Here is a 121896-nt window from a genome sequence, read left to right on the forward strand (position 1 = left end):
ATACAGTCAGTTAGGTATTTGGGGGCCAACCCATGCCCCTAATGAAAACAGATGCGTTTCTAGCGCCTTCCTAAATTGAAGACAGGAGGAGGTCTGACGTAAGCAGGCCGGGAGGCAGTTCCAAATTTTGGGGCCTTGAAACTCGAAGGTGGATTTGAAGAAACATTTCCTCCGAGCTTGACGTGAAGAGGGAGGAGGTAATTTATAGCACTGAGTCATTCTTGAGCTACAGAAGGAGCGTGAAACTTGGATGGCTGAGGTAAGTCCAGTCGAGCTTTTTCCATATATAGCCCTGTGAACCATACATGGAATTATTTTTTTTATTTATCCTTTGCATGTGTGATTAAAGAAGAACACCAGATTCATCTGGTGTGATATAACATTAGCTGAGCTGATGTCACTGGCTGGTAATATTTATTGAATGATGGTGTGGGTAAAATGGGAGGGGGGACAGATAGTGAGGGGAATATATGAGGTGTTGTCAAGGGTCTGTAGAATAAGGATTGACAAGTTTATAAGAGGAGGTAAGAAAGGGTTAATAGACAGAGCTTGTAAGAAAGAGAAATGATTAGGGAGGTTTCTAAGGTGATGGGGTGGAGCAGTCACGTGATTGGTTGGATGTTGTGGCAGTCTGGAGTGAATTCTGTCAGGAAAGGGGAACAGTAGAGTGGTCTCTTCAGGAAAAGATTATCCCTCCCTCCCTCCCATTTGTGTTGGTGTTATGTTTTGTGTTAGTGTTGTGGGGTGGGGTGGGGGGTGTACATGTTATAGGTTGACTTGGGTGGGTTTGGTGGAGCTTATGGGGTTGGGGGGAGGTGGTTGCAGCTTTGGGTGGGGCGGAAAATGGGGTTTGGCCCAGTTGGATCTGGGAGATAAGCAGTTAATAAATAAATAAATGGAACACTCGTATGCGATACCGCTGCGGGGGAAGCATGGCCTTGCGTCACCGTGGATCATGTTTGGGGGGAGGGGAAGCATGGCCTTGCGTCACCGTGGGTCATGTTTGGGGGGAGGGGAGGGGAAGCATGGCCTTGCGCCACTGTGGGTCATGTTTGGGGGGGAGGGGAGGGGAAGCATGGCCTTGCGCCACTGTGGGTCATGTTTGGGGGGGGGGGGAGGGGAAGCATGGCCTTGCGTCACCGTGGGCCATGTTTGGGGGAATGTTATAAATTTAAAGACTTAACGGGAGCTAGTTTCGACACCGAATAGCTCCCTGGGGGGGGGGGTGAAATATGCATTGGGGGTTTGTTGGTGTTTGGACACAGATTGTATTGTAAGTGGAGATAATATTCAGATAGATAATAAAGCTGCGACCAAATATTTATTCCAATAAAACTGAGTTGTGTGGTTATTGATTGATGGCGATTAGCTTTCAGTTGCAGGTGACGGGAATGCGAATGCTAATGTTAGCCTTTCTTAAGACTTAGGGCCTTCTTTTCCTAACTTAAATTAATTTTAATTGTTTTGTAAGCCGCATTGACCTTTGAAATAATTTGGGGTATTAAGTTTTAATAAAGAAAAATTGGCCATATTCTGTACATGGCGCTGTAAGCTAAGTGCTGGGAGCTGCCTAAATTGCTTTAATTGATATGGTAATTGCACCATTTCAAACTAATTAAAAACTCATTTCAAACTCATTTTAAAAAGTAGGCACCCTAGTTGCCTATCGGGGTCGGCGCCAGGATTGCGCCTACTGCGTGGCAGCTAGCAGCACCTAAGCTCAAAGTAGGTGTGGTTAGAGGTGGAGAAGACTTTAGGTGCCACCAGGTGTGATTCTCCCCAAAACGTCAGCGCCAGGATTGGAGGCCTTTAAAACGGCACCTAAGTTTTTTCTTAGGCGCCGGGAGCCATGATTCTGTTAATGGTGCCTAAGCGTGACAGACACATGGCTGCCGCCATTTTTCTAGGCGCTGTTTACAAAATCCAGGCCAATGGGTTTTCAGTACAAGAAATTTGTATTTTTTTTGACTCAATACAGCTAGCAATAGCATTTGTCAGGTCATACGAAAGACTTAAGCTTGGAAGAGGGGTTAGATATTGTTTTGGCTCAGTTTGTGAGGATAGTCTTTCCGTCATGTATTTTAGAATATTTTTCTCTGTTTCTAAAATTCTCTCTCTCTTTCCCTCTCCCTCTCCCCCTCTCTCCCTCTCCCCCCCTCTCTCCCTCCTGCCTTTCTCTCTCTCTCTCTCTCTTCCCTCTCTCTCTTTCCCTCTCCCTCTGTCTCTCTCTTTCCCTCTCTCTCTCCCTCTCTCCCCCCTCTCTCCCTCCCGCCTTTCTCTCTCTCTCTCTTTCCCTCTCTCCCCCTCTCTCTACCCCTTTCTCTTTCTCTTCCCCCCTCTCTCTGTCTCTCTCTTTCCAAATGTTTGTTATATTGTTTTTACTTTGTTTCTCTTTTACTTTCAAATTGTTCTTTCTATGATCTTGCTTTCAAGATAGATTTTTTAGTAAAAGTCCAATGAAACATGTTTCCCTTGCCGTCCCCTTCCCTCCCAGAACCAGTTTTCTGAATTCATTTTCTCTGATCATTTCTTCTTTTGTATCATTACGTATTACCTTTCCCCGCTCTCTCTGCTATTTTTTTCCAAGTGCATCTACAATACCCCAGATGCCTCTCACTTCATCCTTGCCGTTGTAGCCAATAGGAACAGATGTATCCTCGTGCAGATGGAGATGGAGAGGGAGGGCAGTAATTAATACAAAAACATCCGAGATGTTTACTTGTGGCTATATTTAAATTCTACTTTCCTTAAAATGCGTTTGTGATTTTTGAGTGTGCTGCAAGAGATTTTGTCTCTTGGGGGTCAATTCCAATTGTAATTTACTTGTAAATGCATTCTCTCGGGGTTCCACGACCGGCATCAAGATTGTTTCAGCTGTTTGGGTCTTTCTGCTTACACGGAGGTGGCAAACCTGGATAACTGCAACAATTACTTAAAAGCATATTGTAATGTTTTCCATTCTTTTTTCTTGATCCTGACCAATTAACACTTCTTTTGGCTCTAAAATGTTAGAGGTACAGTTCAGTTCACAGGGAAATGTTTCCCTGCTTCTGTCAAAACTTCACTGGCTTCCGGTGATTTCTAGGATTCACTTTAAATATACCTGCCTAACATTCAAGATCCTACATGGCATTCTTCCTCCCCTAATCCCATTATCCTGGAATTCTTTGAGACCTGACACTACCAGATCTGCCCACATACTCAAACTATCTTTCCCCTCGTTAAAAGGCGTCATGTATGCAGGTAAATTAGAGAAATCCCTTTTTTTCAAATTCACTGAGCTTTGGAACAACCTCCCTGCCCCGCTGCGGAACCTAGGCTCATTCGAATTATTCCAAAAGCATCTGAAAACCTAGCTTTTCTCCAAAATGTAAAGCTATCTATTGAAAATGTAAAGCTAGCTATCCTCTTCATAACCTCTAATTTCTTATTATGTCCTTCCCTCATTTATTGAATTACCTGTAAACCGTGCCGAGCTCTATCTTTATGGAGATGATGCGGTATACAAACTTAAGGTTTAGTTTAGTTTAATTATATGGGGGATCGGGACATGATTATTTTTCATGTCTCCTGTAATTGATTTTTCCTTGTGATTTATTTCCTTTTGTGATATCTAGCTTCTGGGTTTTCCTTTGTTCCCTCCCTTTCTTGAGGATTGCTTAGCACCGATTTTTCCCCTTTGGTATCTTTTTTTTTTTTTTTTTTCTATATTTATTTTATTGAATACAGTGCTTTTTTCAATCAAGCTATGCTTATGTATTATTGGAATATCCTATAAATACATTTTTAAAAATTGTATTTGTGTACCAGTTCTGAGAAACATGGGCTGACTTGTTCAGCCACAGGGGTGGAAGATTACTGCCCATCTCACACAAATATGGTATGGCTGCACCTCGAATACTGTGTGCAATTCTAGTCGCCTTATCTCAAAAAAGATAAAGCAGAATTAGAAAAGGTGCAGAAAAGGGCACAAAAATGATAAAAGGGATTGGACGACTTCCCTATGAGGAATGGCTAAAGCAGCTAGGGCTCTACAGCTTGGAGACAAAATGGCTGAGGTAATAGGTCTTCAAATACACCCTGGCTGAAGCCTCCAACTAGAAAGTGCCAGACGAAGGTCATACTCTCACTTCCTACCAAAGTACTGGATCAACTACTTCCTAACATCAAATCCCTTAATGGACTTTTAAGCTTTGAAAAGCAATAAAAACCACATCTTCACCTGACTCCTTAGGACAAGCTAGCATTCAGAATGATACTCCCAAACCACTGTATTCTTAACAGATGTTCAGCCAACTCTCTCCCCGTGCATGCTTCTGACTTCATGCGACTCCCTCTGTTCCAAGGGCTAAATTCACTAACCCCCGATTCTGTGTCCGATCCCTGCCCGATTGCATGCAAGCCAATGAATTCACACAAGGCCTGCATGCAAATGGGGACGATCGTTGACACGCCCCCCCACCCACCACACGGATCGCTAGAGAGCAATCCCGACGCATGCACAGACCATCTGTACATGGTCTGCACGTGTCTAGAGCGACAACTTATTTTTTTTTTTTAACTTTCTGGCCCAGCAAGCCCATGGTGTTAACCCACTTTAAATCCATGGGTTAAAACCACGGGCTCGCAATGCGGGGAAGGGCTGAGACGGGGCAAAGCGCAGATCGGGGCAGAGAAGCAGGGCAGCGGAAGGCAGGGCAGTCTGAAAGGACCTGAGCAAATGATCCTCAGCAGTCGCTTCTTTTTGGGTCGGCCGGCCCTGTCGGTGTTCCCTGAAAAGTTTTGTGAATCGCGTCCCTGCCTACTTTGCGTGCCGTTTCCCCTCATTTGCATGCACGGATCGGGATCAGAATCGGATCGGAGAGGTTAGTGAATCAGGTCAGGGTCGCAAACCGATCGGTACACGATCGGTTTGCTTTGTGAATCTAGCCCTAAGTGTCTGCTAATCCAGAACAATTGAACAAGACACATCTCACGGTACCCTATTGCCTTAGTCTTCTGTTCCTTTGTCGTTAATTAAAATATGTCCTATGAAGTATGTTGTCATGTAACCCATTCTGGGCTCCTTGGGGAAGATGGGATATATATAGAATCAAATAAATAAATAAATAAGAAAGAGGACTATAAAATACTGTGGAGCAAACGGGTAGATGTGAATCGCTTGTTCACAAAATGCTAGGACTAGGGGCCATGCAATAAAGCAATGAGTAGTTTAAAACGAACCAGAGAAAATATTTCTTCACTCAACATGTAATTAAACTCTGGAATTGTTGCCGGAGAATGTGGTGAAATCAGTTAGCTTAGCAGGGTTTAAAAAAAGGTTTGGATAATTTCCTAAAAGAGAAGTCCATAGGCCATTATTGAGATGGCCTGGGGAAATCCACTGCTAATTCCTAGGACAAGCAGCATAAAATCTATTTTATTCCTTGAGATCTTGCCAGGTACTTGTGACCTGGAATGATCACTGTTGAAAACAGGATACTGGGCTTGATGGACCTTCGGTCTGTCCCAGGCCAGCCATGTGCCTCTGCAGTTATGCTGCCAACTACTATGCAGGAGACCAGAATTAAATTCCCAAGTCTGGCTTCTGCCACTTGGACTGACCTGGGCTGGAGAAGGAAATGTTCATAGCCTACGGAGATAGGTAGTCTCATCTATTGCACAATGGCGACACCTAGTGGCAAGACTCAAGATGCCTATGTAACAGGTTCTAGAAAGAGCTGTAACTCCATGCCAAGGACTGTTGTTGCTAGTTTAAATGAGGTGGAGGGCAGGATGAAAGCTCTTACAAAATGGGGAAAAGCTGAAAGCCTATTATAAATGAAGGCTGGTGATGGCACAGCCCAAGCAGAAGGAAACTGCTTGACTGATAACAAAAAATGTAAATAATGCATTAATTAAAATATCTGACACACCAGCGTATCTTCGAGGCAAAAGCTCTGTTCTAATTAATGCTTCTTCCCCTTCTCAAGCTCGTTTTAATTAAATACTGTACTTTCGAACAAAACTTCGCTATATTTGTTACTGGAAGAAGCTTGCTAGACATTTCTTGAGCTACTAGACTTGACTTGTTTAGCAACATTTTGTGCAAAATGGAATTTCTAGAAGGGTTGACAAAAATAAAGAATAATAAAAATAAAGAACTGGAATGTAATTTACTTGAAATCAATTTTTATTGAACAGAAAAATGAAAAAACATATCAAAGAAGGTCCATGTCTTGCAAAAAAAATACCCAACAACTCCCCCCCCCATCCCACCCACCCCACCCAAAGCCAGCAATCAAAAGTAAGGAACAACGATATAAAAGACCAGCGTCATTGGGGAGGCCCAGACAGCATAATCTAAAATACCCTGCCAACCGAGCCCTGTACTCTGATGAGCCCTGAGAAATAAAAGACAAGGCCTCCCCCCAGCACCTCCCACCCTCCCCCCCCCAAAAAAACAAGATCAACAAAACCCAACACCATGAACGAAAAACAAACAGCCCAAAGTAAAAAGAATAAACCACAATAAAAATAGAGGAGATCCGCAGCCGGGGAGAGGCAGGAACTGGAATGTAATTGAAATAACAATAGCCTCAATGTAAATCAAGCATAGCTATCCATTATTTTCAATAGGGTCTGTGTACTAGAGACGGGCAACCAGAAAGGCCCTGATTCTTTAAACGGTGTCTAACTCCGTCAATCGACTGCTAGGCGCCATTTACAGAATCTCTCCTAGTGGTGCCCAAGGCCCTCTTTTACGAATCGATTTAGCCCACGCTAATAGGTTTGCGCGCCTTAGTAAAAGACGGGGTAAGTGGTCTTGGGCGCCGGTAAGCATTTAGGTCTGGATTCTCTAACCGGTGCCGTGATGGACGGTCGCCTTAAAAGCGTCCGCCTATAGTGTTTCAATCACGTGATGGCACTAGATACATAACTGCGACTCCGGCAAAAGGGAGGCGCTGGAAAGGCAGGCCAGGGTTTTCCAGGCCTACGTTCCTGGCGCCAACTTTTAGGCCCTCTTTTACAAAGGCACGCTAACTACTAATACGTCCATAGGATGCCTTGCACACATTAACATTAGCGCTAATATTTAACACGTGCTATAAAGCTTAGCAGATCTTTGTAAAAGAGGGGGGGGTTAATGTGAATCGCGCCTCCATAGACGCTATAGGCCACCTAATGCCACTTCCGGTGTTAGACACGCCTAACGTGGCATTAGACGGCCTAAAGCGCCTATGGAGGTGTGATTTTGGCACTGGCAAGTGCCTTGAAACTCAGTTAAAAATGTCTCCTTTTTTTTTTCTTTTTTTTTTACTGCACCTACCACTGCCTTAAAAAAAGGGCACTGTTTAGAGAATCCAGGCCTTAATCCTTAGGCAGACTGACATTTAGGCCAGGGTTTTCTTGGTCTAAATGAGTGCACTTAAGCTAGGTGCTTACTAGCGTTCTCTGCCCAAACGCTGCCCCAAATCTGCCCCCAGCCAAGCCTATTCGCCAGTAGGCATCTCCGTGCCATACTTAACGCCTGCTGAAACCTGGTATAAATTCTGGTGCCAAAGTTAGATGCACTGAGGTGATATTTCATAACTGCATGCGCAAATTTTTACAATGCTCCAAGGTTCACTTCTATTCAGTGGGTTGACACTATGAAGTACCTGCTCAGACCACATCACCCCTTACTATAGAAAACTGCACTGGTTGCCAATAGAAGCAAGAGTCATCTTCAAATTCGCCTGCCTCTGCTTCAAAACCTTAACTGGCTTATCCCCGATTTATCTGTCTCACCACTTCGTGTTCCCTGGAACCACTCGCACGCGTAATGCCAACCTGTTTACCTACCCTTCCCCAAAGGGATGCACCTACAAAAGATTCCTCAATAGAACTCTCTCATACCAAGCTGGCAGATGGACAAACTGCCTGACCACCCTCATCTCATCTGCCCCGTCTTACTCATCCTTCAGGAAATCTCTCACATCTTTCCTCTACGACAAATTTCTTGAAACCCCCTCATCACCAAACAATCAAATACTTCCATCCTATAACTGATACCGGTTGTCTTCTTGACATTCACCACCCTTCATTGGTTTTGTACACTGCTTTGTTCTTTATAAGCCTCTCGCACTGCCTCTCCACTATATACATATCTCTGCTGTATATGTACAGTCTCCTGCATGGTAAACCCACTGTTCATTGCTGTATAAACACCTTTAGTGAATATGTACAGTTCGCATTGTATCTTCGCTGTAAATGTACAGTCTCTTACACTGTAAACTGCTTTGAACTGTTTGTGGTACTGCGGTATATAAAAATAAAGTTATTATTATTATTATTATTTTACCATCAAATCACTGCTGTTGTTAGATCTTGCTTTTCCTCGTTCCGTCAAATCTATTCCATTCGCCTTTACATTTATACCCCAAGTTATGCATCACTTCTCTATGCTCTGGTCAGATTAGATTATTGTTACAATTAGATTATTATAACATCATCTTTGCTCGTCTTCCTTCTTCCGTATTAAAAAAAATTACAATTTAAAATACAGTAATAAGACTACTCACTAATGCCCATTGATATGATCATGTATCCCCTCTCCTAAAAGAATATCATTGGTTACCAAGTACTGTTCATAAGGCTTTGACTCTGGCTTTTAAAGCCCTACATACAAGTCTTCCTAGTTATCTAGCGACCCTCCTGGTACCATCCAAAAACTTGTGATCTTCAACTGCTTATCAACTTTCACTGCCATCAGTTTACTGTATATGTCAAGACTATCTTCAACCAGACATTCTGCATTCTTCGCATCGGTTCTGAGTTTATGGAATTCCCTTCCTATCCAAGTCTATTCTGGGTTCATAGACAACTCGGCGAAAGACAAAGGCGTGCGCCGACAACTGAGCGCAAGACGGAGGCGTGCACCAAAGAAAATTACAGTTTTTAGGGACTCCGATGGGGGGTTTTGTTGGGGAGCCCCCCCCAGTTTACTTAATAGAGATTGCGCCGGCGTTGTGGGGGGTTTGGGGGGTTGTAACCCTCCACATTTTACTGTAAACTTAACTTTTTCCAAGGACTAAGCCCCCCCCCCCCTTTTATCAAGCCATGGTAGAGCGTTTTAGTGCTGTCTGGCGAGGTAAATGCTCTGATGCTCATAGGAATTGAATGAGCATCAGAGCTGTGCTAAAATGCTCTACCGCAGGAGGAAGGAGTGGTGTAGTGGTAAGGTTGTGGATTCAAATCCTAGACTGCTCCTTGTGACCCTGGGCAAGTCACTTAATCCCCCCATTGCCCCAGGCACAGATAGGGAAAAATGCCTGATTGTAAATGCCAAAACAAATCAAGTTTCAAGTTTAATCAAATTTGATAAATCGCTTATTACATACTAAGCGAATAACATTAAAATATATGTTGTACAGCTTTAAAAGAAGATAAAAACAAACTGATAAAACAGACAGACTCAGATACATAAGGGAAGAGAAAAGAAATCAGCGCAAAGATAATAGCGTGCGAGACAATTGAGCGCCAGGATAACTCAGCGCGAGACAATTGAGCGCAGCGATAGCTCAGCGTAACGACAATTCAGCGCGCCTCAAAATGGCGCGTGGCGAAGGAAGGGCACGCGCACGTTCACCATGTTAACACGTGATCACGTCACCACGGTTATCAGTATGGTTCCCTTGCCTCTTTGCGATTTGAATAGAAGTCACGTGAATGCGTTTTCGTTACTATGGTTACGTTTCCTCTTTATCTATGTGCTCAGAACAGCCCGCCTTCCTTTCGCTGCCTGACCGTGTCTGTTATAGGTAAAGCTCTGGTTTTGCTAGAACTTGCTCTATAACGAATGGTTCATAGACAAAACCGCCGAAGACAAAGGCGCGCGCCGACAAATGAGCGCAAGACGGAAGCGCGCGCCGAAGAAAAAGAGTGTTTTTAGGGGCTCCGATGGGGGGTTTTGTTGGGGAACCCCCCACTTTACTTAATACAGATCGCGGCGGCGTTGGGGGGGGTTTGGGGGGTTGTAACCGCCCTCATTATACTGGAAACTTAACTGTTTCCCTGTTTTTTAGAGAAAAAGTGAAGTTTTCAATAAAATGTGGGGGGTTACAACGCCCCAAACCCCCCACAACGCCCCCACAACGCGGCACGATCTGTATAAAGTAAAGTGGGGGGTTACCCCCCACACCCCCTGTCGGAGCCCTTTAAAACAATCATTTTCTTCGGCGCGCACCTCCGCGTTGCGCTCAGTTGTCTGCGCTCGCCTTTGTCCCGGCGCGCTTTTGACCTGACACCATAACGAATATTTGTCTTGCGCAGATTTTACTCGCCTCTGGTGAGAGCAACAGTACTTCCACATTTCAGATTTCTTCATTTCCAGGTATGTTTATATTTTCGGTTCACGCGCACACGGATCATATATTTTTATGTGGTTACTTTTGAAAGCTATATAAGATGCGCGCTACACAAACGCAAGAAAACCGAGGGTATAATAATAAAACGCTGTGTATCCCATCTGTAGAACATGTTCACTAGACAGGTGGATCGTTGGGCTCCTAGTTGTGGCTCTTTTCCATCTCATTGTCATTTGAGCAGCAGAAAAAAGGCTAAATTGTGGTGCAGTGGCTGGCGCTACAGTCTCAGCACCCTGGGATTGTGGGTTCAAACCCCATGATGCTCCTTGTGACCCTGGGCAAGTCACTCAAGGGCAAATTCTATAAGAAGCGCCCAAAAGGTAGGCGCCTAATTAGGCCCTGTTCAGCGCGATTCAAGTAAAATTGGGTGCTGTTGAATGAATCACGCTGAGCGGAACCTATTTTGGAGACGCCCAAGAAATAGGCCAGCTCCTGGCACAACTAAAATTTAGGCGCCTAGCTGAGCGCTTAAGCCCGCTTAAGAGCAGCGATTCTGCAACAAGGCGCTTAACATGTAGCCACACCCACGCCTAAGATGCATAGCGCCTATTTTTTTGAAGGCCTCCTAAATTTTTAGAGGCGCCTTGTTGCAGAATCGCTCTTTCTTGATAGGCGTCTAAGTTTATTATGGCTGATTAAAAAGCTTAATTGAGCTTGTTACTCGATTTAGATGGGCGCCTATCTAGTTGGTCGCCTCCGAAATAGGCGCCTAACACTAGGCCCTGGTTACAGAATTTGGGCCTCAGTCCTCCAAAGCCCCAGGTACATTAGATAGATTGTGAGCCCACTGGGACAGATAGGGAAAATGCTTGAGTACCTGACTGAAAAACTGCTTAGATCAATGTTCTTCAACCTTTTTACACCTATGGACCATTGCTTAGATCAGGGGTGTCCAATGTCGGTCCTCGAGGGCCGCAATCCAGTCGGGTTTTCAGGATTTCCCCAATGAATATGCATGAGATCTATTAGCATACAATGAAAGCAGTGCATGCAAATAGACCTCATGTATATTCATTGGGGAAATCCTGAAAATCCGACTGGACTGCGGCCCTCGAGGACCGACATTGGACACCCCTGGCTTAGATCAATGTTCTTCAACCTTTTTACACCTATGGACCAACAGAAATAAAAGAATTATTTTGTGGACCATTATAGGTCCACGGACCGATGGTTGAAGAACACTGGGCTAAGTCGTGGGCAAGACCCCGCCCATCTCTATCCAAGCTCCACCCCAAACTCCGCCCCCATAATAGAACTAATTTTAACACTATTTTTTCCATTCATTTTTCATAGATACACACAATATAATCTTATTAACAACACATAATGGTCAACCACAAAATTAAACTACACAAAGCAAACTGGCAGCAGATGTAAATTTGCAAAATTGACATATTTCAATCACAAAATTAAAAAATAAAATCATTCCCCCTACCTTTGATGTCTCCCTCCCTCCATGCTATGTCTTACCTTCTGGCCTGCTCCCGCCTGGCCATTTTATGCCGCTCCGGTGTTATCTTCAAAGCTGCGGGCAGCGGCTCCTTGCGTATCCCGCACCTCATCTGGAAGCCTTCCCTCTGAAGTTCTGACACCAGAGAGAAGGCTTCTGGTTCAGGCACAGGATGCGCATAGGAGCCGCTGCCCATGGCTTTGTGCACTGCATCAGTGAGGAAGAAGGAGCTGGCTCGAAGATAACGCTGCATCGATCGCACCGTGGGCCGGCGGTTGAAGAACACTGTTTTGGGCCTGACGCACGTGCCAGTCCTGTGGACCGGCAGGAAATTTCTGTGGACCGGTGGTTGAAGAACACTGGGTTAGATAACCTTGATAGGCAGTATATAAATACCTAATAAACTTGAATGACCGTGAATCATCTCAAAAATGTCAATGTGTCTTGGTGAATGAAGAGAGCTGAGTGCCTTTAAAATACATGCTGCAATTACAAACGCAGATACAAACACGGTAAAATAATTGCTTTTATAAAACATTTATTTTATTTACAGAAGCCATTGAATTTGCAAACGTCCTTAGTTTTGTGTGGAAAATATGCGTGATCGAGGCAGATAGCTTAATGGCAAAAAGGTATTTCCAAGATTCATCACAGAACAGAAAAGTCTTTTCATAAAGCAACACTTCAGGTCTTTGAATTTCAGTCCCGCCTTCATGTTTTTCGTCTCTGTGGGGTGGGAATCTCTTTCCTTCTTCTGGTTTCCAGATGTTCCTCTAGCAGCTGAGGGCCTAGCTCTTATTCATTCTGTGGAGAACCTGTGAATAGAAAAATAAAAGGAGAAAAAGATGCATTACCCTGTCAATGTGCTGTGACTGCGACAATGAAATGATCTCTGTCATCTTTGAACCTCTGTTGAGTTACCCAGAGGGATCATCATACTTGCCCAATTTACTAGCAATTAATCAGCTGATAACCCCCCCCCCCCAAAAAAAAAAAAAAAAAGAAGTGACACCAGAGACTTACCTAAACCCAGATGATGAGACAATTCTGTTGGCTTCAATTTAGCTTCCCTTGTGACAGCAGGTGAGAAGGAAGCACACAGACAGTGCGGTAGGAACCCTAGTGGACATACCTATTCCACGAATACTCCTTTACTCAGCCTACTGTTTCATGTCCTCAAGGTTACTTAAAACCAATTATGGTTCAACGGGCCACACAGACAGGATCCCTGTGCCCTACATAGATCTAGAAGTGAATGCCACACATGAGTTCATTTTCATCTGATTTTGTCGTTTACTACGGAACGGAGAGATACAGTGTCAACAATCACTAGAAGGATGTGGTGAGAGTGGTTAATGTAGCTGGTTTTTTAAAAAAAAAGGTTTGGACAAGTTCCTGGAGGAAAAGTCCATAGTCTGCTGTTGAGACAGACAAGGGGGAGGCCACTGCTTGCCCTGGAACGGTTGCATGAAATGCTGCTACTATTTGGGTTTTTGCCAGGGACTTGTGACTTGGATTGGCCTCGGTGAAGATGGTATATTGGGCTAGATGGACCATTGGTCTGACCCAGTGAGGCTGTTCTTATGGAAACCACAGTATATTCATATTCAAAACCATCATTCAGCATTAAAAAAAAACAAAACATCTGTTCTATTGCAGGGTTAAATCCATTGCTTTACCAGATTCTTGAAAGAGCTCTGCTCAGTTTCTAATGAGAACAGCGATGCACAAATTAGACATATGCCTTAAAGAGGAGCAGAGATTTATTTTGGCATGGCCACACTAAAATCCTGTAGTCACTTCATATGGCTTCTTTATTCTACTCACACATCAACAAAATTCTGTGGAACCTTTCTTGTCCCATTTTTTTAGAACAGACTATATGTGTGAATAATTGCTCATAGACTGAAACATATGTTGATAAAACTGAAGCAAATATGGATATCTGTGTGTGTGTGTGTGTGTGTATCTGCACCTATATTTATATATAGCAAGATAGGAAAAGAGAGATCGTGGGAAAGATATAAGGAGAAGAAAGTGATATGACAGATATAATTGCAGAAATAGTTTGATGCATACAGTATATATGGCAATAGATAAAGATACATTTATAAGTATAGAGAGTTACACAAATAGAGATCTCTCAAAATAGAAAAACAGAGAAAGAGAACAAAATAAGCACATTTGTTGGTTTGCTTTCTGAATATACATTGCCCTGTTAAAATGGTGTGATAAATTTGTCTCGGCCCTGAAAGGTTGGTTTTACATTTCTGATGGGAGAAGTGAGAAACTAGACACATCGGCTGCATTTCTTACAGGAGAACTTGCTTATGGCACATGCACCTTTTACGACTTGATGTGCAAATTTTCCTTATGTTATCCTAACTTATCTTCTATCTAAATGCTTGAGTACCTGAATAAATTCATGGAAACCATTCTGGGAGAACAGTATAGAAAATTGAATAAATAAATATCACTCAGTCATATCTGTCTATGTATTCAGTCTCCGCTAAACCCCTGTGCGGTCCATTAAGATGTTTAAATGTGTATTGTGTAGACATTGGGAACAGTATATTTTGATATTTCATCATAGGGAGTACTGTTATTTGAATGCATTTTTACTTATTGCCTATGTCCAGGTTACTTTTGCTGCTCACTGCCTTGGGTAGATTTCTTCAAAAAGGCAGAAAATAAATCTAACATAGTAACATAGTAGATGACGGCAGATAAAGACCCAAATGGTCCATCCAGTCTGCCCAACCTGATTCAATTTACATTTTTTAAATAAATAAATAAATATTGTCAAGATTAAGTAAAATTATTTCCCTTATGTTTATCAGTTTATGAGGTAGGGAGGGGGGTGTTTTATTATTACATATATCATGCAATAATGGAGTGTATGGTTGGGAGGGATGGGCGAGGGGTAGGGATAAGAATCTATGTAATATACCAATGATTGTTTATAAGTGAAGTATTTATTGTTACTGTGAATGAAAATATTTAACACAATGTAATTTTTGAAAATGAATAAAGAATTATAAAAATAAATAAATAAATAAATAAAGTGTTGGTTTCCAGATTGTGAAAGGATGCAGCTCGTTAGATAACTTTCCCCAATCATCTGATGGCGTCAAGGGAGAAATGTTGAAATAGAGCGGAGAGATGCAGACTATGAAATGCAGTGTTGGGACGGGTGGATGAAGAGGGAAGGGGCACAGAGTGAATAACAGCAAAAAAAAACAAAAAACAAAAACAACCATGTATGAATGGCTGAAAGCACGAATCTTGCTCTTCCTGTCAATGTATGTGTTTGAAGTAAATGTCAAAGGGTGGGATGCACTTCAATATTAAGAGCTAGACTGTGCCAAGGGGATTTCTTCCTTGCCTGTGCCTTGCATGGACTAATTCAATTAAGCCCATACTGTATAAAGCAGCATTGCTGTCCAGCTGGATGGTGCTGAAATTGACAGCGGAGCCCAGAGAGTCTCAACAAGACCTTTACCTTGAAGCATAGGGAACTGCAATCCAAAGTTATCATGCTTTTAGCCTTAATTTGCAAATATTGCCTAGGTTTGATTTGGTGCCAACTAAAACCCGTCACCTTCAAGTGAGCTATTGTGTTGCATGAAACTAACCAAATATTTAGGAGTTAAACTGGCCCAGGTTAAAACAAGATCATCAATATTGCTAAAAGACAATTTGTCAACTAGAATGTTTAATGTCAATTAGATTGGGTCAGCGGTTTCGTTTATTATTATGTTATGTTTGTGCTGAGCGTGATTTCGTGAACTTTTCCAGTTATCATTCATACCAGCAACACAAAGTCAGGTGATTCCACTATTCTAATTACTTAAAATAACACATTATCAGATATATGAAAACCAGCTAGGTCTCTGTACAAGTCCCCTTCCAGAAAAGTAGTGAAGACTAAGGAAAGTTATGTGAAAAATAGAAGTCAAATATTGCACAATGACTGGGGGAGGGGGGGAGTGGAGATTAAATATACTAGACTCCCTAAGTATTCAGCCTCAACTTACTGTATCAACCAAAGTAACATAGTAACATAGTAGATGACGGCAGATAAAGACCCAAATGGTCCATCCAGTCTGCCCAACCTGATTCAATTTAAATTTATTTTTTTGTTTGTTTATTTATTAACACTGAAACTGACAATATAGTCAAGGTCAGTGAAAGTGCACATACACCTCGTATACCACCTTATTGTGTGAAATCCGGAGAAATGGTAAAATGTAAGACTGGGGGGGGGAGGGAGGAACTGAGGGTGAAAGGATGGATGGTTTAATGCAATTCTGGAAACAGAACTGCAATGAAGAAATAGATGAATGCATCTGGTTATGCACATGTAACAAAAAAAATCGACTGCAACTTGGTTTGCCAAGAGCACACATCTAAAAGATCCTTCCCCAAATCAGGGTGATTATGGCTTATTCAATTCTGTCCAAACAAAACCAAACAACCCCAAAACAAAATGCCATCCATAGCAAACCTTTTGGCCATTTCAAGACAATCTGAGAGAGGGGCCAACTTTTGCAATTTTACATTACAGTCATATAATAAAATCAGGAGTTTTCTGAATTAAATTATTAACCTCTTAACAAGCACCAAAGAAAGATAATAGCCCTGTAAGGACAACCCAGGCGTCTACTGACAATCCTATCTCAATCCGAACAAAGAGAATCCATTTGAAGTGAAGATTTATTTTAAATGAAAGTCATGCCTGGCTGTACTTTCTCACACGAAACAAATGTACTTGCCATTCTTTAGAAAGAAAAAGAAAAGCAGAAACCTAGCAACGGGGGGGGGGGGGGGAAATCGAGGTCGACTTTTTTCTGCAGACTGTATAATGCATTAAAATGTATGCCCCGTTTCCTCCCTCTGTTTTGATAGATCCAGCTAGCAAATTTATTCTGATCTAATATATACATTTGAACATAGTCAAACGGAAGACAACAGAAGAAAAGTGAGCTATAGAGACGCCGAGGAATGTGCAGATAAAATAAAAGAGGGAAAACATTTTCAGAAAAAGAAAAAATACAGATAAGAAGTGGAAAGAATGAAACAGACTGAATAAATAAAAACAGTGCATTTAGAATTCCTGGGAATATTTGCCATAACAACGTGAAATCACATTTTGCAATGCATTTTGACAATGTTCATTAATAACTTTTTTTTTTTTTTAATGCAGAGTTTCGATTGGCAATTTTGGTTCCATTTGGAAATACTGAAAAGCAAAAGGTAGACCGCCTATTTTTTTTTTTTTTTTTGCAGTTTACTGCTGTTTACGGTAGCATGAAAAACTACTATACGAGTATTTCATCAGTAACTCAGAATTAGATCATGTATGTTACTTGCAAGGTTCCTTTCGTTTTTGGTACTCCCAACTGCACCCAAATAACTTGCCAGAGAGCAAAGGGCGCATCAATTCTAGGAACACCATTCCATTTTGGGGTAAACACTAAGGAATTTGTTCCCCCTTGATAAATTAGCATCAGCATCATGGTCTTTCAAACGAAATCTTAAACTCCAACTAAATTGCAGGCTGAGCAGATGCCTTGTTGAAACAGGGGGTTCGTACTCAAAAGGTCGGAAGCCAACCTGTTTCTTCAAAATGCAAAGTTGACACCTAAAGCTTTGATAACAATAATAATAAAAAAAAACCAGTCTACCTTGGTTGCCTTCTCACTGAATAGTGCAAGTTTGCACCCAAACTTTTTCCTAGAACAGAACAGGCAATCCTCCAACGCACACAAATTTTGGAACAACAGCAGAGATGACTTAATCAGCTGGAAAGTTCCTAGAAAATATGTCTTACCTTTTTTTTTTTTTTTTTTTTGGGTGGGGGGGGGGGGGTGACGATTCTTCTCGAATCTTTGCACAAGTCTTCCTACCGAGCGATAACCTTGCATAAAAGGGGGCTTGACAAGACAGGTTCTTCATCTTTCAGGCTACAAAAAAACAAAAAAGTTGCTCTACTGTTCAAAAGAAGCGCAACCACGTCTTCTCTTCCTCCTTTTCCGAGCAGTAACTGGCACTGGGGCTGGAGGGGATTGACAGCTCCCTCGTCTTTATATCAGGTGCAGAGACAATAGCCGGGGCTAGTATTGCAGCTGGAGGCTGTCTCTTTAAACCTCCAACCCACAGGTGGCCTGTCACATCCATGGACAGCCATGACGTCATCTTGAAAGCAAGGAGCGGGGGGGGGGGAGAGAGAAGGAAAAAAAAAAGTCCCCCTTCACAACAAAAGTCCCCCCAGCGACCATGGCAACAGATTGCAACTGTCAGCGCGCATCCATCAAGGCGCTTCTCCTCCCACATCGCGCGGGGAAACGACGTAAATCTGGAGCAATTAGCCTCGGTGCCAACCCGCATTTTGCTTGAAGGGAGAGAAAGCCGCGGTGCGCGTGGCGCGGGTCTGGCATTAGTTTGCCAAGCTGCCATTTCTCTTTGCCCACCGCCCCCGCCCCCTCCTCCTCCAGTGCACCTTGCAGTCTCTCTCCTCTTCCTCGTCCTGCCCAGATGCTGCCCTTGGCAGAGCGGCAGCTGGCGCTGTATGAAAGCTGTGGCTGTTGCAGATCTTCATGTAAATCCCGGGAGGGGGGGGGGAGAAAACCGCAATTTGCATTCTGTTGCCAGAAGAGGAAACAACAAAATACCTTATCTAGAAAGAAACAGAGAAGATGCCACTGGTACATTGGCTGCCTGGTTGGTTGGGGGGGGGGGGGTTTCCACCTCTCTCTAGATGAAAAACCACACCCTGACTTCTGCTGCCCCCCTTTCTTCTTGGTTAAACTTCCTACTTAACCCAGGCGATTGCCTGGGCGACCCACTTTCAATAGCAGTCCTCGTCCTTCCATCAAAGCTTGGCACATCACCTCTATATATGCCCGGACCCCCCCCTCCCCTCCCCCATAACGGCATATCCACAATCTGGGTTTTTGGTGGTTGTGTTTTTTTTCCAGCTTTAGCTACTCTTCTCAAAAGGCTGAGACACACAAGGAACCAGATCCAACTATGCTCTGAATTGGGGGGGGGGGAGGGGGGAGAAGGGACCAGTTGTTTTCTTGTTCTTCCATAATGACAAAAAAAAAAAAGTGCACTTATAATATGGCTAATCAGTGCAGCGAAAAGTCTCCGGTTAAAGCTTATAACGAGATTTTGCTGCGGGGGAGTTTGCTTTGGTCTTGCCTGAACTGTAAAATTCAATTATAGAAATTTCTGTGGAATGACTTTATAATTTCCCTGGTAGGTTGAAAGCTAAAAACAACAATTTTCACTGAACACTAAAAGCTGCCGCATGGCAAATACTTTATTGGAAATCCAAAAGCTGCGGGGGGGGGGGGGGAAAGGGAATTTGGCAGATGTCAAAGAGATGGGCAATGACAATTGTAGATATGATTCAGTGCAGACAAATGGAAGGTCTCGTCATCAGAGGACAACTCCCCCCCCCCAAAGAAATAATGTATAGACCAAGGGGGGGGGGAAAACCTCTGGAAAATGTGAGTTGGGAAAATCACTAGGGTGCCCAACGAGATGACAAATTGAAAATGACCCTGCGTAGTGAAGTAGCAAGTGGCAATTCGTTAAGGTCCCCAGGGTGCCATGACAAGGGTAATGAGAAAGAGGCGTTAGAGCCAAAGGTAAAAAGTTAAATAGGATAAAAGGACAAATTTAATTTAAAATCCAGAAAATGCATTTGGCAGCCCAGGAAATAAAAGGCTGGAGCACATTACTGCTGGATTTCACTGAGGCATCAATCAAGTGTTATTTAAATAAAAACTGGATTAGGACAAACCCTATGACTCATACCATCGTACTATGTGGGTCAACACAGCGATCATAGTCAGTGGCATATCAAAGGTAGGAGGTGCCTGGGGGGGTAGCACCCTCCTCTCTGCCCCCCCCCCATTCCTTCCGTGCCCCCCGCCACCCTCACGCCCTCCCTTCCCACCCCCGTAACTCTTTAAATCTTCACCGGCGCGAGCAGCTTCGGCCTGCTGTGTGCGCCGGCATTGGCTTTCCCTCTGAGGTCACTTCCTGGCCCGGCGACCCAGAAGTGATTTCAGAGGGAGCCAGGCCGGGGTCAGCAACAGGCTAGAGTAGTTGCTCACGCTGATGAAGATTTTATTTTTTTGTTTTTTTGTCATTTTTTATTTATATAATTATACAATCTTATTTTACAAGAATTAGTTCTTGTTACATTGAATACAGGGAAGAAAAATTTTTAACACAATAATACTTTTACAACAAAAATCATACTGATAAACCCCTTCTTAGACCACAATAAACAGGGGATGACCAAAACTAAAATTAGAGAGAAATTAAAGGAATAAAGCAAAGAAGAAAGGCATAATGTATCTAGCGCCCATTACTATTATTATCCCATGATCTTTAATCCTTAATGATCTGCTTAACATCTAGAAATTCCTTCAGATGGTTAGGAGAGAAAAAAACATATTTAACACCTAAGTACCTAACCAGGCATTTGCAGGGATACACCAATAAAAATGTTGCTCCAATATTTATAGTCTGTTGTCGCATTGCAAGAAACTCTTTCCTCCGTTCTTGTGTAGTCTTAGCTACGTCAGGATATATCCATATTTTCCGACCCCCAAATAATTTTTGGGAATTTTTGAAAAACAATTTCATAATCATATTCACATCCTGTTCAAAGACAAATGATACTAGTAATGTTGCTCTGTCCATTTCAGATGTTATCGTTTGTTCCAATAAAGCCGTCACATTTGCAAAATCTATCACATTTGTCTCTCCTTCTCTTACTTTCCCAATCTCATTTCCATTTGTCTTTCCATTTCCGTCAGACAACTTTTTATTTGGTAGGTAATAAATTTTGTTAATTGGAGGAATACAGTTAGAAGAAATTTCCAAATTCTCTGATGAAGATTTTAAAGCGTGAAAGGTGCCAGTGTCCCCCCCCCAAGATGGCTCCCGGGGTGGTCTGCTCCACCCTGCCCCTCCCCCTTACAACGCCACTGAACCCAGTTCAGGTATAGGTTTAGATTCAATACAGGGGAAAATGCTGGAGTACCTGAATATATTAATGTAAACCGTTCTGAGCTCCCTCGGGAGAATAGTATAGAAAACTGAATAAATAAATAAATAAATATGGCACTCAAAGTTAAGTGCCAGGATGATACGCATCAAGCTGCGATAGTATTGTGTACAAGAAGCCCCATGTGGAATAGCCTTTATAGATCATTAGCATAGCAACTTTGGATGTGAGCTGCTGCACCCGTCAAGTGCTTGCACCCAACCAAACAGATATTAAATTTTAGTGAACAATGATGGATATATACTTTAAATACAGTGGAACCGGGGGGAGAGGGGGGGGTTAAATTAAGAAATAGAATGGATGTTGCTGGTGTGATCCTGATTCACTGCCGAATATCTCTGACGTCAATGAAGGGCAGGATTTATTGAGCAAGAAAAAATGTCGCGGCCATCTTGGCTCATAAAACGAGAAGTAGATCGGGATGATGCAGAGAGATTATAGAAGGGGTAACTTTTCAGATTACTTATTTTAAGACTAGTTTGCTCCTACTAAAAAAAGATTTTTCATAGCTGTGTTTAACATGTTTATATATTATAACAATGCATTGACTGGTCAACTTTATGTTCCAGGGGACTTTCTTGAAAGAGCCTTCGGGCGAAATATGTCGAAATGACAGGTCCCTTCCCAAAAGGGCTCAGAAAAACTATAAATCAGGTATACAGGTATATAAATCTTTTTACAGCAAGACCGGGTCTATACTTTTGTGCTATTTTATTTGCCTTCCCCGTTACAAAGCCACGCTAGCATTTTTAGCATCGGCTATGGCGGAAAGACCTCCAACGCTCATAGGAATTCTATGAGCATCGGTGTTCTTACCGTGCGGCTGGTGCTAAAAATGCTAGCGCAGCTTTATAATGGAGAGGGTTATTTATTTGGTTCATTTTACATCCCGTCCTCCCCAACTAGCTCAGAATGGGTTACAGGTAAACATACATAATACATAAACAAACAAGTTAAATTTACATATATACAGTACAGTATTAATTGAACATCTTAGGAATACAATTTGGTCATCTTAGGTTACCTCGGTTTACATAATAGAGTTAGCATACAGAGGTAGCCTGGAATGCCCTTCCGAGGGAAGTGGTGGAGAAGAAAATGGTGATAGAATTCAAAAAAGCATAGGATAAAATAGAGGATCTCTAATTAAAACATGAAGGATGTAAATTAAAGAACTAAGGCCGGTACTGGACAGACCTGCATGGTCTGTGTCCCATATATGGTGATTCGGTGTAGGGTGGGCTGGGGTGGGCATCAATGGGAACTCCACTAACTTGGAACATTACATGAGGACGTTACTGGCCAGACTTTATAGTAGATATCCTGCAGATGGTTGGATAGGCTGGAGTGAGCTTAGATGGCAACTTCAGCATTTGGAACCTAGGACAATACCAGGTGGACTTTAGTCTATGGCCCAGAAATATCAAAGAAGAGACGAGTTAATCATGTGTTTTTAATGAGAATAACTAATGGACAGCTGGATGGACCGTTCAGGTCTTTATCTGCCATCATTTACTATGTTACCTGGCAGAAACCCAAAGAGTAGCAACATTCCAGAGCTGAGATTGTGATGTCATAATGTCTCATTCCACCAATGCCTAAGAGCCAAACGCAGCAGTGATGTCACAATGGCTTAATTAGAAGGCAACTTCAGCATTTGGAACCTAGGACAATACCAGGTGGACTTTACAGCCTATGACCCAGAAATATCAAAGAAGAGACGAGTTAATCAAATCATGTATTTTTAAAATGAGTATTAGTAATGGACAGACTGGATGGACCGTTCAGGTCTTTATATGCCATCATTTACTATGTTACTATGTTCCATAGAGAGGACCAATTTCATCGCAATGGCTAAAAGGATGAAGGATAAGGAATAATAGTGTGAGAAGTATTAAAAGATAGTCAGCGATGGGAGTTTATGTAAAGAGGTAAGTCTTTATTGCTCATCTAAAGTTCAGAAGTCCCTTGAGGGATCTGATGTGAGAAGGCTGTTGATTCTTTATTAAAGGGACGGTTACTATTTCATCCTTCATCACAGCAGCTCAGTCCGTCCCACAGGACAGCAGTCTACCCTACTCCCTTTTTTCATTGGAACCCAAAAATTAAAGGTACATCCATGCTAGCTGTTAACTTTGACCAAAGATTGTGTCTCCCTAGGGTTGGTAGATCGACTCTACGCGCAAACGGAAGAGACGATTGAAGTCTGTTCCATTCCTTCACCTACAGCAAGACCAAGGCAAGGAAAACCAGAGAGCAGAAGCCATTAGTGGCTAACCTTTAATTTAAGAAATTGGAGTGCCATATATCAGATGCAGAAGTCCTTGCAAGTCTGATAATGAAGGGCTGCCTAAGATAGCTTGTTTCAGACATATGTCAATGACACATTAACAACTCGCTGAAGACTTACGAGTGAAAATTCAAAGGATTTAATAAGCCGTTAACTACAGGTCTCAGACTCCCTTTTCAGAAGGAATCACATTTCGGGATTAAGTTTAGGAGAAAGGAGGAATTCCTTTGAGATTGAGGATTTATTTGAAAGTAAAAAAATAAATACAGTGTGAAAGTACATATCTTTTGGCAGAGTAACTGGACGCAATGTGTTGAAAAAAGGTTTGGATATACGAGGCGACACTGAAAAGTTCTCAGCCCAACCAACCAACTTCCTCAATTCTGAGCGTTATTTTGCCACTGTAGCTGAAAAGACGGTTATTTCGTTAAGGGCTCCTTTTACGAAGCTGCGTTAGCAGCTTTATCGCACGGGACTTTTTATCACGCGCTAGCCCCCGCGCTAGCCGAAAAACGACCGTCTGCTCAAGAGGAGGCGGTAGCGGCTAGCGCAGCCAGCAGTTTAGTGCGCGCTATTGCACGCGTTAAACCGCTAATACGACTTCATAAAAAGAGTCCTAAGTGCCAATTTGCAAAAACAAAATTCTACATTTTGACATTGGCATTTTGCTACATACGTATATGGCCAATTTATCAAGACAAGAAAGAAAAAGTACTCCATAGTAACATGTGCAATCCCTACAAGGCATATTTCGGCATGCCTATTGGAGATCAAGACAAACCTTGGACACCTCATGTCACATGTGGGCACTGGCAAAAAAACTCTAGAAGATAAGATAATTTTGGCCTCCTTTTATCGAGCTGCATTAGGGTTTTTATCACAGACTGTGGCCGTAAAAACTCCAGCGCTCATAGAATTCCTATGAGCATCGCAGCTTTTACTGCAGTGACCTGCAATTAAAAAAACCCCTAACACAGTTTGATAAAAGGGTCCATTGTTTCTCACTAGGATGGCAGCATTTCCTGCTATAAAATTTCTTAAAATGTTTAATTAAAAAAAAAAAAATTTAAGATTTTTAATGTTATTTGAAAATATATCATATATGAAATATGTTGCAAATATCTCATACTCATTAGTCATAGGTGAAATAAATGTATTGTTTTCATTACCACAATTTAATTTTGTTCTGCTGGATGGTACGGAGGGGAAAAGGGAGCCATGAATCTTGCTATCCCAAAAATTTGGTGGGAATCTACTGACCACTCAAGCAACTGCTACTTCTGCATGTGGACCCTTCCAAACATCAAACTGGCAAGCATGCATCTGCGATCAAATATCCGGACATTCCTTCATCCATCGCCCTGGTGCCACATTGCCCTGAACTCCCCATACTCATTCCCCCCCAGAGAGAAAACAGAAGAGAGAAGCAAGCCAGCTGAGGGATATGTTGTAGATCCAGTTTACAATATCAGTGGTGCAGCTGATGAGAGAAACCCAAACCATCCAAACCAAAAAGATCTCAATGACTTGATCAGAGATCTTTGTTTCACCAAATCCAAAGCCAAGCTTTTGACATCTAGGCTCAAGCAGTGGAACTTATTGGATGAAAATGTGCAAGTCACAATCAGAGGAAGCATCACCAAGCGTTTTTCACCTTCTTCATCCATCAAGACGGGCTCTGCTTCTGCCAAAATGTGGTCAGTCTGTTTGAGGCAATTGGAATCACCTGTAACCTGAAAGCATGGCATCTCTTCATTGACTGATGTAAATTATTTAGTCAAGAAAGTCTATTTAGATGGGAAATACGTATCAACAGAAATTATGAAAGGTTGGCCAATGTTGAGACCTCCTTGTAATTTTCCCAACTATTCTTATTTATATATAGTATCTTTTAACAGACCCTCAGAAATGCCACCAGCCACTCAAATGCATATCATAGTGGTTGGATTTATACATTAATTCCTCACCGGGTCAATCCAACTATTTTTAAATTTTTTATATTGATGATTTTCAAAAAGTGCATCAGTGCATAGATAAAACGTTTTATAAATATAAAGCTAATACTTAGCTTAGCTTAGGTGGTCCATTCTAAGGGATCCTGTCACCGACATGTTTCACCCTGCTCGGGTTTTATCAGGTTGTAATCCCTCAGTTAGAGTTGGTTTCCCACAAAGCGACCTACCACGCGACCCACAATGCGACCACTCCCAATATTTTTTTTGAAATCTTGGGAGTGGTCGCGTTGTGGGAAACCAACTCTAACTGAGGGATTACAACCCTGATGAAACCCGAGCAGGGTGAAACATGTCGGTGACAGGATCCCTTAGAATGGACCACCTAAGTATTAGCTTTATATTTATAAAAAGTTTTATCTATGCACTGATGCACTTTTTGAAAATCATCAATATAAAAAATTTAAAAATAGTTGGATTGACCCGGTGAGGAATTAATGTATAAATCCAACCACTATGATATGCATTTGAGTGGCTGGTGGCATTTCTGAGGGTCTGTTAAAAGATACTATATATAAATAAGAATAGTTGGGAAAATTACAAGGAGGTCTCAACATTGGCCAACCTTTCATAATATCTCTTCATTGACAGCTCATCCAGGAGCATCAAAGCCATGCTGCTCCATAACGGAAACAAGTACCCATCTCTTCCACTGGTTCACTCAGTGCACCTCAAAGAGGATTACTACATGCCTTGGAGTATGATGAGTACGGCTGGTAGGTCATCGGAGACTTCAAAATGGTGTCATTCCTAAGGGGTCTCTAAGACAATTTTACCAAGTTTCCATGCTGGCTTTGAGACAGCAGGGACACAAAGGTGCACTGCCAAAGACGGGACTGGCCACAGCTGACCACGTTCTCTGTGAGGAAAAACGACATCGAATGGGATCTACTGGTGGACCCCTGGAAGGTGCTGATGCCACCACAGCAATCAAATTAGGCCTAATGAAACAATTTGTCGGAGCTCTAGATAAAGGGTCGGCAACCTTCAAGTACCTTCAAGACATCTTCCTTAATCTGTCTGAGGCAAAGGTCGCATCTGGTGTCTCCTTCAGACCACAGATATAGAAGATCCTAGAGTGCAAGGAATTGATAAGAACATAACAATAGCCTTACTGGGTCAGACCAAAGGTCCATCAAGCCCAGTAGCCCATTCTCACGGTGGCCAATCCAGGTCACTAGTACCTGGCCAAAAAGAGTAACAAAAGATTCCGGAACCCCAAAGAGTATCAAGATTCCAGGCAGAATCTCAAAGATTATGGAACCCCAAAGAGTATCAAGATTTCATGCTACTGATCCAGGGCATGCAGTGGCTTCCCCCATGTCTTTCTCAATAATAGACTATGGTCTTTTCCTCCAGGAAATTGTCCAAACCCATCTTAAAACCAGCTACGCTATCCTCTGGCAATGATACGTCTTGCGCAATTGATATGAAGATTAGGATGGTTCTTATGTTTGTTCTGCTAGTCTGCTATTAATGTTGCAGCTTGGTGGAGCATCTGAGCCTCGAGAGCTTAGGGAGCAACAAAAGTGTGAGATGTGGGGGTACTTTTGTTCACCAGGGGCAAGGTAGTACAAGCTATGATACAGGCATAGTATGAGCACAGCTGGTCATACGACAGACTCACTATCTTGCAGAAGCTGGGAGCTTTCGGGAAGCAAATTGGGGGGGCCTAGTTTGAATCAGGGTGGGTATTCATAAGGTTGGAATGGAACACTCTCCTAGCTTGGTCAATGAGTCAGGAGCATGGAGTGAACAGCTAGGATTATACAAGGCTCGGATGACTCTATTATAACTTATCATAAGGGAATTATTAATAAAGCTGCAGCTGTTTGTTAATCCATCACATGGCTTACTGTGTCCTCGTTGAATAAACATGATAATAAATCTGATGTCTAGCTTTGCAAGGCAGCAGGACAAAGAGTTACAAAGACTAAGGGACACTCAATGAAGTTAAAACCAATAGGAGGAAATATTTTTTTTCACTCAGAGAATAGTTAAGCTCTGGAACGCGTTGCCAGAGGATGTGATAAGAGTAGTTAATTAGTTGGTTTTAAAAAAGGTTTGGATAAATTCCTGGAGGAAAAATCCATAGTCTACTGTTGAGACAGACATGGGACGGTAGCATGGAATGCTGCTACTATTTGGGTTTTTGCCAGGTACTTGTGACTTGGATTGGCCTCCACGAAGACGGGATACTGGGCTAGATGGACCATCAGTCTGACCCAATAAGGCTATTCTTATGTTCTTATGAACCTTCCCGACTGTCTTTATTAATGGTACTCTCACAGTACTACCAGTAGGGGTCATTCTTCCAATTAATCTTCACATATGGAAGAATGACCTATAGCAGTAGTACCACAAGAATACAGCTTGGAATCATTGACGCCATTTTGGTTTCTGGTGCTGACCCGGGCTGCAGGGAAGAAGGATCACTGCCACCTGAAACCACTGCTCATCCATGGGGGTGGGGAAACATAGGTCTGGGGGGAGGGGACAGGCTTTGAATTATTGAGGAGAGGGTCTGGATTGGAGCACTGAATGTTCAGGTTTGGGCTCAGTTGCTACAGGGGGATCAAAAGTGTGATGGATGGATCGGGGGAGGATGTAGAAAAGGGGACGCGTGCCACCTCAGCTCTTATGCCAGTTGTGCTTACTGCCTTCTCTTGAAGCGGTATTGCATTGTATTTACTGCATTTGATATAAGGCTTGGACATGAGTATTAAGCGGTTTAGAAAACTAAAACAATATGCACATTGAACTTCCCTCTCTGTCTCACAGGCTCACGATCTAAAGTGCCTAAGAGAAAATATCACTAGAATAAAAAGATAAAATTAAAAGAAGGAAAGAAATAAGAAGGCACCCCAGAAAAAAATCTTCAGAATAATTTGTAATAAAGAACCCAAAAGATCCTAGAGGAAAAACAGAAAAGCCAAACTATCAAAAATAATTTTACGTATTTATTTATTTAAAAAAATTATATACCGTTTAAGGCTAAGGGCTCCTTTTTTTTAATTCTTTATTGATTTTTAATCAAAAACAGTGTCATACAAATGAAAGAACCAAAGATATTCCACATATTACACTATTATCTATACAGGTAACATAAATATCATTCAATAATTTCATTTTCCTGCATATAATAATATCATAATTAATATACAATACAAATAAAGAATAAAGTTACCCAAATATCACTATCAATATTTATTCCCCTCCCTCCAAACCCCCTTTACGAAGCTGCGTTAGGACATTAACGCGTGGAATAGCGCGCCCTACATTGCCGCACGCACTAGGCGCTAATGCCAGCATTGAGCTGGCGTTAGTTCTAGCCGCGCAGTGCGCAGTGTAGCACGAAGTAACATCCTGCGTGCGCTAAAAACGCTAGCGCACCTTAGTAAAAGGAGCCCTATAAGGTTTACATGATTTACGTACACAATATTAAAATGAAGACAAACTAAAAGCAAATGCATAATAAAATACACATATTATAAAATGAATATACTGCACGTGTAATCCTCTGGAAAATACCGTAATGTGAATAGTGGAGATCATAGATAAATCAACCATTTTAGCTGAAATAACTTAAAAAAAAAAAAGGCATCTACGAATAGCTGCGTCTTTAATAATTTTCTGAACCTACCCTTATCGCAACAATTTCGTATCTGACCCACTAAGGAGTTCCAAAACTTAACTCCTGCACAACTGAAAGTCCTTTGACCTGCCTCAACGAGTCTCGGATTCACGGGCATCGTCAGGAAGGCCAAACTCTCAGAACGCAAAGATTTTTTGGTGTATAACTGAGTATATTACTTTTAAGTAATTCTGGGATGTTTCCATACAGAAATTGATGGCAAATCATCAGGTCTTTATATTGGACTCTGAAGGCGACCGGAAGCCAATGTCATTTTTTGAGATAAAGTGAAATATGATCATATTTAGACACACCCATTATCAGGCGTGCTGCTGCATTTTTTATAACCTGCAGTGCTCTACCTCTTGCCTTTGTTATTCCAAGGTATAGAGCAGGGGTGTCCAACCTGCGGCCCAGTGAAGTATTTTGTGCGGCCCCGGTCGAGGGTAATGCAGTGTTTTTCTCTGCTGCCCCCAGGTGTTTACTGTCTTGCCTGCCCCCTCCTCTGTCTTGCTGCAGCATTTGCACGTTTGTGCAGCCCCAGAAACATTTTTTTTTTTTTTCGACCAATGCGGCCCACGGAAGCCAAAAGGTTGGACACCCCTGGTATAGAGCATTGCAGTAATCAAGCTGCGGCAAGACCTTGGGCTGAACAACAGTTCCAAACTCATATGATGCAAGCATTGGTTTCAAGCGGTGCAACAAATGTATTTGTGCAAAGCATGCCTGAATGGTCTTAGCTACTTGCAACAATTACAACATCAAATATTCATTTTTTTAAATGGCCCCCATGCTTATTCTAGTATTAGAACATAGCCTCCCCCCCGAAAAAAAAAAAGAAATGAGCAGAAAAGCCAAACTTACAGCCATGCTAGAAATGGGCTTGGTGCATGGGACAGACCTGTGTAAGGCTGACTAAACACATTTCTTAGCGCAGCTTAGTAAAAGGGTCCCTTATCCCTTCATTTCCCCAGGTACAATGCATAAACTGTGACCTCACGAGGGCCAGAGAAAATACACTGCCTTTATGTAAACATCTTGGGCTGTACCACAGAAAGGTGGTATATCAAGAATCCCAACAAAGTTTACACTTGGGACCATATTTATTTGATTCGTTTTCTATCCCGTTTTCCCCCAAAGAGCTCAGAATGAGTTACAAATTAAACATACGTGGAGCGGCATAATAAAAAAAAAAGTCTGAGTCCGTATTGGACCTAGAACGCTAGTCACCCCAAGTCAGAAACGTCCAAAATCCATTCTCGAAAAATAGGTCCAATAATGTTTTTTTCGAGAATCGTCTACTTCCATGTCCAAACCACCGCATTCTCGTCCAAAAATTCATCCAAATCAAAAATGCCTAGAACAAGACCTTTTAGATGTGGGAGGGGGTCAGCAAAATGATGGACTTTGCCCAGACATGGCATCAGAGTAGTGGGACACCTTATAGGGCACTGCTGTGAACTTCACTAAAAGGGTGCCACATAAACATTTCACCACAACTCCCTTATAGGTCATGGTGAGCCCCCCCAAAACCTACTATACCCACCTGTCTACCACCCCAATAGCCCTTATGGCTGCAAGTGCCACCTGAATGGCAGTACATTAGGGTTTTGGTTGGTGCACATGTTCCACCATGAATGCAGTGGTTAGAGTGGCTTATGGGCATGGATTCTCCTCTCTATGGTTCACTAGCCCAGCCCCCAGACTACTTAAGCCACCTCTCAGCAGCTCTACTAGGCTTTCCTATGTCAGGTGCTGATGTTCTGGAGGCAGGTATATACTTTTTTTTGTTCCAATGTTTATGGTGGGGGGGGGGTGTCAGTGATCACCGGGGGAGTGTGTGAGGGTCTGTACTTTGTTCCTGCAGTGGTTATTTTGGTCACTTTGGATACCTTCTGGGCATTTATACTTGTTTTTAGATCGCCTAAGTCACTATGTATGAGTTCCATTTAAGCAGTCTCGTTAAACTTTTGATTTTCACTGCAGGACGACTAAGTCCAAGTTGGCCCACATCCCGCCCTAACCACTCCTCAAAAAACGCCCCTTTTCACTCTGGGCGTACAGCGGCAGTGAAAAGGCCTAAGCTGCTTTTAGATATGTCTAAAAACCTGTTTCGAATATAAGCACTTGGACGACCTGTCTTCTTTGATCGTCCAAGTGCCGATTTAGGCGGGTTTTCCATTTCGATTATGAACCTCATAATGTACAGTTACAGTTAGGTTACAATGTGACAGATTCAGTACTAATTAATGATATAAGTTTTTATCCTAATTTGACACATACTAGGGGTCTAATAGCAATGTACGTAATATAGAGTTTACAGGCTAAATTTACCATAATTACATAGAAACATAGAAATAGACGACAGATAAGGGCCAAGGCCCATCCAGTCTGCCCACCCTAATGTCCCTCCCCTACCATTGCCCTGTGAATAGATCCCTCCTCTTCCTTTGCCCTGTGAATAGATCCCACGTGACGATCCCATCTGGCCTTAAAATTACAGTGCAAGATTTTTTATTTATTTTATTATTTATTTAAAAAATTTATATACCACATACATAAAATCTTGTTTCCCTCCGATTATCACAAATAACATAGACATATCTAAACAACATACAAGATTTTTATCCTAATGTGACACATACCAGGGATCTAGTTCCAGCGTACATTTCTTTGTCATCTTTTGGGCATGGGCAGGAGAGATAGGTGAAGAGGTCTGTTTTTATTGCATTCCTAAAGTTGAGGAGTCCTTCAAGGGATCTGATCTGCGGGGGCAGCTGATTCCAGTGCCTCCTCTTCCCCCCTCCTCAATTATAATAAATCATTTTTATTGAACATGAGAAAATACAAATAATATGAAGAGTAGATATACAAAAATATATAATTATATAAATAATCAATAATAAATTGAAACAATTTCAATCTTACAAACCCATTGATCACCACCCACCCAACTTCCCGATTAAATAAGGATATGAATATAAGAATTAAAAATAAATAAAAAATACTTATGATTATAAGTAGAACTACCTATCTATTCTTCCAGGACTGCATATTTAATTTAAAAAAAAAAATTTAAAAAAAAAAAATATATATATATATATATATATATATATAAATTAATTAAGGTCTACATAACAAAACACGACTGGGAAGTAAATATTAGATTTAATAGGATTTCCATTGCATTGCAACGAGGCCACTTGTAGAATGAAGCCCCTACACTGTAGCTTGTCTAGTAATATGTAAATCCAGCCCTTGTCCTCGGACAGCAGCTGTACATACGGGGCACGAAATGACAAAAGCCAGACAGGAAGTGGATGGAGATTGGCTTCATAAAAGTCTGTATTTAATCATCCCACCATAACAATCAGAGGCTTTTCTTTCTTGCCCTGAAACCCAGTTCTAGCCTGACAGTCCCTCTGCCTCACATCTGAAAATTGAAGGCATTATTCCATTTCACAGAAATATCTATGTTTTAAAGTCAGAATCACTTTGGATGAATTTCTTTTTTTGTGTGTGAAAAGGTATCAACACAGCAGTTTCAAGGTTAAAGGGAATAATATGTAAGCTGTGATTCAGAACAAGAGAATTATCATAACCATCATTCTGGTCTGTTTTGTTCCTTTTTTTTTTTTTTTTCTTCTTCACAGTTTTGAATATTCATACGATCCCAAATGTCAGAAAACGCACGCTGCACAGCTGGACGCCACCTTGCTAAACTAATCCTAGCTCTCCCGGTCGCAAGCGATCTGACAATCTCTTTACATGAGAAAAGGGAGCTTCTTTAATTTGGGGTTTTTTGTGGGTTTTTTTTTTTTTTAAAAAAGGGGAAATGTTCAGAATGTTACAAGAAATAATATATAAGAATAAATCGGTAGCGTGACAGCTTGTTTGCTATTGACAATGTATTCTTATTTGATCTAAAGTATTGATGCCCAGAAGCGAAACTCTCGTTCCATCTGATTCTGCATGTACGTTAAGATAATCTTATGTTTACTGCATCATGGCCTGTTGCCGTGGAAACAAGGAGCGCAGTGACTGACATCTCAGACTTTATGCTACATTACGAAATCACACAGAAAAGATTAGGCTGCAAAGTGCAAACAAATATATTCTTCGCCCTTTTCTCCCACTCTACTCTACAACACATTGTATCTTTCTTACTATAATCGCCATGCCACGTCAGCCACGCTACAAATCCACATGCTATGCCCACGACACAATATTTGCCAACTCATGGCCACCGCGCTAGGTTCAACCTCCATAAGTGCCATACTGCCGTATCATACTAGGTTAGCCGCGCTTGTATACTAATGCCCTCTTTTACAAAAGGTGCGCTAAGCGTTTTAGCGTGGATTTAGCGCGTGCTATACGTTAATGGGTCCATAGGATAACATGCACGCATTAGTGCTTAGCGCGCGCTAAAAAGCTTAGCGCACCTTTGTAAAAGAGGGGGTAAGTTTGCCGTGCTATACTTGTATATATAATACAGTGTCTATTATATATACAAGTATAGCATGGCAAACATAGCATAACAGACACCGTATTATATATACAAGCATATCACGGCAAACTTATCCCCCTCTTTTACAAAGGCGCGCTAAGTGTTTTAGCGTGGATTTAGCATGCGCTAACCGCTAATGCGTCCATAGGATAACATGCATGCATTATCGTTTAGAGCGCGCTAAAAAGTTTAGCGTGCCTGTGTAAAAGAGGGGGTAAGTTTGCTGTGCTATGCTTGTATATATAATACGGTGTTTGTTATGCTATGTTTGCCATGCTATACTTGTATATATAACAGACACCGTATTATATATACAAGCATAGCCTAGATAAACAATTTGATCAAATTTTAATAAAACTTGAAATTTGAAACTGTATTATATATATACAAGTATAGCATGGCAAACAGTATTATATACAGTATACAGTACAGCATGGCAAACATAGCATAACAAAGAGTTTTGAACCTCCGTCTTTAAATCAGAGAGGCTCTTCCTACTGACTACATTGGGCTTGATGAAACTTATCCTGGGGATTCCACAGCCAGCTGGGGGTTTCAGGATGTCCTCAGTGAACAGGCATGAGATATACACCAGCACAGTGTCATACACTGGATATCCTGAGAAGCCAAATGGTTGCAGAGTCCTCAGGAGAAGTTTGTAAACCCCTGGGCTAAACCGTAAGTCACCTTGAAATAAAACATAGCATTCCCCTTTAACAACTGCGGCAAAACAATGTGTGGGGAAAAAAAAAGCGTCAGAGGAGTGCGGTAAATGGATGTGGGCTTACACGTGATATCTGAACACATGCACTGCAAGAAAGTTATTATTTAACTAGCAATTCAAAGGTTTTCTTGCACCGCAGATCATAGGCTGCCATCGTGCTTGGGAAGATCCAAGATGTTTCCTGTTTTGTACTCATCAATGCACGTATTTCTGCCACCTCATTCGAACAATGCCGATTAGTAATTTCATACCTTTAAAGATGACAGGCGTCAACTACTTAAAACACAATGCAGAGCTTTGGTTATCTGTCATACTTTTTACATACCTACATATTTACAATAATCTCTCAAACAAAGCACAATTAAATGTTATTAAAAACAAAACAAAACACTGAAAGCGTATCTGTATATATTAAATTGGGCAAGATTAAATGGGTCTTACAATGCTTTCATGCCATTATATTCAGGTATGAAGCCGTCCGCACAATGTGCGGTGGCGGCAAAAAGGGCAAACAGAATGCTAGGAATGATAAAGAAGGGGATCATGAACAGGTCGGAGAGGGTTGTCATGCTGCTGTACCGGGACATGGTGCGCCCTCACCTGGAGTACTGCATCCAGCACTGGTCACCGTGCATGAAGAAGGACACGATACTACTCAAAAGGGTCTAGAGAAGAGCGACTAAAATAGTTAAGGGGCTGGAGGAGTTGTACAGTGAGAGATTAGAGAAACTGGGCCTCTTCTCCCTTGAAAGCGGAGACTGAGAGGGGACATGATCGAAACATTCAAGGTACTGAAGGGGATAGACTTAGTAGATAAAGACAGACTGTTCACCCTCTCCAAGGAAGGGAGAACGAGAAGGCACTCTCTAAAGTTAAAAGGGGATAGATTCTGTACAAACGTAAGGAAGTTCTTTTTCCCCCCAGAGAGTGGTAGAAAACTGTAATGCTCTTCCAGAGTCTGTTATAGGGGAAAACACCCTCCAGGGACTCAAGACAAAGTAGATAAAGACAGGTTGTTCACCCTCTCCAAGGTAGAGATAACAAAAGGACACTCTCTAAAGTTGAAAGGGGATAGATTCTGTACAAACGTAAGGAAGTTCTTCTTCCCCCAGAGACTGGTAGAAAACTGGAACGCTCTTCCGGAGTCTGTCATAGAGGAAAACACCCTCCAGGGATTCAAGACAAAGTTAGACAAGTTCCTGCTGGACTACTCTCAGGGTGCTGGTCTTTGACCAAAGGGCCGCCGTGTGAGCAGACTGCTGGTTGCGATGGACCACTGGTCTGACCCAGCAGCAGCAATTCTTATGTTCTAATGTAGAACAGACAGACAGTGGCATAGCTAGGGTGAGAGGCAACCGGGGCGTTAGCACTCCTCCCCCATCTCCGCCTCCCCACGCCTTCCCCAATCCCCCCTGCCGTGCACGTGCCCTCTTCCTTTCCCCGTACCTCCAGTTGTTTGCCATCGCAAGCAAGAAGAGCATCAATGTGCTCCTCGCGACCACGTCGGCTTTCCCTCTGACGTCGATTCCTTTGCGCGGCACCCAGAAGTGACATCAGCGGGAGAGACGATGCAATCGCACGGAGCACGTCGACGTTGTTGCTTGCGGCGGCGAACCAGAAGTGTGGGGGAAGGGGGCAAGGGCACATGGCAAAGGGAGGCATGGGAATAGGCGGGGAGGAGGAGGGGTGCCGACGACCCCACCAACAAGGCAACTGGGGCGGACTGCCCCCCCCATCCCTTATTACGCCACTGCAGACAGAAGAGCACGGTTAGCGCAATGTCTGCTCACAGTTTTCTGAGTGCAGGATGCAGAAAGAAAAGTTTGATGCCGAAGCTAAAATGTAGAAAACCTTGAGTTAGACACTAGCCTATTAAAATGAATGATAACGAGGCTATTAGCTATTCCACCCCAATGTGGAGAACTTCGCACAAAACTTTAAGGTGACCACAGTGTAGGAGCTCGAACAACAGGATTGAGGAGGCAATAGAAGCTCATTCTTCTGCAGTAGGCTCTGTGAAGATCTAACGGCTGCTTTTTCTTTTGGCTGTGAGCTTAACAGAATCTGCAACATTTTTAAGATGAAAAAGGGAGGCTAACCATTCCGCATAGGGGTCTAAACAGTGAAACATTCCACAGGTATCTGTTTCTAGACATTCTAGACATATACCGCGGCCAAAACTGCGCACACAAATCCGTGCACATCGCCAATTTGCGCACACAACACAATTGTTCAGTTGAGGACAGGCTGGGGAGGGCTTCGATGGCTGGGATGCTTAAGGTGGGCTGGAGTGAGCTTAGACGGAGCCAGGAAGTGATGTCAGAGGGTAAGTCAATGCCAGCGTGAGCAGCAGGCTAGAGAAACTGAAGATTTAAAGAAGTACTGGGGGGGGGGGAACGGGAGGGTGCAAGTAGGGTTATCAGATGTCTGGATTTCCCCGGACATGCCCTGCTTTTCGAGGACATGTCCGGGGGTCCTTATGGCTTCTCAAAACCCGGCAACTTTGTCTGGGTTTTGAAAAGCTTCCTCAAAATCGCATCGGGCAGGAAGGCATCCCCGCATGCCCTCCTACCCGACCGGGGGTGAGGCTGGGGCAGGATTTGGGGGGGGGCGTAATGGGGCAGGAATGGGTGGAACTGGGTGGGCCTCGTGGCGAATCTAGAGGGTATGGATTTTACTATAGAAAAATCTGGTAACTTTAGGTGCGGCGTGGGAAGTGTGGCGTGGGGAGCAGGGAAGGAGCGGGTAGGAGGCGGAGAGGAGGGCGCAGGGGGTGCTACCACCCCCGGCACCTCTTACCCTCACAACGCCACTGCGCTGAGCCATTCTGATAGGCGTCAGCTTTTTTAGGCATCACATATAGAATTTTGGGATCCCTGATTAACACACGAATTCTGTGTGCACTATATTTGCATATGATTATCTTACCGCATCAGGACGCAAAAATTGAGCATTACATTTGTAACATAGTAACATAGTAGATGACGGCAGATAAAGACCCAAATGGTCCATCCAGTCTGCCCAACCTGATTCAATTTAAATTTTAAAATTTTTTCTTCTTAGCTTTACCCAGTACTGTGCTTGGGTTCCAACTGCCAAAATCTCTGTTAAGACTTACTCCAGCCCTTCTACACCCTCCCAGCCATTGAAGCCCTCCCCAGCCCATCCTCCACCAAACGGCCATATACAGACACAGACCGTGTAAGTCTGCCCAGTACTGGCCTTAGTTCAATATTTAATATTATTTTCTGATTCTAAATCCTCTGTGTTCATCCCACGCTTCTTTGAACTCAGTCACAGTTTTACTCTCCACCACCTCTCTCGGGAGCGCATTCCAGGCATCCACCACCCTTTCCGTAAACTAGAATTTCCTAACATTGCCCCCGAATCTACCACCCCTCAACCTCAAATTATGTCCTCTGGTTTTACCATTTTCCTTTCTCTGGAAAAGATTTTGTTCTACGTTAATACCCTTCAAGTATTTGAACGTCTGAATCATATCTCCCCTGTCTCTCCTTTCCTCTAGGGTATACATATTCAGGGCTTCCAGTCTCTCCTCATACGTCTTCTGGCGCAAGCCTCCTATCATTTTCGTCGCCCTCCTCTGGACCGCCTCAAGTCTTCTTACGTCCTTCGCCAGATACGGTCTCCAAAATTGAACACAATACTCCAAGTGGGGCCTCACCAATGACCTGTACAGGGGCATCAACACCTTCTTCCTTCTACTGACTATGCCTCTCTTTATACAGCCCAGCATCCTTCTGGCAGCAGCCACTGCCTTGTCACACTGTTTTTTCGCCTTTAGATCTTCGGACACTATCACCCCAAGGTGTTAGAAGCTGTGCGCTCAGCCGTCAGCTTATGGCTCTATAACAGTAGTCTCCAACTTAAACCCTTTTCAGGGCCACATTTTGGATTTGTCGGTCCTTGGAAGGGCCTCAGAAAAAATAGTTAATGTCTTATTAAAGAAATGACAGTTTTGCATGAGGTCAAACATTATAGTTTATAAATCTTTCCTTTTGGCTGAGTCTTAATAATAATATTGTCATTTATAGCTAAAGAGACATGTTATCAAGAAATTGTTTCATTTTACTTTTGTGATTATGATAAAAATAGTTACCAAGGGCCTCAAAATAGTACCTAGTGGGCCACATGTGGCCCCTGGGCCAAAAGTTTGAGACCACTGCTCTATAACTAGGCTGAAGGTTATTTTCTTGCTTAGTATAAGCCTCACACTGACTGAATATTAATGCACCCTCAGTCTCATCTATTCACCTACCTCACCAGGAAACGTGGGTACTGGAAATGTTAACACTTCTGGCCACCCATTTATTTTTTTATTATGAAAGAATAGCAGGCACGGTCTTTAAAAAATATCTGAATAAAACAAGCAGCCAAGTGAACTATTTGTACTAACCTGTGAATAAATGCACAACAAGCAGATTTTAGGGCACTTTCATTTTTTTTGCTTGCAAGCTCATTTACAAAAATTATACTGTACAAAGTCATTAAGGAACAAATTTACACGTGCAAGCCTTTCTCCGATATCTGATGGTATATATTTATATATATTTATGGATTCGGTTTCCATAAATATTTAAACAAGCTAGCGTTGTCAGAAGAACTTCCCATGGTGCTATCTCAACGCTGTATGCTTTCCTTGTTACATTGACCAAGGTTTATGTGAACAAGCAAATGGCCAGGCAAGGATGAGGGAACCACAGGGGTTGTTGTCACAAAAGAGGCATTCAGGCTTGCTCAGGAAATATTTGACTATGGTACATGGAGTTCTACGTGTGCTAGGTATATAATGGGCGCAGTGGTTAAAGTGGTTAAAGCTACAGCCTCAGCACCCTGGGGTTATGGGTTCAAACCCACGCTGCTCCTTGTGACCCTGGGCAAGTCACTTAATCCCCCCATTGTCCCAGGTACATTAGATAGATTGTGAGCCCACCAGGACAGACAGGGAAAAATGCTTGAGTACCTGAATACATTTATGTGAATCGTTCTGAGCTCGCCTGAGAGAACAGTATAGAAAACTGAATAAAGAAATAGTGTGAACAGTTTCAGCCTCTGATAGCCAGAGCTGGTATTGTGACATCATAATGCCTCATTCCTCCAATGCCTAAGAGCCAACCTCATCAGTGATGTCACAATGGCTTGATTATCCTAGACTCAGCTCACTTTTAGTACATTTTGATTTCTAGAGTGGCGCAGTGGTTAAAGCTACAGCCTCAGCACCCTGGGGTTATGGGTTCAAACCCATACTGCTCCTTGTGACCCTGGGCAAGTCACTTAATCCCCCCATTGCCCCAGGTACATTAGACAGATTGTGAGCCCACAAGGACAGACAGGGAAAATGCTTGAGTACCTGAATAAATTCATGTAAACCGTTCTGAGCTCCCCTGGGAGAATAGTATAGAAAATTGAATGAATAAATAAATACAATTAAGTCTTGATATACTGCTTTTACAAACCAAAGCGATTTACATCTTTACAATGTTGTTTTAAAAAATAGTTATAAATCAGGGGAATGACAAACAAAACTAACCCCCTCTTTTACAAAGGTGCGCTATGATGTTTAGCGCGCGATGAATATTATCATGCGCTAAACATGAGCTAAGCGCTAACATGTGCATAGTTAGCCTATGGACACATTAGCAGTTAGCACACGCGTTGATTCAGCGCACGCTAAAAACGCACTAAAACGCTTAGTGCACCTTTGTAAAAGGAGCCCCAAGAGTCACTATTGAGACAAAAATTAAACGAGGAGAGAAAAGGGTAAGGGCACCGTATTGAAATAAAAGGAAGAGGTGCAGGGAAAAACATCCGGGAAAGGGTTGACGGGGAGGGGAAAAAAATACTTCACAGAAATCACCCAAGCCTGCAACACGTCACGCAGTTGCATCCAAAATGAATACAGTCAGTGGAGTAGTCAGGCAGGGCGGACTACCCCGGGTGCCGTATTGGTGGGGGCGCCAGAACCTCCCCACCCAAGACACGCTCACGCCCTCCCTTCCTTGCCATACCTCTTTAAAATTTTCGCCGGCGTCAGCAACTACTCTAGCCTGCTGTCCGCGCCTTCCTGGCTCTCTCTCTGAAATCACTTCTGGGTCACGGGGCCAGGAAGCGACATCAGAGGGAAAGCCAACGCCTGCACAAGCAGCATGCCGGAGAAGCTGCTCGTGCTGATGAAGATTTAAAGTGGGGGGTGGGAAGGGGAGGCATTGGAGGAGAGGGGGGGGCAGAGAGGAGGGGACGGGGTTACCACCACCCTGAGCACCTCCTACCCTCGCTCTGCCACTGAATACAGTTGCTCGTGTTGGTATGAAGTTACCTAGCTGCAACCATGCAAATGAACGTAGGTTAATAGGTTGCAGTGTCATGCCCCCTGATATTCAGCTGGCGACAGTCAACATTTTTTAAAAACAATAAGGCCCTCTTTTACTAAAGTGTGATTTGCGCGCGCTAATTGATTTAGTGCACGCTAAAAGCGAACATCTATGGACGTTTACTAAGGTGCGCTAACTGATCTGCGCGCTAATTGATTTAGTGCGCGCTAAAAGCTAACGGCTATGGACGTTTACTAAGGTGCACTAACTGAATTGCGCGTGCTAATTGATTTAGTGCGCGCTAAAAGCTAACGGCTATGGACATTTAATAAGGTGCGCTAACTGAATTGCGCGCGCTAATTGATTTAGTGCGCGCTAAAAGCTAATGGCTATGGACGTTTACTAAGGTGCGCTAACTGAATTGCATGCGCGCTAATTGATTTAGTGCGCGCTAAAAGCTAACGTCTATGGACGTTTACTAAGGTGCGCTAACTGATTTGCATGCGCGCTAATTGATTTAGTGCGCGCTAAAAGCTAACGTCTATGGACGTGTTAGTGTTTAGCACGCGCTAAGTCGATTAGTGCACCTTAGTAAAAGAGGGGGGTAACTGATTTTGGCTAAATTAGCCCCCAGTATTCAGTGACAGCCCATGTCCGGGCACCAGCACTGAATACTGGGGGCTACTGGGTGCCAGAGCTTGTGCGGGCCCAATCAGTATTCAGTCTGAGCCTGCATAAGAGTTATGCAGGCCCCAGCTACACTTCAGGCCACCACCTGCATAATTGTCTTATTAAAATATGAACCTCTGGAGCCCTTTCCTGCTCCCCCAACAAAGCCCCTTCCCTCCCAGTCTGCAAGCAGCCTCTCCTCCCCACTAGAACACCCTCCTAGCCCCCCCCCCCTCAGCTAGGGACAGGGGCACTCGTATTGATTTACCATTTTTGTCCAGTGTGTCTTTCATAATTAGATTGTAAGCTCTTTTGAGCAGGGACCGCCTCTTGTGTGTTTATTGTATAGTGCTATAGAAATAATAAATAGTAGTAGTCGTAGGAGCGAGGGGGCTGTGCTCCTGCCCCCAATGACCACTTCTATACCACCAGGGATACACAGGTAGGCCTAGGGGGCCTGTCTGGATGACTGGGGAGGGCTAGGGAGGTGTTCCAGGAAAGAGGTGAGACTGCTTGCAGGCCGCCTGCGCCTTGCTTAACCCCTTGGAAAAGAGTAGAAGCATCAGGGAGAAAGCTTGTGGCTTGTAAAGAGCAGTTAGTCCGATCTTTGCAGGGAAATGAGTACGGGAAAGAAGTGTGCTGCCTCTTCAAAACAGCCCATAAGGATGATTCAGCAGGGAGAGGTTGTGTCTAGCAGTGTGAGGATGTACTGTTTCGTTTTGCTTTGCTTAATGCATGCTGAAACTTTTAAAGGCATTTTTATAAAGCTCTGTCTGTGTGTGATCATGTGGAAAATTGTGCCACTCGCATACCGTATGTGGCAAGGAAAATAGGAAGCTAGGCACAACCCCAGTGAGCTGAGGAGCAGGAGAACCACCACGAAAATGACACCGAGAATGAGGGGGTGGGGCGGGGTTCGAAAAGATCTTCCGACCCAACAGACACTCTCATGTTCACAAGTCATCACGTTGGGCGTTGAGGGGCATTTAGGGGATAAAACAGCAGCTGAGACCTGGCACGGTGCCATGTTTCGGAGTAACCACCTGCCTCGGGGGTCTGGAAAATAAGAAATTTAGTTTCTAATATAAAAACATCTAAAAAAAAATAGTAATGACAAATAAATCATTTTTAAAACCCTATACGTCCAGCTAGAGCATCTTCATTAACCAATGAGGCCCACTCTGATTCTTTTTTTATTGAGAAGGGCACCCGGCAGGGTTGCCCCCTTTCACCCCCTCTTGTTTCTTCTTACTTTGGAGCATCTGCTTTATACTTTACGATGGGCTAGGGAGGTGGAGGGTTTAACTGTGGATTCCGCTGAAGGTCCTATGTTGGTCTTGACTAATCCTACTAGTTCTCTGCTTCGTCCTTAACTTATAGAAAAATATAGGCTGATATCTGGCTTTACCTTTAACCTTAGTAAGACCCTGACCCTACCAGCTTATCCAGCCATGCAAGACCACTGTATAGCACCAGGATCCTTGCGTAAGGAGTTACACCAACTGGAAGCAGGTGTAAATCCCAGTGCGCCAATTGGACGTGGATTCGCACTATTCTATAGTACTGAACGCATTTTAAGAGAATGTCCCGACCCATCTATGCCCCCTCCTATGGCCAAGCCCCCTTTGCAGATCTGCACCAAAACACTTGGCACTATATGGGCACCTGTGTTTTCGCATGAATCTGCTATTTCTGCCCTGTATCGGCAACTTTTTATTTGATAGAACACTTTTCTGCGCTGAATTTTAGCGCCTAACGTTCAACACCATATTCCCCTGCGAGTGCTAGTTTGCACGTGTTGTTCTATAGATTCAGGGGGGAGACTGTTAAATACACATGAATGTGCCCTTTATAAAATGATGCCCAAAGGAACTGGTAGACAGATTTTGTCCTTTGAACTGACTGGCTTATTATCTCCCTAGTAACAACATTAAAGAAGAAACCCAGGCACACCAGGATAAATAGCACCATAAAAGTCCCATTAAATCACTGATTGTAATCACAAACCTTTAACCCCTCCATCACATCCATCCAACACAAAGACACACAGAGAGCTTATATTACAAACTGCATTCAAGATAAAGCAACATTAATGCTTAGAACCTATGACACTGAGGCCCCCCACTAACCAAATCTTCATTAATTCATTCAGGGGAGAGATTTTTTCCTCATGTGTTATATATTTATTAAATTTTCTTATACTTCTTATATACAAACAGTGGCGTAGTAAGAGGGGTGCGGTCCGACCTGGGCAAGGTCTTCCTAAGGGCGCGGCGGATGGGGTGGGGGGCGGAGAAGAGGGTGGGGGAGGGGCACCGCTTACCCTCGCTACGCCACTGATCAGATATTTTCACAATTATACTTCCTTCATGTTGTAGCAATAGAGCGATTTTGCGCAGTGCTGAGAAAATGGCTACCAAGTAGCGCTATCGTGCTCGCTTCACATTCACAAAATGGAAACGGCGCCATTTTCAATCGTCGCACTATGGTCACAAAATATGGAGAGACAATCCCTAAGGACAAGAGAAGCGGATTAAGTGCACTTATCTTATTTAAATAGTCCTGCTTCTCCTCGCACGCCGCTTCTCTCCAAAAAACGCAAAGTATGCTTGAAGCTTATTCAAGCTTTTTGCTTAAAGTCCATTAAGTCCATCATCGCGCTGCCAGTCATAACCCAGCTAGGAACCCAGTTTCACCAGTGACGGCACATCAAAGAAACTTCCAAGGCTCCACTCGAGGGAAGAACTGCTTTCTAAATTGAAGATGTAATGTAATGTAATTTATTTCTTATATACCGCTACATCCGTTAGGTTCTAAGCGGTTTACAGAAAATATACATTAAGATTAGAAATAAGAAAGGTACTTGAAAAATTCCCTTACTGTCCCGAAGGCTCACAATCTAACTAAAGTACCTGGAGGGTAATAGAGAAGTGAAAAGTAGAGTTAGAGGAAAAATAAAAATAAAATAAACATTTTAACAAGACAGCATTGATCTAAATACTTTGGAAGGTAGAAGAGAGGAGAGAAAGGAATAGAAGCAGAAGGGGGAGCCGTTGAACAGTAGAATTCTGGAGAAATTTAAATGAAAGAAATAGAACAAAACAATAGATAAGATTAAAGATAAATCATAAGCTGGAAAGAAAAATAAAATAAAACTTTGTCTTCAATCCACGGTTTCAGCGTCAGTGATGAAGTGGAGCAAGTAAGTTTCCAGAAAGGGCTTCTTCAGGGAAGAGACTTGGCAGACAGTCCCAGGATGCCTATGTCTCCTCCCCTGCGATGTTCTCCCATCCATGCATTCCCTCCCAGACACACTGCCCGTGCCCCAGCCGCTCCAAGGAGGCTGCCCCAGATGAGGCCCACGGTGAATGCAGGATAGGATAGGAGTAAGAGGTTAGGAACAGAATCTTAAAGGCACTATCATGCAATGCAACTTGAAAAAAAAGTTGTCGCTCATGAAATTTTTGGTACTTGCATCCACTAAGGCCCTGTTTTATTAAGGTGCACTAACCGATTAACATAGAAACATAGAAATAGACAGCAGATAAGGGCCACAGCCCATCTAGTCTGCCCACCCTAATGTCCCTCCCCTACCTTTGCCCTGTGAATAGATCCCATGTGCCGATCCCATTTGGCCTTAAAATCAGGCACGCTGCTGGCCTCAATCACCTGTAGTGGAAGACTATTCCAGCGATCAACCACCCTTTCAGTGAAAAAGAATTTCCTGGTGTCACCATCAAGCCCAGTTGCCCATTCTCATGGTGGCCAATCCAGGTCCCTAGTACCTGGCCAAACCCCAAGAAGTAGCAACATTCCAGCATCTCAAAGAACAGCAAGATTCCGGAACCCCACTGAGAGCAACATTCCAGAGCTGAGATCATGATGTCATAATGCCTCATTTCACAGTGCCTCAGAGCCAACCTCATCAGTGGTGTTACTTGTACAATAGCTTAATTGTCTTATGCTGTATTTGGCTCACATAAGAACATAAGAATAGCTCTATTGGGTCAGACCAATGGTCATAGAAACATAGAAATAGACGGCAGATAAGGGCCACGGCCCATCTAGTCTGCCCACCTTAATGTCCCTCCCCTACCTTTGCCCTGTGAAGAGATCCCATGTGCCGATCCCATTTGGCCTTAAAATCAGGCACGCTGCTGGCCTCAATCACCTGTAGTGGAAGACTATTCCAGCGATCAACCACTCTTTCGGTGAAAAAGAATTTCCTGGGGTCACCTCGTAGTTTCCCGCCCCTGATTTTCGACGGCTGCCCTCTTGTTGTCGTGGGACCCTTGAAAAAGAAGATATCTTCCTCCGCCTCGATGCGGCCCGTAAGATACTTGAACGTCTCGATCATGTCCCCCCTCTCTCTGCGCTCCTCGAGCGAGTATAGCTGTAATTACCACGTGCTAAATGCGAACACGTGCATGTTAGTTTATGGATGCATTAGCATTTAGCGCGTGGTAATCGGTTAGCGCACCTTAGTAAAACATGGGGGTAAGTGAAGGGGAAACAAATAAAGCCGTGAGTTTTTCTTGGATTTTTCCGAGTTGAAAAGACAACTGAATCGGTCAAATATTGTGGCGCTCGACCAGTAGCGACTTTATAATAGTAACAGACCAGCTTGAATACAGTACGCGCCTCTGCTCATTTTGTCCACTCCACACCACTGCCAAAACGACAGTAACAGGAAAGTGCAGCTGAAGAAGAAGAAGAAGAATAAATAATAATAATAACAGCTTATATACCGCAATACCGTGAAGTTCTATGCGGTTTACAAAGATTAAGCAAAGGTACAAATTGATTGACTTTAAGAGGGGAGGAAGAAAGAGGGTTAATAGGACAGGAAATCCATTTTTGAGGAGAGAGTGATCAATAGAATAAGTTAATCGCTATAGAGGGGAGAGAGAAGAGAGGATCAGTTGTCTAGATACTTTAGGAACAGGTGTGTTTTCAGACGTTTCCTAAATTCCTCATAAATAGTGGGCGAAAGCACGCATGTAGGTTTTCCATGAGATTTCCATGTAATAACAGCAGCCGCCTATGAATTCTCTGCTACAGGTTTCCCTTTGCATTTTATAGGCTGTTAGGAAGGTATTATAGATTCACATATTTATCATTCTTTTATTCAGCTCTACAAAGATTTTCCCTTCTGTTTAGCCATCCGCCTACTTATCCCAATTGCTTTGTACTACCCACCTTCTCCTGCTGGCTATCTATTAAGGTGTTTCATAAAAAATACACGGGGACAAATTTGGTCTTATCCCCGTGGGCTCTCAATATCCCCGTTCCGTCTAATCTAATCTTTGATTTTTTTTATTCTGATTCATCCCAACAGGAGGGCTCGACTCGGTTAACAAAATATTAATAAAATTATACAGGAGATTAGAACAGAAAATATCCCCCTCTTCTACGAAATCGCGCTAGCGTTTTTTTAGCGCAGAGAGCCACACTGAGTTCCTATGAGCGTCGGGAGCAGCGTGGGCCGTTCAGCGCGGTTCCCCGCGCTAGAAACTCCTATCGCAGTTTCGTAGAAGGGGTATATCTTTTAGGCCAGAATTTTATCTTTAATGATTGCTTATTTGAAAAGAAGGATCATTAGTAAATTTCTGAAATAAATATGTCTTTAGTACTTTACGGCTCTGCATGTTCTGGCCCTGCCCCGTTCCTGCAATCTCTGCCTTAAGAGCACAAGCCTTGAACACTTACGATTTTAAAATGTTCGAGGCTTGTGCTGACGAGGACAGAGCTTGCAGGAATGGGACAGAGCTCGTGGGGACGGGACAGGGACAGAGAGATCCAGCAGGGACGGGGAAAATTTGTCCCCCTGTCATTCTCTAGACCAGCGGTTCTTAACCTTGTTGGAGGTACTTAACCCCACCAGTTTCATATGCGTGTTCACCGAACCCTTCTTTATTCCCTTAGTTTTGCCGGAGCTAGACTAGAATTACTCAACTTGGCATTGCAAATCATGCAATTAGGACGCTGACTCCCATCACGTACCATTATAGATATGAATCCATATTGTACATATTCGTCCGACCACTTTCGTATTTTGCTCGACATAGTTAGTAAGGGATTCAAATATTACCTCTTTAGCCAAGTCTCCCCCCCCCCCTGCATAATGCCCGTATGATTACAAAAGAAATGTTTACTATTTAAGTTAGCCTATATGTAAATGAGATCCTCTATACCAGTGGTTCTTAACCTTGTTGGAGGTACTGAACCCCACCAGTTTCATACGCGTGTTCACCGAACCCTTCTTTATTCCCTTAGTTTTACCGGAGCTAGACTAGAATTACTCAACTTGGCATTGCAAATCATGCAATTAGGACGCTGACTCCCATCACGTTCCGTTATACATGTGAATCCGTATTGTACATATTCGTCCGACCACTTTCGTATTTTGCTCGACATAGTTAGTAAGGGATTAAAATATTAAGATAGGTATCACACGACGTACCATCACAACAGTTACAATTCGACTACTGTGCGCATCAAATCCCCTGCAGCGCAAATAGGCCAAGCGATGTTGCGTGATCACCTGCAGCCAATTATGGACAAGCGGGGCGTATCATCACGAATCATAAGCGCTTCGGTCACGTTCAATCATCTGTCAGTTAAATCACAAATTTTGATCAGGAATTGATTGATGTATACTGGATATAATTGGAATTGCAGAAACCTGGTGGACAGAGGAAAATCAATGGGACGTGGTGCTGCCGGGGTACAAGCTTTACAGGAGGGACAGGACCCACAAGAAGGGAGGAGGCATAGCACTATATATAAAGGACTCTATCCACTCGGTCGGGATAGATATGGCAACAAAGGCAGAGGGGCTGGAATCACTATGGATCAAATTACCCGGAAATAAGGGTGCAGGCATAAAACTGGGGTTGTACTATCGACCACCTGGTGCGCCAGAGGGAGTCGGACACGACTTGGAAGCAGAATTGAGACAGGAATGCAGGACTGGAAGTGTAACAGTGATGGGGGACTTCAACTACCCGGGAATAGACTGGAGTACTGGTCACTCCAACTGCACTAGGGAGACAGGATTTGTAGAAACTGTGAAGGACTGCTTCATGGAGCAACTAGTCAAAGAACCGACGCGAGGGGGTACTACTCTTGACCTCATCCTAAACGGATTAGGGGGGCCTGCTAGAGGGATAGAAGTGGGAGGACCACTAGGCAATAGTGATCACAACACGATCAGATTCACATTAGAAAGAGAGACACCCATAGTAAGGAGGACCGCAACAACTGCACTGAATTTCAAGAAAGGGAACTATGTTGCTATGAGGGAAATGGTGGGGAGGAAGCTCAGAAACATCTTTAGGATGGAGACTGTGGGAAGCGCCTGGACCCTATTCAGGGACACCCTGCAGGAAGCACAGAGAATGTACGTCCCCAGTTTCAGGAAAGGCTGCAAGAACAAGCGATCAAAGGACCCAGTTTGGATGTCAACAGAAGTAAAGAGGGCGATAAAGGACAAAAAGGTATCCTTCCGGAGATGGAAAAAGGACCCAACGGAGGAAAATCACCAGACGCACAGGAAATGCCAAAAGGAATGCCACCGGGAGGTTAGAAAAGCAAAGGGGGAATACGAAGAGGGGCTGGCCAGAGAGGCGAAAAACTTCAAGGCATTCTTCAGTTACGTTAAGGGAAAGCGACCAGCGAGAGAGGAGGTGGGGCCGTTGGACGATGGGGATAGGAAGGGAGTGATTAAGGAGGATAAAGAGGTAGCTGAGAGGTTGAACACGTTCTTCTCGTCGGTTTTCACGAGTGAAGACACATCTAATATACCGGACTCAGAGGAGCTCATGAGTGGGGAACAGGCTGAAAAATTGGATCACATAGAGGTAAGTAAGGAGGATGTCCTCAAACAGATAGACAGGCTAAAATGCGGCAAATCGCCGGGCCCGGACGGGATCCACCCAAGGGTTCTGAAGGAACTAAGACAAGAAATAGCAGGCACAATCCAGCATGTTTGCAACCTATCCTTGAAAACTGGTGAGGTACCAGAGGACTGGAAATTGGCGAATGTCACACCTATCTTCAAGAAGGGATCGAGGGGTGACCCCGGGAACTACAGGCCGGTGAGCCTGACTTCAATTATAGGGAAGATGGTGGAAGCTATGATCAAGGACGGCATTTGCGAGCACATCGAGAAAAATGACCTATTGAGAACAAGCCAGCACGGATTCTGTAAGGGAAGGTCGTGCCTTACGAACCTTCTGTACTTCTTTGAGGGAATAAGCAGTCGGGTGGACAATGGGGAACCCATAGACATCATTTACCTCGATTTTCAAAAGGCTTTCGACAAGGTGCCACATGAAAGGCTGCTTAAGAAGCTGTGGAACCACGGGGTGGGAGGGGATGTGCACAGATGGATCAAGCACTGGTTGTCGGGCAGACTGCAGAGGGTCGGAGTAAAAGGTCAATATTCTGACTGGCGGGGAGTCACGAGTGGTGTACCACAGGGGTCGGTGCTGGGGCCATTACTCTTTAACATATTTATCAATGACCTGGAAAAGGAGGCAAAGTGCGAGGTTATAAAATTTGCAGACGATACCAAACTGTGCGGCAGAGTTAGGACCAGGGAGGAGTGTGAGGACTTACAAAGAGACCTGGACAAGCTGGAAGACTGGGCAAACAAATGGCAAATGCGCTTTAACGTGGACAAATGCAAGGTCATGCATATAGGGAAAAAGAACCCGTTGTTCAACTACAAATTGGGGGGGGTATTGTTGGGAGACAGCAGACTTGAGAGAGACTTGGGTGTGCTGGTGGATGCATCACTGAAGCCATCTGCACAGTGCGCAGCAGCCTCGAAAAAAGCCAACAGGATGCTTGGCATCATAAAGAAGGGCATAACAACCAGAACAAGGGAAGTCATCATGCCATTGTATCGGGCGATGGTGCGTCCGCATCTGGAATACTGCGTTCAGTATTGGTCGCCGCACCTCAAGAAGGACATGGCGGTACTTGAGAGAGTCCAAAGGAGAGCAACGAAAATGGTAAAAGGGCTGGAACACTGCCCATACGCCGAGAGGTTGGATAGGCTGGGGCTCTTCTCTCTGGAAAAGAGGAGGCTCAGGGGAGATATGATAGAGACCTTCAAGATCATGAGGGGCATAGAGAGGGTGGATAGGGACAGATTCTTCAGACTGAAGGGGACAACAGGTACGAGGGGGCATTCGGAGAAACTGAAGGGAGATAGGTTCAGAACAAACGCAAGGAAGTTTTTTTTCACCCAAAGGGTCGTGGACACTTGGAATGCGCTACCGGAGGAAGTGATCAGGCAGAATACGGTACAGGGATTCAAACAGGGATTGGACGGATTCCTGAAGGATAAAGGGATCATGGGATACTGAGGGAGGAGCTGGGATGTAACACAAGTATAGAAAACTAACCAGGTAATGAGTATAGAAACCAAACCAGGTCGTGCATGTGCAAGACCGGAGGGTTAGGACCTCGATAGGAAGACAGGACTTAAATGAGAAACCAAGGTGGCAAGGGAGCCCCTTCTGGTGATACAGACAGGTCGTGACCTGTTTGGGCCGCCGCGGGAGCGGACTGCTGGGCGGGATGGACCTGTGGTCTGACCTGGCAGAGGCACTGCTTATGTTCTTATGTTCTTATGTTCTTATGTATATAAGGCGTTAGTTACAGATTGATAGATCAAGAAACCGAGTACACGATCAGTCTTGATCAAAATCACTGAATAACTGATAGATGATTGAACGTGACCGAAGCGCTATATGAGTCGGAGGTGTGTTTTGACCTCCGCCGAACCCGCGAGACTGACTCACCGAACCCCTGGGGTTCGGTCGAACCCAGGTTAAGAACCACTGCTCTAGACTGTTTCTATATAAGCAGTGATAGCATAACATCTATGTTATATGAATGTTTTAATGTGTACCTATTAAGATGTTTCACTTATTTTGTACTGACTTTGTATCTTATCCATGCTACTGAATAACCCAAATCATATGTAGTTACCAGATGCTAGGGTCCACATTGGGGGATTAGCACCCAAGAAAAAGATCTGGGTTTTATCATAGACAATATGCTGAAACCATCCACCTAATGTGCGGTATTGGCCAAAAAAGCAAACAAGATGCTAGGAATTATTAGACAATGGATGGTAAACAAGACTAAGCATGTTATAATGCTGCTTTATTGCTCCATGGTGCAACCTCACCTTGAGTATTGTGTTCAATTCTGGTCACCATATCTCATGAAAGATTTAGCGGAACTAGAAAAGGTTCAAAGAAGTGCGACCAAGATGGTAAAGAGGACGGAGCTCTTCTCGTATGAGGAAAGACTAAAGAGGTTAGGGCCCTTCAGATTGGAAAAGAGACGGCTGAGGGGAGGATCGAAGTCTACAAAATCCTGAGTGGAGTAGAACGGGTACGAGTGGATCGATTTTTCACTCCGTCAAAAATGACAAAGACTAGGGGACACTCGATGAAGTTACAGGGAAATACTTTTAAAGCCAATAGGAGGAAATGTTTTTTTTCACTCAGAGAATAGTTAAGCTCTGGAAAGCGATGCCAGAGGTTGTGGTAAAAGAGCAGTTAACATAGCTGGTTTTAAAAAAGGTTTGGACAAGTTCATGGAGGAAAAGTCCATAGTCTGTTATTGAGAAAGACAAGGGGGAAGCTGCCGCTTGCCTTGGATCAGTAGCATGGATTGTTGCTACTCTTTGGGTTTTGGCCAGGTACTACGGACCTGGATTGGCCACTGTGAGAACGGGCTACTGGGCTTGATGGACCATTGGTCTGATCCAGTAAGGCTATTCTTATGTTCTTACGTGAGCCAAGTGTAGGACAATTAAGCCGTTGTAGCATCACTGATGAGGTTGGCTCTGAGGCATTATGACATCACAATCTCAGCTCTGGAATGTTGCTCTCACTGGGGTTCCGGAATGTTGCTATTCTTTGAGATGCTGGAATGTTGCTACTCCTTGGGTTTTGGCCAGGTACTAGTGACCTGGATTGGCCACCGTGAGAACGGGCTACTGGGCTTGATGGACCATTGGTCTGACCCAGTATGGCTATTCTTATGTTCTTACGTGAGCCAAGTGTAGGACAATTAAGCCGTTGTAGCATCACTGATGAGGTTGGCTCTGAGGCATTATGACATCACAATCTCAGCTCTGGAATGTTGCTCTCACTGGGGTTCCGGAATGTTGCTATTCCTTGAGATGCTGGAATGTTGCTACTCCTTGGGTTTTGGCCAGGTACTAGTGACCTGGATTGGCCACCATGAGAACGGGCTACTGGGCTTGATGGACCATTGGAATGACCCAGTATGGCTATTTTTATGTTCTTATGTGAGCCAAGTATAGGACAATTAAGCCATTGTGACATCATTGATGAGGTTGGCTCTGAGGCACTGTGGACTGAGGCATTATGACATCACAATCTCATCTCTGGAATGTTGCTCTCATTGGGGTTCCGGAATCTTGCTATTCTTTGAAATGCTGGAATGTTGCTACTCCTTGGGTTTTGGCCAGGTACTAGTGACCTGGATTGGCCACCCTGAGGACGGGCTATTGGGCTTGATGGACCATTGGTCTGACCTAGTAAAGTTCTTAAGTTCTTCATATGGTCTCATTCACATACTCCTGACATTTATCCTATTTCTGTTTTTTTTACTGTGCTGTTCATTGCTCATATTTCTGATACTGTATCTTGTTAGTCCTCTTTCTAGGACTCAATTTTCCATCTCCATTTTTATCTCATCGGTTGTATCTATGCTTACGTTTGGCCATTTTGCTTTTGTTATACTGTTAGCATAATTGTAAGTTTTGCGTCACGCCGTAACCTGTTACACACTAACTTGGGTGAATCTTTTTCATAAAAGGCCGCTAATAAATTCCAATAAATAAATCAACAAAACACCCTCTGATCACACATCCCAGCTGTGTGTGACATTTGAACACGCGGTGGCAAGCTAGTAGGTGAGCAGCCCTAGACCGTGGTTGGTCTCTGCTGCGCAACGAAAGGTCAGCTTCCACCGGAGTAATTTTCTCTTCAAACTCTCTTTCCTCCTTATTGCTAAGAAACGGCAGCGTGACTTGGAACAAGAAAACCCCGGCGAGGATAATCACCACCACCTTTATTAGCATTGCTTCTGTTTGTAAGGATCCGTGCATTGTTTCCGTTTGGAAGACTTACAGCGGAGGGCTTGAGCAACAGAAGGTCAGACTTGAGCTAGTTCACAGACTGTGGGCAGTGCCCAAGTCTACCATAATTACATTTATCTTCATCACGGCCAGATAACGAGCACTGCATTCCTTCCAGTGAGTTGCAGAGCTGTCCTTTCGGGGGGGGGGAGGGGGGTGAAAAAATGGCTGGTGGAGGATGAAAGTGGGTTCATAAGGTCGACATATGCTTCGCACATTGGCAGAGAAATGAACCTCTGGCATCTCTCTCTCCCTCTAGGAAGCTTTTATGGGGCTCGGTTGAAATTTATGGTCACAATTGAAATCCACAACCTGCAGGCAAGCTTAGCAGCACACAGCCTGCTCCCCCGGTTTAAACTAGTTAAAATTACAGAGTTGCCTGCCTCCTAAGGGCAATTTGAACATTTTGTCTGACTTCTAGTGGGCTTTGCGGACAGCAGGAAACAGAACAGTGCCTGGGGAAGGCTGAACGCATGGAAAACACAAGAATAAAATAGACAAGAAGGCGAACATACATTTAGTCCCCCCCATTCCTCCAAATCTGATATATTCAGAGAAAAGTGATTGTCTGCTAAAAAAAAAAAAAAAAAAAGGATAACATTCACGATGGCACAGTGTTTCCAATAATTAACAGCCCTCTTGCTCTTTTAGTCGGTAATGAAGCCACTGCAATGTAATTTGGGAGATTATTTATACCATGGGGATACAAACTATAAAGGGATAATTCTACGAAGTGGACGCCGACATTTAGGCATCAATTACAAACATAAATGACAGGAAATACTGTCACGTATGTGTGTAATTGCTGATACTCCGGCTGTATGCTGTTCTACAAAAGGCACATGGATGCGATGGCGTGTAGTTTGAAGGTGGACCTATTTAAGGGCTGAGTGTGAGCAGGACACATGGTTTAGTAATTTAGGTGTGAGCATTTGGATCAGAGCAATGGTCCATCTAGTCCTGTTTTCTCGGTGGTCAATCAAGGCCACAAGTACTTGGAAGAAACCCAAAGAGCAGCAACATTCCATACAGAATCCCAAAGAATAGCAAGGTTCTGCAATCCCAAAATTCCACAATCACAAACAGTGACAAGATTCTAGAATCCCACATACTAGCTACATTCCATGCTATAGGCCCAGAGCAAGTAGAGGTTTCCCTGGGCCAATCAGGGCCTTAGGCCCGACCCCAATGCATCCCATGATGCACCGGGAAGGGGAAGGCCCGCCATCTTGGTGAATGTGGGCCTGCCGGCCGGAGGCTACAAGGGTACCTCTGGCCGGCCAATTTCAAAAAGTAGGGGGGTTCGGATGAGCTAAGTAGGGCGGGGGTTCCTGCTGGGCTGGTGGGTGGGGGTCGGGCGGTCAGGTGGAGAAGTTCAGGGTGTCCGTCAGGAGGGACTGGGCATCTCTCCTGCCGGCGATGCTTGTGGAGGGGTCCAGAGGTGTACGGCAGTAGGGATTGGGCATCCCTCCTGTCGTGGAAGGTTGCGGGGGGGGGGGGGGGGAACGGACGGATTGCCTGTGCTGCTGAACTGATCATGGCAGCCAACATCACCTCAGCGGTCCGATCTGGAACTTATATCTGTTTTGACTTGGTCTAAGTCAAAATGTATAAGTTCCATCCAAGCAACCTATTAAACTTTCCAATTATGGCTGCCGGACGACTAAGTCTAGGTAGACCCACATCCCACCCACCTCCTGCCCTACCCACTCCTCCAAAAATGCCCCTTTTTGCTCTGGGCACACAGGCAGTCAAAAGGCCTAAGCTGGTTTTAGATACGTCTAAAACACTGTTTGATTGGTATTTGGACCACCTGTCTATTTGATCGTCCAAATGCCAATTTAGGCGGGTTTTTAGATGTATTTTCATTTCAATTATGTACCTCATAGCTTCTTGCAGAATTGCAGAAATACAGATCTTGCTTCAGCCAGACCTCCTAAACAGGGTTCTCGTATAGCCAAGGTTAAAGCTGACTTCTAATGACTTACACACACAAGCAAGGGAAACCCAAACTCCGGGCTTCCCTCTCCCAGAGCCTCTACCTCAGGCTCATTCCTGGAGATCTCTTGCCTCAGGGCCTCTCTCCTAGAAACTTTTACACTCACTGTTCTGGCCTCCCAGAGGGTTTTTACTTCCTGCTCCCTGTTGAGCCCCGCCCCTCTGACCAGGCAGCCTAATATTCCTTTGCTTTCATTGGCTCTGCTTCAGCCTCTGATTCTTCAGAAAGGGTGGTTAATGCGTGGATCAGTGACCCGTCAAATGCGCATGAGAATTGCGCCCCGACAAATGCGTGCACGGACAAATGCGCACACTGAATGGGAGGTGACCTGTCAAATGCGCCCCAATATGGATACTATTTTGTCTTTTTGAGGGGTGGTTGGGGGGAACCCCCCCCCCCACTACACTTCAAATATTCACTTGCTATCTAGTGTTAGGGTAAGGTTTACATGATGATTATGGGAACCCTTTACATAAGTGGATATCTGGAAGGCCCTGATTTACTCAGACTCCTCAGGCCCCTCAAGCCCCTCCCAAGGGAGGAGTCTAAGCAAATCAGGGCCTTTCAGATATCCACTTATGGCAGATTCAGAGTAGCACAATGTATGAATACCTTTCAAATGTTACCTCTTTGGTGTGCGCATTTAACGGCACGTGAAAAAGTCTCCCAAAAGAGGTGGTGGAGACAGAGACTGTGTCTGAAGTCAAAAGGGCCTGGGATAATAATAATAACAGTTTATATACCGCAGGACTGTGAAGTTCTATGCGGTTTACAATGATTAAAAGGTATTACAGATTGAGTGGCATAAACAAAGTTCAGAGTTAGTGAATAACAGTTCTAAAGATCATTTGATGAGGACTAAGATTGTGTAGGTCAGGTACCTAAGTACTTCAGGAACAGATTTGTTTTTAGGCGTTTCCTGAATTCCCTATAAGTAGTAGGCACGAGCAGTTGTTCCAAGTCTTTGCCCCATAATGCTGCTTGATGTGAGAAAAGATGTTGGTGATAACTTTTAAATTTACAACCTCTAACCGGTGGAGAAACAAAGTTTGGATGTGAGGTTCTCCTGAATCTGTTGGTTGTGAAGGAGAAAAGGTCTGTTATATATTTAGGGGCTAAGCCGTAAAGTGCCTTGAAACAAAAACAACCAAACTTGAATTTCACACGTGCCTCCATCGGCAGCCAGTGCAGAAGTCGATAGGAAGGTGTCACGTGATCAAACTTCTTCGGTCCACAAAGTAACCTAACCGCTGCATTTTGTACCAGTTGCAGTCGCCGCATGTTCTTCTGGAAGAGTGCCATGTAGGCGATGTTACAATAATTGAGTTGACTTAGTATGAGGGATTGTACCAGAATTCTAAATGATGAGACATCGAAGTAAGCTCTGATGGACCGAAGCTTCCAGAGGGTGAGAAAGATCTTTCTAATCAGGGAGTCTATCTGGTCTTTCATGGTCAGGCTCTGGTCCAGTGTTACTCCCAATATCTTCATAGTTGGTTGAATGGGATACCTAAGGTTATTGATTCCCAATGATGCTTTAGTGTCAAGTGGGCGTGGCAATGCTATAAAGAATTTTGTTTTCTCTGAATTTAGCTTTAGTCTGAATTCAGTCATCCATTGCTCCATCCGATTTAGTACTTCGTTGCTTTGGGGGTGACTTCTGAGACGGAGGTAGTAAATGGGATAATTATCGTGAAGTCATCAGCGTAGGCACGTGGGATCGCTCGGACAGAGAAAGAGATAATGGTTACTGCGGATGGGCAGCTCTATGACCTCACAATGCAGGTGTAAAGAGTCGTAGCCAATAGGAAGAGGAGATGCAAATGTTAAAAGCCTTAGCCTATAGGGAGAGGAGGAGATAGTGGATGCCGTGGATGGGCCATTTGGCCTTTATCTGCCATCACGTTTCTATGTTTGTAAGTTAGCACCAACTGTAGCTGAATTACCACATCAGTGAGGGAGTGTTTATATGGATACTACTATTACTACTATTTATCATTTCTATAATGCTGAAAGGCGTACGTAGCACTGTACATATAACATTCAAGACGGTCCTCGCTCAGAAGAGCTTACAATCTAATTTGGACAGACAGGACATCTCAGGGTTGGGGAGTTTCTAGCAGAAGGAATGATACGATGGGTATAGGTATTTGACAGTGGAATGGGGTGAGGCCACATGTCCTCTTTTATGCTTCAACAAATCTTTTAACCCTAGTGAACCCCTTTCAATTCCTTTGGGCTTCAGTGCGTTTACCAGGGCAGTATCACGACTGCAGTTCTGTAAAAGGAGCCCTTATTCACCCTCATCGAATTCTGAGAGGGTTATATAGTGCTTCCCCGGTCATTCGCGGTCGGCGATTCGCGGTCCCGGTCATTCACAGTATTTTCCGACCGCAAATGACCGGGTAGGAGAGGGCAGCCGGAGAGGCAGGAGAGAGCAGCCGGAGCGCCAGCGAGTGAAGGAAATCATTCGCAGTATGCTCCGACCGCCTCTTCCTGCACTAAAGTCGGGCCTCACCAATCAGGAGCTGCGTGTCAAAGCAGCTCCTGATTGGTGAGGCCCGACTTTAGTGCAGAAAGAGGCGGTTGGAGCATACCGCAAGTGATTTCCTTCACTCACCGGCGCTCCGGCTGCTCTCTCCTGCCTCTCCAGCTGCCCTCCCATGTCTCCCCCGCTAAAAACCATATTCGCAGTTTTTCAAGATTTGGAGAGATTCCTGGAATGGAACCCCCGCGAATATTGGGGGAATACTGTATTAGTGAGTTAATAAAAAGATTTGTATTTTTTTTCCTAAAGAAATATTTATGATTTGTTTGTAAAGACATAGAAGAATATCTCCTTTTGGACACCTGGAATTTGTGTGCACCAGTGCCAAGTGGATATATAGTTAAAATGTTATTACAGAAGGCACATGTAACATAACATAACATAACATAAGAACAAATTTCTAGACTGCATAACCGTAAGTTCTATGCGGTTTACAAAAGATTATACTAATGAAGAAAACACAAATAATTTTATAAAGAATACAAAACTAACTAATTTGTCAGAAATTTCGAAAAGAGAAAAGTTTTCAGCAACTTTCTAAAGTGCTCATATGAAATGGAACTGGCTAAGAGTAATCGGAAACCTTTGTCATGATATTTCTTACTTTTGCAGCCCTTAACCAAAGGAAACGCAAACAGAGCAAGTGATTTTCTATTATTCTTCTGTGACAGAATATCAAATCTGTCAACAAGATATCGTGGGGCAAGTCCAAAGGCTACCTTGTAATACAAACATCCCGATTTAAAAATTACTCGAGCCTCGACCGGAAGCCAGTGCAGTTCCAGGTAGTAAGGCGTCACGTGGTCAAACTTCCTCAGACCCGTAGATCAGTCTTACCGCCGTATTTTGCACCAAGATCAATCTAGCCAGATTTTTCTTGGTGCTTTTCAGATAGACTATATTACAATAGGCCAATAGGCCCAAAAGTAATGACTGAACAAGAATTTTGAAAGCAGCCGCCTCAAAGTAGGGTCTAATAGTACGTAATTTCCATAGGGTATAATATCTTTTCTGGATCACTGTGTACAGTAGAACAGAAAAAAAAAAAATAGACAGACAAATGATTTTATAAGGCTGGATTCCCTGTAGAAACTTCCACCTCAACAGTCACTACTGATACACTTAAAACTTCCCCTCCCCCCCACCCCGCCTTTTACTAAACCGCGATAGCGGCTATTAGCGGAGGGAGCGAGCATTCAGCGCGGCTCCCTGCACTAATAATCACTATCGCGGTTTAGTTAAAAGGGAGGGGGAGTTAATTGGATATGGTAGTCTTCTCATGCCCCCAAACGGTCCTGAGTATGATTATAGAGCAATTTTTGGATCTTCTGGGGCAACAGTTGTTCTCACTACCTGTGCCTGCCTTGTCCCAGAGCCTTTCAGTGTCTAACTTATTATTTTGACATCCTTTACTGGCGCTGAATTCACTTTAAGTGATGTAGTTGTCATGTTAGTAAAACCTGAAAGTACCGAAGCACAAGTTAACCAAGAACCCCCTTGATATAAACTAAATAAAACCTTTCAAACGCTAGTCAAATAGAGAGGTATCACCTTATATAAATTTATTTCTGTACCCTTTAAGGATATAAAGGGTGTCGTGCACAGCGGTTCCGGCTTATCTGTCCCTGAGCACACAGGTAGCTTTTGATGAATTCTTAATCAATGGGTCTGGCCTCATCAAACCGGTTTGAGGCTAATTTTTAAAAGAGAAAAAATCGATGTGGTGGGGCCGCTCTGCCTCTAAGCTGCCGTGAGGTTCAAAGGTCATAGGAACAGATGTCTCTATTGGTTTTTCAGCAGCTCAGGCCAGTCCGCCTGCCCCTGTTTGTTTAACCGCATCATGGGAAACTGATTGAGTGCACCCAAGGGGAACATCTGGTCAATTTACCAGGCGAGCCACACGGCTTCTACACCTGACATGCTTCTCCTCACAACCAGGATTCTGCCCTTTAAAATTGCTTTTAATTTCTTCGGCCTAGCAGGCTGCTCTCTCTCCCTTTTATGAAAGCACATACAGAGCTGTCTCTTCATCTTTTCTTTCTCTTAAAATTTTTCTCATTTTAAATGTGGTCATAAGAGCATAAGAATTGCCGCTGCTGGGTCAGACCAGTGGTCCATCGTGCCCAGCAGTCCGCTCACGCGGCGGCCCTTAGGTCAAAGACCAGGGCCTTAACTGCGTACGTTCTGGTTCTGCAGGAACTTGTCTAACTTTGTCTTGAATCCCTGGAGGGTGTTTTCCCCTATAACAGCCTCCGGAAGAGCGTTCCAGTTTTTTGGAGAGCAGTGGTATAGTGAGAGTGAGAGGTGTCCATGGCAGTGGCACTCCTCCCCTACCCCCTTCTCCAGCCCCCACCCCACCTGCTCCTTCCCCGCGTGTGTGCCCCTTCCCTTCCCCCGTACTTCTTTAATGTTTCCAGTGTGAGCGGCAGTCCCAACCTGCTGCTCACGCCAACGTTGGCTCTTCCTCTGATGTTACTTCCTAGATGAGGGCAAGATTAGACCTGTCCTCTGCTCCCAGTACTAGATCATATCACTATCTGGGCCTAAGGGTAGGGTTACCAGATTTTTGTTACGAAAATCCGGACCCATGTTCAATATGACTGTTTCTGTGCTGTGATATTTCCTGAAACCTGATTGGTAGGATACGAATGGGAGGTTCAAGACAGATCTGAAGTTACTTGGATTGTCCGGATCTAAGGTAGGTTTCTTTAGAAGTGGTTTTGTAGGGTCATGAAATGGTTAACTGTTGTTTGAAATGCTGCTCTGACCTACATAGCAGGAAACAGTGTACAATCTGCTGACATCATCTGCCTGAAATGTATGTCCCTGCCTTACCACATTGTAAGCTAAATAGATAAAAGTTTGAGCCAAGTTCAATGCCCGACAACATGATGCACGGCCTACTCCTACTGGAGTGCTGGTCTAGGACCTGGCAACTCAGCTTCAATGCCAAAAAATGCAAAGTTATGCACCTGGGCAGCCAAAATCCATGCAAGACTTATACCCTTAATGGCGAGATCCTAACAAGAACGGTAGCAGAACGAGACTTAGGGGCGATTGTCAGTGAGGACATGAAGGCTGCCAATCAAATAGAGCAAGCTTCATCCAAGGCAAGACAAATCATAGGTTGCATACGCAGGGGTTTCGTCAGCCGTAAGCCTGAGGTCATTATGTCACTGTATAGATCCATGGTAAGGCCCCACCTGGAATACTGTGTGCAATTCTGAGGCCCTCATTATCGCAAGAATGTGCTGAGACTGGAGTCGGTCCAGAGAATGGCCACCCGGATGGTCTCGGGACTTAAGGATCTCCCGTACGAAGAACGGCTAGATATACTCGCTCGAGGAGCGCAGAGAGAGGGGAGACATGATCGAGATGTTCAAGTATCTCACGGGCCGCATTGAGGCGGAAGAAAATATCTTCTTTTTCAAGGGTCCCACGGCAACAAGGGGGCATTCGTGGAAAATCAGGGGCGGGAAACTGCGTGGTGACACCAGGAAATTCTTTTTCACTGAAAGGGTGGTTGATCGCTGGAATAGTCTTCCACTTCAGGTGATTGAGGCCAGCAGCGTGCCTGATTTTAAGGCCAAATGGGATCGACACGTGGGATCTATTCATAGGGTAATGGTAGGGGAGGGTCATTAGGTGGGCAGACTGGATGGGCCATGGCCCTTATCTGCCATCTATTGCTATGTTCTATGTTTCTATGATGTACCCTGCCCTCCTGAGCATGTAACAGTTAGAACGGCAAGGCTTAGATAAACAGATAAATGAACTAGCTTCCAATAGGACTATAAGTCATACCCCTGAATCTATCGCAAGTGCTGGCTTAGGACCAATAATAATTGTAGAAAAGTTATAGAAGTAACAAATCAGAAGTTCTGGATTTTGCATATATTAGTTTGCATATGTTTAGTGAAAAGGGCATAAAAGTCTGTGCATTTCCTGTTTCTGACACTCTTGTAAGCAGGCTGCTCACTGCACAAGAGTCCGGCATGCTTAATGTGACCATACATCCCGCTTTCAATGGGACAGTCCCGTTATTGGACCGACTGTCCCGTTGTCCCGAGCCACCACTTCGGGACGCCGAAATGTCCCGTTTTCAGGGACAGCGTCTCGAAGCTGTGCGCAGGGACAAGGGGACAGTCGGTCCAGCATCAAACCCCCGCAGTGTTCTCTGTGCCTGCTTGCCGCCATGTTCTCCTCACCCTAATCCTGCTGCTGCTGTCGATGTTCCTTCCCGGGCTGACTCCAGAATTCAAATTGAACCCACGCTCCGGGGCTCTAACGTGTGCGTGCCGGCTTCCCTTCTCTTCCCTCCGAAACCGGAGGTTACATCCCGGGGGGGAAGGGAGGAGGAGAAGAGAAGGGAAGCCGGCACGCACACATTCGAACCTCGGAGCAGGAGTTCATACAGGCAGCGACGGAGGGAAGCTAAGGGAGACACGGAGGAAAGCTTACAACTTGCTTCGGGCCTACTTCGCTGCCGGGCCCGACTCCTGCCTACTTTCTGTTTCAGCGAAGGCAGGACCCAGCAACGAGGAAGGGGACTGAATATTAATAGATGTCCCATTTTGATGAAAAAAATAAATGGTCACGTTAGACATGCTGTAAATCAAACTCTTGTACTCTCTTCACGCCTCTGACTTTGTGTGTCCAAGTGACCTTTCAGTCTGACTACTGCAGATTTCCAACTCTAGTAACATAGTAACATAGTAGATGACGGCAGATAAAGACCCGAATGGTCCATCCAGTCTGCCCAACCTGATTCAATTTAAATTATTATTATTATTTTTTTTTTTTCTTCTTAGCTATTTCTGGGCAAGAATCCAAAGCTTTACCCGGGACCGTGCCCAGTAGTAAGGACTCATTTATTAAGGGCAAGATGGATTCTAGGAAGACTTCATTGACATCTAGAAGAGTAGAAGGTGCCGCCCCAACATCGCTCGTTGCTAGAAGCTTTTCAAAACCCGGACATGTCCTCGAAAAGGAGAACATGTCCGGGGAAATCTAGACATTTGGTATGAGTGAAAGAGACTGTGAGAGAAAAATGGAAAAAAATACTGTGGGGAAGAGGCCCAGCAGGACGAGATGGAAAAAAAAGGACATCTTTTATCCATTTTTTTTCTAAGAACTCTAGTGAAGTGCCTCAACATGTTGCCCCACGTGACAAGAGACGTGGTGATGAAATGTGAGGTGTGACCCATCCAAGATGGGATTCAGAAGCTCCGAAGTTCACGACGTGAGACTGCTGTTGCTTGACGGATGGGTTTAATGAACTGCAAACAGTCTCACTGGTGTACCTCTCTGTAGTGTTTATGCAATCAAATCCACGGGCCCTCCCCAGACACCCTGCAGCATTCCTCTTTCTGTTTCTCCAGGACCCTTTCTTGAATTGAATTGCAGTTGGATTCCAGGTTTGGGGGTACAGCAGAGCCTGCTGCTTTAATAACACCCTCAGACACAGGGTAGGGGTAGGGGGAGAAAAAAAACATAGATTGCAGATACCAAAAGAACATCAAGAGAACCCTGACATTCCATTTTAAAAGAAAATATGCAGGTCCTCTATTTATCTTTTTCAGTTGTCTTTCCTTTCACTACTCCTTCTTTACTCTCTCCCCGATATTTGTGTCACTAATGCATAGAGCGGGAGGGAGAGAATTGTTAATAGCATCAGCAGATATAAATGCTGGACTTTCAGCTCAAATCTGAAAAAAAAAAAAAAGAAAGCTTTCAACCTCTTAAAAATATGAGCAAAAAACAAAACAAAAAGCTTACAGTCCTGTATGCCATTATATAGCTATGCCGTTTGTTCTAGCTTCAAAAATAGTTACTGAAATCCTTATAAAAGGGGCTATTGATTTATTTACATAACCCCCAAACAGTAGTGTAGGGAGGGTAGGAGGTGCCCAGGGCAGTGTGGCCCCCCGCACCCTCCTCTCCATCAACATGCTCCTTCTGCGCCAACTCCCCACTCCTTCCACGCCACGCTCGCGTCCTCCCTTCCCCACCCCCATACCTCTTAAAATATTTGTCAACATGAGCAGCTTTCACTGATGTCACTTCCTGACCCTGGGAGCCATTCAGGAAGCTGCTCAGTGCCGAGCAGCAGCACCAAAGCATGTTCCTGCTCGGTACGGCTCAGTGGCTGAAGCCGGAACTCACAGCAGCGACCGACTGGGTTAGCAGTGGGGCAGAAGCGTAGAAAGCTCGCTCCTGCCTGCTACGCCTCTGGACCACCATGGATTCCAGCGGCAAAGGAGGTAAGATGGACATGGCAGGGAGGGGGGACAGGGTGCAGAGCCTAGCGGCCTGGCGGAGGCCTACAATAAGTCTGGGAGGGGAAAGGTGTGCGCTGGCCTGAATATAAACCAGGACCCCTATTTGGGGGCTAATTTTTTGGCCTCCAAATCCCGGTTTCTATTCGAGTATATACGGTATGTCTTTGGTTCACAGATCCTCCTGGTGTTAAGCCAGCTCAATTAAGCTGTGGACAGTTGCTTCATATTGGCTTTTGTCCTGCCCTCTCTACCATCACAAAGAGAAAAAAAAACAAAGCTTGGCATCCAAAACTGACAAGTCCTTTGGCGTCATGAGAATAACACACCACATCTTAGATCTGAAATAAAAAGACTGAATCTTGTTCATTACTTCCTGATGATGTTACCTGCTGTCCTTTCTCTTTTTCCCTAGTTCTATAGTCAGACTAAGAAAAAATAATAACCCTAACATGGTAAGATTGCATAAGAAAGGTTTGCATGCCTGCTACATCCATTGTATACGAATCTCTCTCATGCATATTCATTAGGGATATCCTGAATACCTGGCCTGTTTTGTAGCCCTGGAGAACTGAACTTGGACATGCCTGCTTCGCAGTGAATCTTGCTTCGCGGAACACAGCAGTGTTATGTCCTCTTTCAGCACATAGAGGGCACTGCAATGAAAGGAATCATTCACAGCATGCATGCACAAGACATACAATTTGCAGCCAGGGGATAAGAGTTTCTCTCCTTTTGGCAGTGTCTCCATTGTTAGGACCTCAGAACTGAGAAAGCCTCTGTTCGCACTTTGCCTGTGAATGCAAAGTTGATTACGTGAAGCTATCCTAGCTGGAGCGTGCGAATAGAAAAAAATAAGACACAGGATGAAATTAGTGCTCTCCATGCCAAAGCAGCCCACACCAATAATTCCTCAAAACAGAGGCAGCACGAGCCTGTCAGGCAGTGAAACATCAAAAATTCATAAAATCAAGCTAAAGAACGTACACTTATAATGACATTGCAAACTTTTTTTTTTTTTTTTAAATGGAGAGAAGCTCTGAAAACGTCTCTGAGAAATCATTTTGAACATATCTGGTTTCATCGAGTTAGTTGTTTATATGGCATGAAAGCAGTGGATCATACTGCTGTGTCTGTGATCATGGGATTACTAGCACCTAGAGAATGACATGGGGAAAAATTTTTCCCCGTCCCATCTCCATGAGTTTTGTCGCTGTCCTTGTCTCTTCCCAATTCCCGGAACCTCTGCCTTTACCACACAAGCCTTGAACACTTATGATTTTAAAGTGATCGAGGCTTGTGCAGATGAAGACGGCGCTTGCAGGAATGGGGCAGGAACAGGGATGGGGCAATGAGTTCCCGTGGGGACGGGAAAAAATTGTCCCCGTGTCATTCTCTACTAGCACCACACTCTTGGAAAGTTAACTAAGGGAGAAAGTATCCAAAAAAGTAGGCATGCTGCCAGTGTAGACATCTTTAATAAAAATGTTATGGTTGCTTTTGATGTAGCAGCTTATGTTTCTTTGAATGAAGGTCGTGAGGTAAAAACAGAAAAGTCACTGCTAGAAAGAACTATGTTTGGGGGTTTTTTTCCCAGATGTCTTTAGCTAATGGAGAGTGTTTTTCAGATTTGTGCTTCTCTAAATAAATAAGGAAAGCAATTGTTAGCTAGGAGATGTTTCCTTTTCTGGTGGAAAGGCTTCACGATGTGTTTCATAACAGAATGCTTGCAAAAGTCTTCCAGTGTGCCCCTTCTCGGTGCTTTCAAACGTCCTTTTTCTATACCCCTGTGTAAAAAATTATAAAATTTAATGATTTTTTTTTTTAGAATTTGCTGTGTCTGTTTTATAGTAGATTCATCCTACACTTCTTCACCAAACATCATTGGCATTCGTAATGCAAAAGGCACAACAAAAGGAATCATTCACAGCATGCATACACAAGAAACACAATGTGCAGCATGACAATTTTGAATTTCCAGTTCAACTGGAACCAGGACACATCTCCACAAGCGTTCATTCACAGCTACCTAGGAGTTTCTCATTTATTTTAGGGGGGGAGGGGGGGTTATTCAAAATTTGAACAATCAAGACAAACAAATCTTGAAATACACAGGGAAGAAAACACTTTTCTCAGAAATGAAACCATAAATACGAAAGAAGAAAATCAAAAGATTGCATCACAGTCCTAACGAATCTGCCAAGGACAAGACCAAGAGAGACACACAAGAGAGGGAGAGATAAGGAATGTATAAAATAAATCCTTTAAATAAGGAAGATAGGAAAGAGAAATGCCAACGTCAATCAATCAGAAAGAAAAGATTCATACCAAGCTAATAAAGATGTTATGTACTAAAGAGCATTAGCATCATCCATTTTGGCAGGTAGATAGAGTCCCTTGTTTACTCTTTTCATTTAAAAAAACTAGGGGGCATGTTTTGAAACTACTAAGTAGTATATTTAAAACAAACTGGAGAAAATATTTCTTCACTCAACCTTTAATTACACTCTGGAATTCCTTGACGGAGAATGTGGTAAAAGCGGTTAGCTTAGCAAGGCCTAAAAAAAGGGTTGGATAACTTCCCAAAAGAGAAGTCCACAAGCCATTATTAAGATGGATGTGGGGGAAATATACTGCTCATTCCTAAGATAAGCAGTACAAAATATGTTTCTGGTACTTGTGACCTGGGCTGGCTACTGTTGGAAAAGGTACAGGATACTGGGCTTGATGGACCCTCGGTCTGTCCCAGTATAGCAGTTCTTAAGTTCTTATTGTGTATGCTAGCAGTGCAATTAATAACATAGTTATAATAACATAGTAGATGACGGCAGATAAAGACCCGAATGGTCCATCCAGTCTGCCCAACCTGATTCAATTTAAATTTTTTATTTTTTTTCTTCTTAGCTATTTCTGGGCGAGAATCCAAAGCTTTACCCGGTACTGTGCTTGGGTTCCAACTGCCGAAATCTCCGTTAAAACCTACTCCAGCCCATCTACAACCTCCAAGCCACTAAAGCCCTCCCCAGCCCATCCCCCACCAAACGGCCATACACAGACACAGACCGTGCAAGTCTGCCCAGTAACTGGCCTAGTTCAATATTTAATATTATTTTCTGATTCTAAATCTTCTGTGTTCATCCCACGCTTCTTTGAACTCAGTCACAGTTTTACTCTCCACCACCTCTCTCGGGAGCGCATTCCAGGCATCCACCACCCTCTCCGTAAAGTAGAATTTCCTAACATTGCCCCTGAATCTACCACCCCTCAACCTCAAATTATGTCCTCTGGTTTTACCATTTTCCTTTCTCTGGAAAAGATTTTGTTCTACATTAATACCCTTTAAGTATTTGAATTAATTAAGACACAGTGTACTAAAGCAGTGTTTCTGAACTCGGTCCTGGAGTATCCCCTTGCCATCATGTTTCTATGTCAGGTTTTCAGGATATCTACAATGAACATGAATGAAAGAAATTTGCATATAATGGAGGCAGTGTATGCAAATCAAGTTTATGCATATTTATTTTGGATATCCTGAAAACTTGACTGGCAAGGGGGGACTCCAGGATTGAGTTGAGAAACACTGTACTAAAGAGAGTAAAGCCTTTAGTACATAGGGCTAGATTCACTAAGCTCACCGATCACGTCGCTTTAGTGTGTCTGCAGAGACGCACGCCCACACTTAAGCACGTCCAAGATGGGGTGTGGTTTTGCCCAGAAGTGTCCTTGGGTGGGCTTAAGCGTCGGTATGCATTTCTGTAGACACAAGGCAGACACTTTAAACGTAGGCCTGCAAAATGTTGATCTAAATTTAAGGCATCTGTCCGGGCGTTTAGATATAGTTCTGAATAGGACACTGATACGTGATTGACACGTGACGGGCGGCCGCCGATATTGGCATCCTATACAGAATCAGGTCCATAATGTTGGAACAGATTCAGTAAATGATGCTCAAAATTTAGGCACCAGGAAAAAAAAAAAAAAAAAAAATCAGTGTTAAGCGCAATTCTATAAAGAACACTTTGGGCTGAGAACAGATTCCGGTGTCCAGCTTTGAGTGCAAGGATTTAGGCCAGCTGAAACTTGGTGTAAATCCCAGCTTGCAAGCTGGACATATAACCCCGGTATTCTATAACACTGCATGCTCAAAGTATCTCGTATGCAACACAAAAGGGCAGTGTTATAGAAAGCACATAGGCAGCTATGCACATAAACCCAAATTAGTGGCAATTAAGTGCCAAGTAACTCTAACATCATTAAGTGGTTGTCAGTACCCAATTGAATAATTAGTTATGTGTGCATCTGATTGCTGTGCCCAACTTTGGGTGATCTATACAGAATCCCAGGGAATATGCATAAATACTACAATTTTACCTAACTGCGGTTTGTGAATACATGCGTATCTTACAAGGTGCCTTTTTATAAGAGGATTGTGAAAAATTGCAAGAGGACCTTGTGAGACTGGGCACCAAAATGGCAGATGGCGTTTAATGTGAGCAAGTGCAAAGTGATGCATGGGGGAAAGAGAAACCCGAACTATAGCTTTGTGATGCTGGGTTCTGTGTTAGGAGTCACTGCCCAGGAAAAGGATCTAGGTGTCATTGTTGAGGTTACGTTGAAACCCCTCAGCTCAAGGTGCGGCAGCGGCTAAGAAAGCACATAGAATGTTAGGAATGATCAGGAAATGAATGGAAAACAAAGATGAAAATGGCGTAATGCCCTTGTATCCCTCTATGGTACCTCAAATACTGGGTGCCGTTCTGGTCGCCATATCTCAAAAAAAATATAGCGGAATTAGAAAAGGTACCCGGATGGCCACCCGGATGGTCTCGGGACTCAAGGATCTACCATACGAAAAACGGCTTGACAAATTACAGCTATACTCGCTCGAGGAGCGCAGAGAGAGGGGGGACATGATCGAGACGTTGAAGTATCTTACGGGCCGCATCGAGGCGGAGGAAGATATCTTCTTTTTCAAGGGTCCCACCACAACAAGAGGGCATCCGTTGAAAATCAGGGGCGGGAAACTACGAGGTGACACCAGGAAATTCTTTTTCACTGAAAGGGTGGTTGATCGCTGGAATAGTCTTCCACTACAGGTGATTGAGGCCAGCAGCGTGCCTGATTTTAAGGCCAAATGGGATCGGCACATGGGATCTATTCACAGGGCAAAGGTAGGGGAGGGACATTAAGGTGGGCAGACTAGATGGGCCGTGGGCCCTTATCTGCCGTCTATTTCTATGTTTCTATGTACAGAGAAGGGCGATGAAAATGATAAACTGTTTGGGATGACTTCCCTATGAGGAAAGGCTAAAGCAGCTAGGGCTCTTCAGCTTGGAGAAGAGATGGCTCAGGGGGGATATGATATGAGGTCTATAAAATAATGAGTGGAGTGGAATAAATTACCCGAGTTTGTCCGTCAAGCCCCTTTCCTTGTTTAAAAGCAGACTGAAAACCCATCTTTTTGATATAGCTTTCAATCCATAACCCTTCTCCTCTGCCCTCCAACCCAGCCAGCTGATTAACCGTTCCCCTTAACTGTATCCATGACATCTTGTTTGTCTGCCTTGCCTGTTTAGATTGTAAGCTCTTTCAAGCAGGGACTGTTTTCTTACTCTTTGTGACTCTGTACAGCGCTGAATGCGTCTGGTAGCGCTATAGAAATAATTGATAGTTGTAGTGGTAGGCTCCTGGTAGAGACAGGGAAATAAAGACTGTGTCTGAATTCAAGAAAGTGTGGAACAGGCATGTGGGATCTCTTAGGGAGAGGAGGAGATGCCGCAGATGGTCAAACTGAATGGGACATTTGGCCTTTATCTGTCATTGTATTTATATGTTTCTTTGTTTCTATCTACAGAAAGTGATAAAATCTCTAATCCATCTTGATCAAATTGGATTTATGCAGAATGGCTATATTGGTCATAATCTTAGACTCTTTCAAACTTTGAATTTTGTTGCTATAAGAAAGTTCCACTCCAGCGATTAGACACAGAAAAAGATTTTGATTGTATTGAACTGAATTATTTAGTTGCTGTTTTGGAATAATTTGGAATGGGAATAAATTTCTTGAATTGAATTAAATTGTTACATATGTCTCCATCATGTAGAATTCTAATTAATAATGAATTATCTAACTTCTTTAAATTGGGGCATGCAACATAGCTGGGATGCCTAGTGTCACTTATTCAAAAACAAGCCCCACAAGGACAAACGATACACATACCCAGCAACACTACAAGGCCTTACTTACAACCCACAACATTCACACTCCCCAAAGAGAAAGGGGAAAAGGAAAAAGAAAAGAAGTGGAGAAAAAGGCCTCAGTTCAGTTTCATCTGGCCAAAAAAACTCCACTCCTACAAAAGCTGTTTATGTGTAAACGCTGAAAAATAGTCCAAGAAAACAAGGCAACTAAAGTAGCCTGCCAGGTGGTATCAAACGCCACGCCTAATGCAGATGAAAGTCAGTGGGTGAATGTAACAAAAGGCAGTATAGTCCAGCTCATAACATCCATAGCAAAAGCAAGAAAAAATAACAACGGGGAACCCTCCGTTTCGCATCAAATCGCTGCGTCAGGGGTGTTCATATCATTGCTTCACATCCAGATATTCCAGACCCACCATACTCCTCAAACATCCTCACCACTTCATCGATCAAAACTGGCGCAGAGAGACTCTTCACCCCGGCTCTTAAAAAGGCCAAAAGTTCCGCCCCTCCACATGCAGCCACCAATCAAAAAACTCAAACTCAAAAGAAGGCGGACCATTCTATTCGGGCATTTAAACCCTCAGGATGGACTGATTGTAGCTGATAAATTCATCTCTGCTCCTTTTGCCGCCGGAGACGTCTCCAATCCCCCCATCGAACCGGGAGCGCAATATGTTCAATCACAATACATCACAGGGCTCCAAAATCATGATGTGCTTCTAAACAATGCATCACCAGCAGTTCCTCCAAACGCTGGGTATTCAAACATGATCTATGTTCAATAAGTCTTGTCTTGAACTGACGGTAAGTATGCCCAACATAAATTTTCAAGCAGGGGCAAAGGATCACATAAATCACCCCCTCAGTGGTGCATGAAGTGGAACACCTCAACTTATAGACAAAACCAGTCTTAGGATGTTGAAACACATCAGATTCGATCATTAGAGAACAGACAGAACAATGACCACACATCCGATGTCCAGGTGTTATGGCTGCATATGTGTCAGATGGAACTCTCAAAACATTGGGACTTAAAACATCGCCCAAATTTCGATTACGCACATAAGAGAACAAAATATTGAGCTGTTGAAAACAAGGATGTATCTTTAAAATGTTAAGATGTCGGCGGATCACCCGCTGTGAACATCTAGACAACTGGTTGTAAGTAGAGACGAAAGGTACCAGATCCTGAGTGGGAACCTCATCCCGATACTGTAATAAGCCTCTCTGTGATTATACAAAGCCCTCTTCCTAGCCTGGGCCACCACAGAAACCAGATACCCCCTATCAATAAATTTATCCTGTAGGGTCACAGATTGATGACGGAACTCAGCTGTAGTCTTACAGATGCGCCTATACCTCAGAAACTGGGCAAAAGGAATGCTGGTTTTCATAGCATGAGGATGCATACTACTGAACTGCAACAGGGAGTTGCGATCAGTATCTTTAGTGTACACCGTGGTACACAAAATTCCATCCACTAATTCCACCAAAACATCCAAAAAAGCAATCTTAGTTTGATGAAACTTCATTTCAAATCTCAAAGAGGGATGGCACCCATTAATGTAAGCATTAAATGCCAACAGCTCTTCCAAAGATCCTCTCCATAGACAAAAAATATCGTCTATAAAGCGGAGCCATCCCACCATCAAAGGAAAAAATCCAGAAGAGTAAACAAACTTCTCTTCAAACGCTCCCATAAACAGATTAGCTATAGTCGGGGCAAAAGTTGCACCCATAGCAACTCCTGACAGCTGCATATAGAATTGACCCTCAAACAAAAAATAGTTCTGTTTCATAGCCAGAGCAGTCAATTCTAATAAAAACTCCGGGGGCACCAACCACGGACGAGGCATTTGATTCAAAAAATCTGATAATATCTCCAAAGCCTCGTCCTGAGGAATAGAGGTATATAGGGACGCCACATCTAGTGTAACAAAAAAACGTCACCTCAGATGTCATAGATTCCCAACTCTCCAGAAAGTTCAAAAAGTGCAAAATACTGAGAATACATGGGAGAAACACAAAGGGTAATATGTACAAGATGCAGGCTATATTTATTGTACCAAATATTAATGCAGTTACTAATATCACCTTATAACAAACCAAGGGACCCGACACGGTCCGTGTTTCAGAGAACACGCCTTCTTCAGGGGGGGTCCATGGTGGATAAGGTTTAGAATAAACCGCAATAAAAAATGGTATAAAGCAAATGCCTATATATATGTGATCACGAGCCAGCAGCGCAAAAAATAAAGGTCAAAGCGTATCGGGTCCCTTGGTTTGTTATAAGGTGATATCAGTAACTGCATTAATATTTGGTACAATAAATATATTTCATAAAAATACTCCACAAGTTGAGAAACAATATATATATTAAAAGCATGAATATGCTGTATAGTAAAAGTAAATATTCATTAATATAAGTGAAGTGCTCAGTCACCAACCGATCCGTGCATAAAGTACTACTAAAAGTACAAGTGCTGGTTGTACAACAGGGACCATCATTGCACTCTCAGTCTCTAAACCTTCCTTATTCAATATAAATTATCAAAAAGAAATAAACATAAGGAAGGTAGCATACGATTTGTTCAACTCCAGCGCTCATAATAATAATAATAATAATAATAACTTTATTTTTCTATACCGCCATAGTCGGGCGACTTCTAGGCGGTTCACATTGGAAGAAGGCTGGACAATCAGCGAATGATAAGGAGCCTAAAATAGAAAAGTTACATAAACAAGGTACATACTAATTTAAGTTCCATGGGTAAAGGATACATGAAAATTGGAGCTTCCTGAGAGATTGAATAGCATTTATGGGGGGTTTGTTTTAGTTTGAGGGTGGTCTGTTTTGGTCAATGAATTTGTCGAATAGGGCGGTTTTTTATTGCTTTTCGGAATGCATTGTAAGTCAGTTTGGGTTCATTTATGCAGTTTCGCAACCAGACTTGTTGTCTATTCGCTTGGAACATGAAGATTCTATCCAGGAAGGATTTGTATCTGCAGCCTGAGATCTTTGGGTAGGCAAAGATGTTTTTGTTTCTGGTTGTTCGTGTGGGGTTGTGCAGAATGAAGTGAGTTTGCAGGTAGGAAGGTGCTAGCCCCCAGACTTGTTTGAAACAGATACATGCAAATTTGAATAGTATTCGTGCTTCTATTGGTAACCAGTGTAGTTTTTTATAGTAGGGGCTGATGTGGTCTTTATTTCTCAGACCGAAGATTAAGCGAACAGCGGTGTTTTGTACTAATCTCAATTTTTTTACTGTTTTTTTGTGGGATACCCAGGTAGATGATGTTACAGTAGTCAAGGAGGGATAGGATCAGCGATTGCACCAGCAACCTGAAGGATGTTGGGTCAAAGTATTTTTTTATGGTCCTTAGCTTCCACAGCGTGTAAAAACATTTTTTCACCAGTAAGTTTGTGTGGTCAGCCATGGTTAGGTGTGTATCTAGGGTGATACCCAGTATTTTTATGGTATTGGACATTGGGTATTCGTGGTTGTTGATTATTAGCGATGTTCTCGTAATTTTGTCATTGGGGCTTGCCAAAAAGACTTTTGTTTTCGCTGTGTTTAATTTCAGTTTGAAGGTGGTGGTCCATTTTTCGATTTCTGTCATTGTGTTTGAGAGGTTGTCGACAATTTCATTTTCATAAGCAATATTCATCTTAATTAAAGAATTCCTACGTTTGAAACTGCCATAGCCTCCCTTCGACTCGAGTTTCGCAAGAGCGTCGTCAGGAAGGGGGCACTGTGAACAGAAAAAGTGCTAAAACTTGGTGACTGAGCACTTCGCTTATATTAATGAACATTTACTATTACTACACAGCATATTCATGCTTTTACTATATATATATTGTGGAGTATTTTTATGAAATTGATTTGACAACACAAGCAATTACTACCCTGTTTCCCCGATGGTAAGACACTGTCTTATTTTTTTTGGAAGGCCAAAATATGCTCTAGGGCTTATTTTCGGGGGGATGCCTTATTTACATTTTTTTCTAAAAAGGGGGGGGCTGTCTTATTTGACGGCTGAAGAATCGGTCGGCCGAAAAATCGTACCGTGTATGGCCAGCTTTATCCATCATACCATATATTGTACCATTTAATGTCCCCAATGTTCTCCATCAGGGAAACACAGTAAATAGATTATTCTGTAGTGCAGCATCAGAGGGGACTTGACAATGTGAAACCATTGTTTATATACCATATGCATTTTAAACAGGCTTTATATACAGTAAGTGGTATTGCTCACAGCAAAAGAAACCTGTCTGCGTGTCTCACTTTTGGATGTTCTGGCCGTGAACAAACTCCTGCAGTCTCCGTTAGGGAGGGATGAGGGAAGCTGCCTGTGTTTCCTTGCGCGGAGTCATGTGCGCGCGCTGCAGTCCTGTCACTTCCTCCTCTTCACTTCATGACGAGGCGCGGCACGCAGCCATGGAGGCAAATACGGTAGACGGAGGGACCACACGGAGTCACCCACCGTACCACCCGATTCGGGTAAGCGCAGGTATCGGTGGGTGGCTTATTTGCGGGGGGGTGCCTTATTTTACATTTTTTTCTAAAAAGGGGGGCCTGTCTTATTTGATGGCCCTGCCTTATCATCGGGGAAACAGGGTATTTAACGCCTTACTATTAGCGAGTACAATAAATATAGGGCTCCTTTTATCAAGCCAGGCGACTTTTCATCATGCGTTAACCCCCCAACTCAAGGGAGGCATTAGCGGCTAGCGCGGCCGGCGGTTTAGCGCGAGGTATTACGTGCGTTAAAACGCTAGCGCGGCTTGATAAAAGGAGCCCATAGCCTGCATCTTGTACATATTAGTCTGCAGTTGTTTGTTTTGGGATTTTTTTTTTTGTATTTGTTTGTTTGCTCTCACTGTACTGTTGGATCTTTTTGTTGTTAGAAACACAAAGGGTTTCATTTATCAAAACAGGAAAGGAGAGTGCTGGAGGGGAGAGACAGAAAGAGCAGGTTGGGGGGAGCTGCTCCCTCTCTGCCAAGTCCAAACCCGGCCCAGCCTCCGCCGCCCCCTCTTCCACGTCTCCCCCTGACAGTCCGGCTACGTCTTAACGCGACGCTTTTCCCGCCCTCTCGGCCGCGGTCCGTCCTGCCGGAAACAGGAAGTCGCGTCAGAGGGAAAGGAGGGGGGGGCGGGACGTTCGCCGTCAGCGGTGGCGGGATGCAGGAGAAGGCGAACGGTGGTGGGGCCGCTCGGATACGAGTCGGAAGGTGGGACGGGCGGGGGTTTGGGCGCGCTTGAGAAGGCGGGATGGGGGAGGGGGAGCTCGGAAGTCCTGACAGAAGAGGCAAAAAGCTCTCGAGGGCTTTTGGGGGGTGCGTGACCCAGGTTCTTTACCCCTCCTCCCCCTCCAGGGTCCCCTAAAATACCACATTATTATTATTTTTTTTTGTTAAAGTGTCCTAAAATGAAAGCCTCTTCCCCTCTTTGCATAGTCCGTAATATAAAAGTTTCTCGTGTCACAAACGCACTTCTGTCGGACTAGAAAAGCCCTAAACAATCCAAATATGGTGAAAAAAAATCAAAAGGGCTGGTTTTTTTTTTTTTTTTTTTTAACAGGGTTAACTGGGGGGGGGGGTTTCCCCCTTCTCCACGGGGTATCAAAACAAAGTGTGCCATCTCACCCATGCTTAGCTGGGTTTTCCAATTGAACCGGGGGGGGGGGGAGGGGGAGGGCGACATAAGAAGTTGCCTCCACTGGGTCAGACTAGAGGTCCATCTCGCCCAGCGGTCCGCTCCCGCGGCGGCCCATCAGGTCCGTGACCTGTGAAGTGGTTTCTGACCACTTCTATAGCCTACCTCAAGTTCTATCTGTACCCTTCTATCCCCTTATCTTCCAGGAACCTATCCAAACCTTCCTTGAACCCCTGTACCGAGTTCTGGCCTGTCGCATCCTCCGGAAGCGCGTTCCATGTGTCCACCACCCTCTGGGTAAAAAAGAACTTCCTAGCATTTGTTAGGGACCTAAACTGTGAGGGGTACAAAGTGACACCTTTTTACCCACAAATGAAAAGCGCTCGTCCTAAAAATGTGCTCGCTCTCCTCTGATTTTGCCTCCTCCTTTTCACCACAGCATCACCGGCCTCTGGGGGACGCGATGCTTGTCGGGGGAATTGGAAACTTACCCCCCCCCCACACACACACACACCCCGTTTTACTAAGGTGCGCTATGCGTTTTAACGCGTGTGAAATATAGACTAACATACACGCGTTAGTGCGTGCTAAAACGCTTAGCGCACCTTTGTAAAAGGGGCCCTTAGATGCCGCAGTCGTATTACCTCAGCCGTTTCTGACCTTTTGATTTAGTTGGAATTTCTGGCCAGGTTCTGGACTGCTTCAAATCTTTCATTTCAGATAGAGCCTTTAAGGTTGATTAGGTAAACATGTATGTCATATCCTTTGGAAATATGGTGTCCCTCAGGGCTCAGTTCTGTCCCCATCCCTTTTCAATATTTTCATTAGTCTGTTGGCCCTCTTAATCTAATAATGTGGTATTGGTTTTCATTTTGTTCCTTCCCCACTTTGCATACCTGTATTAATTTACACCCAATTAAGAAATGAAGAACGTTGCTTTGAATCTCACAAATTAGTGCTCAGTACGCCACAATCCTCTGTAACGTGGTTCTCTGGCCATCTCACTCCTTGGAACTTTTCTGTTCAACCAGTACTACTTTTAACTATCTGTAGGTCATTTTTGACTTTGAACTATTATTGAAACGTGTCTCATCCATAGTACCAAAAGGTGTTCAGGTCCTGAGATGCCTGCATTTCATATGTCACATTTTTTTTATTTTCAGGCATTACATACATAACTCTTATCTCATTACTTTTCACTAGGATGAATTACTGCAATGTTGGTCTCAAGTCTTCCTCAATATCAGCTTAAGCATCTTCAGCTTTTCCAAAGTACTGCAGACAGATTATTATTCAGCATAAAAAGATTCAATCATGTTACACCCCTTTTGATAAAACTTCATTGGCTTCCGGTGAGATTCCGTTTTCAACACAATTTACTTGCATTAGCTCATCGTGCTCTCTTTCAAATGTCGCCTCTCCATCTTGTTAATCTTATTACATCATCCTCAACATATCCTGTCTGTTCAATATATGAAAAATGATTGTCCTTTGTACCTCATTCATGTGCATATTTGGAATCTACACATCAGTCTGCTTTCTTTTATTTCTCTCCTTTATTTTGGAATGCTCTACCAATATCTCTTTGCAAGGAAGTATCCCTCAAAAATTTCAAAGCCCAATTAAGGGCTAGATTCATGAAGTCTGTTAGGGACGTTTAGCTCTTGGTATGTGTGCTCTTGTTGTACTCTGACTTTCCTTTTTGTAATGGAGTTCTTTTCTTTGATCTTTGTTTTAATTATATTCACCGCCTTGGCCTTTTTTTTCAGTAAGATCGATATATCAAATGCTAAATAAACATAAGCTCGAAATTCAGTGCATTGAAGTCTGCAGCAGTTCCACCAGAAATACGAGAAGCATTCAATAATTTATCTACCTGAGTATGAAAGAAAGTAGCAAGCGTGTTGAAATAAGTCTGTGTATGTTATGACAAGTCTTAAGGTTACTCATGCATAGTTGCAGCTCAGTGCGAGTTTAACATTCCAAGAGACAGGATGTCAGGAGAGTCCTCATGTGAGTTAAGTAAGAAACTGCTAGATATGGAGCACATTTAGTGATAAAATTTCTCATGAAAAAAGGGAAAAATACAAAGATCCATGAACGCCTGACTGCAGTTTATGATGAGTCTGCCTTATCCTACAAAGTAAAATTTTGGAGCAAGCAATTTAAGTGGGGTAGAGAGTCCATTGAAAATGACCCTCACTGGATGTCCTGTGGAAGCAACTTCCACAGAAATGTGCAAGAAAGTCAAGGATTTTAGTTTGGCAGACAGACAAATTAAGGTTTCTCGAATAGCTGAAGAAATGGGCATCTTAGTAGATACAATTTGGAAAATAATTCATGAAAAGTTGAGCATGTCCAAGGTTAATGTAAGATGGGTTCCAAGAATGCTGATGACATGTCAGAAGGCCACGAGGCTCCAGTGCTGTCAGGAGAACTTGGAGTTGCTTCGTGAAGACCAAGTTAATTTTTTTCAATGTTTGGTGACTGGAGTTGAGACTTGGGTCTATCACAGAGATCCTGAGTCCAAAATGGAGTCAATTCTGTAGAAGCAAAAGTCATCCCCCACTCCAAAAAAGTTCAATGTAGAAAAATCTGCAGGCAAAAGTCATGACAACTATCTTCTGGGATGATGGAGGACTTTTGCTTCTGGAGTTCATACCACACAAGACAACCATAACCGGGGAGAGTTATGCCAACACAATGATCACTTTGTGGGAATCAATCAAGGAGAAAAGATGAAGAAAACTTACAGCAGGCGTGCTGCTTTTTCACGACAATGCACCAGTGCACATGTCACGACAAACACATGCTGCCATCCAAGAATGTAGGTTTAAGCAACGGAATCATCCACTCTACATTCCTGACCTGGCTCCCTCAGATTATTTCCTGTTGTGAGTTTTGGAGAAATCTCTCTGTGGACAGCATTTTTCAAGTGATGAAGACATCGTGGAAGCTGTTTGAAAGTCAAACAGAAGAATTTTCAAAGGGATTAAAGGCATTGCAGGAAAAATGGATGAAGTGTATGGAACTATAAGGGGTTTATATTGAAAATAAAAAAAATTTTGAAAACTTTTCTTTCCTACTGAGGTAGATAAATTATTGAACGCTTCTCATAATCCTGTCTTGCTGTTTAAGAACCACAGAGAAATATTGCAGTCCTAGCACTTCTGAAAGGAAATAAGATTGATTTACTTGGAAAGTATTTTTCCACAGTTTTTATCAATAATGCAATATCTCAGAAATGTTGATATGTATCACAAACACTGAAATTTCACAAGGAAATATAACAATTTTATAATTATTTGAAAAATAAAATAAGACAAACATCTCAAGTTACACTACATCCTCAAGAACATCTTACTCTTGGAAAAAAAATAATCTTGCTGTATATTAGATTCTGTAAACTGCAGTGGTCCCCATTGTTTGGACAAAGGGTGGTATAGAAGTACAAAATAAATGGAATGAAATATTGTAGAACTGCAGGACTGAAACCTTTACTTGAGATGTTAATTTACATCCCGAGTAGTATTTTGAGCCATCAACATAATTTTGTTGTTTTGTAGTGCTTTTCCTTATACCACAAACTTTCTTACTTTTCAGTTTGAAGATGAAGTGATATGATGGACCATGATGCCCCTACCATTAGGCCTCGAAGAATCCAGAATCAGAATGTTATCCACCGTCTTGAGCACAGAAGAATCAGCTCTGGTAAATCTGGAACACACTGGCACCAGGTGCGTATATTCCATCAGAACGTATTCCCCAATTTCACAGTGGTCAATGTGGAGAAACCACCTTGCTTTTTGCGCAAGTTTTCACCAGATGGACGATATTTCATTGCATTTTCTTCTGACCAAACCTCTTTGGAAATCTATGAATACCAGGGATGTCAGGCTGCAGAGGACCTCCTGCAGGGCTATGAAGGTGAAATATTGGCTAATGGAAATGATGAACGATCCATCAACATACTCGGACGACTTTTTGAACGCTTTTTTGTTTTGCTTCATATCACGAATGTTGCTTCAAATGGTGAGCATCTCAACCGTGAGTGCAGTTTGTTTACAGATGATTGTCGTTACGTAATTGTAGGCTCAGCTGCTTACCTTCCAGAGGAACCCCACCCTCCTTTCTTTGAAGTCTACCGTAACAGTGAATCTGTGACTCCTAATCCCAGGTCCCCACTGGAAGATTACTCTCTGCACATAATTGATCTTCATACGGGGAGATTGTGTGATTCAAGGACATTCAAATGTGATAAAGTTATTCTCTCTCACAACCAAGGACTTTATCTTTATAAGAACATTTTGGCAATCCTATCAGTGCAGCAGCAAACCATTCATGTATTCCAGGTCACACCTGAAGGGACTTTCATTGATGTACGAACAATAGGTCGGTTCTGCTATGAAGATGACCTTTTGACTTTGTCAGCTGTCTATCCTGAGGTTCAACGTGAAACTCAGACAGGAATGGCTAATTCATATAAGGAGCCATTTATAAATTCTTTGAAGCATCGACTTCTTGTATATCTATGGAGGAGGGCAGAACAGGATGGCAGTGCAATGGCAAAGAGGAGGTTCTTCCAATATTTTGATCAATTGAGACAACTCCGTATGTGGAAAATGCAACTCCTGGATGAAAACCATCTGTTCATTAAATATACGAGCGAAGATGTGGTGACGTTACGAGTTACAGATCCTTCACAGGTAGTGTTCTTTTGTGAAAGTTCATAAGTAGACGAAGCACATGACCTCTTAGAATTAAAAGATTTTACTCCTTATGCTGTAATAGAGTATTTGTGCTGTCCTCTGCAGCATGCCAATATGTAGCTAAGCACGTGAAGGATTACAACTTGACATGAGCAGTCAAAAGAATTATATTGGATAAAGGTCTCAGTGTTACACACATTTCTGTAGTTATATAGAGCAAGAGGAAGATTACTATAGAAGGACCAAGATGAGAACCTTTAGTCAGTAGCAAAGTGTACATGCTGATATGTTAGCTTCACTATACAGGTAGTCTTTTATAAAATTAGTATATAATATATAAGTAAACCATACCATTTGATTTATACAGTACTGTAATCTGAAATTTGTGCACTTGTGGAGGCCAGCTTGATGTTTTGCTCTCTTATAAATGGTGATCAAGTGACTAATTAGCTTTTGACTATAATTCTGCTTGCAAAGCTGGATCTAAAAAAAATGATGTTAACCTAGAGAACTGGAGAACTAATAATTACCAACGGGGGTAGAAGCTCAGTATAGATACAGCATTTAATCATCCTCTGCCTAGTACGAGTAGTTTATTCAGAGGGTGCAACGTTAATGACCATTTAGGTCAAAAAACAAAAGCTGATCATTTATCTGAATAAAAAATAGGTTTCATTAAATTTAGTGTTTAGCATTTTAGTATCTATATAGAGAGAACCTCGGGTAAATTTGGGTACAGCATACAATGTCCTTTAATCCCAATGAGTAAGTGATTCCACTAATTCCTGTACTTCACATATCTCAGTTACGGTTTAAAAAAATCCTTTAAAAATGAAAATCACATTTAGACCTAGGTGTTCATTTTCAAACATTGGAACATGGCGGCAGATAAAGGCCAAATGGCCCATCCAGTCTGCCCATTTGCAGCATCCACTATCTCCTCCTCTCCCTAAGAGATCCCAGATATCTGTCCCGTGCATTCTTGAATTCAGACACAGTCTTTGTTTCCACCACCTTTATTGGGAAAGTATTCCAGGCATCTACCACCTTTTCTGTAAAGAAGTATTTCCTTAAATTACTCCTGACCCTATCGCTTCATTCCATGTCCTCACTCTGGAGTTTCCTTTCATTTGAAGCAGACTCACATCATGCTTATTTATGCCATGTAGGTATTTAAATGTCTCTATCATATCTCCCCTCTCCTGCCTTTCCTCCAAAGAATACTTATTGAGATTTTTAAGTCTGTCCCCATACGTCTTATGATGAAGACTACCAACCATTTTAGTAGCCTTCCTCTGGACTGACTCCATCCTGTTTATATCTTTTGATGGTGCAGTCTCCAGAATTGTACACAGTATTCTAAATGAGGTCTCAACAGTCTTATACAGAGGCATCAATAATCCTTTTTCCTACAGGCCATTCCTCTCTCTGTGCACTCAAGCATCCTTCTAGCCTTTGCCATTGCCTTTTCAACTTGTTTGGCCACCTTAAGGTTATCACATACTATCACACCCAAGTCCTGCTTCTCTTTCATGCACAAAAGTTCTTCATCCCCTAAACTGTACTGTTCCCTAGGGCTTTTGCAGCCCTAAATGCATGACCTTTTATTTCTGTGGGTTTTTTAAAAATTAAAATCATACAAGTTACACACTTGAATTGGCTTTTACCACATCTTGATTCACCGCTGGTTTCGGAAGTATCTCAGTCTCACAGATTGCTGAATCCCATTTGTGAGCCACCTAGCAAGCAGCATTATTTCAGTGGCCCAGGAGAATCAGACTGCTTGGGCCATCTGAGCAGAGTCATCCTCCACCATCATACCACCTTCCTCCAAAGGCCATAAGGCACCCCCAGCTGAGACCCTGCCCACCTGCTACCTCCCTAGAATGTGAAAGCCCCCCACATAGCGCCATGCTTCTAAAGAGGCTATCTGTTGAAGGATTGGTGTTCTAGGGGGTCTTCGGTCAAGAGCTAAGCCTCAATGCTTCTGCCCAGTCCAGTGGCTTCTGCAAAATGTCGCCCCTAACAGTAGTCAAGCAATTTTGCAAAAGGGTGCTGGACTAGACAGGAGCAACTAGGTATTGCTGATGCCCGAACACCCCCTGGACCAGTGCTTGAAAAGGTAACCCCTTTAGGGTATGGCACTATGTGGGGGTGGGGGGTCTTGTACCTTTGGCAGGATGGAGAATCTTGAACTGGGGGGTGGGGTGCTGTATGGGTTTTGGGGAAGGGGGTAAGTTGTGGTGGACCCTGCTCTGCCAGCCCAGGAGCATTGGGCTGTGAGATAACCCCAGCAAAATCCTGGAATTATTTCACTGTGATTTTTTTTTTGGCCCTAATGCAACATGCATGTATCACCGCAAGTCATGTTACAGTATTTTCAAAGTAATGAGATAAAAAAAAAGCATGCATTTGCATGTAAATGGTAAATGTTGTCAAGTTGTGTTAGAGCCGATTAAGTTGTATTAAGAGGCAAATAATGCAATTTAGAGCCCTAATGCAGCTTGATAACTTCCCCTCTTACATACATACATAATTTATTGAGGACTCATAATTTGTGTTAAATGCATTAACATGTGCTGCTAGTAAATTGTCTCCAAACAAATGATCCAAGCAGCATTACAGTACTTTATGTACTGGTTATTCTTGTACAATCCCTCTGGAGGCTGAACTCGAGGGATCTTGCATCCTTTGTAGCCTTGGCTATAGGGCTAATAAAACTTGTTCCCTCGAAGATTCTTTCAGCATGCTATGTAAGGAGTAGGGGAGGTATATGGGTTGCAGGAACCTCTCAGAAATGAGAAAGATGAATCTGCCACTTCCCAAAGCCACAATTTTGAAATAACGTTTTCCATTTTGTTTCCTAAGTATTTTTAAAATGGTCCACTTTGTCAAGTATTTAAGACTTTTTGCTTAGTAAAATGTATATTTAATATAAAAAAAGATAATAAATACATAATTGCTACATTTCTTAGACTCTCTAGTTATCACATTTGCTTTTCTGTCACCCACATGTCACCTCTTCAATTTCCTGATTCACTGCTTGCTGTCCAGTGCCATAATGCTTTGAAATAGCACTGTGCAACATGGAAATTAGGTGTCTATGGAGATGTTGCCATTTAAATTCTCTCAACAGTCCTTAAAATCTTGAAACTGTGGGGAGCAGAAAGCGCTTGAAGTGATTTTTCCTGAGGTTAAAATTTCTAAACCTCCACACCTGCCTATACTAGCCCCAGCACAAAATTGGTGTGAGACGACAGCTTAACAGGTAACATGGGATAAAACCCCCAGTTTGTAGCTAAATGAAAGTCTGAAATTGAGTGAATGATGAGCAGTACCTAATTTTATAGCTAGGGTAGAAGCAGAGCTCAAAGTGCAAGGCTTTTTGCATTTTAAAACATTTTTGTAAACAAAAAAACATTAGCAGCTGTTAAGTAAGGCTTAACTACCATATTTCTCCATTGACATAAAAGGCACAAGGAGCAGAAAGCAAACAAGAAAAGTGGATGAAAGAATCAGTTTGTATTTATATAGTCTAAATTCTTACACATTTTTCTGACTAAAAATGACAATTTAAAAGGCAATCTCCTTATGTGCCAGGTAGATGTTTGCAATCTTTATCAGTTCATAGGGTGGTTTTTCTGAGCCCTGTGTTGGATCATTTTTCTTCTACCCGGAGCAGCGCCTTATTTTTGGCTTAGTCCTATTTTTTTTTAGACCAAATTACTGGTTGCTTTATGTGCAGAGCGGTGCTTAAGCAATTTAGAGTATTTCTATAGATGCATTTTGGGGGGTGAAGAACTTTTGTACATGAAAGAGGAATGGAAACTTACGGTGGCCAAACAGGTTAAAAGGCAACGGCAAAAGCTATAAGGATGCTTGGGTGCATAGGGAGAGGTATGACCAATAGGAAAAAGGTATTGATGCCCCTGTATAAGACTTTAGTAAGACCTAATTTAGATTCTGGAGGCCGCACCTTCAAAAAGATATAAAAAGAATGGAGTTGTCCAGAGGAAGGCTACTAAAATGGTGTGTGGTCTTCGTCATAAAGCATATGGGGACAGACTCAAAGATGTTTACTTTGGAGAAAAGGCGGGAGAGGGGAGATATAATAGAGACATTTAAATACTTACGTGATGTAAATTTGCATGAGTCGAGTCTCTCATTTGAAAGGAAGCTCCGGAATGAAGGCATAGGATGAAGTTAAGAGGTGAAATGTTCAGTAGTAATCTAAGGAAATACTTTTTTATAGAAAGGGTGGTAGATGCATGGAATAGTCTCCTTGTAGCAGTGGTGGAGACAAAGACTGTGTCTGAATTCAAGAAAGCATGAAATGGGCACATGGGATTTCTTAGGGCAAGAAGGAGATGATGGATGCTGTGGATGGGCAGACTGGATGAGCTGTTTGGTCTGTCATCATGTTTCTAAAATAAACCGGAAAAAATATTTCTTCACTCAACATGCAAATAAACTCTGGAATTCGTTGCCGGAGACTATTGTGAAAGCAGTTAGCAGGGTTTTAAAAAGTTTGGATAATTTCCTAAACGAAAAGTCCATAAGCCATTATTGGGGAAATTCACTGTTTATTCCTAGAATAAGCAGCATAAAATCTGGTTTAGTCCTTGAAATCTTGCCAGGTACAGTTAGAAACAGGATACTCGGCTTAATGGATCTTAAGTCTGTCCCAGTATGGCAGTGTCTCTCAAACTTTCTCGAGCCGGGGTACACTAAAGGTAGTGACCATGGCTTGAGGCACCCAGAAGTGTGCGGACGTCGCCGTGATGACATCACGCATATGCGTGACATCACGTTGAAGTTCGCGAATGTGCAGAGGCCCTCCAGATGGGCCCTGAGATACCAGTAGGGGGTGCCAGCAGGGAAGAGGACTGGAGAGAAGGAGAGGCTCTGTAATTCTTTATTTTGAAGCCTGTCCTCTTTTATGATTTAAGGCATTACAGTCAATTGAGAGCTCTGTAGCTTGTTTGCTAACTGGTTTTTCTTTAGCACTCTCCAGACCAGTAGAGGTTAACTTTACGAATGGGTATATATCTAATCATGACCAGCAGGTGGAGACTGAAAACAAAACTTTGGGACAGTATATCCTAGCCCCTCCTCTCTATTTCCCTCAGTCTTCTTTCAGTCTCCAGCAGGTGTTGAGTGATCTGTACCCATCTCCCTTGGTAGGGCTGTTGGAATTTGTTTAAGGGGTTTATTGTCCCTGTTTTTAGCCGGACGGAGCTTGGACGGACTCTGTTTGGGGGTTCGTCCGACCTCGGGGGTGTCAAACCCGGCGGGTCACGAGCGGGGTCCCTCCCCCCACTTCCTCCACCTCCCCACATTTTTTTAGAGGAGCCTCAGCAATAAGCCTTGCCCCCTAAATCAAGCAAGACTATTGCTTTGAGAGCCTGTGGAGTCTGTTCTGTAAAAAAAAAAAAAAAAAAAAAATCCTGAGGTAGTGCTGGTCTGGAGGGTTGTATCCCTTTAAGAAAACTGTATTTTACTGTATTTTTTCAACTAACCGGCACTTTTTTACAGCTAGGTCGCGTATGGAGCAATGAGCACTTCTAAAGGGAAAAAGTGCTCATTGTGCTCCAGACGCGAGGCACTCGCGGCCGGCCTGTGCAAGCGGTGTTCAGGCCGGTGCGGTGGAGGAGCTCCGTCGGCAGCGGCTGCAGGCGCCCAGAGCTCCCCGCCGATGGTGCCTCGCGAGTCGGCAGGGAACGGAGGAGAAGCCCGGTCTTCTCCGTCCGCCCACGGAGGGATTCCCCGAGCCGCCGACGGTCGGGTTTTTGAGGATTCCCTCTCAGCTGATATTTTGACAGCTGATGCCGGCTTGCCTGTTTTAGCGGCTGAGACTTTTCAGGTCTCTCAGCCGCTGCAGGCTGTGGAGGGAGCTGTTTTGGCGGGAAAGACGCCATCTTCTCTGTCTGGCCCCTCCATTTTGTCTTCCACCTCAGGTGACCTTCCCCCTGTTTTGACTATGCAGGGGCAAGGTTCTGCTGGGTCCCCTGCTGTGGCAGGGAGTCCCTTGGGACCCTCGGGGGGGTTTTCTCCTGAATTTTTCTTTTCTTTATGCAGAGCCTATTTTCAGGCGGCTGGGGGTCCCGGTTGCGCCCAGGGGGTCTCGGGGGGTGGTTTTTCCTCCGCGCTTCCTGCGGCTTTGCCTCTTTCGTCTGGCGTGACGTCCCCTCCGCCGCCTCCCTTGTCCAAGCGTCCGCGGGTGTCGTGGGACGAGAATTTGTGGTCGGAGGAACGGGTCGGTCTGGAGGAGGACCTGGACCCTTCTGAGGAATTCCAGGACTCTCTGGAGGGGACGGAAGCTGGCGGCGGGTTGTCGGATTTCCCGTTCTCCAGTGACGAGGCGTCTGTGGTGCGTCTTTTTCAGAAAGATGAGTTGCCTGACCTTATTCAACAGGTTTCTTCGGTTTTGCGTTTTGAGGACGCGCCGCCGGAGACTCCGCGTGTGGGGGACCCCCTGTTGCGGGGGATCCGTACCGTTTCCCGCTCTTTTCCTATGCATCAGGATATTCGGGATATTATCCTGGAGCAGTGGAAAACGCCGGAGACGCCGTTTCGGCTGGCGCGCAGCATGGCTCGCCTGTATCCCATTCCTGAAGGGGATCGGGCTACGTTAGCTTCGCCGGTCGTGGATGCGGTGGTCTCGGCAATTTCCAAGCGGCATACCGTGCCTGTTGAGGGCGGTTCTGCCTTGCGAGATCCTGAGGAGCGCAAATTGGAGGGCCTCCTTAAGCAAAATTTTCAGGTCTCTGGCTTTGGGGTCCAGACGGCTATTTGTGGGGGACTGGTCGCTCGCGCCGTGTTTCGGTGGGCGGAGCGGGTCTTGGATCGAGAGTCTGACGACTGGTCTCTGGTGGATCAGGAGGTTGCGAAGATTGAGATGGCGGCCTCATTCCTCTCGGATGCTCTCTATGACTTGGTGCGGATCTCGGCTAAGTCTATGGCTTTTGGCGTGGCCGCAAGGCGTGTGTTGTGGCTGCGCGCTTGGGCGGCGGATGCTGCGTCCAAAGCTAAGCTTACTAAATTTCCCTTTCGGGGGTCGTTTTTGTTTGGAGAGGATTTGGATAAGTTGATTCAGACTCTGTCGGACTCGAAAGTTCCCCGTCTGCCGGAGGACCGTGCCCGCCCGGCGTCTCGGGGGGGTGCGGCCCGGGGGCGTTTGCGGGATTTTCGCAAGTATCGCCCTGGGCGTGGGGCTGCTTCTTTCCAGTCTCCGGGATTTTCCCGGGGTCGGTTCTTCCAGCGTATGCAGCCCTTTCGGGGGGCCCGTCGGGGGGCAGGGAATCCCTCCGCCGGTTCCCCCGCTTCCCGTCCTGCACAATGACGCCTTGCCGGCGCCCCCTTTGGTTCCGGTGGGGGCCCGGCTGCGCGAATTTTTCCCCAAATGGGCCGAGATCACGTCCGATCAGTGGGTCCTGGAGGTGGTGCGGGACGGTTATGCCCTGGAGTTCGCCCGCTCTCTACCGGATTTTTTCCTCGCTTCTCCATGTCAGACTCCGGGGAAGACGCAGGCTTTTCGCCAGACCCTTCAGCGCTTGCTAGATCTCAGGGCAGTTGTTCCGGTGCCCCCTCCGGAGTGGGGCACGGGCAGGTACTCCATTTACTTTGTGGTGCCCAAGAAGGAGGGGACTTTTCGGCCCATCCTCGATTTGAAAGGGGTCAACAGGGCTCTCAAGATTCCCTCTTTCCGTATGGAAACTCTGCGGTCGGTCATTCTGGCGGTTCAGCCGGGGGAGTTTCTCACTTCTCTCGATCTGACGGAGGCCTACTTGCATGTTCCCATTCGGGCCTCTCATCAGCGTTTCCTGCGCTTTGCGATCTTGGGTCGGCACTTTCAGTTCTGTGCGCTTCCCTTTGGGCTGGCCACGGCTCCTCGGACGTTCACCAAGGTGATGGTGGTCGTCGCGGCAGCCTTGCGGTCGGAGGGCATCCTGGTACACCCCTACCTGGACGACTGGTTAATTCGGGCAAAGTCGTTGCAGGAAAGCTCCCGGGTTACTGCTCGGGTGGTGGAGTTTCTCCGGTCGCTGGGCTGGGTGGTCAACCTTTCCAAGAGTCGGTTGGTCCCGGCTCAGCGTCTGGAGTACCTAGGGGTGCTGTTCGACACCTCCTTGGGGAAGGTCTTCCTCCCAGAGGGCCGGGTGAGCAAATTGCAATCTCAGATTCGCCTGCTTTTGGCGTCCCGGTGTCCTCGGGCGCGAGATTTCCTCCAGGTCTTGGGGTCGATGGCGGCGTCCCTGGACGTGGTGAGGTGGGCGCGGGCCCACATGCGTCCTCTCCAGTATGCTCTGCTCCGGAGGTGGTCTCCCCAGAGGCACGGGATGGATGTTCCGGTTCCCCTGCGAGGCTTGGCGCGCTGCAGTCTGCGTTGGTGGCTCCAGACCCCTCACCTAGTTCAGGGGGTGGGTCTGGATCTCCCGCAGTGGACGGTGCTCCTGACGGATGCGAGTCTCCTGGGTTGGGGGGCTCAGTGTTTGGGTCACTCAGCCCAGGGCACCTGGTCCGCGGAGGAGGCCGCCTGGTCGATCAACGTGTTGGAGACCAGAGCGGTCCGTCTGGCGCTGTTGGCTTTCCACTCCCTGTTGCGGGGCAAGTCGGTCAGAGTGCTGTCGGACAATGCCACGGCGGTGGCTTATGTCAATCGTCAGGGGGGCACCAAGAGCACTCAGGTGGCGCAGGAGGCGGCTCTGCTCATGGTTTGGGCGGAATCCCATCTGCTGGACCTCTCGGCCTCTCACATAGCCGGAGTAGAAAATGTTCAGGCAGACTTCCTCAGTCGTCACTTCCTAGATCCAGGAGAGTGGTGTCTCGGCGCCGAGGCGTTTCAGTTGATAGTGCAGGCTTGGGGGCAGCCCCTGATGGACCTGATGGCCACGGGTGGCAACGCCAAAGTGCCCCGCTTCTTCAGTCGTCGCAGGGACGGTCTGGCCGAGGGTCTGGATGCTCTGGTCCAGCAGTGGCCAACGGAGGGGCTGTTGTATGTATTCCCTCCTTGGCCGCTGGTGGGCAGAGTGCTTCTTCGCATTGTTTACCATCCGGGTTTGGTGGTGCTGGTGGCGCCGGATTGGCCTCGCCGTCCGTGGTATGCGGATCTGGTGAGGCACCTGGTAGCGGGTCCTCTTCCTCTGCCTCTCTCGGACGACCTGCTGATGCAGGGTCCCATTCCCATGTTCGACCCGTCTCCCTTCTGTCTTACGGCGTGGCTCTTGAAAGGGGTCGCCTTAGCAAGAAGGGATATTCCGACAAGGTGATCTCTACACTGTTGGGGTCCCGGAGGCTTTCTACCTCTCGGGCTTATGTGCGGGTTTGGCGTCTCTTTGAGGAATGGTGTCGGGCGCGGGGAGTGACCTCTTTTCGCGCTTCTCTGCCTAACATTCTGGAGTTCTTGCAGGACGGTCTGGATAGAGGCCTGGCTTGGTCTTCTCTCCGGGTTCATCTTGCGGCCCTGTCGGCTTTTCGAGGGTTGGTGTCAGGTCAGCGTTTATCGGCTCTTCCTGATGTGATTAGGTTTTTGCGGGCGGCCAAGTTGCTTAGGCCTCCCCTACGGCCCTCGGTTCCCTCTTGGGATCTTAATCTGGTGCTTTCTGTATTGGTGCGTCCGCCTTTCGAGCCGTTGGACGACTGTTCTTTGAAGGACCTTACTTTGAAGGCGGTCTTTTTGGTGGCCATTACTTCTGCTAGGCGTGTTTCTGAGCTGCAGGCTTTCTCTTGTAGGACTCCCTTCTTGGAGTTTTCTAGGGAGCGGGTCGTCTTGCGGCCTGTTCCTTCCTTTCTGCCTAAGGTTGTTTCTCCTTTTCATGTCAATCAATCGGTGGTTCTCCCGGTCTTGGGTGGTCGGGAGGGCTCTTCTGAGCAACGGCAGCTGCGCAAGTTGGATGTCGGTCGGGTCCTTCGCTCTTATGTGCAGCGGACCCAGGAATTCCGGAAGTCCGATCGTCTCTTTGTCCTCCTGGCGGGTCCTCGTCGGGGAGCTGGCGCTTCTAAGGCTACTATTGCGCGCTGGATCAAGGAGACGATTGCTTCCGCTTATCTTCTGAAACAGCAGCCTGTTCCGGAGTTTCTCAAGGCTCATTCCACTCGGGGTCAGGCGGCTTCTTGGGCTGAGTCGTCGCTCGTGCCTCCTGTGGATATTTGTAAGGCTGCGGTTTGGTCCTCCTTGCATTCCTTTGTTCGTCATTATCGGGTTGATGTGCAGGCGCGTCGGGACGCGGTGTTCGGTGAGCGTGTACTGGTATCGGCCCTTCGGGGGTCCCGCCCGTGAGAGGGACTGCTTTGGTACGTCCCATTCGTAAAGTTAACCTCTACTGGTCTGGAGAGTGCTAAAGAAGGAGAAATTAGGTTCTTACCTGCTAATTTACTTTCTTTTAGCTTCTCCAGACCAGTAGAGGTCCCCACCCTGTCTGTTGTTGTTGTTGTTGGGGCTGTTGCGCGGGCAGTTTTTGGTTTTTTGCTGCGGGTTCTAGTATTTTTCTAGGGCCGGGGAGAATTGAAGAACAGCGGCTGTGGCTCGGCTGGCTTAGCTGGCGAGCTGTGGGGACATTCTTCCTTCGGGAATTTCTCCTCTGCATTTTCCAACAGCATTTTGGGTTTTGTTATTTGTTACTCCTTTCGGAGTATTGTTTTTTCTCTCTGTTGTTTTCCAGTTCTTGGTTCTGCTTGGCTATTCGGCAGACTGAGGGAAATAGAGAGGAGGGGCTAGGATATACTGTCCCAAAGTTTTGTTTTCAGTCTCCACCTGCTGGTCATGATTAGATATATACCCATTCGTAAAGTTAACCTCTACTGGTCTGGAGAAGCTAAAAGAAAGTAAATTAGCAGGTAAGAACCTAATTTCTCCTTCTCAGTTTGAATATATTAATTTGATTCTTTCTTCATTGCCCTGGATACCAATTTGCTGGTGTTAATTAATATGTGATATTCAAAATATTTTCACGTGAAGTAAGTACCCTTATGTATGATAGCATCTATGAAACCTTATTTGTCTAGTTTGACTCTACATTCTGAGGGTGCAAGGTTACTGAAGTTACTGCTATATCATGTTGATTATCAGAGACGTATAAAAAAAGATTTCACCCTTGTTGGGTCTTTTTAAATTGTAAGATGAAATCAGAATGCTGAAAGACTGCTATGCCTTTAGGAAACAACTGAAGAGTCTTATCAGGCATTTGGTGATTGAGAGTTGACTCTTGATAGTAAGGAATAATTTCAGTATTACAGTTATCATTTATATTCCGCTATTGCCAACCAGTAGTTAATATCGGATTACATGCAGAAAAATAGATCCATTAAACTAAGATATACATACTGTAACGTTATACCATTATTAATGATTAAGATTAAAGTTCTAAAACAAAGTTTTAAGTTTTTATTGTACTGCTTCATTCATATGCTTTGTTACGTAAGGTCTTAAGACTCATATTTTATGCTTTTGATGTATAGTATACTGCCTTGAACTGTGGATAGATGCGGTCTATAAATATTTAAAATAAATACAGTAATATGTCATCAGTACAGGCTAATTATTGGTCTCTTTTGGAAATGTGCTGTCATGTCATCCTTTCTGGAGGTGGCTGTAATGTGATTGTTCTTGATTTAGTAAATGCCAGTGGATAAAGACCAGCTGACCCAGATAGTCTGTCCGGTTGAGACTGTGATTCTGTTTGAATGATAGAAGACCAGAAATTCTTTATTATTACAAATTAAGATGATAGTGACTTCTCAGGATCCTGATGATACTCTCAAACTACTGAAACTGCTTTGATCTTGTGGCTTTTGATGTTATCAGTATCCTGTGCCAACTAAAGCAATTTTATGTGCACTCTTGGGATGTTTATATATTATGATATGGTCTTTGATGCTAAAAAGCAGTGGTCTAATTTTACTGGACAGAATTATTTTCTGATGTGTGTAATAAAAGCCAAGTAAAACCACTAGTGTACTCGCATAATACTTGCAACTCAAATCCAACCAAAAAAAATCAATACAAAAGAACCCTGTGACAATAATCTTATTATGTCCATCACGCCACCTCTTGCTTGCTTGAATCGCTTGGTCTTTGGCTTCCTACTGTGCTGTAATTGTAATGTCTCCCATCTGTATGTTACTGCACTGTTGTGAAAAAGAAATGTTTCTGAATGAAACCTCTAAAGAACATGGATAGTATCCATCTTAATATCCTACCCATCACTCAATGAGTGGCACTGGAAACGTGTTTGGAATATGTCTGCTTCAGGGTTATTCTCCACTTTTGTGTTAATTCACATTTTGGGTTCACACGTTTTTCAGTAGCAGCTCAAGGTAAGGTATACTAAGGTATTTCCCTGCCTCTTGAGGGCTCATAATCTAATTTTTGTATTTGAGGCGATAGAGAGCTAAGTGTCTTGCCCAAGATGAGAAGGAGCAGCAGTGGGATTTGAACCAGATGACCTTGGATGTCAAACCCAGTGCTCTAATCACTAGGCTATTCCTCCACTCCAGACTGCATGTGTTTGTAGAATTTCACACCAAAATGAAAAGTATATCTTAAGGCAGTGTTCTTTAGTGTAAGGCTTGGGAGCTAGTGGTAGCTCCTGGAGTGATCCTCATCATCCGTCAGGATTTTTTTTTTTTTTTGCTACAGTGATCTCTATCCAAGCTCCCTACAGAAATGGGAAATTGGATGGGGAGGAAGAACTGCATGCTTGAAGGACAAGACATTTCTCAATAGAGAAACATAATGCATTTGGAAATGTCCATTTCCTTGAGGGTATTCGTAATGAAATCTTTCAAGGTGGGGATGAATGTTGCTGTCGAGGTGGATTTGATTTCAATCACGATTCAAATCACTAGTCAGAAAGGCTTGATTTAAATCATGCTTTTCTACAGAAGTACTCATTCTTGCTGGTATAATCTTAATATTTACAACTAGATGAAGGTTTCATTTTTTGAAAAATAACTTTTCAGATTAGTTTTAGAGTTACATGAAAAAAATTACTGATTTGGTTATACTATGAGAAATACAAAAACGATTATGAAATTATTGTGAGGTGAATTAACTACAGTTTAATAGGTTGATTCATATTTGAACAACTTTTCTACTGTACTTTATTGAAAGGAGAAAAATCATTATTACCTTAATAATTTAAATAGTTTTTATTTACCCAAAACAATAACATTATAGCATATGTATTCTTGGACTTGCTTAAACATTCATATTAACTGATGTGGTTTAAAAAAAAAATCTTTAAAAAAATGTAGACTATCAGCCAGGTCCACACATGAGAATCTTAAAACACAGTATCTCACTCAACTTCATCTTATTTGTTCATAATCTGTAAAAGAAAAACAAGTTTTCCTTTTTTAATGGGTCCCAAATAATTTCTCAGTTTTGGATGAATGAGTGCAAAGGATGAGAAATTTCTTTCTGTGCCAGCAGAAGAAGCTACTTCTGTTAAGCGATATCATTACTCAATAGTCTTTAAATCCAAGTGCTTAATAAGTGACCTTCACCAGTTCACTTGGGTGACTTACTTTAAAAACATTGGCAAACGTATATTTCTTGAATGGTTTCCCCTTAGCTCTGTCTGGAGGGCCTCTGTGCATGCAAGGACGCATGTGCATAACGACATCTGTGCATACCCGGAGGCCCTCCAGATATGGGCCAGAGCTCAGGGAAAACGTGATGAGGTTCTTGTGGGGGCAAGGAGGAGGAGAGGTGCTGACGCCGGAAGTGACAGTCGCGTCCTTCAATCCCTGGCAGTAAAACCGGAATCTTGCCATGGCTACTAGTATGCCGCAGCACACAGTTTGCAATTTACTGATCTATTTAATGTACCTGGGGCAGTGGAGGATTAAGTGCCCTGCACAGAGTCACAGAGCATTGTGGGGTTTGAACCCACAACTTCAGAGATATGTCTTCAGCATTTTCCTGAAGTGGTAATGTGAGTTCGACTGATGCAGGTACTGTGGTAGACTATTTGGGGCCATGGAAGTCAAAGATAGATCCATCCAACTTTTTCTAGTAAACATGTGAAGGGGGAATGAAGGTCAGCTTAAGACATTGTGTTGATCTGGGGTTGTGAAAGGAATTTGTAATATTGACATAGGAGACTAGTCCTTTTTCAAAGTACAGTTCTTTGAAATGATTTCTTTGAATATTTACCAGTGCACAAGAGGAAAATTATTGATACAGCAGCTTCTGTATTATAAGAAAATGCATGCTTTTCCAATTTTCATTTTTGTCCACCGGCAGGACACCAGGAGAACCTCTGACAGCCAGTTTTAAAACACAATGAACCACACAAGGACTTGCCTCTACATGTAGAAAATGAAGAAGAAAAGATGGATTTCTTAATTTTTTTTAAATTCTCATCTCTGTACACATCTAGAAAAATAATTTTATAGGGAGCCACCTCACAAATACTTTTTCAAATCACTTCCTCAGCAGGAAATAAAATTAAATCTGCCACCTTAAAAAGCGCCACACAACAGGGGGAAAACACTTGAAAAGAAAAAAATATTGAATTGCACAGTATGAAATGAAAGACAAAGGGAAAGACACTCCCTGAGTAACTTGGCTTATCATTAATACGACCATATCCACTACTTATTATTTTTATTTTGCATGTTGCATGCCAAAAATGTGTCCGTACTGTAACTTACATATTACTCTTATTATTTCAGTTTTCCAGGGTTCTGTTAGAGCAGCGGTCTCAAACTCAAACCCTTTGTAGGGCCACATTTTGGATTTGTAGGTACTTGGAGGGCCACAGAAAAAAATAGTTAATGTCTTATTAAAGAAATAACAACTTTGCATGAGGTAAAACTCATTATAGTTTATAAATCTTTCCTTAATTGCTTCTGATAATTTCAGCTATACACAGCTGAAAGCAGTGCAACATGCAGAAAGTGAAGTTTAGATAGTTTTTCACTTTCTGCATGTTGCAGTGCTTTCAGCTGTACATAGCTGAAATTATCAGAAGCAATTAAGGAAAGATTTATAAACTATAAAGAGTTTTACCTCATGCAAAATTGTGATTTAGATTCTAAAGTATCAACTGCAAGAGACAAGATTTTGGTGTAGTCCACAGCCTTGGTAGAGAGAAGCATGATTTTCTTTGGAGGGTTCAGATTCCAGACAATGTAGTTTTTTTCAGGCTATATCATGATTTAGGGGGCCATAAAGAGGTTTCTCTACTAACCCACAAGCATGTGCCCCTTTTCCTGGGAGGTAAAGCATATCGTGCCTCTTCTGAAATGCGTAATGTTGTCATGGGACTTGAATTTTGTCCTAGCCTTCTTTCCTTAGGACAGCATTCCTGAAAGTTACTTGGAGAATAGCAATTTTCTGATAGTTATTATTTCAGCTAAATCCAGGCCCTCACAGGTAGAGAACCATATATCATAATTACTAAGGATAAGGATGACTTACCATATATCCTGGAATATAAACTGAGATTTTTGGGCCCAAAAATGGGGGTCTCGGTTTATATTGGGGCCAGCGCTCACCTGCCCCCCCCACCCCCCTGGACTTGTTGCAGGCCTCCGCTGGGCTGCCAGGCTCTGTACCTTGTCCCCCCTTCCTATCCTGTCCATTGTACCTTCTCTCTTTGCCGATATCCTGCATGCCGTCACGCCTTCCGTATGACCCACTTACCTGGAATCCCTGGTGGTCCAGAAGTGTAGAGGGCAGGAGTGAGTTTTCCAAGCTATTACTCAGCTCTGAGCGGCTTCCTGAATAGCTGCGGTGAGTCTCGCGAGAATTATTGGGAACCATTTAAGAAGCCGCTCGTCACTGAGCAGCAGCTTGGGAAGTGCACTCCTGCTTGGTACATCTGAACCACCAGAACTTGCAGAAGGGCAGGAGCACGGAAGGCTCAGTCCTGCCCTCTACACCTCTGGACCACCAGGGATTCCAGGTGTGTGGGTCATATGGAAGGCACGGCAGCATGCAGGATGTCGGCAGGGAGGGGGGACAGGGTGAAGAGCCTGGCAGTGAGGGAAGGGGGCTGGGTGCAGAGCCTGACAGGGGATGGAGGGAAGGGGACTGGGTGCAGTACCTAGCAGGGAGGGAGCACTGGGTGCAGATCCTGGCAGGATAGGACAATTGAATATTAAGCCACCCATTTTCTATATGAGAGTCAACCATTTTACCTCCTTTTTTTTGGGAGGGGGGCATGGGGGTCTCGACTTATATTTGTGTATATATGGTATACTGTACTAATTGCCAAGGTAGTTTAACCCTTTCATCTCGGATAATTGAGTTGCCCCTGTCTGGTGAGGCATGAGGGCTGATAAGCTAGCAAGTATTACATCTCTTAGATGTTAGAAGGACAATCTGCAGACGTAAAGATAATTGAACCTTTACAGAAGACTGATAGGTTTTTTTGTCCTTTTTGGTAGTTCCTGAAAAAGGTATAGTGGCTTTGACTAGATGGGTAAGAGAGACCATCGTGGTGGCATATGGTTTACAGATGTGAAGCTCTGAAGGGCTTGAAAATGTGCTTGATTTGGGAGGCTACTAGGCAGAGTATAGGTTGGTTCCATCAGAAGGTATCTGATGAACAGTGACAGACATCTCCTCATCCCTTTTTGTGACATTATACACCTGAGGTCAGCAAGCAGACTTTTTGGAGCAGCAGTCCTTGTGATATACAAAAGCCCTAGACGAAGAGGGCTTTTGTATATCTGGCTGATCTGGATTGGCATGGATGAAGAGGAAAGTATGGTAATGTCTTATCTGATAGCTGCCATTTTTTGAATCCTGCAAGACCAGTCCAAGGACCTGCATAAGAAATCCAAAGGTATTGGGAATGAGAGCGAGAAAAGAAGATGGCTGTGGGTTGCATGATTTATTAGAAGAAAAAATGTTTTGTGTGGGTATCTGAGTGAAAACATTGGACAACAATTATAGATATAAGGCTTGGGTATGGAGACAGCTTGCTAAAAGAATTCTGTTTGTGCAAGTAAGTTCCAAATAAATTTGAAAAGCCTTCAAACACACCACAGTACTGCTGCTCGCCTATGCTGAGCTCAATGTTTCCCCATTGTTATTCCATTTACACTAGCTTCTGATCTCTTTCAGAATTAAATTTAAATTTTTAATCCTTGCCTTTAAAGCTCTGCATGAAAGTAAACGTCATTATATGGCAGCAATAGCCACTGCTGTATATTTCTATTTGTTCACCACAATCTTTTAATGAGCATTGTTTTATTCTCTCCTCTCCATCTAATGCACACCTTGAGTCTACTGAGTACAGTCACTTTTTCTTTCAGACCCAATCTCTAAGTTCTATTCAAGGCTCATTTTTGGTTTTCTGTTAGTGTTTGGGGAACTGCCCTAGGTGCCTGAAATTTGGGGAGGCTCCTTCTTTGTCCAGCTTTGTCTCTATCTCTGCAATTAGATTTTTTTTTTTCTTCTTTTATGGTGTGACTTTAGTTTTCTATGTATTTTTAAAATTGTAGCACCTTTCTATCTATTGCATTTTGTGACTAAACTGCTTTGACCTGCATTCTGAGTAAGGTGGTGTATAAAATCCTAATAAACATACTGTATGTACTCGAATATAAACCGAGATTTGTGGTCTCGGTTTATATTGAAGTCTACTACCGTAGTTGAAAAACATATCCAAATTTAAGCCTACCGGACTGTGGGGAATGGAGTCATGGGTCAGGGGCAGGCCTGACTTGCGAGGCAGGCAGCTGATTCCTCCCAGCGGCTGTCCTCCATGCTGTTTGCCAGCCCCTGGGAGGAGGGGGGAATCAGAGGCAAAACCAGATTGTGAGCAGCCCTGCCTTCGGTCCTGTCCCAGTCCCACTAAACTTGTCTGGCAATAACGAAGCCTTACTTACTGATTTTGAGGGGCTATGATGATATATCGAACAGTAGTCTATAAATACTAATAAACATAAACAAACATTTAAGTTTGTAGTTGCTTGTAGTATGTTAGCTTTGGGATATAGTATTCAATAGCACTATTTTACTCATGCTTTAGAAGTGCATATAGCTGCTATTTGTGTATATCCAGTAAAAATATACATCAAATATTTAAAGCTAATAGATTTGCATCCAGAACCTCAGAACACCACTCCAGGCTTACTTAGCTCATAACCTTACGCTTGACGTGTTCGTTCCTCACCGGTTCTTTTTTTATAAATGCAATTTATTATACAAGTTCAATTATTTATAAAGTGCCTTATTTTTGTGAATTGAACTAGTATTGAACTATTTAAAACTAGTTCAATACACAAAAATAAGGCACTTTATAAATAATTGAACCTGTATAATAAATTGCACTTTATAAAAAAGAACCGGTGAGGAACGAACACGTCAAGCTTAAGGCTATGAGCTAAGTGAGCCTGGAGTGGTGTTCTGAGGTTCTGGTTGCAAATCTATTAGCTTTCGAAATTTGATGTATGTTTTTACTGGATATTAACAAATAGCGGAGCTTTGGGATATATGCATCAAAGATATTTGTATTATGTTTGGTGATTTAAGAGAGAGCTGATGGGGAGGGAGGGTGAACAGTCTGGCTCACCATGATAACCCAAATTTCTAACCTCCAGTTTATATTTGAGTCGTCAACCTTTTTTCCCCCTTTTTGGAGGCGAAAAAAGGATGCCTCGGTTTATATTCGGATCGGTTTATATTCAAGTATGTACGAGTGTAGTGGATGGGCTAAAATTTGATCTGTTTCACTCTGCTGAGGAGAGGGGTATATTTTCATTTATCTGAACTAGTCTGACAGTACTCAAGGATAGAGCATAAATGTAATTTTATGATTTTTTTTCTTTTGTGAAATGTGTTCAGTTTTAAGATTATCCCCCTCCTTTACAAAGCCACGCTAACGTTTTTAGCACTGGCTGCAGCTCGGACGTTTATAGGAATACTGTGAGCGTTGGAGCTGTTACCATGGCGGCCGGCGCTAAAAGAGCTAGCGTGGCTTTGTAAAGGAGGGGGCATATTATTAATGTGCATTCCTCATTTGTATCCATAAACTAAATGAACTTAACTAAGGGATTACTGATTATTTTCTCACAAACAATGCTAAAGTGCAGGATTTTTTTTTCTTTATATAGAAATTGTATCTTCAGTATTCAGGGTAACCTTATTAAATAGTTTCCTGACTGAATAATCCATTTTAGACCCAAATGAATTTAGAGGTAGCTTACTTGAGAATCCCTTCAAGCTGCAAACATCTGTTTTATAAACCATACAGTCCAGTTGTCATCATCTTTGATTCTCTAACGGTTCTGGTAGATGAGCATTTAAATTCTCCTACCTAAAACTCCAGCTCTCTTGCTCGTTAACCAGTCTTTCCACCCTACCTATGTTTCTATTTGAATGATGCTTATTAATGTGATAATTTGCTCTTTGGAATAGGTTACCACAGCCATCTTGGAAGCCTGACGATGCTGTACTACTGTTATTAGGTTTTTATAATCAATTTAATTTATATTGTAGCTAGATCACCAAAATGTGTCGGTCCAATAAAACAACATATACCATATTTTTTTGCTCCATAAAACACATTTTTTCCCCCCCAAAAGTGGATGGAAATAAGGGTGCATCTTATGGCATGAATACCCACCCACCCCGGGTACCTTTTTTTTTAAGTCCATTGGGTCCAGCGCTGTATCGGCAGGAGCTTTCCTCGCTAGGCGGCTGTTCTGTTTGGGCAGAGCAGCGCAGATGGCAGGTGTAAGGTTTTGCATTCCTGCCTGGTCCGGTGTGCTCCCTGAATGGCTTGCGAGAACTGACAGCATCCATTCAGGGAGCATGCCGGACCAGGCAGGAACGCGAAAACCTCGTGCCTGCCTTCTGCGTCGGTCTGCCCAAACAGGAGAACAGCTTTTTAGCGAGGGAGGGCAGGCAGGAATGCGAAAACCTCGCACCTGCCTTCTGCGTTGCTCTGCCTGAACAGGAGAACCACCGTTCAGCGAGGGAGGCAAGCAGGAGTGAGGAAAGCTCCTGCTGATACAGCGCTGAGCCCAACAGACTTTTAAAAAAAAGGTACCAGGGGGCTACCTAAGGGGGGGGATGCCTACGCTGCCTATGGGGTTTTCACTCCATAAGGCCCTGTCCCGGCCTACCACTAGAGTGGGTACAGGGCAGGGTGGTGGGAATTTTTTTTCTTGTGTTTTCCTCCTCTACAGGTGGGTGCATCTTATGGTCAGGTGTGTCTTATAGAGCAAAAAATACAGTATTACATTTTACTTTTCTGTAAAATAATATGCCATTTTTCTTCTCTGTAGCCTTCTTTCTTCGTGGTGTACAACATGGTGACAACAGCAGTCATTGCAGTCTTTGAAAACACATCTGATGAGCTGCTGGACCTATTTGAGAACTTCTGTGATCTTTTCAGAAATGCCACTTTGCACAGCGAAGCAGTACAGTTCCCTTGCTCAGCTTCTAGCAATAATTTTGCCCGACAGATACAACGCCGGTGAGCAATCTGAACATATTTGTAGAAGTGTAATTTTGACAGTGAGCAATTTGAGCATATTTGTAGTAGACTTATGTTTATTTTAAGATTTAATTTGAGCAAGAAGGATAGGAAGGAGATATGTTGCTGATTTTGTAGGGGGGTTGAGTAGGGGTGTTTGTTTTAGCCTGTTTGTTCCAGCTTCCTAGTGAGAGTAAGGTGGAGGATTAGATTATAGGAGGGAATTTTTTATTGTTTTGTTTAGCATTTATTTTATACTTGTGATACTGTTTTATATAATTTTGTGGGCTCTTCATACAGAAACATGAGTTACTATGCAATGCAAAATTTGTACAGAATTCCCCATCACTGCAGACTGCCTAGAATTTATTTATTTAGTCAATTTTCTAGCCTATCCTTCCAAAAGGGCCTCAGAATGGGTTACAAGTTTACATATACTGTATAATGAATGGTTAGCAACAGTGTTACAGATTGACTTACAAGCAGACATACATAAGAGCAGTAAGTGACACGGTAGGCATATTCTTCATAAAATAGTGAAAATAACTCAGAGACTGGGGTTTGGAAAATCCTTTGCAGCTGAGAACACTGAGAACAATGCTTGAATGCTTCTGCCCTTAGCCCTGAAGCAGTGGACTAAATGTTATATCCGCGAAACGTTGGCAGGCAGCGGCAATTATTTGACAGCATGACAGCACATAAAACGAACGCTGAGATAAGTGCTTGGTTGCTAGTTTTTTCAAACTAAGGAAGTGTTGCATCCACAGCTATATATATAAAAAAAGTAGTTATTTCAAAGATTTAAAAATTTGTAAAGATATTTATGATAAAAACGTTTTGAACTATTTATTATTAAAAATTGAGTCTCAGGTTTTTTAGCCAATGACTGGAACCATGGAGCGAAAAAACCACGTGCTGAAAGATAAGTCTATGATAAGACTGAGCGTGGGCTCCTACTCTGAGGCTTTTTCCTGAGTGAATACAGTATAATAATTTTTCTGAAGAAGTTTTTCTGAAGGAAATTTTTGTTAAAAAGTAAAAAATAAGTAAAAAAGCTTAGGTGGTTGTAGCATCTCTATAAGTGGTGTGTTTCTTTACATTTTTCATAAAATAGTGAGACATAGCCATATTCTGAAGGGGCTAGAGATGTTTGGTTAGCAGGAAGCCTGTTTGAATAGCGACTGGATGGGCTCAGTCCTCATATAGTAGTGAGACAATTTCTATGCACAGCATGATAAAAACAAATATCAGGTTTGAAAATGATAGAAACATGGCGGCAGATAAAGGCCAAATGGCCCATCTAGTCTGCCCATCCGAAGTAACCATTATCTCTTTCTCTCTCTTTGAGAGATCCCACGTGCTTATCCCAGGCCCTTTTGAGTCTCTATTTCCACCACCTCTTCCGGGAGACTATTCCACGCACTTACCACCCTTTCCGTAAAAAAGTATTTCCTCAGATTACTCCGGAGCCTATCACCTCTTAACTTCATCCTATGCCCTCTCATTGCAGAATTTCCTTTCAAATGAAAGAGACTCGACTCATGTGCATTTATATTACGTAGGCTGTACAGTGGTCCATGAGGCTCAAAGGAACAATTGGGCCCAGAGAAGCCTGATGTGTGGCTGTGCTACTCCTTCTCTTATTGCGCTGGAGCAATGAGTGTGTGAGGAGGGAGTGGAAAAAACATAGATGGAAGGGAAGCTGAAAAAAGTGACTTTGTGTGAGAGCAGGGAGGGGGACTAGAAAAAAGGTGACAAGTTAGGATAGGGGACTAGAAAAAGATAGGTGATGTGTGTGTGTATGCCATAGGAATGGGGTTAAGGTCTGTAGAAAGATGTATGGGAAACTTCTGTAGTGATGATGGAAGGTGGGGGAAGGGTATTTCATGCCTGGGGGGGGGAGATACCAGCCCTTATAATGGAATTTTACACAAAAAAGTACACATAAAGTGTACAGAATTTTATAGAATTTTTTATTTTTATGTGCAGAATTCCCCCTGGAGTAAGCTGAAACGGAACAAAACCCAAACAAACAAACCCAACCCCTCCAAAGGTTAACAATTGATGGAATATTAGGATAAAGTAATGCTTTAGGTTTCCTATCTGTTTGCTTTCCAGAATATCTGCTCATGAATACTGATAAGCCTCATTTGAATACATTTAATTTAAATGGGAAACATATTGTCCATTTTAGCAGGCAAGGGTTCAAGGTGGATTACATCTGAGCAAACATAAATTTCCGGGTTCATCGCCAACTGTGGGGATCAGCCCAGTTAATTATAGGGCCCCATACTTTACATGCTAATATTTATGTCTGCTCTTAAGGAAGCATAAATGTATGCTGCTTCTAACTGGCAGAATATGTCTTTATGAATTAGCCTAAAATATATCCTATGTAGTCTTCAGCGGTGAGTGATTTACCATTTTATCTAACAAAACATTCCTTCTCATCATCAGCAGCTGAATCCAGAAAAAAGTGAATTGTGTCCATCCACCAGCAGGCAGAGATAGAGAGCACCAAGCTGAGCTCTTTCATATATAGGATGGTACGCTCGCTGGAGAGCCAGTATTCTCTATCTCTGCAGGTAGATGGATGGTCTCTCTGCTGCTCCTGGATTCATCTCTGCTCTGCCCAGCAAGGCTCTTGTTTTGGCTTGGCCACTTCAGTTGAGCGAGGGGAGTAGGCTTACTGGATGCCTATTTCAGCAGCAAAGTGTTGCAAGGGTTCAGGAGCTGTTTGAGCAACGGGGAGGTCTGCTGGGCTGATCATGCACTGATTCCGCATGGCCGAGCTGCGGGGACCCGACTGCTAGCTGTTTGGGGCTAGCATGGATTTGATGGGAGCATGCCTGAGTGTTAGCGGCCTGTTTGAAAGGTCTGCAGTCTATTTCCTTTATTGTAATGCCGTGGTTTGGGCATACCTCCGTCTTCAGGTCTCCTTCTCGGCTGCAGTGCCATTTTCCTTCAGATTTGTGGCGCACGGTTTTATCTTTGGCGGGTATCATTGCAGCGGTCGGCATAGGGTATGGGATTCTGCGCAGTCCCTTCCTGATTGCAACACAAGTACCTATGTGGGGCAGCGGCTGGCCCCTTCTGAGTTCTTTGGGGGGGGTGATGTTTGGATTTTAGTTAACTCTCGGAGGCCTCTTAAAAAAAAAGGGGGTGTGCTTTGGTAAAGCTAGCCTCTCTTATTTCCATGAAGGCCACTATGGGCCCACACACCTGGTAAATCTGGGAGCTCCTTGGTATGGCAATTATTGGTTCCTTCTTTATGGCTTGCAGTAGCGACAGCACTTCTCCCTAATCTGGCAGCTCCTAAGGGAGTACAGGGCAGGAGCTTTCCATAGGAACCAGCTTAGTGGGCCTGGTGGGGGAGTTTGCGCCTACGTTATGGTAATGCTCTCTACTTTTATGGACAAATATGGTGGGACATGGCAGGGTTGTTTTAGGTGCACAGTTTGCTTCTGTACCACTCCCCTTAGTTTTCTGTTTCCTTTGCCTTTTTCAGGTTAAGCTCGGGGGAGCTGCTGACTTCTTGGAGCCCAGCTTCTGTCCCCAGAAATAGAATGTCTGTTTCCTTACAGCATCTCTTTAGTTAGGCATAATGGAATATGCTTGCTGGCCATGGTCTGTATTGCAGTTTATTTAGCTGCCTGCTTGGATTTTCAGCTCTTGGCAGCTTGGCCCATTGTATTCTTTTGTTGAGGATGCATGTTTGACAGTCTACTAGCGACGCAAGCAGCGAAACTGGACCATGCCATCTCCAACCTGCTGATAACAACAAGCGATTTCAAATCTTTTCGCAAAGAAATCAAAACCCATCTATTCAAAAAATTTATACAGATGTCATAACTCCAACCTGGATTCCCCTCAGTGTGACTCCCCCATCCTCCCTCCTTCACCAGTTACCCTCCCCCTCAAAGCCCAAGCTTGTCAACTGCTTCCCTAACTGTATATATACTGAAACTGCACTATCTCCTATCTGTACAGCATCCCGAATTGTATATCCACTGGAATAGCCCAATCCTCCTTGCCGTATCCCATTCCCTAAACTATACTACACCATTCTTCTTGTAACTCCTCTGGAAATGTTGTTCTTCTTGTAACTCTTCTGGAAATGTCCAGAAGTCTCTTTGTAATTATCCTGGAAATGTCCAGATGTCTCTTTTGTAATCCGCCCAGAACTGCAAGGTTGAGGCGGAATAGAAATCAGTAATGTAATGTAATGGTGTTCCATCATAACCTCTGCTTAGTTAGCCTATACCCCAAGCCTTGGTCCTTTGAGAGGGGTGGATGTGTGATCAGACTCCGCTGTTCTTCCATGAGGGACGTGTCTTTGTCTCTTCCGGTCCTTCTCGCAGTCTCTGGCATTATTCCATCTCTGAGTGTGGCACTTCTCTCCATTACTGAAGCTGGGATGTAGGTTAACCTCTGAGTATAGAGCACATTCCTTGGCTTTCGAGCCCACACCTTCCCTGAGTGTACAATACTCGTTATCCTTAGAATGGAACATTTCTCTCTCTCTCTCTGGTGATAGAGTAGGCGCACTGGTCTCTCAGACTAGCAAGCACTCCATCTTCTCTGGATTTCAGTCTTAGCCCATCTCTGGAAGTGGAGCAAATGCATTGCTATTTCTAGTCTTAGAACTTGAGCGTTTATGACATAAGAGCATCTTGGGGCAACATCTCTAACCTTAGAGCATGACTCCATCTCTGGTGTAGAGCGTCTGCCTGGCATATCTAGTGGGCTATGATATGGAGTGAGCTCCCAGGAGTGGATAGCCTTTAGACACAACTACGTCATTAGCAGAGGAGCGCAGGATATAGATTACATCTTGTCTGGGTGGTACAGCACAGACTCCGTGCCACAACACTCTACTTAGCTGTAGCAAAATCATTTCTATACTTGGAGTGTGGCTCAGCTTCACAGGGTTGCAGATCTTCCTATTTTGGAGACAACTTGTCTGATCCTGAACAAGTTTTCAAGTTTTAAGTTTTATTAGGATTTTATATACCGCCTATCAAGGTTATTGAAGCGGTTTTTACAATCAGTTCTTTTTCTTGGGTGCTGACCCCCAAGGTGGACCCTGGCATCTGGTAACTATTATTTGGGTTATTCTTCCCAATGTGCATCACTTTGCATTTGTCCACATTAAATTTCATCTGCCACTTGGACACCCAGTCTTCCAATTTCCTATGGTCTGCCTGCAACTTTTCACAATCTTCATGTGTTTTTTTTTTTTTTTTTTAATTCTTTATTTATTTTGAATATATTATCAAGAATAAACTTCTTGTACAGAATATGATTAAGTCAACATAACATAAAACAAATGAAGTAACATTTATATAACAAAATTACTATTTACTCAATCAAAATTAAAGTCCCAAAATTTGAGATCCAAGATGTTCCTGAGTGAGAAACTATTTAAAGGAAAAAGAGAAATTCAAATTACAAATTAGGCGGTCAGATGAGAATGGACCAAGAGTAAATTTATGCATTGAGATTTTCTTGATCCCCTTCAAGGCCCCTCCTGGAGAGAAATCCTGTCAGCTGCGAAGGTTCAAAGAAAATATAATTGCAAGATTTATACTTTACAATGCATTTACAAGGATATCGTAAAAGAAATGATGCTCCCATTGCCGCAACCCCAGGCTTAAGAAGCAAAAATTCCTTCCTTCGTTTCTGGGATTCCCTTGTCACATCCGGAAATATTTGAACTTTACATCCAAGAAATTCTTTATGTCTGTTCTTAAAATAAAGCTGTAGTATCCAATTTTTATCTGGTGATAAAACCACCGTAGCCAATAGGGTAGCTGGAATAGCTACCTCCCTCATTGAAGATTCCAATAATAATGTTATGTCCATTTGTTCACCCTGACCTTGTTGTTCTGGTAGACGCTGTTCTTCCGAATTTTTTGATGTTGGCAAATAATATATTTTGGAAAAGGGAGGAAAGGCATCATTAGGAACATTAAGAACTTCACAAAAGTACTTTTTCAAAACTTCTTTTGCTGATAAAGAAGGAAATCTTCATGTGTTTTAACAACTTTCAACAGTTTAGTGTCATCAGCAAATTTAATCACCTCACTCGTCATTCCAATTTCCAGATCATTTATAAATAAGTTAAATAGCACAGATCCCAGTACAAATCCCTGTGGCACCCCACTGTTTACTCGCCATTGAGAAAAATGATCATTTAACCCTACCCTCTGTTTTCTATGCGATAACCAATTCCTAATCCACAACTAAACTTTGCCACCTATCCCATGACAGTTTAATTTTCTCATTAACTCTGAAAATCTAGATAACACTACATCAACCGACTCGCCTCTTGCACTGAATTACCGCTGGAGTCCAGGTGCGGCTCCGTAGTGGGACAGAGTTCAGTCACTGAATATCGGGCCCAGCCCACTTTCAGAGCACCATTTTTAGGGTTTAGGGTGCCCCCTTGTCTAGCAGTTGGGCGAAGCCCCTTCTCTTGGGTGTACATTCTCCCCATCTGTTGTGCAAAACACCCTTCTTAGCTGTCCAATGCAAGTCTGTAGCACAGCACTGTCACGAGGGGGGGGGGGATGCAACTCCCAGGGCCTTCTCCCTGGTATCTTCCAGAGGGCCTTTTCTCTATCTCGCTTGTTTCCTTGGCGTGCTCTTGTGACCTAGACTCAGTTTAGTCGTCACTGATTGGGTTAGGTTCTTCCTAACAGTCTAATTCTTTGTATTACATGGAGCAGGTCCTGCTCTTTGGAAGCTGGGGGTGCAACTTATGGTCATTCCTTCAGTGGGACTCCAGTTCTCTCTACGGTGGAGTTCCTTAGGACCAACGAACTTGATGTTGTGTTTTGAAGGCAGCGGTCTTACTTGGTTCATCCTTCAATTCTTGGGGGTATGGCTTACCACGTAGCTTGCATGTTTGGTTTTCAGTCCCACCCTACTGAGGACTGCTCTGCTACATCCCAGTTGTCTTTGGATTCGTCTGCTGTTGATGACAAGGAAGGAAAAATTATGTTTCATACCTGATCATTTTCTTTCCTTTAGTCACAGCAGATGAATCCAGGGTCCTTCCCTTTATGTAGGTTTCTATTCTGTTATGTCTTGGTTGTACGTGGTACCATTTGGCCATGTAGTCTGCGTGGTAAGGGCCTGGTTTTTGATTGCATGGTGTGACAGCGTGAGAAGGAAGTTCATGGCCAATAGGCTTGTTTGGTTGATCCTTTTGGCTTGTCACGAAGAATATTGGCTTTCCAGTGAGCATACCATTCCATATATGACAGAGCTCAGCTTGGTGCTCTCTATCTCCGCCTGCTGGTGGATGGACATAACCCACTTGTCTCTGGATTCATCTGCTGTGATTAAAGGAAAGAAAATTATCAGGTATGAAACATAATTTTTCCTTTTTCTGTTGTTTGGTTTTAGCTTTAAAGATACTATTGTGAATGCAAAGTATGGTGGCCATACTGAGGCAGTGAGGAGACTCCTAGGCCAGCTACCAATCAGCGCACAGTCATACAGCGGAAGTCCTTATCTTGATCTCTCTCTCTTCAGCTATGATGACAAGTGGGTGTCGGTTATGGAGAGACCCAAAACATGTGGAGATCATCCGATAAGGTATAAAGAATAGTCAAAAGAATCACAGATGTATACAGTAAATGCAGAAATATTTGCATTCCCTGTGTCTTTGACTTGTTAAGTGGAACCACAACCAAAAGGTTGACCCTAAGTGCTCCACAGAAATAAAAATCTGATAAAACCAAAGACACTGTGGAGAAATGATCAAGATGCAGGCTTTATTAAAAGTTCAATCCAAAAATCCACGAAAAGAAATATCTAGGACCTAAACCGTTGGGGACTATGGACCCAACACGGTCTGTGTTTCGACAAAACTGTCTTTCTTAGAGGTCCCTAAAGGTCCTGGCACAGAAACTCATAGATCAGAGGCTAAAAGCAACTCTTGGTAAAACTCTGCATGGTTGAGAAGTTCTCTCGAGTTTCTGTGCCAGGAACTTTAGGGACCCCTGAGGAAGACAGTTTTGTCGAAACACGGACCATGTTGGGTCCAAAGTCCCCAACAGTTTGGGTCCTAGATATTTCTTTTTGTGGATTTTTGGATTGAACTTTTAATAAAGCCTGCATCTTGATCATCTTCTCCACAGTGTCTTTGTTAAGTGGAAACATTTCTGTTTATTCTTTCCAGCTCAATAGTACTTCAAAAAGGAGTTAATGTCAAGAATATGTTTTCTGTTGAGTTTGGCACACATTTAATTGATGGAACAACGTTCCTAGTGCTCTGAACTGTATAAATGTTTTGAGGATGCAGAGCCCTTCCATAAGTACTTTTGTTTTTTGTGACTCAAATGGATGCAGAAACAAAGTGTGGTCATTTGTACCAGAAGTTTCCATTAAAGCAGGAGCTCTCAACCAAATCCATGAAACACCCCTAACCAGTCAGGTTTTCAGGATACCAACAGTAAATATGCATAAGGTATTGGCCTGACCCTGTTGGGTCGATGGGTGAAATCAGGGAAGTCTGACAATTTAATTTTTAGGGGTTTCTGAGATTAGGATTCATTTTCCCCTCCTCCAAAATCCTGAAATCACTTTTTCATTTTTAGATTTAGCTCCAATGGCCCGTTTTTTGTGCAAATGTCCTGATGGTGGCCATCTTGGATTTTTAGTAATCTTTTTAAACTTTATTTTTTTTCTGCCTCAAAACCACTCGATTTGACTAGAGCCCACCTCTCATGGATGCCCCACACCATTCTAGCCCTTCAAGGCCTTGGAACACCCCTAAATCTAAGGGGAAGAGATCCTGGCCAGAAGATCTGAGCAGCAGTTGGTCAAAACACAAGCACATGGTGGCAGACAAATCTCCTCTTCCCACTCTGGGGTTGAACAAGGAGCCTCAGGTCCCCCGATGCAAGGCTTCTCTGATTTTGTCAATCTTTTATGGAAAACCTACTTAACAGGAACAGGAAGCGCGGTGTTGCTTATGGGCATGCCAGCTCCACCTCAGGGGAATCCTCCCAAGCAGGCATCTCCGCCTCATACCACACTGGCTCCTAGTGTCAGTGACCCTTCGGAACAGGACTTTGATGATTGGAAGTCCCTTTTCATGTCTTTATTGTCACATGGCCCTTCTGCATCTGTGGATGATTTGGGATTCTTGATGGGGTCTGGTAGCCAGGGGTCTGGAGTGGCGGTGGATCACTGTGATGATCCCTCAATGTGTCACCTTTTCAAATCGGCTTCTGTTTCACATGTCATATCTGACACCTTTTCTGCATTGAAACTTGATGCCTTGCTGCCCTCCACCTCACAGTGCTCCGTCATGTGTGATAGAGAATGACACGGGGACAAATTTTTCCCTGTCCCTGCGGAGAACTCATTTTCCCGTCCCATCCCTGCGAGTTCTTTTCCTGTCCCTGCCGCATTCCTACAAGCTCCATCCTCATCTGCACAAGCCTGAAACACTTTTAAATCATAAGTGTTTGAGGCTTGTGTGGTTAAGGCAGAGCTTACAGGAATGGGGCAGGAACAGTGACAAAACTCACGGGCATGGGGCAGGAAAGTTGAGTTCCTGCGGGGATGGGAACAAATTAGTCCCCCTGTCATTCTCTAATGTGTGGCATTAATGCACAGATGAACTTTTTTCCTGTTCATCCAGACATCACCTCTAAGCGATTTACAATAAAATACAAAAATAAAAGGGTGGTAAACAAAATTTGATCAACTGGTTGTGGAAACATAAGGGAAAAAAAAAGGGATAGGTGGGCTACAATACAAACAAAAAGGCTGGGAGAGGGGAGGAAATGAACAATGTGGTAGAGAAAGGAAACATTTTCTATCTGCCCAGAAGAGTCAAGAAAACTAGAATGGAAAGGTTGCGTGCCAATTTTGCATTTTGCAGAAGTTAAGAACAGAAAGCCAATGAGAAATAGTATGCCTTTAATTGCGTCTCGAATGTTGTAAGCCAGTGTTCTTCAACCACCGGTCCATGGACCGGTGCCGGTCCACAGGGCCGGCATGTGCATCGGGCCCAAAACTGTGTTCTTCGACTGCCGGTCCGCGGTGCGATCGATGCGTTGTTAATAAGATTATATTGTGTATATATATGAAAAATGAATGGAAAAAATAGTGTTACAATTAGGACTATGGGGGCAGGATCTGGGGGTGGAGATTGGGTAGAGATGGGCAGGGTCTGGCCCACGACTTGGCCCAGTGTTCTTCAACCGCAAGTCTGCGGACCGATGCCGGTCCACTAAATAATTATTTTATTTCTGCCGGTCCACAGGTGTAAAAAGGTTGAAGAACACTGTTGTAAGCGATTTTTCAGAACGGATGTAGCAAGGCAAAGAGTTCCAGAAAGTAGTAGCCATGATGGAAAAAGAGGAATTCCTGTGGAAGTCAAGGAAAAAGAGTTAAAGGGAAGCGGGAAATGTTATATCAGGGCTGCCTGGCATGTTGTCAGAGCACTCTGAACTGGAGCATCATGATACCTGAAACTCATCTATACTTCTATCGGACATTTATAAAAAATGGACACAAGAAAAAGTTTTCATTTTTTTAAAATCTTTTCTCCTTACTTCCGAACCTGAGACAAGTCCTTTCTCTCCTGGCCAGATGACACTGTTCCTTCAATACTTTCAATGCATTATTGTTCTTAAAAACCCTGGATAAAAATATCTCTTAGCTTCAAAAAGCCCTGTAATGGTAGTTCATTGCCTGTTCTATTATATTTCCTTTAATGAAAACCAAAATGTTATCTGATGTGATTTGAAATCCCATTTAAGGAATGCTTGTTCGAATGTATTTACATTTTCCAGAATAAAATGTATTCCTTTGTTACCTTTAAAGACATCGTTTTCTTGACAAAAGGCAGTACAACGGTAAATGTTTGGAAAAGGAGAGATGGCTTTTGTAGGCAACACTAAACTGCTTCGATTGGCCTGACCAAGCTGTGAGATTAAAAGGATCAGCTAAAGTAAAATGCTGTACTAGAGCCTACAAGAAGAAAACAGGATTTTACAGCCATTTGGCAGCTGCACTTTTCCACTATGTGGCACGCTCCGCTTTTTAAAGGGAAAAGAGATTAGTAGTAAAGAGGATAACCGATTTGAAAACACATTTTAGGGAATAAAAGAATGCAGGGAAAATCTCTCATTATGAATTGAAATGCTATGGAAATTTAAAAGGCTCTCTTCTGTCTCACTGTTTTGTTGACAAAAGTCTTGTATTTCATTCAGTCTTAATTTATCTGAGGAGTGAGAGTCCATGGAAACGGCATTGAAAATGGCCTCTGATTTCTGGCCAGTTTTTAAACGGATTAAAAAAAAAAATAACAACCTGGCATTACCTAAAATTGCAGAGAATTTGTCTTGTATATGGTAAATTACCTTGAATTAGAAATGTATTTGCAGAGTGCTGGCCATGGCTTAAAAAAAAAATCTGTTTCTTTACTTTTTTATAAGAGAAATTAGTTTAGACAGAAAACCGCAAGAAATGAAGTTGCTTTTGCTGCATTATTTATTTTGTGTAAGATTTCTGATGTCTAGGACTATAGTACAGAAGAAGAAGAATTCAGCTATGCTAAACATATCTCAAGCTGTAATTGACATTCAAGGTAGAACATTGAACATCCTGATATATAAAAAAAGAGTATTTGAGCAAAATGAGGAACATGAACATTGAAATAAAAGGTTTAAGAGAAATTTACAAAGGCTAAGAAAAAAAATAAAAGATCAATCGAAATACATTTTTATATAGACAATGATTTAGCTGCTGGTTTTTTTGTGTGATTTTGGATTGGAAATTTAAATCCTCACCTTTTCTAAATCAGATTTCAAGACGAGTTACAAGTTCAGGTACATAAATTATGCTAAAATAAAAGCAGTAGGTTTGGAGACATTGGGATTACTTGGTGATAGATACACGATTAAGCATGTTTTTTTCCTCTCTGGTAGAGATTAGCACAAAAAAGGGATTAACTAGCATAAACCTGCAACTTCTGTTCTGAGCTACGGCATCACACATCACTATGTTAATGACTATTTGCATAAAATAATTTGGTCTACTACTACTATTAATTATTTCTGTAGCGCTACCAGACAGACGCAGCACTGTACAGAGTCAAAAAGAAGACAGTCTCTGCTCGAAAGAGCTTACAATCTAAACCAGTGGTCTCAAACTCAAACCCTTTGCAGGGCCACATTTTGGATTTGTAGGTCCTTGGAGGGCCTCAGAAAAAAATAGTTAATGTCTTATTAAAGAAATGACAATTTTGCATGAGGTAAAACTCTTTATAGTTTATAAATCTTTCCTTCTGGCTAATATTGTCATTTATAGCTAAAGAGGCATATGATCAAGAAACTGTTTTATTTTACTTTTGTGATTATGATAAACATACCGAGGGCTTCAAAATAGTACCTGGGGAGCCGCGAGTTTGAGACCACTGATCTAAACAGACAAACAAGATGTCCTGGATACAGTTGTTTTGGTTTTTTTATATTAAGTATTTTCAACATTATTACATCCATTCAAACATAATAAGATATGGATTATAAAGAAATCATACATTATCCAAAAACCAAAATTTTTTACGCCCTCAGGCAAATATCCATCTAGCCCACAAATGAAGGAAGACATCTCATTGTTCATGTAAACTTAACAGGAAAACAAAAATAGGTATAGAGGGAGGAAGAAAAAACAAACTTACCCCCCTTCAATAACCTATATACCTCTTAGGACGCTATTTATATAAAACCCCCCACTAAGGGAAGCTAATAACTAGTCTTGTTTCCTTCCTTTAAGAAAAAGTTCTAATTGGGAAGGTTCCCAAAACACATAATCTTTGTCTTGAACATGCAGGATACATTTACAGGGAAATTTAAGAAAAAATGTTGCACCCATTTCAAGAACTTTAGGACGTAAAGCCAAAAAGGCTTTCCTCCTATATTGAGTAGCCCTTGCCACATCGGGAAACATTAAGACCTTATCTCCACAGAATTTTGCCTCTCTATTCTGGAAATATAACTTCAGCATTAAAGTTTTATCCAGCTGTCCTGGATACAGTTAAGGGGACTGGTTAATCTGCTGGCCGGGTTTTGGGCAGTAGGGTTTTGGAGTGAAGGCTATATCAAAAAGGTAGATTTTCAGTCTGCTTTTAGGGAAGGGAAGGGGCTTGGCACATAAACTTGAGTAATTTATTTTATTTCAGGCATAAGGGGCAGCTAGATGAAAGGAACGAAGTCTTGAATTGGCAGTGGAGGAGAAGGGTAACGCTAAGAGCAGCTTATCTGAAGAACGGAGTTCTCTGGGAGGTGTATAAAAGGAGAGGAGAGTGATTAAAGGGCAGCCTAATGAACACACTTGTAGGTCATCAATAGGAGTTTGAACTATATGCGAAGCCAGTGAAGTGATTCAAGGAGAGGGGTGGCACGAGTGTAGCGAGGTTGGTAGAAGATGAGTCGTGCAGCAGAGTTTTGCATAGATTGCAGGGGGAGAGAGGCGGCACTGCAGGAGACCAGTTAGAGGCGGATTACAGTAATCTAAGCGTGAGGTCACAAGGGTGCGGACGAGGGTCCGGGTAGTGTGCTCAGAGAGGAAGGGGCAAATTTTGGCGATGTTGTAGCGATTGGAGCAGCAGGCCTTAGCCGTTTGTTGGATGGGGGTTTTGGTAGGATGCACAACTAGTCACTTAAGATTTCAGTTCTAGGCAGTGGAAGAAGAAATCTCAAGTGTCATAGGCTTTTTGTTTCAGCAGCATCTTCTGTTGGGGAAAGTGGAAGTTGGGACAACTCAATAATCCCTTTATATCATAGGGTTTTTGTCATTTACTAATTGTAGCTAATTTCAAAGTCATTCTTTACTGGAAACATGTCCTTAAATTTGCAAACTAGTACATACACACTCAGTCTCTTATTGAAAGGATGTTTATCCCTTTTAAAGGCTGACATGTTAAAAAATTTGATAAGATTTGATAAGATTCTATAAACTCTCGATTTTTTATTTTTTTTAATACCATTAAGGGGAGATTATTTCTTCATCAAAGTTCTCTGAGATATAAATTTTCTCTGACCATATATGATTCTATTAGGTTGCTTGACTTTTCTCTTCCCTACCTTGCTCCCTCATTATTGTTGTATTTTGTTTTTACTTTATATAGATTTTATAATTGTTTTCATGTTAATGCGTACTTACCTTAGGTTAAATTCCACTACTGTGGAGTGTGCTCAGGCATTCCATGATAGTTTTGGAATTGGCGCACACTACCCACACTAAAAAATAGGAAAATAAGGAAAAAAATAAAATTACTATAGCTTGGTGTCCCCCCTACCAGAGGTTATCCCAGGGAAACTTAACTATGCATGGTAAACAATTTATTTTGGAATCATTTTTGAAAGTATTAGGTGTCTTTTTGGATACGTATTTAACAGTTCAAGTTAACACGCTAGTGAAAAAAGTATTCTATAAGATGAGGATGTTACAATTGTATAAGGAATCTTTTTTTTTTTTGTGTGAAAGATCATTAAAGGACTTTCATTCAGTGATCAATCCTTTCACATTTTGATTACTGCAGTTTATTAAACATAGGAACCCAAGATGGGTTGTTGAAACGGTTACATGCATTTGATATACCGCTTAAGCATATTACAGATCTAAGCAGTTACGATAAAATACAGGTACTAACTAAAGTACCTGAACAAACAATTATTAAGATAAAGAAAAAAAAAGATATAACAAAATTCCAAGAATGATGAGGGGGAAAAGGAACAGTATTAGATCACAATAAAACATAAATAGAATGGGAAGCAGAATGTAAGGAAAATTTTTTTAAAAATTACTATGTAGCTTTTTAAAAGGTAACACTCGTAAGGGCCTGATTCTGTATAGGACGACCAGTCTCAACAGCCGCATAAGTGGTTTTAGAGAATCGCACACGTACGTCCTATATAGAATCACATCTGTCGTAATGGACAGATGCCTAACCCCCACCGATTCCCTAACTGGCGTCTATGTCACAGACTTGTGTTACGGCTGAGCTGAGCACGGCAAGGGAATCTCCTTGCCACAATCAGCTGAGTGGCAGCGGCAGGGAACCCCTGAGCCCCCCAACACACACTGTCCATGGCAGTATACACACACCCCCCACACACACACACACACAACATGAGCATGAGAAGTAACGCTGAGTAAGTCAGACACAGAGGTGGTCTTTTCATTATTCCTGCCCTAACACTGCTGTATTTTGCCTTGCCTGAGTTAAGTTCTTTGCTTTATGTTTTGAAAAATTTTTGAATAATGAACTAAGAGAGCATTGAACAAATCTTACTAGGGATGTGGGGCCAATGAGGTTTCTTCCCTTTCTAGTGCGGTGGTTTAGTTAACATACTCACAACGCACGGGGATCTGAGCCCCCCTCCCCTTTAAGTAATTAAATCATATGTTTGAGACAAGTTTGAAGAAAAGAACATTCATCGCTGAAAGAATTACAATAAGAGTTAGAAGAGTCTTAGTCCTGTATAAATTTATATTGATACAAGTCACTTAATCCCCCCATTGTCTCAGGTACATTAGATAGATTGTAAGCCCACCAGGTCTGATAAGGAAAAATGCTTGAGTACCTGAATGTAAACCACTTAGGCTATAAGAAAACATCCTGAACTTTATTCCATACTTACAATATGTGTGACCGTGTAATAGCATCATATGACCTGGAAGTCAGAAGAATTCCACACTATCAAAGAATCTAGATATTTTTATTTTTGAAGGGTTTTATTAAAGTAAATTATTTTTTACTGGAAGATGTTATTATAGTTTGTAGTGTTAAATCAAAGTATATTTCAGGACTGATTTCTTGTTGGTTTGTTTTTCCCTAGATTTTATGCCCGAGATTCTGGCCTTTTGAAGTTTAAAATTCAAGCGGGTCTGCTGGGTCGCCCTATCAACCATGCTGTGCGGCGCTTGGTGGCGTTCACCTTTCATCCATTTGAGCCTTTTGCCATATCAGTGCAGCGGACTAATGCAGAATATGTTGTCAATTTCCACATGCGACACAGCTGTACGTAGAAAGAAAAACAGGAATTCTGCCTTAACTCTACATAGACATTTAGACTAATACCAAATGAGGAAAGCCATACCATCAGTCAAAAACCAAATCAAAACTCACTTTTCCAGGAGCTCTTCACTACAGGTGGACTAAGAATTTTCAATTTAGAGCCTTTGAATTCATCTGGATATTTAAAATATAATTAAAATGATCCGAAAAGACTGGATCGGTTCTTTTTTTGTATTGATAAATGCCTAACTGATGATGGATTTTTAATTGTTTGCCTCGTCTGTACTGTTAACCCAAAAGTCATTAATGAGAAGGGATCATGCAGCTTGCTTCTCAAAAGGGATTCTATAGTTAATAAGAAAATTTTTTATTGCCTCTTGAGAAGGAAAAAAAAGAACTATATATCAGAAGATGAAATGAATCAGCAATAGGTATGGAAGTTTGGCTTGCCCTGTAGTTGGAGTGGAGGGAGGCAGAAGGGGTTTATGTAGAGCCATGTGTTCAGATATACAAATCTAACACCCACTTCCTTCGCTAATAACCGCTATTGTGGTTTAGTAAAAGGGGGGGGGGGTGGTAAATTAGACCTTTCCTGTATATTTTTTAGTTTCCAGAAATGAGCACCGCTCCTTAGTGGCACTGTTCACTGTAACCCAGAAAGCATAGGTTAAATATTTTTTAAAAATTGTGTTTTAAATTGAAATTTTACTTATTTACCAATGATGGTCCTCCACAGGAAGTTGAACTGCATAGACTATAGCCACTTACATAAGGCTAATCAATTCTGACAATCAAAATCAGCCCGTCCTACACCCACAGGTTAAGCAAAAGTAGCATGGTCTATGCAATATTAGTCATTACTATGTTGACAGATTGTGATGGGACAGCTGCTCAAGTGATTTTCTCATTTTAACCCAAAGGAAATGACTGCCACAATAACTCATCTCATCAGCCGGTGAACTCCCATCAGATGCTCGTTCTTGACCTCAGCTTCAGAGAGGTACACCTGATGGGAAATATTTGTGAAGAAAGTTAAGTCTAGGGGCTTTTGAAATATTGGATTAACTCTTTTTACTAAGCTGCGGCAAAATCTGGCCTTTGTGTAAACTTAACACGGGTCAGGCTAAGGCCTTTTTTAACCACAGATGTAAAAATGGCTTCTTCTTTTTTCTATTTTCTCAATTAATGGCCATTAGCATTCGTCTGTATTTTTTTAAATTACTGTGGGAACACTTACCAACACCTAACCCCACCCCCTTTTATTAAACCGCAATAGTGATTATTAGCGCGGGAAGCTGCGCTGAATACTCCGCGCTGCTCCTGACACTCATAGAGTTCCTATGAGCGTCGGGAGCAGCACGGCTCCCTGCACTAATAACCGCTATCGTGGTTTAGTAAAATGGGGGGGGGGGGGCTATTTTGTAGGCTGTAAGGATACCCGCATTATTTGTGTGCACTAACCAGTTAGTGCACAGGAAAGCCTACTCTCTGCCCCTGACGCTCCCTAAAATAAAAATACAAAACTATTTAGTGTGTGGTTAGCCGCACGCACATTATCAAATTACTGTGTGATGCTGTATCATGTCCTGCAGTATTCCTTTTTTTTTTTCTGTGTTAGGCATGCATCAGCACCTAATGCATCTTACTGTTTTTCCCCCCAAATAAGACCGGGTCTTATATTAATTTTTGCTCCAAAGGACGCATTAGACCTTATTTTCAGGGGATTTTCCTCATGTGTCAGAGGGATGTTAGGGTGTCTGGGAGTGTCAGGGATGGAGTGGAAGAATGTTTGGTGGGGTTCGGGGGATGATGGAACCAGCAGCAGGAGGGAGTGGGCATCCCTCCTGCCTTGGACTGTGTCGGAAGGGTTTGCCATTGCAGCAGGTGGAATTGGGCACTCCTCCTGCCTTGGTCATTCGGGAGAGGGGGCTTCGGGGGTTGATCTTATTTTTGGGGTGGGGCTTATATTACAAGCATCTTGAAAAATCATGCTAGGGCTTATTTTCCAATTAGGTCTTATTTTCATGGAAAAACCTTAATTAAAAAGCCATTTAATCATTCTGGAGCTTTGATATTCTCCCTTAGTTGAACAGGGGAATAACCAGTGTCATTGCACTGCTACTACAGATACAGCTGATGGCCCAGTAAAGGTTTGGATTGAAATGTGTAAGTACCCAGTTTGTAGTCATTTTTTTAATTTGCTACATTTTTCTGTATAAAAATATTGATAGTTTATATACTCTGACTGAATAAATTCTAAAGCATTATGAATCATATTCATAGCCCTTGTACCCTGTTGCATAAAATTTTCTGTACCAATACCCTACAGTAGCGTGTGACCACAATTGAACCAGTAGAGTGACTGGACAAAATTTCAGGTCTGATTTTCTGATTATTATAATCTGTTATTGAGAAAGACATGGGGGAAGCCACTGCTTGCCCTGTCTCTGAGCACAATCTATCCACTGATTAAAGTATAAGGATTATGGAGTTCCAAGAAGACTTTTAAGAAGTTACAGCAATTACACTAGCGTGTTTTTTGTTTATTTTCTTGAATTTTTTCACGCTTTTTGATTTTTGAAGTTATTCTCCTCCTGTGTAGTTTTGTCTTCTTCCTAACTATGGCATGAGCCTTTAGCATGGGAATTAATGCAGGACATAGAAAGCTAGGCTTCACTTTATGCATCCTTTTCTGTTGAATCTTTCCAACCTATGTCTTATTCCCAGATTATATAAGACAGGGAGAGCATGCATTGAGCAGTAGGACAGTATCAGTGGATAAGCTCTTCATGGATATGTATCAGCCAAGATTAAGTAGTTGATTTTTTTTGCACAGGGTCAATGAAAAGGTATTGGACATCCTAGGTTAGCCTTCTGTCTTGTGCCCCCTCTCAATTTAACTGTTATGTCTTTCATGTCTTTGAGCCCTACCTGACTAGTGCAGAATAGATGGGTTGTGCTTTCCCACCAACAGATGGAGACAAAGATCAAAGGATTGTGAGCTCTTCCCGTTGTAGGGCACCGTGCAGTCACATGCTCCTCAGTATTTTTCTCTCAAAGCAAATGGTAGATATATTGCTGATTCCTCAGAGACCATGGATAAAAGGAAGGTTAGAGTGTGACCACTTGACTATGCAAAATAATCCCAGGAGCAATGCACAGAGTCCAAACAGGCTTCTTATGTGGCCGGCTAGGTGATGTGAAACAACCACACCGCAAATGGGAACAGGATATGTCACAACCAGGTAGGACTCTGGACTCATTTGTTGAATTTAAGGAAAGGAAATTATCAGGTAAGGCCAAATTTTACCTTCCTTATATAAGTCTGTCAGACAAGCCCAGAACATTTAGGATGTAACAGAGTAATCCGAAAGTTATCTATATTAAAATGCTCTTCCATGTTCTATGAAAATACACTTAGATGGCAAATCTGTAAATTGGTGTCTTAAATTAGGCAGTACAAAAAGCCATACTTAACACCACAGGCATTACAAGAGGCATTGGTGCACCAAATATAGACATATAGTTATGTAAACTCAATGGCAGATAGAAGGGTGCCATGCCATGCATGCAACTTATAATATTCTATAAACCATGTACAATTTGCTAAGCAAGACAGCCATTAATTTCCCTTGGTCCACTTACTTTAAGGCCCCTCATGCAGCTGTGTGCTAAGGGACTGAAGCACACATTGTACAGAAACCGTCTAGTACTTATGCACCTAAGTGCTATCATTCTTTAAATATGTGTGCATTGGTGCCTTAAAGCACACCTTATGGAATTGCTATTTGAGTGAAATGTTATTTTACCCCATGATGGCAGAAAATGTTGCTACTCCTTGGGTTTTTTCCAGGTACTAGGGACCTGGATTGGCTATCGTGAGAATGAGCTACTGGGCTTGATGGGACCATTGGTCTGACCCAGTAAGGCTGTTCTTATGATTTCCATATTTGAATAGGTGTACTTTATGAACAGAAGCATAAGTAAAATCCCAAATATCGTTTTTGGGGTTGTTTTTTCCTGGGGTACCAATTGTTCTGTCTACAATTCAGAAAGCAGCTGTTTTATCCTCGAGCTTAGAATTGGAAACTGATTATTAGGGCTCACTATTCTGTACAATGCCTGGAGAGAGAGAAAATTCTCAAATGCCAGGAAATGTAATCAGAAACCAAGAAAGTATGACAAAAAGATACAGAAATATTTTCCATCGTACTGAGCGACACAGGCTGCCTAAAAGCAATTTCCAAGCACACCTTGATAAGTTCCCTATACATATTACATCCTATGAACTCCACAAGGAAGATCTCTTCGGCCCAAAGTAAGTATTATGATGAAGATTTGTATGGTGTAAGTTTGAAAGATTGTAATCATACCCAACATGCATACCCGGCTTAGGTGTGAGGTTCGTGCCTGTCATAGTATGTGCAAAAACTAAATCAACTTTGCTCTAATATATATGCCACCAAAATAATGTTTAGTAATTTTAGGACTGCAAGTTAATCACAGTTAACTGTGATTAATGCATTTAACTTATTAATAGCACCATGCCACTGCTGCCGCCTCCACAGTCCAGTATGTCTCCGGAGTCTTTCTCTTCCTGACCTTTCATAGGCTGCTGGCAAGGCTAGTGATTAAATCAGAGCAGTGCCTGCAGGTTAGCTGGCTCCATATCTCACTGGCTCCAGAATCCCTGTCACACAGGAACAGGAAG

The 121896-nt window shown here is 43.2% G+C and overlaps 1 protein-coding gene across 4 annotated transcripts; it reads left to right on the plus strand.

The window, feature by feature from the left end:
* The first annotated feature begins 75421 nt into the window (after positions 1 to 75421).
* Positions 75422 to 119461, plus strand: DET1 (DET1 partner of COP1 E3 ubiquitin ligase). Of its 4 annotated transcripts, XM_033920745.1 has the most exons (6): positions 75467 to 75560; positions 77188 to 77336; positions 79588 to 80690; positions 100944 to 101134; positions 108548 to 108739; positions 117007 to 117196. In XM_033920745.1, the coding sequence occupies exons 3-6, from the start codon at positions 79605 to 79607 to the stop codon at positions 117194 to 117196; spliced, it is 1659 nt and encodes a 552-aa protein (XP_033776636.1). In that variant the 5' UTR covers positions 75467 to 75560; positions 77188 to 77336; positions 79588 to 79604. The 4 variants fall into 4 exon arrangements, with proteins under 4 accessions (XP_033776637.1, XP_033776638.1, XP_033776639.1 ...); XM_033920746.1 differs by lacking the exon at positions 77188 to 77336 and having other exon boundaries at positions 75422 to 75560; positions 117007 to 119461; XM_033920747.1 differs by lacking the exons at positions 77188 to 77336; positions 117007 to 117196 and adding an exon at positions 111423 to 111984 and having other exon boundaries at positions 75422 to 75560.
* Positions 119462 to 121896: the final 2435 nt, after the last annotated feature.

Source organism: Geotrypetes seraphini, chromosome 14 (assembly GCF_902459505.1).
Source record: "Geotrypetes seraphini chromosome 14, aGeoSer1.1, whole genome shotgun sequence".
Taxonomy (NCBI): domain Eukaryota; kingdom Metazoa; phylum Chordata; class Amphibia; order Gymnophiona; family Dermophiidae; genus Geotrypetes; species Geotrypetes seraphini.

What these genes read in the sequence shown, in the direction of transcription:
- DET1 (XM_033920746.1), top strand. Translation starts at nt 79,605, where the DNA reads ATGATGGACCATGATGCCCCTACCATTAGGCCTCGAAGAATCCAGAAT. An exon ending in GCCCGACAGATACAACGCCG is followed by an intron (nt 101,135 to 108,547) that starts GTGAGCAATCTG and finishes GTTTGGTTTTAG; the next exon opens with CTTTAAAGATACTATTGTGA. An exon ending in TGTGGAGATCATCCGATAAG is followed by an intron (nt 108,740 to 117,006) that starts GTATAAAGAATA and finishes GTTTTTCCCTAG; the next exon opens with ATTTTATGCCCGAGATTCTG.